General features: G+C 41.5%; 11 protein-coding genes and 1 long non-coding RNA gene across 14 annotated transcripts; 7 read left to right on the top strand and 5 right to left on the bottom strand.

The window, feature by feature from the left end:
• Positions 1–2,539: 2,539 nt before the first annotated feature.
• On the bottom strand, positions 2,540–10,147 carry zfyve28 (zinc finger, FYVE domain containing 28). The gene is made up of 13 exons (XM_070920623.1): positions 10,046–10,147; positions 7,440–7,577; positions 7,044–7,246; positions 6,800–6,889; positions 6,556–6,645; positions 6,362–6,463; positions 4,730–6,271; positions 4,364–4,459; positions 3,720–3,883; positions 3,519–3,632; positions 3,020–3,124; positions 2,778–2,881; positions 2,540–2,671 (listed from the first exon to the last, which is right to left on the bottom strand). The coding sequence occupies exons 2-13, from the start codon at positions 7,545–7,547 to the stop codon at positions 2,540–2,542; spliced, it is 2,850 nt and encodes a 949-aa protein (XP_070776724.1). The 5' UTR covers positions 7,548–7,577; positions 10,046–10,147.
• Positions 10,148–26,048: 15,901 nt separating this feature from the next.
• On the top strand, positions 26,049–30,019 carry cfap99 (cilia and flagella associated protein 99). The gene is made up of 15 exons (XM_070921001.1): positions 26,049–26,162; positions 26,237–26,381; positions 26,468–26,562; positions 26,678–26,784; positions 26,862–27,039; positions 27,143–27,223; positions 27,537–27,605; positions 27,869–27,955; positions 28,075–28,163; positions 28,407–28,611; positions 28,808–28,949; positions 29,032–29,183; positions 29,267–29,472; positions 29,591–29,783; positions 29,921–30,019. The coding sequence occupies exons 1-15, from the start codon at positions 26,049–26,051 to the stop codon at positions 30,017–30,019; spliced, it is 1,962 nt and encodes a 653-aa protein (XP_070777102.1).
• Positions 30,020–34,284: 4,265 nt separating this feature from the next.
• On the top strand, positions 34,285–34,846 carry LOC139297194 (uncharacterized). The gene is made up of 3 exons (XR_011598477.1): positions 34,285–34,377; positions 34,624–34,712; positions 34,834–34,846. It is a non-coding gene; the product is annotated as an uncharacterized lncRNA (long non-coding RNA).
• Positions 34,847–37,581: 2,735 nt separating this feature from the next.
• Positions 37,582–39,401, top strand: mrpl35 (mitochondrial ribosomal protein L35). The gene is made up of 4 exons (XM_070920023.1): positions 37,582–37,643; positions 37,866–38,031; positions 38,851–38,995; positions 39,089–39,401. The coding sequence occupies exons 1-4, from the start codon at positions 37,613–37,615 to the stop codon at positions 39,275–39,277; spliced, it is 531 nt and encodes a 176-aa protein (XP_070776124.1). The 5' UTR covers positions 37,582–37,612; the 3' UTR covers positions 39,278–39,401.
• Positions 39,402–41,530: 2,129 nt separating this feature from the next.
• reep1 (receptor accessory protein 1) lies at positions 41,531–47,295 on the bottom strand. Its single transcript, XM_070920025.1, has 8 exons — positions 47,249–47,295; positions 45,682–45,754; positions 45,505–45,581; positions 45,213–45,333; positions 44,682–44,795; positions 44,253–44,421; positions 42,439–42,701; positions 41,531–41,602 (listed from the first exon to the last, which is right to left on the bottom strand). Exons 1-8 carry the CDS (start codon positions 47,278–47,280, stop codon positions 41,531–41,533), a joined length of 921 nt encoding a protein of 306 aa, XP_070776126.1. The 5' UTR covers positions 47,281–47,295.
• Positions 47,296–48,902: 1,607 nt separating this feature from the next.
• On the bottom strand, positions 48,903–52,018 carry chmp3 (charged multivesicular body protein 3). Of its 2 annotated transcripts, none has more exons than XM_070920040.1 (6): positions 51,878–52,018; positions 51,154–51,214; positions 50,607–50,786; positions 50,340–50,461; positions 50,085–50,199; positions 48,903–49,938 (listed from the first exon to the last, which is right to left on the bottom strand). In XM_070920040.1, exons 1-6 carry the CDS (start codon positions 51,920–51,922, stop codon positions 49,799–49,801), a joined length of 663 nt encoding a protein of 220 aa, XP_070776141.1. In that variant the 5' UTR covers positions 51,923–52,018; the 3' UTR covers positions 48,903–49,798. The 2 variants fall into 2 exon arrangements, with proteins under 2 accessions (XP_070776141.1, XP_070776143.1); XM_070920042.1 differs by having other exon boundaries at positions 50,340–50,420; positions 50,674–50,786.
• Positions 52,019–54,860: 2,842 nt separating this feature from the next.
• hspa4l (heat shock protein 4 like) lies at positions 54,861–62,644 on the top strand. Of its 2 annotated transcripts, none has more exons than XM_070919746.1 (19): positions 54,861–54,967; positions 56,062–56,119; positions 56,311–56,451; positions 56,726–56,848; positions 56,940–57,039; positions 57,328–57,461; positions 57,549–57,793; positions 57,875–57,951; positions 58,048–58,199; positions 58,334–58,440; positions 58,608–58,741; positions 59,019–59,215; positions 60,379–60,453; positions 60,790–60,930; positions 61,311–61,436; positions 61,548–61,655; positions 61,792–61,911; positions 62,155–62,316; positions 62,418–62,644. In XM_070919746.1, the coding sequence occupies exons 1-19, from the start codon at positions 54,861–54,863 to the stop codon at positions 62,604–62,606; spliced, it is 2,496 nt and encodes an 831-aa protein (XP_070775847.1). In that variant the 3' UTR covers positions 62,607–62,644. The 2 variants fall into 2 exon arrangements, with proteins under 2 accessions (XP_070775847.1, XP_070775846.1); XM_070919745.1 differs by having other exon boundaries at positions 60,787–60,930.
• A 2,130-nt stretch (positions 62,645–64,774) lies between these two features.
• On the top strand, positions 64,775–70,975 carry plk4 (polo-like kinase 4 (Drosophila)). The gene is made up of 15 exons (XM_070920593.1): positions 64,775–64,804; positions 65,712–65,807; positions 66,148–66,243; positions 66,780–66,894; positions 67,037–68,024; positions 68,105–68,196; positions 68,482–68,828; positions 68,927–69,031; positions 69,171–69,273; positions 69,357–69,506; positions 69,598–69,826; positions 69,916–70,018; positions 70,110–70,247; positions 70,337–70,443; positions 70,547–70,975. Exons 1-15 carry the CDS (start codon positions 64,775–64,777, stop codon positions 70,656–70,658), a joined length of 2,811 nt encoding a protein of 936 aa, XP_070776694.1. The 3' UTR covers positions 70,659–70,975.
• A 274-nt stretch (positions 70,976–71,249) lies between these two features.
• Positions 71,250–101,003, bottom strand: itpk1b (inositol-tetrakisphosphate 1-kinase b). Its single transcript, XM_070920508.1, has 11 exons — positions 100,866–101,003; positions 100,213–100,363; positions 95,870–95,894; positions 88,122–88,247; positions 84,358–84,475; positions 77,102–77,200; positions 76,939–76,979; positions 76,436–76,601; positions 75,245–75,312; positions 74,983–75,145; positions 71,250–73,937 (listed from the first exon to the last, which is right to left on the bottom strand). Exons 2-11 carry the CDS (start codon positions 100,305–100,307, stop codon positions 73,618–73,620), a joined length of 1,221 nt encoding a protein of 406 aa, XP_070776609.1. The 5' UTR covers positions 100,308–100,363; positions 100,866–101,003; the 3' UTR covers positions 71,250–73,617.
• A 1,886-nt stretch (positions 101,004–102,889) lies between these two features.
• On the top strand, positions 102,890–106,259 carry LOC139298011 (putative E3 ubiquitin-protein ligase UBR7). The gene is made up of 11 exons (XM_070920825.1): positions 102,890–103,006; positions 103,334–103,467; positions 103,598–103,658; positions 103,759–103,854; positions 103,972–104,025; positions 104,139–104,244; positions 104,366–104,508; positions 105,278–105,472; positions 105,633–105,789; positions 105,890–105,951; positions 106,121–106,259. Exons 1-11 carry the CDS (start codon positions 102,890–102,892, stop codon positions 106,202–106,204), a joined length of 1,209 nt encoding a protein of 402 aa, XP_070776926.1. The 3' UTR covers positions 106,205–106,259.
• A 472-nt stretch (positions 106,260–106,731) lies between these two features.
• btbd7 (BTB (POZ) domain containing 7) lies at positions 106,732–127,727 on the bottom strand. Its single transcript, XM_070920029.1, has 12 exons — positions 127,654–127,727; positions 121,691–121,918; positions 119,227–119,940; positions 118,798–119,178; positions 113,342–113,550; positions 112,700–112,775; positions 112,110–112,270; positions 111,852–111,995; positions 111,194–111,383; positions 110,793–110,971; positions 110,181–110,585; positions 106,732–110,042 (listed from the first exon to the last, which is right to left on the bottom strand). The coding sequence occupies exons 2-12, from the start codon at positions 121,770–121,772 to the stop codon at positions 109,266–109,268; spliced, it is 3,318 nt and encodes a 1,105-aa protein (XP_070776130.1). The 5' UTR covers positions 121,773–121,918; positions 127,654–127,727; the 3' UTR covers positions 106,732–109,265.
• Positions 127,728–130,030: 2,303 nt separating this feature from the next.
• LOC139298044 (cytochrome c oxidase subunit 8A, mitochondrial-like) lies at positions 130,031–131,164 on the top strand. Its single transcript, XM_070920871.1, has 2 exons — positions 130,031–130,171; positions 130,923–131,164. Exons 1-2 carry the CDS (start codon positions 130,055–130,057, stop codon positions 131,028–131,030), a joined length of 225 nt encoding a protein of 74 aa, XP_070776972.1. The 5' UTR covers positions 130,031–130,054; the 3' UTR covers positions 131,031–131,164.
• Positions 131,165–131,733: the final 569 nt, after the last annotated feature.

Here is a 131,733-nt window from a genome sequence, read left to right as displayed (position 1 = left end):
TATAAGTTTAAAAACTTTTAACAAAGTTACAAAAGTTACAGTGATTATCAACTTGCTGCTGGGCTTCACAGACTCAAAGTATTAACTTCAGAAGATGTAAATACAACATTTTTTTTTATATATAAAGGGCAAAAAAATTAAAATGCATGATTCAGTACTGTGCTGTGACTGATAAATAATACTTTATTACCACACTACGAACAAGTGCTGCCACCTAGTGGCCCCAGAGCCACAGAAGACATTCAACTAAGGCATAAATCAGTGTAGCGCCCCTTTAATTATGTGGAAAAATCTGAAGCTCAAATAATGAGTCACTCCAACTCTCCATAAAACTCAAAAATTCAGTTAAGCAGCGTGTTGCTCATCTGATGAGTAGGCCAACACTGCCTACTCAAGTGGCAGGAAAAAACAGACAAATAGTAACTAAAATAGCCCCAGGCTGTAACTGAGCATCTTTGGAGAATATATTCAGTCAATATTCAGATCAGAAAGATGCTCAACTATTACACTTTTCAGTGTCTTCTGTCACAGAATTACACATCAGTTTGTATAAACAGCATCTCTGAGTTACACTTCTTAAACCCACAATATTGATGACTGAGCTGTACATCAGTATGACATTACACATTAAGGGGGCAGGGCTCTTTTTGCTTATTAGACAATAATGGACAGTAGGTCGATCGACCCAGGACACACATCTATTGACACATTTCCTGAGAGAAAAACGATGGTACTTTCCTGTAAATGTAAAGAGGAGAACTTATCAGTCAACATTTTTAAACAGGAAAAAGTAATTTATTTCAATATACATCGCATTTAAAACTATATAACATTATTTGTTTGTTGAATATTTCACACAGCTCTTATCATGGAAATGTCCAGGAATTTTACAAAATAAGACGAAGCTCTGAAACAATAATAGGATATCCCGCCCTTTAATTACTGCATGATTCCTTGTATTTTACATAAAAGTCGTTATAGCTTCATACATTGTTTTTGTTCTTTATAAAAGAAAAAAAAAACTTTTCAAAGTGTGTTTATATGTTCTTTGATGAAAATAAGATTGATCCAACAGTAGTGAGTGATTTTGATTATGTAATGCCTGAGAAACTGCTTTACGTCAGAGCAGAATGGACATAATGTGATATTTCATCGATGTCGCTCAAAGGTCCATATGTGTAGATAGGCCACTTCAGACCATTCAGACGTACAAACTGTAATATATAGCGAGCATGGAAGATACTCATTGTAATGGATGCAGATTCAAGAGCAAAAAGGAAGTCAGGTGCAAATGATGTCAGTCTGGGAACAAAATATCTGCTCCTGTCCGACAGTACCACCACAAGCCAAGGATGGAAATCATTTAGTGTAAACCCGAATTAAACGTCTCTCCTCAGACATGGCCTACAACTACAATTTAAATAGCAAAGGGTTGTCTCTAAAATGTGCAGGAGCATTGCAGTTAGTAGTCACAATATTGCACTAATATCAAGTGAGAGGAAGAGAAATCAATGGGCAATAATCGGCCTGTAGTCTGTAGGCCAGCACCTGAGAAGGCCTCTGGTTCAGAACAAATTGTACACAAGGTGACGAGAGCAAAGAGAGGTCAACTCTCCACTAGGGGGCCTCCCAGGCCTGAAGGTGATGACGAAGGAATCCCTTTTATCCATCTCGGTGCGCAGCAGGAGTCCCCAGAGAAAACTAAACATGCCATGGTGCAACTGTAAAAGCAAGGGGCACAGCCCATTGCCATCAAGAGGTGAACGGTCAGACTTGTTGGAACCTAGACCCCATTTCACAAAGTGATACAGAATTACACATTCATTGCCATTAAAAGCATGAAGGAATCTCAATATAAAAGCTGTCTTGTTTTTCATTTTTGCTTTACTGGGAGTGGTAGCCTGGTGAAGATTGCTTTCCAGTTCCCATATAAATAGCAACTGTTTACTGAAGACGTTGTAGTGTAGCTATTACCAGAATTATCCTTATTTACATGGTTATCATGACTTACATTCTTTTGAGTAATCCGAGTCCCGTGGGAGCTCTGGCACAAATGTAGGAAGCTCGCAAAAGCATAGGAAAATATGTCACAAGTCCTTTCATTTACACCTAAAGCAACAAAACAAACTAGGTGGCCTGTTCTGATTTTGTGCTGCAAACTGCTACAGAGGATCGTTGCCCAACGCCAATTCAAAATCTGTTATTGCCTGTTTATCCCCTCTCTCTCTCCCCTCAGACAGGCATTTGTGAATCATGTGTGTGTCTTGGCTGGGCACTGAAATCAAACCCTTTGGTTCCCAGTGATGCACCAGTCTCTCAGAAGAAACAGAAACAGGTCGAATCATCACTCGTGGCCGCGTCTCGTCTCTCTGCTCTGTCATATGTAATGGCCTTACTCTGAAGCCTTGCTTAGCAGATACGATGACGACCATTAAGTTTACCAGAGCAGCGTGGCGTTTGCTTTGTACACAGCCGTGATTCTGTCCGTTGCATATGCTCTTGTTGTGGCGGACTGTGTGCTTTCGGTGATGATCTGGGGTCAGATGCCAGCCTTGTCGCTGTAGAAGGGCGTGACATGAAACATGTAGCAGTGTGTGCAAACCCTGACGGGCTTCATCTGGCCGTATCGGGGCAAAGGAGCAGAATGGGAGGAGCAGCGGGAGCAGAAGATCTGAAATGACACAGTAATGTATGAGTTACTACCCATATGATGACAACACCCAATGTATGAGATCAGCTACACATTCAACTGAGTCTCTCAGTCTGAGTCCTTGTACCTTTCCACAGCTTCTACAGTGATGCTTCCTGCGGATGACAGTGAAGGGAGCCTTGCAGGCAATGCAAGAGTTGCAGGCTTCATCAGGGACCCAGTCCGGAGGGTCTACACAGAACCAACAAGAAACAGTTAACATAAAGTAGGCCTGTCACCATCAGTACGTCTGCAGCAGACAAAAGGGGGAAAAGGAACGAGCTGACATTTGAACTAAATTCAGAGGGGTCTGTGTGTGGATTTGCTGACCTTCGAACTGGCCCTCTCGGGCCTTAGCTGCCAATTCCGATGAGGAAATGGTCTCCTGACAGAGAGCACAGTCCTCCAGCACTGCACTACGTAGCACAGGACCTGCTGGACACCATAGAAGAAGAAACTAAAACCAGTGTCATGTGTGATTGATTGTGGTTTGTGTTAAAAGCCCTGTTGCAGAGTTATGGACCAGTTAGAGACACTATAGTGCAGACTAGCTGAGGCAGGTGAAAAGGCATTACAGTAATCAAGATGTGATATGATAAAAGTATGGATGACTTTTTCAAAAAGGGGTTTTTGCAACATCTTTTATTTGAAAAAAGCAGGACTGAACCACTGATTTCACATGAATTTAAATTGGGGTCAAACATTGATTTTTGGACAGCTAAACAATGAGGTGCAACTAGCTATAAGATTTTGAATTATGTCTGCATTATATCAATAAAGGAAATACAATATACCACAACATTTTGCATATCCAAGACATGTTCCTCACCTTTTTGCTTATCGTTGTCTCCTTGCTCACACTTGGTTGCCATGACTTCAAACAGAGTTTTGAGGATGCTGCGAAGGTCACTAGCATAGTTGGTCTGCAGCTGATCAGCAACACCTGCATCACATCAGAACACATAATGGATATCAGCATGAGAGAAACAAAGAAAGAGGAAGGGAGACGTGCGAGAGTGAGAGCTTTTACCTGATATACAAACAAAGAGACGGTGGATGAGGTCGCTGCTGCTGTGGAAGCGTGATCGGATCTTGTTCCTGGCAGCCATCTTGGCAACTTGCAGGGCCAGCTGGATCTCCTGATGGTCCAGGTCTTCTGACATCCCCGAGCTGGGGGTCAGACTGCTGACAGGGCTGGAGGGAGCGAAGAGAGACAGGACGAGATCATCATTATTTCTTTCCATACTCTTTCAATGCAATTTAAACGTTCAATTCATATTTCAGAAGTTAAAAATTACAAATGGAGCATATAATATGAAGGATGAAAAGAACACAAATCAACATATTTCTCCACTTTTTTTATGCACATTACAAATTACAAAAGTATTTGCTGTTATCATTGAATATACTGAACATCAATACTCCAACATCTGTCTAATTAAACCTACAGTCTAAGGCAAATTACTGCTGTCACCTGTAGCACATACGGGAAGGAGTGACTGACACTTCAATTAATTGCTGAATGTGAACAAAGGACAGCATAAAGATTGGAAATGAACAAAGCGATCTTTTATCTCTATCATGCAAGGTCCTTTTAGTTACTATCAGAGCGTGGGCTGAAAGAGACAATCACAAATATGACAGTGACACACACTTTCATGAGCGATTAGTTACCTGGGAGTGTACGCACTGCTTGACAGACTACATGTGGTGACCGAAACACTCTCACAGTCACTACCTGACACAGAGCTGAGGGGAGAGTTCTGGAAACTAAAAACAACCAAACAAAGAGTAAAAAAGAGGGAGAAATAAAAGAAGTCCAGAACAAACACAATGGTAAAAGAAACAGTTATATAACTAAGGCAACATAAGGCAAAGTGCAAAATGAGAAACAATGGATGAAAGCAACAGAATAATTCAAAATATATGATGAAATATGGTGAAATAAAAGATATTTATGTTGACGCAAGACTGTTTTCCCCCAAAGAAAACTGATTACTCCAATATAATTCAAAGAGTTAGTCAGAAATGACAGCACACCTGGAGTTCCTCCTGCTGTCCTCTTTGGTGTCCCTCTTCGTGTCTTTAGTGCCCGTCTTGTCCATATCCATCTCCTTGTCCCTCTGACGGCCTCCACAGGCCTGCTTTTCACTCCCCACTTGGTGGTTGCACGGGGAGGGTCCATCCCCTTCGCTGGAGTCACAGTCCTGTCCATGATACCCCGGCCCCGGAGCCACCATCAGGTACTTCTCACAGAGCTGGGAGTTTGAATCATCTTCCAGGGTCTCTGCAGAGCAGCGGGAAGAAGGGGGAGTCAACTGGGCGAGCTCACCCTTACTGTGAGGCTCGTGACCTCGTGGGGGTAGCCGGCAAGCAGAGGACTGGATGACAGTGCTGGGGGCTGAGGTCTTACAGTGTTTGTCTAGTCCCAGGGCAAGGCCTAACCCGAGCCCAGTGGTATCTGTGGTGATAGCATCCTCGTGGCCATCCTCACAGCTCCCACAGCAGACACAGGAGTTGAGCAGGCAGTGAGTGGCCACCAGGGGGCCGCAGGGCTCAATATCAGAGGGAGCGGGCCGCGGCAGCAGCAGCTTGTCCACGGCCAGCTCCGTCAAGCTGGGGGAGCGAGGGTTGAAGATGACTGTGGCAGACAGCTTCATCCCACCCATACGGTGGGCGATGACCTCAGCTGTTTCAGAAGCTGTCCCCTCCAAACCCATCTCCCACCCGTTGGTGTAAGGCAGAGGTTCAGAGCCAGGAGCGGAAGTGCAAGAAGAGGGCTTTGCATTAGGACAGTGTGCGTTCTGGCTGCGTGGCTGCGGACATGGCTGCTCTGACTGGGCCTCAGAGTACCAGCCATTCCTAGTCGAGGCTGGCCGTGATCCCGGCCTTCGCTGCACAGGACGAGCAGACTCTGGTGCTTTGGAAGGAGAGGCGACACAACTACAGGCCTCTCTTGAGATGCTGGTGATGCTGTCTCCTGCTGCATCCAAGTCATCCATGAGGAAGACCCTGTCCTCCTCCTCTACATAGATGCATTTCCTTCCCCGGCCCACCAGGAGCCTGCGGGGAGAGGCCTCAGTGCTGGAAGCACCACTGGAGCCTCCTGCCTCTCCTCTGTGGGGATGGTGTGCTGGGGACTGACCTTGGCTGGGAGGCGACAGCAGGGTGGACATCTCGTCTCCCACGCGGTACACCATCATGTTGAGCTGCTCCAGTTCCTCCTCATCGTACTGCATGGAGCAGGCCAATTCAGCCTCCTCTGCCTCCTCACACAGCAGGCCCTGCTCCTGCTCCTCCTCCCCCCTCTCGGTCTCCACCTCCTCCCAGCCCTTTTCCACTTCCGCCGGCTCCTCCTCCTTGCTTGGACAGACAAACAGAGCCAGATGCCCCTGCTCCCCCTCACTCCCCCCCCTGGAGGTGTCATTAGCGGGGATGCAGGATGAGTGATTCTCTTGGACTGGAGCTGGTGAGCTGTTTGTGGCCAGTTCTTGGTCTATGGACACCTCCCCGTCCTGAGAGATACACAGGTTCCTCTCCAGCGTAATTAACTCCTCCTCAGTCAGGGTCTGCAGCAGGTCTCTGCAAAAACATTGTTGTAACATATTGACAGAGGAAAAAAGATAATTTAGAAATATGAAGTTATTTTTATAATATAATCAAAGACTGTACCTGATTTTCTTCAATAAAGTGCGAAAAGGCCGGAAGAGCTCAGACATGTCCTCTGATTTTCGGTCTAGGTTGAGAGGTCCCTCTGCATACACAACCAGCCCACTAAAAAATATATTTTAAATTCTGTGAGAGGGCAAGAGGGAGGCGAAAACAAAGAAGTGGGTGGAAGAATGGAGAGGACAGGCAACACTTACCACACAATGGCTAGTCTGGGAATTGTAAACATCAGTGCGGGTTCATAGTCATCGATCAAGTCTTGCGTGAGATAGCCCAGCTTCAGGGCCCTGAGACAACAGCACAGGAGGAAACACAATGAAAGAATTAACCACATTATCTCTACATATTATTTAGATTCTGGTAAATTCCAGATGAAATCAGCAGTGCTCTATAGGCTGTAAATCTTTATGTTTCTAAATGTTTGTTCCTCTGTCAACTCACCTCTCCACAGTCTCACAGAAGAGCACAATCACATCCTGCTGTACATAGTATTCTTTGGGAGACTTCACAGGCACCATGGCTGACACATAACTGCCAATGGAACAAAAAGAAGGTGGAATGTAATGACATTTACAGCTTTGTTGAATGTTTTTGGCAAACTTGCACCAAAAAATCCTTGGGAGGATGACAAATGTGGATTCGTCTTGTTGCTACAATTACCAGTGATGTCTGGTTCTTCATTTACCTGAGTTCAAACTCAGCAAAAAGGCTGTCGAAATGTCGCAATGCGTCCTTCATGCGGTCCGTGTACAAGTTGAGGTCCCTCAAGGCCTGGTCTCTGGTGATGTTGCGTACCTCCTCCAGGCTGCGTGTAAGGTCCTTAGCCAGGGGTCTCATTGCTATACTCTCTATCTCCCTGTTCATGATGATGGAGCCGGCAGCCAAACACTGCACAGGAACACATATATCATATATCTCGACTTGTACAGAAGATTAAACTGAGAGAATTATGTTTACAACGGCATGCTAGATGATCAAGAAAGACCATAATTGTAAAAATGAAACATAGTATATTTATGCACGTATGTAGGACTTGTGCAAGGTTGTTTTCCTCCAGACTGATGCTGGAGGGAATACATACCTCAGCCCCAAACCACAACTGCCCTGCCAAGTTGTCATGACGAATCTCCTCGGGGAACTTGACACAGAAGTCTCGGTTGGCCCGGTCATTGGGGATACATTCATCCATGATCTGATTGATAATGTTCAACACATTGTCCTGCAGATGAGCACAAGAGGGACAGAAAACAAAATTGAACAAACTAGTTGGAGCGATAAAAATGAATAGAATGAATAGAAATCTGCTCCTGAAAAGCAATTTTCTCAGTGTTTACTTTGATTAACTAATGTTAATCAAAGTAAATACTGAGAATCCAAGCTTCACCTCTTTCAAGAGGGCCATTGTATTGCAGCGTTTAAAGACCATTGATTAGGAAGTGAATGAAAACAATTTGACAAGCACATGAGACTATTAGGGCCCTCGCAGCTACATTCGCCTTCAATAAAAACACTAAACTAAAGCCCATAATTCCAGCAGTGAAAATGCAGTGTCACACACAGCAAGAGCTAATCAAGAGCTTATGCGCCGCTGGCATGTACAACAGCCATAACAATGACTTACAATGAGCCTTTCACTCAACCGCAGCTGCACTGCGCACTGTAATCTTGTCAGGCACAGCACTGCGTCTCTCTCTCTGCCCCGAGGAGAAAGATTAAAAAGCTTTGAGAAGGAGAGCTTAACCACTGATTCCTTTACGGCTGTGTGCTATGTATGTGTGTGCTGTGTGTGTGTGTGGGTGTGTGTGTGGGTGTGTGTGTATGGGTGTGTGTGTATGGGTGTGTGTGTATGGGTGTGTGTCTGTGTCTTGGCCCGGCCTGAGTACCACCCCACTGTCTGTGAGCGTATCCCAGCAGGGGACACCGGTGATAACCTTCTCTACTGTTGGTTTCAAATAATCCAGAGCTAGTGACTCTGGTGTGATACCTGACACGCCAGAGTCACAAAAGACTGACTTCTGTCCTTTTTTTCTCTCTCACTCTTTTCACCGTTTCTCTCTGACCCTTTCTCTTCCTCTGTCTCTTGTGTATGCCATCTAACTCAATCTTTGTCCATCTCAAACACACACATACTCGCCCGCTTGTTCCAGCAGGCCGCACTGTAAGAACAGCCGTGCCAACATAATATGAGCAGCATGCCAGCAACCCCCACAGAGGCCCATGAATCAGAGCCGATAGCTGCAGTGGCAGGTTCAAGTGCAAATTTTGGCTTGAGTGCACTTGCCTTCTATTCTTGGGGCCTTAGGGCTGTGGGGTATCATGCTGCTTAATTCATTCTTCAAGACCCTTGAGGAGGGACACCACTGAAAAGACTCCTCTCTGAACATAAGTGCTCAGAGTTTGCCACTAAACATTTTCTTTGCAACTTGTAGGGTGAGAAAATAAAAGACTAATTTGAGAAAGCAAGAGCGAGTCATTCACAACTGCTGAAAAGCCTCAGCTTGATCAATTTGAGGTGATAACAAAATTACTCTAAAAAAGAAAGTAAGAAAGAGGAAGAAGAGCATGAGAACGATGAAAAGAGAAAGAAACTGTGAAGAAATACCAAAGAAAAACAAGGTGACAGATTGGCAAGGGAAGGATGGAGGGGAAAGAGGCAGAACAGTCGGGGATCAAGTGATGACCTTATTAAGTGCTTCTCCCCTGTGTGCTGTGGCGGTGGGAGGAGGCTAAAGCACAACGGGCCAGCTGACGACCTCCCTTCACCTCCTCCAGCTCTCTCAGCATGATGCAGCCATCACTCATGCACAGCATCACCTTCTAAGCTCCTCTCAGCCCTGACCACATAAAGACCTGACACAATAACAGGTATCACCACATACAATAACTTACTGTAAGTTCATATCTAGATAAGATTCTCAGTATGTTTCAGTCAGACGTGCACGAATAGAAATCCTTGTTCCAAACACAATTAACTCAATCAAAGTTACAGTTATAAAATGTCTCTTACCAGAGAAGCCACTCTTGTAACCATTTACTAATGACCCACATGACAAGTCTACTTATCTCACCTTATCAGCAAAACTGCTTGATGTAAGAACCCGGTCAAGCAATGTTTGGGAAGGCAACAGTCATATATATCACCATGCCTGTATCCAGTAAGGGCTGATAAAGGTGTTGTCTATTTTTAGCTTCCAGGCCAAACCAATGTCCAGCCACGGTGTTCAGGCATACACCGATTACACGTTGATTACACAACTTGCCCACTGCCCCCACCGTCGTTTTGCTTTCTTTTTTATAGAAATAAAACCCAAGTTAATTTTCGCATTTCAGTGCCCACCAAGCGTTAGTCAGACAACGAACGTTACAATTATAAACTGAAATAGCCATTGAAAGTGCATGAGGAAGTGATCTCTTAATTGCTAGTATGGAAGGGAGGAATAATTACAGCAAGCAAAACCTGTTTCAATCTTCATATGGGCACCTGGCTATTACTATAAGACAGACTTGAAACATTGTGAACCTATACTTTAACTCTGTTCCAGCATTATTCCACTTAAGGGCTATTTTCATGTATTATTTATAATGAATGAATGAAATATCAATGCTAATTCAAACAGACTGAAATGTTTCCTTAGTGAAATGAAAGGCACAGAAAGATGATGACTTTGTTGCTTTCTCCATGCTGACCTGACAAGAGCGGAACTGGTTGACTAGCAGGGTACATCTCTGAGGGTCCTTTCTGCCGTCGAGGCCGTCCAGCTCAGTGGCCACCTGATTCAGTTCTTCATCAGCGTAGTAGAACTGGGCCAGGAGCTGAGGGTCCGTCCTCTGCACAGAAACACAAAGAGACACAAGGAGGTCATTTTTAACACAGGTAAAGTTCTTCATGAGAAACAATACAGACGAAGCAAAACATCACACAAAAGGTTAGAAATTAAAAGTATTGTCATGATTAATTACAGGCTTGAAAACAGTCTACCCCCTCTCACACACGTTTTGTGTGACAAAGTTTGCGTGTGTTCTTCGCTCATTCATTGACTGTTATTTCTTAACATCTTATACCTCAACGTACATCAGTTTGCACTAGGGCTGCAACTAACGATTATTTTCATTATAGATTAGTCTGTCGATTATGCTCTCGATGAGTCGCTTGGTCTATAAAATGTCAGAGAATGGTGAAAAGTGCCCATCACAATCTCCTAAAGCCCTAGGTGACGTCTTCAAATGTAATGTTTTGTCTAAGACCCAAAGATATCCAGTTTAATATCATAAAAGATTACACATATATTTGAGAAGCTGAAACCAGAATTTAAAAAATGACCCAAAGCAATTAATCGGTTATCAAAATAGTTGCAGATTAATTTTCTGTGGATTCACTAAGCCATTCATTGATTGCTCTAGTTTTCACAAGTATTCACTCTCATAAACTTGACATAGCCTATTTGTTTTATTTCCTGTGCTCTGACTGTGAATCATCCTACACCATTTTCTCATTTTGGGTTTCTTTCAACAGTCTTTCTGAAAAGTTGATACATGATATTGGGGTTTTCTGTCCCTTGGTCAGTATCTATTACTATTCTGAGCACCTCATCATTTTAACAAAGAAGAAGTTATTTTGTTAGATTTTTTGAGAGTTTTAGTTGCTGAATGTTGCTCTGCCAATATCCACAGATTACCATGCCCTTTACTAACCGGTTCTTCAGCTGTGGCCACAAATATCAGAGCGACAACAGCCGTGAAATCATGTGACCCAACCTTACATCTCAAAACAACACAATGTTTACAGAGGAAATTACTGACTCTGCTACATGCTATGTTTCTCTGTTGGCAGGGGATGACTGGGACAGAATCTCACGTCTTACTAAACTGTGAGAGATAGGAATAAACTCCCCGGTGTCTGAAACCTGCTTGTTGATCTCATAAGGCGAGTTAATTATTAATTTCAGCTGCAAAATTTAGTAACTGATGTCATGCATAGAGGAAATCCTGCAACAATACAAACGGATCTGCTCTATTTTGATCATTAGGTCAACTAGTTGCTCAGGAGAAGGACCTGTGTTCATTCATTAAACTAGTTTCCATGTGTAGTGGTTGGGGGAATTAAGATGTGCACTGTTTAGAGCAAAACAGTGTCTAGGAATGGACAGCTGCAGTCTCCAGAAAACCAGCTTGATGCTTGGTGGTTTTCAAACTGTGGGCAAGTCAACACATGAATTACGTATTATGTTCAGCAAGTCCCCTGGTAACAGCAACTCTGTGCTACTACAGCACTTTTGTTTTAACAGGTGGAGTATTTAAGTCAGCAGAGTTTCACCCACTCCAATTGTACATACCCAGCAGTGAGTCTAACTCTTTAAGTCACCTTCTGCTGTGTGGATATAAACTTTAATCTCATGCAAATGAACCACAAAACGAAACTGAGAGAGAAAGAGATGGAGTAATGTAGAGGGATCAGTCAAGTCAAGGCAATACAGCAAAAACTAGTAGAATAATACAGCAACATGCTGCCGATCTGTAGGGACAAAAATAAAATCAGGTAAGTAGGGCAGTGTATAGGCCAGCTTAACAACAGATTGTTCTCCCATTTGCCAAGGTATTCTGGTGATTTATGAGCAAACACAAGACATGGGTTATACATATTAACATTCATATATAAACACATTTTCAACAAGTATGGGAAAGTAAATGATAAAAAATGGTATTAATTCTGACAAGAGGAGTTAGCAAAGGTTAATATAGTGTGAAAGCTCCCCAGAAGACTAGGTGTAATTAGAGAGCCCAGCCCTGGAAGAGGATTTATGTCATTATCTCCCACCATGCTTCCCTCAGTGTGTGCGCGCGTGTGTGTGTGGGGGGGCAGCACTCCGCTGCTGGGCAAAGCACACCGCACATATGGCTGACGCACAAAAAAAACAAAAACTATTGATCATTTATATTGCTTTGATATAAATGCAATTTTTAAATCACGACACCAACAAACACTGTATGCCCTCACACACACACACACACACACACACACACACACACACACATCCAGGGTAGCACACGTTGATCAAAAGGTTAATGGTTTTGAAAATGGCGACCACATGCCGACGTGCATCATCACAAACCACATGGACCCAGTGATGGTACCGGGGCTTAAAAGGACAGCATGACTGTGCAGACTGGAAGAAGGGAGAGCTACGCCGGTAAACAGGCTCGTTTGCCTGCCATGCATCGACTGTCTGGAAGTGTTTTTCATGAAGTCAAACTGAATACTGGTATTTACCGAAACCTCTCACAGGACCTTTTCCCTTAAGTTTGCAGTGCTTCCTGTTGCGTGATGCTCTCCCCGTGGGCCCTTGCTTCTCTCTCTGAATATGATACATGGTGCTGTTCCCTCACTCTCTCTCATTAATAATGAAACAAACAGCGAGGAGAAAACACAGAGATATAACCTACAGCTGAGGTACTTGTCGCATTATTACTGTGAGGGAGAAAACATATTTTGTCTTAAAGGTTATTTGGAGGACTGAAATATGTCATGGCACGCAACTAAATCCAATTTAACATGGGGAGGGCTATATTTTCAATTTTTCAATTTCTGACCTTTATTTTCTTTATTTAAGTCCTATTTTTGTTAGGTCGCAATGCAGTTACAAGAAGGATAATTTGTTATTTTTGAAACAACTAGTATGGTCCTTTAATGTGTGATAGTTTTTATTCTACAGGTAAATCAGAGCTACAGTAGGGTGAGTTTCTGAACAGCAGCTCTGGATTAATACAGATTGGCATTTCTTTTCTTGCTCAAGGACACTTCAGCTTCAGTAGAGCAGACACTTGCCGACATAAAAACGTAGTTTGTCCCACAGAGCAAAAGCAATAATATTACCGCCCATTCTGTTCATGTGTGTGAATTTTCAGGTCTCTGCCATCATGTCATGTTTACTGAATAAGTAGTCTAATCCAAACTGAAACAGCCAACTCTGAATCTGTGTTACAGCAGACAAACGCAGTGAAGTTTTCACACTCATCTCAAGTGTTCTTTCTTAACAAGGTCACATTTATGCTCTGTATATAAATAATCTGTGAAGAAGCCACAGTAGTAAAGCAAAACAGAAAATAATCAGCAGAGAAGAAGACTGTAAATAGCACTATTCATCACTGCATTGGCATTACTATAATGGAAATAAATGTAAGTGGGTTTCTCTGAATGTGTAGGCTAATGGGAAATGAGCACTAAGGAAATCTTAATCAAACACAGGGAAGCAAACAAACCCACCGTATTTTTGTCCAAATTTTATCCCTGAACGGTGAGAAAGGCAATGATATCACCAGTTAGGAGTCACATTTGACTGAACTCTACACAATGACTGAGTCTATGATACAAATGTCATGATGACCAAACAGGAAACAGGAGTGGGAGACAGTGAAAGACCTTTTTCTGGCACAGACACAACACGGCCCACAGAGTGGTGGCATTCATTTTGAGATTTCTGAAGCATATAGGCCAACGCTGACGGAGGAAGAAAATAAGTATTTGAGACAGACGCCATCCTATAGCCTCCTCCTGCTGCATTCCTCACACAAGAGGGAACATTCCTGCAGCATTGCATCATGGGAGAAAAGTAAAAGGCAGGCAATGTTCAAGTCAGGCTGATTTACTTTTAGATAGGAAGCAATACTTGAGCTGCTTGGTCTACAAGTTTGGTGTACCACGGAATAATCATTTATCATATATTAGAAAAAAGGTATGAAAAGATAAAGTCAGAACTGACGAGCAGAAACAGATGATTGGATTTCATATAATGTAGATGTCTACTTCACCCCCATTTCTGACACCAGTGTGAGAGCCAGGAGCCGGTTGCACCAGCTGTTCATAAGTTAAACCATAGCCTAGTAATAACGACACAAACTAGATCTTACATAGAGATTAGTTGTGTTACTAAATATTGGTACCTGGTAACTGCCAGGTGTAACTGAACCGACTGACAAAGCTAACGTTAGCTTGCTAATATATGCCCCATTTAAAGTGAAGACTAAAAGAAGTAATGGAATATGGTCGACATATGACACTTGAATAAAATACAGTTTTTAACTGTGTAAGGCAGAAAAATTACATTTCACAAAAACACTAATAACTAATTACTTAATACAAATATTCTCAATGTCATTCCTACATTTACAAAGGATTGACAGTAAAGTTGATTATATTGTTTAGCCTCCTAAAACAGCTATATGTGGAAGTTACGTACAGCTGGCAATGCTACAGCGACTTCCTGTTTACATAGTTGATGGCTTTTGATTGGACAGCACTACAGATGTTTCCTTGCAACCAATTTACACATTACAAAAGTCTTTACTAGCTAAACTCGCTGTCTAACAGCTGGTGCAACCAAATCCTGGGTCAAGGCAAAAGTCAAAGTAGCAAAGCTTCTTTAACATGTAATCAAATTCAGCGCAGTTAACAGCTCTGATTAACAGGGCTGCCATAAGTCATAAGACACAGATTAATCCTTTGTTTGAAATTCAAATCTAAAGAGTTGGATGGTAATATTTACCTTGTTACATGGACTATGAGTCAGTGAAGATGTTAGACTCTGAAAAGCAAAAGAAGCAAGATGTCTGTTGAAACAATTGCCCGTTTTCGTCTGCTCACATAACGTAGGTTGGCACAGAGTAAAGTATTAGACTTGACATTTACTTTACAAGTATAGAGTAAATTAAACAAAGTAAACAAAGCTAAACAATTCCCCAAAGTCCTCCAGACTGAGAAAAATAAATATGAGGTGACAAAAAAGGCAAAAAACATACAAACTGTCAAGTAACAAGCTGAGAGACAGTACCTTCCTATGAGGGTAAATTTGTTTTAAAAAAGTTAGTGTGAACATCTGGGGATCTGACTCCTGAACTTGCGAGTTGGTGTCATCACCACCAATGACAGCTCTACCTTGTGTAAGTGAGGAAGTGATTCAGCAGATTCAGCTCTTGTCCCCTGTGGCGTGGCACTCTCCTGTTAGGCTCCTGCTGTCAGTTGTCCTGGCTGCCCTCTCCCTGAGATGACTCAAAAACTCTATCCATTGCGGCCACAAACACATCATTTCAGGCTATTAGGCTCCCACGACTTCATCCAGAGTGACAATTACTGTTAAGCCCCCTCAATCACATCATTTCACAATGACTCAGTGAAATATCTGTCCTTTTTGTTTAACATTAAATCAATAACAGGCGACAACAGCGTGACTCTTATTGGAACGTGTTACAGAGAGTTGCCTGCTGCTGCATGATCAACATCATCTCAGCCAGCTTTCTCCCTGAGCTGCTGATTCCGGGCTTCATTTCTATTCAGACTGTGCAGATGATGGAGGCCGTCAGGCTAATGCTTCATGAACGTCCATAGCACCGGTGCGTGCACATTGAGCCCACTTAAGGGACTTATGAGAAACCTTGCCTCTGCCCTCCATACTCTATTCCAGGCTCAATTTGCTGCCTGCTGGCTGCCTTCCAGCGATCAGAGGCAAATATTGTAGAGGGGAAACCAGTTCACTCTGCTTCATCCAGTCAGTTGGCAGACTGGCAAAAAAGCGGCCGGATACAGTTCATCACCTTATTTATTATTCAGGACTCAGCATAAAAGCCCTGGCAAGAGTGAGTCAATAGTTTTGGTAACAAACAAGGAAACTTCCTCGACCATTATTTATATTAAGTTTGACAGAATGAAAAGTATTATCTTTCTAAGAATGCAGTGTTATGCTGAAGTAGGTTCAGTTGTGTTGAGTCATTCCTTTCATGTTCAGCTTGCATCAGGAGTTTCCTTCCTCAACTCTGTTGTTTTCTGCTGCTGCCGAGTTATTGATGACGACCTCTCAGGCATAAACTCCAACTGCCAAAAATCATTCAGGTCACATTTTAACATGGTCTCAGATTTTCTATTAAATAAATGTGCAATTAAATCAATGACCTTAATCACAGACTGCTGAAGAGTATTTCTGCACTAACCAGCTGAAAGTTGGATCCACAGCAGACCACAGACTTAACTCAGTTCATTGACTCAATATATTCAGAGTGGTCTGCCCATCTGGACTGATGGCATAATCTGTGTGCCTGTCTCCTCGCAGAGGGCTGCCCTAATCTGGCATTTGGACTAAGCAATGACCTGTGCATGTGCCTGGCACATGGTTCAGCATGACAGGCTGTGGTGACACAGGGGGTGCAGAGGATTTGGGTCGCTACAAGGCGTGTCCAGGACCCCCTGATGGTAGTGTGGTGACACGTGGGGACACCCCTCTTCCCAGCGACCGCAGGGAAGTTCTTATGCAAGAAATAATCTGGTTATACAATCCAGAGCTGGCTGTTAAATTGTGGCTACAGAGGGGAAGGTGAATTTTAGATTTACAAAATCAACAACTTGAAATTTTTCATGGAGTGTATGAGTCCTGAAGAGATGACAAGATTGGTGGAGGTAACATTTAAGAATTTAACCAAATGAAACTCAAACAATGCACAGTCATGATTCCTCCTCCAATTTTGACCCACATCCCCTCTTCACTGTTGAGGAAGCGCACAACTCACAGTCAGTCTAATTCTGTCCACATACCTTTCATTGTTGTGAACAGTGACTGAGATCTGGCATTGCCTGGGCTGTCCCAAATTACACACAATGACAGCAACAGTGTGTGTGTGTGTGTGTGTGTGTGTGTGTGTGTGTGTGTGTGTGTGCAAACACACATCTTTGATTGCTGTCTGTGGAGACTAAATGTATGTCAACATGCTTGTGCAACTGGGGTTGCACCTGAAATTGCACCACTAACATCTCAACCTAAATGCAGAGCAGCAAAGTATGTATAAATACATAAATAATAAACAAGTAGTTGTAATCTGTTTGAATCTTTCCCCTTCTCCAAATAGGTTTTTACCCATAACAAAGTTACATTTTTCCCAGCAGTGCTTGGCATGAATACTGTCATTCATATCATCTTTCCCTCATTATCTTTGGGCAAATTAAAAAAAGTATGCATATCCCTACCTGGCAAATTCACGGTCAAAACGTAACCAAAGTCTTTTTCAAAAAGTGGCACTTGAAAACTACAGGATGTGAACACAGACATATTTGAATATTTATCTATTGAAAACATACAGTTATCAAAAAATTTGTTGTTTCAATTTGTCAATTCTTCAGGATTTCTTATCTTCCCAGCCCTAGAATCCAGTAAGAAGAAACACTAGAGCTGCTAAAGAGCAACATCCTCTCATCTTATCTCCTGCCAACTGTAACCAAGGCCAAAATCTTATCCAAAAAATGCAGGCCTACTGTTCTCCTCTCCTCTTTTCCCTCCCATTCTCCCCTGCTGCTAAGACAGAGACCAGAGTAGGAGGGGTGGCATTTCATTTTGTAGCTTTTCCAAGTCAGACTCATACTATAGACAAAGGGCACCTTGAGTGCATGCTTTATGTTTATCATCACTGACAACGAAGAGACGGATTTAAAATCTGAGAGGCTACAAATTATTACCACTAAGACATGAGGTGTAGAAAATGAATGCAGCCTCTCAGTCGATACCAGGACTAGCTGATTATCTGTGGTAGCTTTAAATCTCACTCTTCGTCCACAGCTATTTTCTTTCAATCATCGCTTCCCCACACCTTGGACACTGGGTCCCGATTCCCCAATCCTGCAATGAATTTAAAAAGGCCTTCAATCACCTGGCCTGTCTCGATCTGCACTAGGGTCAGCTCTCTAAATCCCGATAGCTGACACCAAATCAATTACCGCATGGCTGGTGGGTAAGCAGAATGGGACATCCACAAAGAACTCCAGAAACAGGGCTAAATATGAAGCCACGCTGGCCGCTGCTCAGCAGTTTGCCGTTCTATCGACTCCCTGCCAACTGTGCAGAACCAACTCTGCAAAGGCAAGACCCTAATTGCTTTGCCTGCTCTCTGAGTTTCTGCTTGCATGTTAGCAATATTCACAGACAAACCAGGGTAGTGATGAATGACAAATGAAGGGCAAACAAGAAGGTGAGATAAATCATGTAAACAACAGCAGAACTACAAAGAACCTACTACAGCCGGGCTTGTCCTGTTCTGTAGCAGCGGAGCCATCACCTCTGAGGAAATCAACCACCATGATTCACCAGTTCTCAAAAACTGTGGCAACATATTTCCAACTAAAAGAGTGGTGCTCTGATGAAAATAACATAGTAAGTATTCGTGTTTATTAACTCTGGAAAAGTACCTAAAGATTGACAAGAATAACTTCTTATTCATTTAAAATTAATTAAGAGTTAATCAGGGCTGCAACCAACGATTATTTTCATTATCTAATCTGCCAATTATTTTCTCGATTAACCTATTGGCCTATAAAATGCAAATCCTCACATTTGAGAAGCTAGAACAAGGGGAGTTCAGCATTTTTGCTCAAAAAAGTTATTAATTGATCATCAAAATAGTTCATTATTTTTCCGACTAATTAATTAATCGTTGCAGCTGTAGAATTAATGGGTATCAACTTAAAACAGAGTGAGGCTGACAATTATTCTATAGATTAATGGTCTATAAAATGTCAGCCACATACAGTGAATTTCAAACAATATGTACTTCTCTAAGCCATGACAGATTTTTTTAAAGCATTACAAATAGGAAACCTCATGGTCATCCATAATCCTGGTGATTTCCACACATTTAGTTGTCGTTTTTTATAGCTATTTCTGTTGTTTTAACATTTCCTTTCAACATCAAATTCAACTGATGCATTTTAAGTAGGGCCCACACAGCTGGGAACAGAAGGAAAACTGGCTCCTGAGTGGATGATAAGTAAAAATGTGTTGCTTTGTGGAAACCATCAGCTGTCAACATGTCGGGTTTTCTTTCTGACAATGTAGACAAACATCTCTAAAGCATCTTTTATGGTGGCTTGACAATGATTTATGGCCATGGTAAATACTTACATGCCTCATCGCATTTCATTAACATGTGTACAAATGACTTCACATCATTGTTCTGGATAGAAAACAGATCATTTTATGAGACCATAAACCATTAAATATAGGTCGGTTAAACTTTTATTATACTAAAATAATTAGCCCAACTACAATTTTAATGGTAGATTAATCTTTTCATCATTCGTCACCATTTTTTTAGTCAAATGCCAAAAATCATTGGTTCTAGCATAACAAATGCTTCTAGGATAGGATTTGGGTTTTGGACTGTTAGAAAATAAGACATTTGAATATGCCAGCATAGGCTTTTTCCACCATTTTCTAACATGTCATAAAATACATGATTATTTGATTAATCAAGAAAAATAATCAGCAGCTTGATTGATAAAGAAAATTATTATTAGCTTAAATATAGTCTTAGTGTATTGGTTTACATTATATTGTACATGCTTTGTTACTGTGTTCACTACCAGTGTGGATTTAATGTTTTTAGACATTTTTCTTTTCACTGAAATACAACTTGTTATTACTTTCAAATGCAGTGCAATCATACGGACTGCCAAGAGAAAACTGCAGTTTGATGTTTTAGAAGCCAAAAGCCAAAACTGGTCTTTTATTTTACTATATACTAAAGATAACGCTGCATAACAAAGATGTTACAAACAAAATTCATCACTCAAATCCAAAAGCATGTACTATTTTTATCATAGTTCTCAAGAATCAGTGACCTGTCAGACGTTGGATGACCTTATCAAAGTAATCAGGCATTAGCATTACATATGTTCATACACTTGCAAACAGCTTACATTGTTACACACTGATATCTGTTTGACATTTCGATAAGGGGGAGTGCAGAAAGTATCAGCTACCCACACACTGAACTGTCCAGTTGGGGGGTGTGAAAGGCAAATTAGTAGCATCCTGTAGATGGAGCCTGTCACACAGACAGATGAGGTGGTGTGTAGCTGAAGGTCAGCTCCTGAATGCCCGATGGAATAACAACCAAGAGAGGAACGCAGGCTACAGAGGAAGTGCACAGGTTTAGCCTCCTGACATCTCTCTCTCTCGCCATCAGTCACACGGCAAGTTTGCCAGTGATGAATGGGAGGTGAGGAGACAGTGGCCATTTTGGCTGCGCGGAAACCTGAGCCAGGTCTCGTCTTTGTTTTGGGACTGCGGGGATGTGTGATGAAGCAGATTTTTATGAATACTTCTCCGATGATTTCACCCTCTCCAAAGCCTCTTTACCTATCTAAAACTTTCAACGGCAGAATGTATAGTCAAAGTTCAACTAGTGAGCAGTCAGATAAAAGAAAAATACCTACAACAAGGAGTAAAATCTCCTTTGCAGATATTCTGGGAAATAAAGGTTAACTATTCACACATAAAAAACAGCTAAACCAGTTTACAGTCCTAGAAGGAATGTGAAAAGTCTCACTTTACAGAAGTATATCCTTACTTTGGGTGAGGTAACTATTACAGCCTTTCCCCCACAGCCGTGTGGGGGCAGGACAATCCATTCTTAGACATTCATCTTTTTCTGGAAGGTGGCACTTTGATGGCAGAGTCAGGCAGTATAGACAGGTACAATATGTCCCGCACAGAGCTGCACACTACTCCCTAACACACAGGGAAGGGATTGTGTAGCAGGGGCAAAAGAAAGTCCTCCTCAGTGGGACTTATCTGGGGAGGTAAAGAGCAGCTCTGGAAATATCAATAGCTCTGCTCCAGTCAAGGGAACATGCTGATTCAACACTTTTCTGTCTCCAGGAGAACATAGTTCAATAATAAACAGCTTACTGTTGACGCAAAATGACAACGCTATGCCACATTCAACTATAAATGCCAGAATATGTGGGTTGGGCACAGATTTTAATTACCACAGAAATATTTAGTCTCTGTGCAAAAGACAAAACTGCCTGCTAGCTTAGCTGCTGTTCAGTAGCAGGAGTATAAAGTGATTTGAACCCTCCTTTCATTACTGTTGTCTTTTCATAGCAATTGGCATAATTACCAAGGTTTTTTAGCACTTTTCTCTTCACTCCTTTCAGGCAGAACTGGTCATTTAAAACCCACAGACTTTGTGTAATTCCGTTAACTCCTACCATGGCCGTGATTTGGCAGAAAAGGCACTGATGTAATAGCTCAGCACTTCAGAGTCAGTAGTCATTCATGAATGTGACAATGCTCTGGTGAACCCCAACACTTAGGCCTAACCCCAACAATGGACCAGGGAAATGCTGCGACAGCAAACATGATTAGACACAGAAAAGAGGAATGACGCAGGTGTGTGTATGTGGTAAAGAGCAGGTGGATAATATATAATCACAGGCATTTTATTTTATCCCTGTCTGACATGTACTGCAATTACTGTTATTGTTTGATATGGAAACTCAGTTGTCTTCCATTACCAGAGAGACTGACTTGTCAACATATACTGCCAATTAGAAATACATGTTGACCATCCTTTTAAGTAAAGCAAAAAAATAGATTTTCTATGCCAAGAAACACAGCACTGCACCAGTCACAAACATGTTTAAGAGGGTGTCTGCAGTATATTTTCCTGAATTTCTATCAATAGATAAATCTGCTTTCGAGACTCACAATCTATAGCAGTCATGATGCAAGGCCAACCTTTTATGTGCTGCTATAATGCCAATATACTGGCACGGTATGCATTAAACACACTAAAATGTTATGCAGGACTTGGGTGTGTGGACAAGAGAGGAAAACTGTTACACCTTTAGCCTCTTTATCAAAAGTCAAGGTTTTTAATTGAGTAAATAAAGTTTAAGAATTCAATATTTTTTTATTCCATAATGTCTTTATATAAATGCTCTGCAGTTGATAATAATAACAACCTTTCTGTACCCATCCTGCAGAAGAGGCTACATTAGAATACTGTGTTGTACAAGTGGTGTGCATCATTTCGCAAAGTGCTTCTCAATGGAATAGTTTTCTCAGTAAATAGCAAACTTTCCATAAGAGCATATGAGTAATTTGGACGAGGTGATGAGTGCATATAAGCTGTAAACCCACGTTAAATATAACATATTACATCTAAAGCTCAGAATTCTCTAGAAGTAGACCGGGTAGGAGTTTCACAGAATGTGTGACGTGTATTACTGCTTTAATATGCTTTGTGATGAAACAGCACAAAAAAATGACATACTGATCAATGACAACTTGTCTCAGATTTATGCAGTTTTGATTACGCGTAAGTCGTCTTGTCAAGCACAGTGGTTTACAATTTCTCTTCCTAAAGCCTAAAAGTTAACAATTCCCACCCTGGAGAAACACATTTATTCATCCTAAAAAGTGCTGCAGTTGGCACATTTTAAACTGTTCATTTAACAAGGCGACCAAGCCTTCAATACTTCCTCTGCTGTGTCAGGCATGTTTCCACACTCTGAGCTTGATTTAAAGAATCACAGCACATCCATTACTGGCTCACTCTAAAAAGGGATGATTTTGCCTACAAATGGTGTGTCCTGCGCCCAAGTAGCAGTTGATTTGATGCGTTTTGTTTTTAACAACAACTTATCCAGTTTAGGGTGATGTCTGCAACCAACAAACAAATCAAACCCATTCAAATGCTACAAAGCTGAAACAATGAGTAATTTAATTAAACAATCAGAGAAAAAGAATTGCTAACTATTTTAATATCAATTAGTTGTTCCAGTCATTTTTCAAGCTTAAATGCAAAACATTTTACTTGATTCCAGCATCTCCATTGTGATATTTTCTTCTTGTCTTTGTCTTATGTGATAGTAAATTAAATATCTTTGGACTTTGGACTATAAATCAGACATAACAAGCAATGTGAATACGTCACCTGGTACTTCAGTAAATTGTGAGGGCCATTTTTTTGAATTATGACATTTTAATGACTAACAGCTATCAGCTGATTGAGAAAATAACAAGCACATTAATCGATAATGAAAATAATAATTAGCTGCAGCCCTAGAATGCAAAATATGTTTTTATTAACTTTTCTATTTTACTTTCTTGTTTTGTAAACTGATTATGACATTATTAATATCACCATTATAATAAGTTTCATCATTATTTTATGACTATTGTTGCTGTTGTTGTTGTTATCATATTACTATAATCAAGATTTTACAAAGAGGTTTGGGTTTTAACTATAATACCCAAAGAAAATCACTCCGACAATACCTAATATTAGTGACACTGTCAGCTGGAGGCAGCAGTAAGTCACACGGTATAATTCAGTGTACATTGACCGGCTGTAACATTGTTAGTCCTGACTAGCGCTTGAAAACAAAAGCAGCAACAACAACAAAGGCAGAGCTGCTGGTTAATACAGTGTAACATCAGGAACACAGGCTAACGTTAGCAGATGTGTGGCAGTGTATGAAGTGATCAGGCTAGCGAGCCACACTGGTCGGCTGTTTTGCTAGCTATCTCCAAGGCTATGCATAAAAAATGACTGACTGCAGAGCTGACACAGCGTGTAAATCCAGGATAACTTACCTTGGGCTTATACAGCCACTTTCGAAAGCGGTTCATCGTTTCCTCGCCACCTTCCTTTGTCACCAACCCCTCCTCTCCTCTCCTGTACCTGTGTGTCTGACAGTATCAGCCGTTGGCTGCTAAGCTAGCTAGCGCTGGTGGGTTCCAAAACGGAAAATGTACAAAACACAACGTACGGTAAGTTGTCCTGAAGGTTACAATACGTCTATGAACGCATACAAAGGAGAAATTCGATAACAACGACTTATTTCCATCTTCCCTGAATCCCGAGGTTGGCTGCCCGTCTCCCCCGCCCGGCCACTTTCCAAGTCCCGACGATTCAGACAAGCGGAGCACCGACGGCTCTGCTGTTCTCTGCCCCACTAACGTTACTTGATGACAGTCACGTTGACAACATTCACCTCCCACTTTCCCAGTAAATGATGCCTTCAAGTGCTGCTCCCAAATACCGTGCTCCCAATCGCTTTTGGTCGGAAATATGAACAAAACAGACCATGTAAGTGACTGGTGAGTTTTATTTTTTAAATCATCCCCAAAAGTCATGTTTAATAATGATTCGTGTCAGTTATGGTTTTTCCATGACCTATTTAAAAATCTTAAAATGACATCTACTCTTTCTCTCTCATTGAAAATCAAGATTCTGTGTGAAAAGGCATGATTTTTAAAGTTTCAAGTTTCCACATCAAACTTGTGTAAGTTGCATATTGGACCATGATTGACTTCCAATCTAGTTGTGATGTCACAAATTCATGCTTTTACGTCTTAAATTCAGATTTGAGGTCAGCACAAAGAAACGTCCTTTAGCAGATAAATGTGAAAAGAGCCTTCTTGTGTGAACCTCTGCACATAGGCTACACCATTCTGCACAGTGAAGCTCTGGCATTCAAGGGAGGAGCTGGCAAAAAGATCTCAGCTCAAGGTCAAGGTCCTCTCTCTTGCTCTGGAGCTTTCAATCTTATCAAACAGTCTTCATCAGCAGAGGGTTGACAGCTGGGTTTTGCTTGTTACAATGAAACTTTAAATGTTCAAACTGAAACTTCTCGTCCATGTTGTCTTAAGACGTGACGCTTAATGGTTCATTCTTACAATTAATCTGTGATTGACAATACACTGTAAGTCATTGAAAGTACACTACTCACAAAAAGTTAGGGATATTCAGCTTTCACATGAAGTCGATTCACATTGAGCAGAAATGAGGAATGAGATGAAGAAATTACCATTGCATGCTTCCACTTAAATGCCCTACTTTCATGATATAATATCACTGTAGCATGAACTTTTTACATTTTCCATAAATTTCACCCGAAAGTCGAATATCCCTAACTTTTTGTGAGTAGTGTATATATATATATATATATATATATATATATATGTGTGTGTGTGTGTGTGTGTGTATATATATGTATATATTTATATTTCAAAACTAAATTTGTGACCACAGAGTGACAACCCAATAACTTTGTTTACATGCCCACACAAATCTTCTTATGTTAATCAGATTATGGCAGGAAATCAGATGAGGCATTGTGAGACTACTCTAAAACCCCAGTTTGCATGTGATTTGTTCAGTAATCAGCTTTTCCCCTCAAACCCCTCAAAACCCTGAAGTGAAGTTACTCACTTTTCCCTGTAACAACTATGTGTTACAGTCACTCATAGGCCTGCTGCCTTAATCTGGTTATAATTACTAGCATGTATTTCATCTCTCCTCTCTCTTCGCTGTATTTATCACGTTGATGTGCATATTGCAACATTTCCAACAGCACTTGAAGGCAGCGCACGGCTCGCACTCGCGTCACAATATGCTACGTCATAATTATTGTTATGGCGGCCAACAAAGGATCAGGATGTCACACTGTTAATCTGCATCCGACGGATTAAAACCGTGAATGTTTTTTACATGTTGATCAAAACAACCCAATGATTAAAAAAATACCTCTCATCCATTCAAATGAATGTTGTTCTGTCCGGTTTCTGTAAAGTACAACTCATATAACATTTTAGCTGGAATACAGTTCTGTTTACTACGTGTGTTGCTAAGCAACGCGTGAACATGGCAACTGAAAACAAGCCGCTCCGTGACTTTTCTTGGGAAATTTTACTTTGAATCTATGTGTCTTTTACAAGGTGTCTCTCTCAGATAGAAGTAAGGTCTACAATTAACATTTTTAGACAATCCATGTGTGATTGTTGATAATATAAACTGCATCTCGGCGGGCTTTTCTGCAAACAAAGTTATCAATCTCCATCATCCTTCTGCAGGTCGATATAAAATGGCATCAAGCTATGGATCACTTGTCAAGGAGGTCATTGTGCTGCTCTATAGGTTCAACGCTGGCAGACAGTGTTTGGATGACTTCATGGAGGATGCTTCAAAGAATCTGCAGGTAGATATAGCCTCAGATCAGTGTTGATGCTGCTTGTGCTGACACCTGAATGTCACATTTGTTATTTGTTGCAGGACATGGATACTCTGCATAAGAAGTTCATACTTGATGTTGTTTCTGGATGTGTAGAGCACAAAAAGTTACTGGACGTAGTTGTCAATGTCTTCTATGGCCAGAATGGGAAATGCTTATCCAGAGGTGATCGCAGCCAGTTTGTCAGTAAGTTTATGAACTAAACAGTCTTGTACTGTAGTTAAATTTTACTCTGAATAAAACAAGATTGCCATTTACATGTTGTTCTTCAGTTATCTGTTACCTCGCCACATTTGCTCTGGATGACCTTGGACTTCAGAGCTTTAGCAACATTGTAAAATCTCTGGACATCAAGAAGATACACACAGTAAGAAACTAAATATCAGATCACAGCAGTGTTGTTGCATTGGAAATAACCAGCAATCAATAGCTCTATTATTCTGCCCTCTGTGTAAGTGTGTGTGTACTGTGTTTGGCTGTAGTTCCTGACTTTCTTCTTCACAAACCTCACCACGTGGATACAGCAGAAGTGGAATAATATCTATGATGCTGCCTATGTGGAGAAACACTTGATTGGCCCTCTGCTGAGGTGAGAAAAGTATTTTTTAGGCAATGAATGTTATTCCAAAGGCAAGGAATGAAAGCATATGTCTGTTTGTCCTTTAGATGGCGCCCTGAGATTGAGATTCTCGTGGACCAGCTTGCTGTCAAATTATCTAGAGGGAGTCAGCTCAAGAAAGCTCGGATCAAAACCACTGAGCCCCAGGAGTTCTCTCTCACTAAACCTAAACCTCCACCTCTGCCTGTGCCAGAGCTCATCCCACTGCAGGAAAAATGCAAACCAGTCAGCCTCATCTACAGTTATATACAATATATCCTTCAAACATGGCCACACACTGTCTTTTGTTTTTGTGTAACAGCAAACAGATATATCCTTCGTTTTATAGGTACCAAACAGCACATACAGGGCTCCAAAAGAGGTGCAGAGGATAGAGGAGATGAAACAAAAGAACCATCAAAAGAGTGAGGTACAATGTCTGCTTTTACCATTATAGTCAGAAAAAGCCTATGATATCTAAAAGGCAAAATATGGTCTGTTATGTTAATATAATATAAAAGACAGAAATAGTGTTTGTAAATCAACAGCTGACATGTGCAGCATTAAAATCATAGAATTTTTTTTTTAATTATTATGTTTTGGAATTCAACTCTGAACAGCTCAGATAAAATTATTATGTTAAGTGGCATGTATGATTACTATGTTATTATTATTATCATCAGAGCTTATACCAGCTTTATTACATGCCTCTGTGATGACACCCTACCTGTTTCTCACCAAAGGAACTGCTCTATGAGGCAAATATGAAACAGTTCAGATGTGTAAATCCACAGAAGTCTGAACGCACCAAGGTACAGGCTATTTTATGTACTTTACATGGATTTACAAAGTAATGTTATTGATTCATCTCCAAGCTTACTTATATACATTATATAATATATCTTTTTTTGTGATTATAGGCTATATAAGTAAAATTGACTTGACTAGCTTAATGAAAATAAAATAAAATAATCTCCTGTTGGTAACTAAATTCCAACACATCCTTTTAGATAAGAAATATTCATTCAGTCCGTAGACAGTTCACATTTCTGATGAACCATCCTTTGTATTGCAGAAAGTGATGTCTGCGATTAAGGAGGACTTTGATTCAAAACTCAGGTTCAATTCATTTCATTCCTCTGGATCTCCTTCCAGTAATAAGGTGAGATCTAATTATTCCACCTGCCTCAGTGGATCAGTCTCCAGTATGATAGTGATGAATATCAACTAATGTGGGTATAATATCCACTGGCTTGTGTGTATTTATTTGATTTTTGTCAGACTAACAGCTGGTCCATCAAGCTCAACAGTGCAGCCATCCTGAGACAGGGGGCGCTATATGACCGCCAGGTGGAGAAGGAGCTGCAAAGGTACAGCACAGAATTTACCTGCCATTGCTTGACCTGCAATAAAATTCTACATACTGGTATTTTTGGTAATACTTGTGTGTGTGAAGACTCAGTCTCATTGTTTTGTTGTATGTATGTAACCTAATTTGTTCTCAGGTCTCTCTTGAAAAGACTTGATCTCAATGAGACTAAATATGAAAAAAAAAAAATTCAACAAGGCTGAACAAGCCAAGAGTCATTTCTTTTCTTGTATTTGTGACGCAGAATGGAGCGTCTGGTGGAGGGGGCCCGTGAGCCCTCGTCTTTCCTGCAGTGGCAGAAGGAGATGCGTGAGAAGGACCTTCAGGAGGAGCTGGCCAAGATTGAGCGCAGGCGTCTGGAGGGACGCATCAGTTATGAGGAGGCAGCTATGGCCCGCACGCACATAATGGAATGCAACCAGAAGACTGCTCAGCTGAAGAAAGAGGAGGTGTGTAAAGATCACTCCACAACTGATAAGAAAAGGCATTTACAGAAAGTTTCACAGCGCATCAATGTGTGTAACAAGGGGGGTAATTAGACAAAAGCATGGCTGCTCTATACAAACACTCTTTAAGGAAGTCTTTTTAGAGGGATTTACAATTATGCATGAAATATTGTTTTTATGGTTGCTTTGTTTCTTGTAGACAGCTCAGCTGATGCGGAGATATGCTGAGAAAAGGTTGCAGGAGGAAAAAGAAATGAGAGACTTGGTGCAACAAGTGGCAGAAGGCCACAAGAACTCAAAGACAGCTAAAGAGAAGTTACAGAAAGTCAAGCAAAATATAGGTACGCCTCCTTATTTGTGAAACAATGATCATTTTGTCAAGGTTTCCTTTTCATTCTCATCAATGTCATGCAAATTTCACAGTGAAAGAAGTCTCAGAGCATGGTCAAGAGCTCCTCCGTCAAGCACTAGAGGAAGCACAGGCAGAGCTCAGCAGGAAATTTGAAATCATCCATGAAATCCGCACCATTGAGTGGCTTCCTCACATTAGATTCAGGAATTTTGACAACACAGAGGTGAGTGAAAGAGAGCATGGGTGCCGTCTCACATTTGATCACGTACCTCTTCTCGTCATGGTTAATCTGTTGCCCCATGTCAGACTGCAGGCCACGAGCTGCTGGGGGAGATGTCCCTGGCTGAGCTGAGGGAGCGACTGGCCCTCCTGAAGGAGGCGCAGCAAGCAGAGCAGCAGGAGAAACGGGAGCACATCCTGGAGGAGAAGCAGTACAAGAAGCAGCTGCTGCTGGAGCAGCTGGACACCATCGACCTCCACAGGAGAGCACTGGCACAGGCTGCTGCCATCAGGTCAGGAGGATGTTTGGCTCTGACTCTGATTATGGTAGTAGTAGGAACATGTGTGCTGAAGCAGACACATACGCAAATATCACACACATATATTCATGATAGCTTTGGCATGTTACAGGAAAGAGGAGAGGAAAGCCAGGCTGGGGTTTCAGCAGGCGGTGACTCAGGATGAGACAATGTTGGCTCTGCAGAGGAAGCTGGAAGAGAAACAACATGAGCGCCAAACACTGAAGCAAACTGAACGCAAGAAGGCCAAAAGCTCTGAGCAGGCAGCAGCGCACACTGTGAGACACACAGAGACACACAGCAGAGTGAGTATGAAATCCAAAACAAAGAGGAGCTGACTTCCCTCAGTGAGTCAGTGGTAGGCTTTGTCTGTTTTGGTTAGTGTACGCTAGTTGCAGTAAATAATGTTCCTCACTTGTCTCTCTGTTTCTTTTTCTGCCAGGAAAGCTTGAAGGAGAGAAGCTGGGAGGAACTGGAGCTGAGCTTAGAGCGTCACATCCAGAGAGATGTTGTTTCTCCGACGGAAACACTCAAGACATAAATATGTGCAACATGATTCATTTTAGCCCAGACTCATCATTAGTTATATTTGTTGCAGGAAATTTGTGAGATAATTAGATTTTCATCTTTTGTTAAGGTCTTAATTTTACACATTTTGCATTAAAATGGCTGATTTATTGCCATGAATAAGCTGATTATTATTTTCTGTCATTACTTTTGTGTATCCTGTGAGTGAGATTATCCAGGATTGTTTATCTTGACCTATGACTTCAGTCTACATGTAATATAATTGTTGTTTGTTGTTTGTTATGTCCAGTAAATGTCCAAAACAAAATTCTCCCCAAAGTAAATTCCACCCACCTGTGAATGTGGTGTGAAAAGGGAAGTGGATCTTCAACTTGTGACTTATTAAAAAAATGTCTCTTCCCTAAAACAATGTTGGTGTTATTTCTGTGGTTTGCATATTTTGGCAACAAGTTACTGTACAAAGAGTCAATCGTCATTACTCAGAGATGATGCACCAATATCGTCTGTTAGACATAGCAGAACTATGCGACAGCAAACCTGTATAACTTGTATTTTTACAATGCAACAGAATTTCTATCTAAATAGATATTTATATATATCAAGTCTCCATATATAAATGTTATGTTTCTATATGAAAATGGGAATGTTATGGGCCTATTGATAATATTACTTATCTATCCATGTGTAGAGAGATACTGTACAATTCATTTGATTTGAGACATTCAAGAAGCAGTGGCGCCTCTGCTGGATGTTCCGTGTAACAACAAGAGATCAGCCTGATTCCGGCCTGTTCTCCTCAGTTTTCCCCTCTAAAGCAAAATCACATGATGTGAATTTTGTCATATGACACTGATGAGAGGACTGATTCCCACTGCGAGCGAGCGTCACTGACGTCCTCTGTGGAAAACAAAAGGGCAACTCGACCGCTTGTCAGGGACGAGATGCTGTAGCCGGACATTGTTTGGAGGTAGTTTGGTGATAATATCTGGAGGATGGACTGCCGGGGAGTTCTGCCTGCGATATGCGCCGCTCACTTCATAGGTAAGTTTAGACTCTTCTAGCAAAACAACTGCTGCAATGCTACAAAACACTAGGGAGGGCAGTGGAGGTGTATTATAGAGACATTTTAGTTACTGGATATATATTGGAGAGACGGTTACTGAATTACTCTGTTCCTGCATATGATCCATAACATTACTGTTAACTGGGGATTAATTTCAATATGGCTACTGTACCCTTTCATCCTTCACTAATCATAAACCATTCACCAACACACACACACACACACACACACACGGATAGGATATACTGTATATATATCAATCTTAATGTTGTGTTAATGTTCATATTACTGTTGCTGTGTACAGTCCAAATATTTGGGCAAATTATAGTTTGATGATTTGGCGACATTGTTTTTGAAACTTTCATGCTAAGAAAGCCTTTTGATTTTAATTAACAGATGATATGAAATACCAGAATGAAAGCTATCATTCACCACTTAAAATCACAGTCAAAAATGAAAAAGCCTATTATAGCTCATTATTAAGCTTATTATAGATTATAGATAGGTTGTGGAATAAACAAAGAATAAAAACACTACAAATGGAATAGAAATTCATGCAGTTGCAAAAGCCAAAACTGGACATCTGTGTGACAAATTATTTTTAAAATTCAAGTTCAGTTTTTATCATTAAAATCTTGCTTTTTTGACCCAGACTTCATAACAAACTTTCTCCTCATTAAGCTTCTATGGTAGGCTACTATTTTGAATGAATACAGATCTTATTTTAAATGACGGCATCTTGCTGTCATATCACTACAATCCCTCTTGAGGCACATATCATCTTGTTGACATTTCTTCCAAACTTTCCGGATTACAGCTTTTCTTTCTGCCAGCTCAACAGAGGCTCATGTCTAAAAGGTTTGAGAGAGAAATGCTGCCAACCCAAAGGAGACTGAACCAGAGAAATCACATGACCCCTCTTTCTGAATAATTGCATTTCATGAGGAGGATGGCTTGTATTCAAGAAAGCACTTAAGCACATGGCTAATGTGATTACTACCACAATATGGGCTCTGTTGTGCTGATGTGCTTCTACCTGTTGCTCCCAATTTCTCCGTGGTTAGATAATGTTGAATGGTATACTTAAGATTTTGTGGAGTGATTTAAGATATCCTAAGTTCTCCTCTTTGACACCACAACAGAGGAAGATCTAGTTTGGTGATATGCATTTTCATGCATTTTATGTTTAGCATGTGAAAATATGAGCAAAAATAACACAAATAGAAATGGTAGTTAGCATTTATAATGTGGTTGATAATGGTATTTGTTACATTACAAAAAGGAAAAGTTTGTTGAAGACTAATATGTGGTTATTGTAAATGTGAAGGAGGACCCCTAAAGCAAATAACCTTAGCCCCCAAAAATGTTTAGGCCAGCCCCTTTAATCCTATTTAATATTTGGCTTTTTTTTGCTTCCACAGTTGTATTAAACATTCAGGATTAGACAACAAACTCCAAAAACCACAGAGAGATTTGCATTATCAAGAGTTCAGCTGTTGGTCAAATCAATAATTCTCCTCCTACCAGCACAACCCCAATCATTAGTTTTTATTAATTTACCATTTTAGGCTAATTAAATTACTGAGTTTGCATTGCAGCCCTGTGTCCACTACCAGAAGTCAGACTTCTCATCCTTCTCTTCCAGGCATGGTGCTGAGCCAGACCACACTCACTCCTGCTGTGATGAACACCACTCTCATTGAGAATGTGACCAGTCTGACTCTAACTCCCGTGATTTTCAGCAGCACGACCCCGGGCTGCTTTGCATTCAACACTTCTACTTGTGAGCCATGTGCACCAGGATCGCAGTACGACAACAGTGAGTCAAGGACCATGTCACCTGACCTGAAGCCACCATTTTTAACATATAAGGTCTTAACTTGTTTATTAGATACTTGTCCTGTCGCTACTTAGTGAAAAGATATCCTCTGAAATAAAACTGTAAGAATAGACAATGAAGTCAAAGTGAAGAAATGGTTCTTTATCCCTCCTCAGACACCCTGCTGTGTGCGTGCTGTCCAGACCCCGGACTGTGTCTGTTTCCTGGAGCCTGCCTGCCATGCACCACAGGTTTCTATCAGCCACTCGCTGGACAGCAGCAGTGTCTGCCCTGCAACCGCGGCTTCTACACAAAGTAAGGACATGAAATTGTGCCAACAATGTTCTTTTACTTGTCATAGTATTGGCTACTCTACTGTCTACTTCACTGGTCAATTTCTTGTGTGTATTTTACATTACTGTACAGTTTCACTGGAAGTCCATTATGTCACCCCTGCCCTCCTGGATCCTTCAACAATAACACTGGTGGAGACAGTTGCACAAGTTGTTCACCAGGTGTGTTTATTTAGCTAGAAAAAAAGTCATTGTGCAGTTGTAAATCAGTGACTAGTGATATGCTTTCACATGAAAACAGCAATATGCTTGTAGTCAGAAATTAGACTATTAAAGACTATTTGAAATATCTTTATCAGATCAATTACTGAGGAATGTACGCTTGCAAAGGAATAGATTATCTACCTACAAAGATGTATTATTACTAATTTACATGCAATGATGGTAACACATTTTCACATTATCTAAAACTGGAGAGAAACCACGAATCACGTGTGTTGAGTTAACTCCTGTCTGCTGCTTTCAGGTTTCTTTTCATCACAGCAGAGTTCCACTTCATGTTCACCGTGTGCACTAGGAAGCTTTTGCAAGTAAGTTGCAGTTGAATGTCACCAGGAATCTGTTTCTTTTTCTGTTGTTTATAACTAGGACCCAGAAACTATCTCTGTGTTTGGAAAATCACTTATCTAACAACCAGATCGAACATCACATGCTTTCATCCCATGCTTCTGTTTGCCAGCACAGATGCACACACATACACACACACACACACACACACACACACACTCAAGGCCAGTTACACAGTCACAGCTTTAATTAATCAGTGGGAGGTATGAAAATTGAAGTGGCGTGTTTGATCTTGTCCGAGCGGATATGAATGGATCTTATAAAACATGGAAATATAAGATGGTGTGTGGATTCAGGAGCAAGATGAACATTATCAATCCCGAGATTTGTTTGTCGCTTATCCAGGTTTGAGATATAGTTACAGCAGGCTAAGGGCTGCGAAGTCTCCCATGGGGGATCATAAGGATTCCCAGGCTAGATTGGATATATGTTGTCCCTCCAGTGTGTTTCTCTCGGTTCTACTCCCAGCTGATGTGCCCAGAATACCTCCACAGGGAGACATCTCTGAGGCGTCTTGTTCAAAACAGAGGAGGAGTGAAAAGACAGCAGCCCAGCCCTTCACTAATTTGGTAAATGGTAAATGACATTGTTGTCACAAGACTGTCAAAGCTGTGTACTATTATTCAAACCTTTGTTTAACCATTGAAACGTCAGACCTACAGCAAACCATTGCTCATATGTCTGTTAGCGCTGTGAAACCAAGCTGCAATAACAGCTTTAAATGAAATCGGCTCTGGTGGTAACTTGTGGCAGCCGTGAAATTCATAGCAGTTTGTTCATTTACAGTCACAAACAAGTGTCTTTCTCTCGAACAGCTCCTCGGGTTGTCCCCGGTGCCAGACGTGTCCTGGAGGAACAGAAGCTCTGCAGACCTCTGCTAAAGACTGCACACCATGTCGACCTGGTAATTCACATCATGCTAACTTAAAGCGCCCTAATAAGTCATGTTTATGAGTACTGCAGCTCCAAATAGAAAAAAAGGGGAAGCATGAGTATCCATCCAGGTGTTATGTGGTTTTGAACAGGCATGCACAAGGCTCCCCATCAGACTATGTGTCAAATCTGCGGCAGTGGCTTCTTCCAGATCCACTGGGGCCGAGAGAGCTGTGATGTATGCCCAGAGAATCACTACTGCCCTGTGAGTACTGCACCTCCCACACTCTGTCTAACAAGAGAAAATTAAGAAAAATGCCTGCCGTATGTTTGGTGACTGAGCATGTTGTTCTCCCAGAGTCCAGACGTGAACCCCATTCAGTGTCCCAGTGATGCCTTTTGTCCGAAGGGCAGCTTGGCTCCAGGCTACTGCATGGAGACTTTCTTCCGCAAAGCAGGGGACACTTGTGAATTGGCTCCTGTCACTATTGCTCTTTTAGTTATTGGAGGAGGGGGTAAGTAACGGTGCTGGAAGACATAATGTTTTTAATGCAAATGAAGAAATATTCCAATACAATCTTGTTTTTACTCATAATTGTATATACTGTACTAGCTGTCCAGTATGCTTTTCTGATATTTCAGAGCTTATTTAGTAATGTATCTTTACTGTATAGCAAGTTAAAGGCGTTGGACTTTACAGTTATGCTTTACAAACAAATTGCCTTTAAAGTTGACAAGCTTCAAGCTGCAATGTCCTGCACATTTATATGATCTGATTACACGCAAAACTATTTCTTTAAAGTAAGTATTAATAACTGGTGTTTGATATACTAATAAGGGTTCATAGCTTTCTTTAGATAATATTAGGCATGCCTATGTTCTGTAACTTAACAGGACAGAGCTTGTTTTTTTCACTCATAATAAATGGATTGTAAGAAGTCTAGAGTGGAAAATAATCACACTGAGGTACTTTCCACTCTTGACTTAGCTATGGTCGACTGAAAAGTACAGGATTACTCTTTCGTACAGACTGAATTGCTTTCTCGTTTTATTGTTGAAATGTAGAGTTTGCCTTTTTTTGTAATATATTTGTTTATTACTGTATGTATTTAAATGATAATGTGCATTTCTCACTGCAAATATTATATCAACGAAGTATTGTTCTGATATATGACACTTTCACTCCCAGAGAGACAGGTCATGGAAACAGTAACCCTTTTCTTTTTGCACACTAGAAACTAGAAAAGATTATTGACTTAATGAAATAAAGTATCACATATCAATGCACTCTTTGTGGTAGGTGGTCATTTCCTGTAACATACTCTGGTGTTTTTCCTCTCTCCCTTCAGTGGCCCTGCTCTTCATCATTTTAATGGTACTACGTCGACGGAGAGACACTGATGGAGAGCTGACTGTTGCCCGAGCTCCATTATTAGGCAAAGAGCGACCTCAGGGTCGATACTATGGGATCCCCTGTGATGCAGAACCTGTATATGCTGGCTGGTGAACCAAAGGACCTCAGCTTAGCTTTCCTCAGTAAGTGCTTTGTAGGACAAACTGAAGTCTCGTCTCCATGTGGGCCCCAACTGAAGACAAAAGAACTGGTAGAAGACGACTGATGGTAAAATCCTGGACTGGTGCCTTAAGAGTACTTTGATAATCCACCAGCTTTTTTTATGTGGTTCATTTTAATATATTGTTGAGAAACAGAAGTTGGTACAGTTGTTCAGATGAGCATTTTCCTTTTGTAAAGTATTATATTGGATTATGAGAGGTATGCTCGAAAAGTGAAAATGAGATGTGTGCCTCCACTGGGTGGGAACCTCTCTTTCTTATGAAAAGCACTTTTTTTACAGAGGTAATTGATTTACTTTGCACTTGTGTTGGTAGACTTGTGGGTGTTTCCATTAACTCGTGTAGTTCCACAGTTACAGAGAGGTGTGTAACTGTAATGCATTTGATTACACTACAGCGTGTTGTCTGTAGTTTCATGTTTTTCATCTGCTTTTTTAAGGTTATATTTGTATGTTTTGAAGGAAAATAAATAAAAAGGATGAACTTGAGCCTCATTTCTTACTCTTTTTTCCCCCTACTTATTCATTTGAAGTGTATTGCAAACTTTAATTAAAAAAGTTTTTATTGCCCTAAATTAATCTGCATGGTTTACCACACTAAAGAAAAGAGAGAGGTCACTCTAACAAGACTGTGGTTATGTCTCACAGCACTGAACAATTCTTTCCACATTATGTAAACGTCCAGCAGGAGACTGTGACAAATGGCAAATCTCAGGATCAGATAAACAAGAGTGTGACAACCATGGAGCAGAAAGACAGATACAGATGAAAGTTACATACAAGACTGTGAGTGAAGATACTACCACTCACAGACAGCTGACACTGGAGCACATAACAGGTAGCAACAGAGGTACTTAGATCCTTTGCTTAAGTTAAAATAGCAATGCTACAATGTAGAAATACCCCGTTACAATTAAAACTCCTGAAAAAATACAGTGAGTATTTGCAGCAAAATACTTGCTGTATAAAAAGTACTAATTACACAGAATGGCCCTTCTTCAGAGTGTATATTATTGTATATATTGTCTTTGTGGATTATTATTATTGACGCATTAACATATAAGAATCATCTTAATCTTGCAGCTGGTTGAGGTGGATTTAATTTGATCTGCTTTATATACTGTTAAAATAAAAAATATGAATACATTAATGAATAAATACAAGTACCACAAAACTGTACTTTCCACATTTTTTGTGATATTTTTCCTTGATATTTTGGGAAATGCGTACAGAGATATACATGTCTGGTAACCGCTGCTAGGTGGCGGTAATGAACTGTAGCACTAAGGTTGGATGCGATACAAATAAACTTTGTCCAAACAGGACTCCGTACATACGCCATCACTCAGGAGAAAACATGGCGGCCGCCCTGGCTAGGAGGGTATCCGGTGTGTACTTACAATTTGACATTCATACCTTTTCATTTCACTCTCCTCATTCTGTAAATGTTTAGTATTTTATCCATGTTTTAATGTACTGAACTGTTAATGCAATTGTGCGTCCGTGTAGTTTGTTTGCACAGTCGGTACATTAGCTAACTAGCAACAGTGCTAGGTTTTGTCTGTATTGTGACTCCTCGTGTGTTTTCATGTTGTCCTTGTGTCTGACAGGGCTGCTGAGGCCGCTGTCTGTCTCGCTGTGTGCCAAGACACAACAGCTCTGTCAGCTCTCCAGCCTCATCCAGCCTCCGCCTCTCTACAGCGCTGCTGCAGCCGCTGTCCGCGCTCCTCTGCGGGCTGCAGTGTGTCAGACACCCCGGTACACCATCCTACAACGGTATAAGACCAGAGGGAACACTCCTGCTAATATTCACACTACTGTCAGGTGGATATTAATAACAATAGTTATTGTAACCACCTGATAGTAAGCTGAATATCAACACACGTCTCCCTTTTTAAACTGTTTATGCTGCTTAAACTGCTTTTCTAAACGCGTTTCATTGGTGTGTGTGAGGCCCTCTCCTGTTTGAGTTTGGGGTATTAAGAACTCAACTGGCACAGAGTCCTTACCTGAACCCCATCCATCACCTTTGGGATGGATGCTATTGCTCTTGTGGCTGAATGGGAGCAAATCTCTGCAGCCAGGTTCCAAAATATTGTGGAAAGCCTTCCCAGAAGAGTGGAGGTTACAGTTTAACGTTTGGGTGTCCACAAAAAGCCAAGGACAAATAATTGTCCAAAGGGGAAAAGTGCCAGGATAGATACATTGGATCAACATGTGAGGAGAGAGTGTTAGTAAAAGCTAACTGTTTACTACTACTGAACTTCTTTATCTGTTAGCAAATACATTATATAGCCTGATTAGGTGTAGGGTTAGGATTGTTGTAGCTAAAACCAGGGTTGGGATTACAGTCTGTAGAGGTGCAACAATAACATGCGTCAACACAAACAAAATTCTATTCACCACTTTGTATCTGGAGTGGAAGGTGAAATGTCAGAGACCGATATATCAAAACACAACCAAATAAAACTAAAACCATCTGCATTAGCTAGTGATACTTATTTGTTAGGTGATCAAATGTTTTGTAATTTGAGTGAAATGAACCTTCTTTAAATAACAATTGTTCCCTTTCTCTACTTCTCTGTGTTGTTGCAGGGTTTCAGCACTCATTCCCAGTTTGACTCAGCAACCAAGCAGAACGCTGACATACTACAGTGTGAAGAAGGGGAAGAGGAAGAGTGTAAAATCTGTGACAGAAAGGTTCATGAGGCTGCACTGTGGCCTTTGGATCAGACGCAAGGTACGAGTCTTTTACTGTTAACTTCCAAAATCACTGAGTTGTTTTCTTTACACCTTTAAAAACCAATCTGACTTCGTTTTTGGGGGTAAACAGGCTGGATACAAGAAGAAACTGTGGAAGAAGAATCCTGCCAGACGAAAGCGCCTGAGGGAGCATGTATTCTGTAACAAAACACAGAGCAAGCTTTTGGATAAAATGACAACCTCTTTTTGGAAAAGGAGGAACTGGTTTGTTAATGATCCATACCTGAAATACCACGATCGGGTCAACCTCAAACTGTAATTTGCTGATTCGTGAAGTGACATCTTGTTTTCTGTTTGAATATAATATTATACAGTTATATATGTAATAAAGTCATGTGTTTAAGTGATCCCTTTCTTTTAAATGTTGTATTAAAATAAGACAATGACGCACAGTCAAGAGTTTTGCTTCATATTTAATGGCTGTAAATTGATTTAAACAGAAATATTTAACCTAGTAGAACGATACACTGATAGCCATAAACCATCATGTCATCACTTTGCTGCTTTTTACTTCACAATCAAGATGAAATTTAAGTAATTTGACATTCTGGCCTGCCAGAACAAAATTTCTTAGGATAACTTAGTAAAGTGGTGTCTCCGCATGAATAAAGTCAAAGTAGTAGTAAATAAGACGTGTTATTGATATATATGTATAGCCAACATGTATGTATACTCATAACATTTTATATTCTTTCTACAAAGCAACCAAAAATGACAAAAAATAATTCATTGTTACCAGCAAGGTGTCTGAAGAGGCCAACAGCTTCACACGAAATCATTTAAGAAATCCAATTTTCATACAAATTAATAACAAATATCATGCACTGATGAGTTTATCAGTCTACGCACAAGTATACAAATCTGCTACTTAGCAACATGTTTTTTTTTCTCTTTTACTTTGCATGAATTGTAATAGAAGGAAATCACCTCCAACACTAACACTGATACTACTAACGCTGAAACACACAATCTGATATTTTCACCATTTATCCATTAACAGGACATTTCATGTGCATAACAAGTGTATCTACAACATCAGAGTGAATGACGTGTAAACAGAACAGTTGTACCTGAGAAGCTTTTGATTCAAACTTCAAACCACCGTAAATCATACAGATACAATGATGAAATTTAGAAATCTACTGCGCAAGTCCACCCATCAAAATCCAACACTGTGGTGCTTTGTGTAAAATGTTGCTATGATGTACGCAATGTGTTAAGTTAAATGTAAGTTTGTAAACCTGCAAACCAGTAATGTCACTGCAATGAATTCCTAAGAGAAAAGAAGCAAGTAGAAGGTAAGATCGTTGGGTTTAGTGTTGCTCAGTTAACAGCAGAGCATTACACAGTGATTTCAAACATGGAAAAAGAACCATGTTTATATACAGTAAATATTTACTCGTGTTACATCCTATTTCTGCTACAGCTGAAAGTGACATATTCCTAATTGGCCTTAAACTGCCAAATAAATTGTCAATCAAATGACAAAATGTGCATACAAACTGAACAGTAGATTGTCAAAAACAGTCTGCTCCACTGATAATAGTGACTTAATGTATCTGCGATGCAAATGCTATTACTTGTTACACAAGTAATGTTTTCTTTATCACAGAAGAAATAATGATAAAGTTATTGGTGATAATATTCAGCTACTAATCATTTATGATTATTGTTTCATGTAATTTTTGGCCATTTCAGAGTATCTAGGGCAGTCATTTTATATTCATAGTGCAAAATGATTGTTTAATGAGAACATAGTTGTGTTAGAAATATTAATATCATGTGTGGAGACATTTTATATTTTGATGTCTCTGCTATGTCTTTCTTTAAGGCTTTAATAGAGAGGTAAATAACAGAATATTGTCTGCCACTGCTGTCTGACTTTTCATTACTATAGAGGTTGTCTTATCTCAGAATATGTTTTGGGGTAATTGACTGATTTGTCATCACCTTGATGTGATAATTAATCAGTGCAGGATTCAGCTGCTCACACATGTTTCTCCACAACAAATTGAAAGAGGGTAAAAACAGCCATGCCTTTTCTTTTGATCCTTGGCTTTTAACACATTCTCCAGCAGTGACCATGGCACTCTCAACGCCAGCTGTAGTATTCAGTGACAGTACATTCTGTTTCATAAACAGCGGACTAATGACTGGGAAGACACACATGCGATTGCCTACCCAAACCTGATATATAAAAACAATCAAATCAGAGAGACACACAAACTGTACATAAATACATAATCAGTAACCCACAAACTCAAAATGTCTATCAGCATGGAGCCCATTCATTCATTTATTCTATCTCAATGTCTCAAACCTCATTTTTTTTTTAAATCATGAGCCATGAGCTATATAGTATATATATATATATATATATATATATATAGAGGGGTCATCATAGGTCACTTTGGTAATACCTTATTCCAAAGCAAGGCTGCTTCAGTCATGTAACTTTTGGCCATTCAGTATTTTCACTTCTTGCAGCAAAGGCAGCTGGAGTATTTAGGTTTCACATGGCTTCATTGTTCGAAGAAAGAGCACTCCTGGATCTTGTGAGAGGCCTCAAGACTCTAAGAGGAGGCTAGAAGGGAGGACAGATGAGGATAAAAGCAAAGAGAGAGGTGGAGTTTAGTTGCACAGTATTTAAAGGATACGGCTGGCTTTATTTTGTATCTTTCTTATCTTAACAAATCCCAAGGTAAGACAAAAACTAACAACGTGTTAGTCAGTCTCTCAATACTTTCCGACTTCCATACCCCGTCTGTGAATGGGCTTTGGACAGTACTGAGCCCATTAGTTCCTACTGAAGACATAAATCTGTAAAAGCAGGTCTATCAGGCTTCGGCTACACAGACTAGACACAGACACAGACTAATACTAGTTTGTAAGTTCAATTCATTGTTGGTTTTGTTGTTTTCGTGGGATTTGTTGACTATAAGAAAAATATCCTTAAGCATCACCATGACAAACAAACTGATATACGTTATGTTGAAATGTTTAAATGATTATGCAGAATAATCTCCATGAACATTACATAAAAAGTAGAAGTTATTATCTGGGGTGAAATACACTGGAATCAATCAGCAATCCATGTCAATATGTCAACCATGTTTGGACTTTTACCATGCCACATTTCCAAACACGTGAGCAATGGCAATCGTACAAGAGCACGATCACACATTCATTTGAATTAGACAATAATTCCACTAAAGTTAATATATGATTCATCTTAATCAGTGCAGAAATGCGATTAGCAGCCACGGTTCTCCACGGTTGCAGAAGAAGAAGTACTGAACCATGATGATTTATTTAACTACACAGCAATAGGAATTAGTGAATGGGTGAGTAAATCCCCACTCTCAAGGGGCAGTTAGAATCAGGCAGCAGCTGAGCAGCCATGTTGACGAGGCGGTATACCTCAGGAGCCTTCCTCTTAATCAGCCTGAGCTGTGGAGAGCTTGATGCTGTCTGCACCCCTTTCTCCACCTCCTCAGGCTGCTCTGGAGCTGGAGGACTGGGAGGTGGAGAGGGTGTGGAGGGTGGGGAGGACTGGGGTGTCAGTGAGGGCGTAAGGGATGTGGACTGAGACTCAGAAGGTGAACTGGTCTGGGACAGCAAACCCTTGGAGTCCCATTGGTCCAACCCCAACACCTCATACTCAGTCATGTCAAAATCCTGTCCTGTGCCGTGAAAAAAGGTCGATGGAAGGGATGAACAGTGTGTAAATCCTGTCTCTGTTCTAATGAATTCAAACGCAAATACTTTTTGTGTAATTGTAGCAGAGCGGCATCTGATTTTGGTCAGTGGGAATTTTAAAAGTTCATATCATAATGCATTATCGTTTTGCAGACCACAGAGCAGAGACCAAATAGGAAGTTATGATAAGCGGGAACCAATTAGTTGCAGCACAAACAAGCCTAACAAGCCTGTTGTTTTTAAGTCTCATCTGTTCTTATTTTTAGTATCTGTAGAATTATGTCACGTAATGTAAGTTTATAAAATCTCACAATGGACAATTTTGATGATGTTGTACATTTTTCATATGGTCAACAAATCCCTTGAAAAGACCAAAACCAACAATGAATTGATACTGATAGTTTTGCTGTGTGATTGACCTTCATTATTGTTCAAAAACTACAAAAAAACATATCAGTGAGCCGCACTTACATTGGCTGACATTTTCCCTCATTACCATGAACACACACTGCAGTTTATTTTGAGTCAATCCCACACACACCATCCTGCTGCCATAAATACTCACTAGAGCACCAAATGTGTATTAATCTGCAGCTGAAAATAGTCCCCCACAAATGCACCGTTTACTCCTGTTTTAGCAATATTTCCTACAGTGACCAGCTATTTTAGGAAATTAATTTTTAAAAATTAAATATAGTTGTGACCTGCTTTTAAAGATTTACGTCTTCAGTAGAAACCAATGGGCTGACTGCCACAGAGAGGGTGTGGAAGTCAGGAAGTATTTAGAGACGGACTAAAACATGGTTTGTTTTGGCCTATTAATAGGATTTGTTGACAACAAGAAAAATATAGAATACCAGACTTGAGTATCCATGATTGAGTATAGTAATAAAATGACAGCAGCCATATTAAGAATATATTCAAATATTAACAGAAGTAATCTACATTCCTTTGATAAAAAGGTTAGCTGTGCCTACAGATATTTCAGTCCAATGTAAACAGTTGTGTCTAAATTTATCTACAAAGGAACAATTATCAGCTGATAAAAATATTTGACACCCGATCCAGATTAAAACAAACAACAACTGTTTCCACATGATGTTAAACTAGGAACAAACCCTCCCCCCCAGCTACACATGAGTTTTATCACAGGATGGTTTAGCCTGGCAGCCCTGCGAGGCCCGACCTGCTCCAAACAGGAAGACAGGACTGAGGTTAGGGGGCCACTCAGGAAAGCAGAGGTACGAAACAATATCTGACAGCTTAAACAAGCTTGAACAGGAAGACAGAAATCTACATTATAATCTGTTTTAACACAAACGAGCCAGGCACTGCTGTTGCATTATAATGGCACCATTAAAGCTAATGCTCTCTGTGAACAGGCAGTATATTACCTATTTTATCAACATGTTTTATTACAAAACGGATACATTCTCAACACTACAACAGAGTTTTAATATGCCTCCATAACACTATCAGCCTGCTGGATGAAGTCAGTCTCTATTGTGGCTTTTTTGTACACTTAGTCTACTCACCCTTGTTGTAGCTCTCTGACTTGCTGCGCATCATAGACCTGGTCCGATGCTGTGCTGCTGCTGCCGTAGGCTGCGTAGCGCCAGGGCCGGTGTTAACGGGTTCAGACTGATAGGAAGACAGATCCTGCATGCTGAAACTCCTCAGTCTGTCTGATAGGACCCCTTGGCTCTGGAACAGGTAACACCAGGTATTTATTTTAGTGTCAGCGACAGTTAAAGCATGGATCATCTTTAGGGCCGTAAATAATTTAATGCAAACATTACAATAGGCTACTGGATCTTCTAATTTAAAAACACACATTCAAAGCTGTATTCAATGAGCCTACTTCATTATGTGAGTAGCACACAACATAACAGGCGTGACACCACAATGAGCCTCTACTGTACCCCACAGGTCAATACAAAACAAATGTCCAGAGTCTGCATTACCTTTGTTGCAGCCATGACTGCAGCTGTGGCTGCAACATTCAGCCCTTTTCTCCCAAAATGCACCAGTGTGTCATAGCTTTTGTCCTTTGCTTGGCCGATATAGTCATCAATGTCCTGAAACAAGGACAAAAAAACAACAACACGTAAACACAACATCTCTCATTCATCGATGTCAAACTCATTTTGTGCACCGTGCTGAGAGGTGTTTCTTATATTTCTTTAATGCATCTTGTGTCTGTTATTGTCTTCACCAAAGTCCCTTATGTGTTGTCTGAATCAGACAGAGGAAAAAGGAAAGGAGAAATGGAGGAACACCATGACATTTCCTGTCTCCTGTCCTGAAAACTAAGCTAAAGTGGAAAAGTGCACTAAGACATCTTTGTTCTCTAGAAAGCTGCGAAGCTCAAATTCTATTAGTCACAAAACCATGCGGACTAACTTAGAGCCTTCACTGAATATTTTCACCTAAGCCTTCCCTTGAACTGCATCAGCGGAAGTGAAAGGAAGATCCAACAAAGAAAGGGTTTTCACCTTTTCTTTTGAGGAAAGCGTGGGATGAACAAACTTCCTGTACAGCACACTGGAGCCTTTAGTGTAAGGGGACAGCAGCCACACCACAAAGGCTATCTTCAGTTCATAGTAGAAAGGAAGCCTGCAATGAAGACACAAAATGATGGAGCCACTGGTGCAAGAAAGCATAATGAAAAGCAGGCTTTACATGCCCGAGACAAAATATGTTAAGTGATATAAACACAACAACAGTCAACTGTTTTCCATCAAAGAGCTGTTTACTCATTAACATTAAATGTCTGAGGTGACTTACCAACAAAGAAACATATCTGTAAAGACTTCCACAGTAGTAAACAGGGCAAATATTATCCAGTACATCATCCATTTCACCTAAAATGTAACAGTGAAAAACAGTTAGACACAACAGAATCATATTTATGAGGACGACTCTGTCTGATATCATAACTAAAAATACAAATGATATACTCACATATTCTTTCACATCTTTTGACTTCACAGCTTTATAAGACGAATACGCAGGATATAGTGTACCAAACACAAGTCTAGAAGACAGAGAATGTGCCCATCAAGCATTTAACACCGCAGTCCAACAGATGTTTCGAATGTGCATGACACACACATAACATATCAAATCAAGTTCAAATTTCAAATGTAATAAATCATGATTATGGATAATACATTATGGTTATGCAGAGATTTCAAATTAGGTTCTTGAAAAATACCTAAAATGTCAAATATATTTCTCTGTCTCAGGTGAGATTAAGATAAATCAGAAAAGGTGCAACAGCTTTTCCCCTCCTGAAATAAAACTATTAAATCAACCATGAGTAAAGTTAGATTTTGCCCAGGCTGATTTGGCTAAACAAGCGGTCCAGGCTCTAAACTTCCAGACTTGAGGTAAAATTAGCTTGCATGTGTTTTCTTCCTTTTCTTTACATTTCTATTCGTGTGCAGACACCTGTGCTGCTGGGTGTCCGGACAGAGACAGGACCCTGTTGAAGTGCTACAGCCAGGCAACAGCTGTGAGTGCGACCTGATCAGATTACTGACCCACATCATGTTGCACCTCTCAGGCCTGGCCTACTAACTGTGCTTTAACACAAGGACACTAAAAATAAATAAGTCATCTGCAACTAAACCTTTCTGTTGGAGACTGGACCCAAAATGACCCACATAACCAGTTTGTGAGCAGCCAGGGCGGAAACAGTCCCATCTATGCAACAAGATCTTCTAATCTAAATTTAATTGCCTCACTATTTTGAGGTTGGGCCTGCTGTTGGTATACTCCACACGGCCTGCAATAGCGCTGATTCATACTTTGTGCAGGTAAAAATAGACAAAACTCACCATAATAAATGTCGTCCTAGTATTTAATCTCATTTAAATTCATAGCTGTAAGGAAATATACCGTGATATATGCATACATGTCTTATTGCATGAAAGACTCTTGCATTGTAACCTGAGAAGGCTGACCCATCCCTTTTGTTTTTTTTCCAATATGGGACATCAACAGAGAATATAGCTCCAGTCAAAGACCGCTCCTGTTGTTCAGTCACCTCGCCGCTCAGACGCGTCTTTCACTGGCTAAATGTCACTGATTTCTGGATCTGACTCACATTATCATTTCATGAACAGTAATAGACTATTCAGCCTATCACGTCATCTCTTTGTCTGTGTAATAAAAAGAAGCCACTTGATAAACACAAAGAGTGCCAGGCTGCTGAGCGCTGCCAGCCTGTTCAATATAAAACAGGTCTGTAGAGGCCTTCCTCAGCATTCCTGCTGAGACGGCAAAGTACAATCCTGAGGAATGCGGACTGTTTTACAGTCAAAGATTAATAAACCGACGTCTGCTCTGCTCACACACTGACGTCTGATTCTGATTGAAAATTAGACAGAATTGCGGGGGCTTGTAAAGCGCGCCGCTCCTGCACCGTCAAATACCCGCAAATAACCAGCAACAGCAACTGACTATTATTATTATTATTATTCTGCTCTATGGCCGAGCAATTGGAAAAAAAAATAAAATTACTTACACCACAAGTCTAGAGATGATCCAGGAGACCATTGCGCTGGAAAGGCGACAGGACGCGCTGACTGCGGGGAGGAGTTTCCTCCAGATGACAGGCGCGTCCAGGCGGCTGCGTCTGGACGCACACAGGCGGCAACGTGATGCAGGATCAACAGTGACTGTAACTCTCATCCATAGATGGCAGTGTTGCACTGAACAGACATCACAGACAACCAGCATGATGGGTGGATGAGGATGAGTCGTATAGATCAGACATGATCGTATGCATTGCTTGATTAACCTAGAGGGTTTGAAGGCAAATATATACTGTTGGGCTCCTACTGACACCCTCCCCCCTTTCCCTCTGTACCTAGGGGCCACAAGTCCCCATTAAACACAGTGCATCAGCAGACAATAGCAGCATTATTTGAACAAAGATCCAGGAAATAACCAGTACTTCTAGGTGTAATTACGCCAGGCCTCCAGGTTTTCTATGTGTCAGTCAGTTTGTAGTCATTTCAATAAAACACGTTATTTAGAAATATGTGAGTAGGGCTGCAACTAACAGTTATTTTCATTATTGACACATCTGCTGCTTATTTGCTGGATTCATCGTTTAGTCCAAAATGTCTGAAAATAGTGAAAAAGACGATTACCACTCCACAACACAACTTCTTAAAACCCAGGTGATGTCTTCAGAATGATTGTTTTCTCCAACACACCATAATATTCAGTTTACAGCAATCAAAAAAAGAAACACAGCTGGAACTAGAGAGTGTTTGCTGACTGTTCACTATCAAATTACTTGCCTGTTCATTTACTGTCAATTGACTAATCTATGAATCATTGGATTGTTTCAGCATAATAAACAAACTAAAAAAATACACCTCTTAAAACTAATGTTGACAAGGGACCAATGTTCAAGACAGGGTCTCAATATTACAGTAGCTAATAATGTAGGATCGCCTTAGATGATCTTGTAAGAAACTACAAGATGATGAAATGGTAATGCTTTTGAATAAATAAATTGCATCTCATAAGGAGAGACATTTTGCCTGAGATTTCTCTACCTCTGGTGACCAAACCTGGGAACACCTGCTCCATTTGAGCTACACTACCTGTGCTTTGTCCAGCCTCTGGCCTACTTACTGAAGCCAGAGAACAGAGGCAAGGTTTTGTTACAGTACAGCAAAAGCTGCTGAGGGAGGGCTGTGGCTGGTAGAAATCTAATCCTTTTGTCCATTTTGAAACCAAGGAAAGGCTTCAGAACGAGGGTACCCAAAATGCACTGCCAAAAAGACTCAACATTTGAACACAATGTGATTCTTTTTCCATCATCTCACAGGTTGAATAGAAAATATCCAGAAATTAATTATTTGACATAGTTTCTGAATCACACCTCCAGCACCTGACTATTGGCAGATTAGATGAAAAGCAGCACTCTCATTTAGCCATTTAACTCTTCACAGTTTGGTTTCAGAACTGATGAGCAAACAGGTGTTTGTGTCAACAGAATTAGTTTGTCCATGCAGTACAGTTTCTGACCTGCTAAGTGGGCTGTTGCAACACCGGCAGGTTCAGATTTCCCAAAAGCTTATTCCTGATTAGAATAAACATTGTGTTTATTGTGATGTTGTACAGTAAGTTAACGTGATCGACGCTGAAATCAGAAACAGGTGTGTACTGCATTCTTCTTATTGACATCCTTTGTTCTTAAAAGTTTATTTCCTTCTTTTCCTTTCTTCCATTCACATAGAAAAATTATACACACAACACTTCCACAATACACACAGTAGGTTCTGCACTAACCAACCTTTCCATTTCCTCTGTATCTTCCTGCTGAGAAGGAACTCAATAGTGATACAAAGTCAAACATTTAACGAGCTGAGTGTTAACGCAAAAAAGGGGTTAGGGTAGTTATGCGTGCATTTTTCTGATGAGTGTACTTTACATGTATGACCACATACAGAATAGATACATTTTGACTGTACAGAAAATTAACTATCAAAAGAGAAATCCACCAGTCACCTCTAGTGTTTCAGATAATGTGGGCAGGTTGCCAGTAAACGGAACAGTTGCTTACAAAATGTATCCTAACAGATTAGAACTGCTGCTGAATAGTGATCTAGGATGTGATCTAAGTGCAGCGCGGCTTATTTAATCACTTATTTGGATCATAAATACCCAAGTACCTCCACCACCAGTCCATAACTTTGGACAGAAGAATATGACGAAGCACTGTAGGCACAGCAGGCTTTTCATACTTACATTATATACACTTTCTTAAACCTTCTGTTTGACTTTGGATAATAAAGACTTACCTAGGGTTACCCCAGATAATAAAGACAAAAAGCAAAAACACCTTTTTCTTCTCGCTGAGTAGATGTTCTATAAAAAAAACTTTTTTTAAAGACATTAACTGCCGTAGCACAAAGTTAACCCATGATGATTATGTGAAATAATAAATGTAATATGAAGCGGAGCGGACGCTCAGTACTGTAAAACCTGCACCAGAATTGTCTCTGTCCTCATTGGAGTGAGCAAACTGACTTTGACAGAAGCGTGGCAGTTCACCTTAGCTTCTCAGAGCTGCCAATCTTGACTGCATCGCTTCAATGTCCTCCTCTGACTCATCCTCTGAAGCTGCAGCGGCTCCAGCCGGCTCAATTTGAGGCAGGGCATCTGTGACTTTGCTCGGTGCTTTGCCAAGGGCACCTAACAAAGCAAATACAACCATGAAACAGAGCGCTCAGTATTATTCATTTGTGGTATAATTCAATCTTATATTCTTAGAAAATCTAGACACTAAAACGGGAAAGTAACAATATATTGTGATGATTCAGTTAAACAAATCTCTTCACCTGCTGTGATCTCAAAGAGGATCTTGTCAACTTCCTCCTCTGCTGCTTCCTCCATCTCCTCTCCATCTTCCATGCTCTCAAACGTGTCTTCCAGCATTTCCTCAATGATGCCAGCCTGAAAGATGAATATGAATACATGATACAATGGTTTAGCAACTTTTGATGGTGATAGGAGTCGGTCGCAGTGTTACATTTCTTGTAGTAACTTGATTGTAAGTAAAAATGTATCTATTTATGTTGGACACTGCTGTTGACCTTCATCATCTCCTTTGATAGATCCCTCATGGTGGCCTGGATCTCTGGGATTTTGACTAAGTTCTGCATGGCTTTCATCACCTCTGTGCTCTTCTGCAGGGACCCGGCTACACGCAGTACAGCTAGAAACACACAAATGCATTTACTGATGATGCAGAGCAGAACATTAAGTTTTATGATAAAAGAGCAAACTGTTCAACTGATGACCAGAAAGAATTTCACATAAAATGATAGAAATGTTCCTGTGTCGAATACTCCCAAACTCACCTTGCTGATTCTTCATGCTGAGTTGCACAGAGTTCATGTGGGCTTTGGAAGCGTAAAGTTTTGTGACAGCTCGTTTAGACTGAATCATCTCCTTTGCGAGAACCACACACACATCCTTCTGGCCCTTTTTGGCAGCATCTTTGATGGATCTTTTAACCTTTTCTTCTTCCCTTTGAATATCTGAAACAAAAGGGTATGTCATTACATACGACACAAAAACTAATATAAGTAATTTATGTAATTAGGTCATTGACTGTAGTGTGTGATAAAATTATACAACAATACAAATTTACCATCTTAATGAGACACTACCTCTAGTGAAAAGTCATTACACTTATACTGGAATTATTTTATTTGACACTCCAATTGAAGTTGTGATTATATCTTCCATTTGTTATCAGATACTTATAAATGACAGAATAATCATGAATCTACATTAAAGTAAATGTACAATTGAATGGATATTTTACAATCATAAATTAATATACATTAAAAATGTTTTTTTACAGCTGTTCAGTGATAGTGTCAAATGCAGACAGTATCTTACCTCGAATTTGTCTGTCAATCACTCTCATTTCCTTCCTGATTTTTCCTGACCACTCATTGATCTGAAATGAGACATTCAATTCAATTCAATTCAATTTTATTTATATAGCGCCAAATCACAACAAAAGTCATCTCATGACACTTTACAAAATAGAGCAGGTCTCGACCGACTCTTTATGATGTTATTACAGAGACCCAACAATTCCAACATTATGGTATTAATAACTGCATTAATATTGCCCTAACAGTTGCAGTAAGTTTGTAACACCCATGTCAACATTAATCTAAAGCAATGCATAACTTAACAGCTAAACTGTAACAGATCAGGATGTCAGCTAAAACGAACTCAATCAGGGTTTGTTTACACTGAAGTGACTGACAGTAGGCTAGTGTTAGCTTAGTTGCTAACTAGCTAGCTCTTCAGCACAGACACCAAAATAAGATTGGCCGATCGGTAAAAGAGGCATGTAGCCAAACGTATAACGTCAAATACGGTACAAATAATACAGGTTAACGTAGGATACCATTACAAGGGCTGTTGGCTCATTTTTAACTAGATTAACATCAGTGGTTCCGTTAGTAAGAAGTAGCAACAGATTGGACGAACTAAGCTGAGTTGAACTGACAGCTAACGTTAGCAACGTTAGCAAAAGGCGCTGTCGTTTTTTTCTTACAACGGACAAAACTCTCAAAGACAGTCCTGGTCTTCACCAGTCAGTACTCACCAGCTCTTTTGTTGGTTTCTCTGATGTTCTGCCGAACAGTCCCATTGTGATTAGTAAGTTAAATGCCAAGCTAACCTACCCGACTAAAACTAGCTGGCTAGCTCAGCTTGATAGACCAGCACTTCCTGCTCTCGTTCAGGCCCCTCGGGCTTAGTACCAACATGAAGGAACATTCAGTCCATCTGGTCCTCATCAAGGAAACGAGGACAAGTATTCAAGTGAAGTTGAAATCGAACGAGCCACACAACTAATACAATTGTGTGTTTTTGGTGAGCCATTTTAACATATTAAAGGATTTCACATTACAGATACCCACGATGCATTTATGACCAGTCAAAACTTTAAGTAAAGTTATCTCCAATTACATTTTGACGAGTAAGAATAATCTAATTAAAATGTCTTCAGTTCAATTTTGCTTATCAGACATGTTCCTGTTTTGAATTATGACCAGTCATAATTGAAATTCTTTATTCTTTATTTAGCTTAAACAAAGTGGCCGCTAATCTTCCTGGGGTCCACACAAAAATATCTTTAATTCAGCACATTTAAAGACATCATAATTAGTTAGAACTAGTAAAATTTAAATTTAGGTTTCCTGAAATTGGAGTTATGACTAGTAAAAACTAAAATCAGCATTTAAGCTTACTTGTTACAGTCCCTTTTAAGAGATTTAGTGCATGCCTATTTGTTCATAATCACAGTAAAACTTGAAAGCAAAAGACCACTGGTGCACTAGAAGGATGTAGGATGTGTGGGTGTAGGTGTGCAGGGCCATTGAGTAGAGTTTAGAGGTTCTTAAGTATTTCCACTTTCTGCTACTTTCTTTTTCTTCTCCACTTCAAATTAGAAGGAACTATTGTACAGTAATATATAAAGTAGCTGAAGTTGGTTCCACATTGACCAACTACAACATTAAAATGTTCTTTACACATTAACAGTGTATTAGGAATAATAATATAATAATACAATATATACATATACCATTCTGTGAAGGCCTATTCTGCATAATGAATAATCTCAATACTGTAATAGCTGTATTTGCTGTATGTCTTTATAATTTTGGGGTATTCTTACAATGTGGTATTGCTACTTTTACTTGTACACTCGCACACAAGTGTTTTCACTTAGTCTGATTAGACCTTCGCTTAAGTTGATGTCGGGTGGAGCTATGCTGGGTATTACTTGAGATCACTGAAGTCCATTTACCAGTTAAAACAGGCCATTTTCAAAGCAGACATTTTGACTTGTCATAGCACGAAAAGCCCAGGTGTTACTAATAACATTAACAATGGTACCTTTACGTGTCCCAGTAAGCTGTGACAGTGTGACAGTGAGCATGACCCTGAATCTAAAGCAGCTAAATGGAATTCCAACCATCATTCATTTTATTAACACTTGTGTTGGTGGACCATCACTGTGTAGGGGCTTTAAATGGGATCTGAATTGCCACCACTGCTAAAAACTCACCACAGTGCAGCAGTGTAAATGAACAATATCTTAAGCTCAAAACCCTTATTTTATTATTCAATATCCAATAAAGCTATAGTTGTATAGCATGTGTAAATTGGGCACAAAAAAAGGAAGAGACGATGAATGTCTTAGTCTAGGCATACCAGGCATCATTTTTAAATGTATTTCAAGTGAAATACGAGACACCAGCCATGGTTCTAAAAGCCGGACCCAGACCTTTTCTAAACACTTCTTATCTTCCTTATGCAGACATCAAACATCGATGGGTCAGCATTGGAAAGTAACTAAGTACTTTACTCAAGTACTGTACTTTGGGGAAATTTTCAGGTACTTCTACTTAACTTGAGTATTTCTGTTTAATGCTTTCTAAACTTTCTAGTTCTATATCACATGCAGTTATTGTTATCAGTTCCTTAGCATATTGCGTCAATGTCTGAAACATAATAGGTTGTTACTACCCAACAGTACATAAAGTAGTTATTGTTAGCACCACCTCAGCACTAAAAAGCTGGTTACACATTAATTTTCAGTTAATAATTACATTTTTTCGACTTTTTACACAGTGGTATTACTATTTCTACTTAAAAAATAATATTGGCATCTGGACATAGGTCATGTTAAAATAAAACACAAAAATAAACTAAGATAATAATAATGAAATTAAGCCTTGATGCATTTAAAGAATACACAGAGAAACCGATGTTAAAGAGACATTCAGCGACTCTTCTTTATTTTTACTTTCCCCACTTCTTTCCATATGTATTATTCCATATTAATATTTGGATTCACAGTTCATCATGTGCCCAGACAGACCACACCTGTGTTACCTCACAGGGAAAACGGACTTTGTAGCCTTTCAGGGAACTCTTGCTTTCAGGCTGTGTGCCACCCCTTGCCAGCTCCAGATATTAATTAGATATCTGTGACGCTTTCATGGATATAACAGTCATGTGCACGCATCAATTTTGAAGCACGTGACGATTTGGACGGAGAAACTCTACCTGACAGGTTAAATTTAGGGCAAACATGTCTAACAGGCCACTGCTGCCCCTATAGCTTGTGACGTTTTTCCGCGGTCCCCTTTCCAGGGAGTTCTAGATGTTTCTGTTATCGATTGGTTGTCGCACCAATCGCGTACGGACCCTGGGTGTGACACAGCCAATCAGAGACGTCCGGGGGCGGGCTTTAGCGCATCAGTCAGTCAGAGCCGCTGGGTGATGTTGAGGCCGCCTTGGAGTGGGAGAATCCGCTCTGGACACCATTGCTCCCTGGGATTACTCTGAATGAGTTTGCTATAAACAGCTACACTTACATAACAGCTAGTAATTCAGTTAGTGCAACCTCCGCCAGCTTTCTCGTATCTTTTCAGAGCAGAGGACCCGCTTAATTACATTTCATGTTGGAATAGACCGCCATTGTATATAGCCTATATATATATTTTTTTTTCTCATAGGTGTGAAGTGCGGTCTTTGCGGAGGATAACTTACAAGAGGTGAATTTGAGAGCGGTCATTATGTCAGTGGTAGGCATTGATGTGGGTTTCCAAAACTGTTACATCGCTGTGGCGAGGAGCGGTGGCATTGAAACCATTACCAATGACTACAGTGACAGATGCACACCGTAAGTATAAATATTGACAGGCATCATCACCGTGAAATGTAGACTGGCTGTGAGTTCATGACGCAATGTTTGCGACTGGAGGCGCGCTGGCTGAGCGGTGATGGTATAGAGGCAGCGGGGATGGTGGTGTTGGCTGTGATGGGGCCTGTAACTACTGTGTTTTATTCACCGTCACAGCAGGTTAACGTAGGTCAAAATGTCGCATGTGTCGGTCGCTTGTTGAAATGACCCTTTCTCCTTACAGACAGCTGACATGTCCCCTGATAGCCACCAGTGCTGCGCAGTGCGCCTCAAAGTTGGCTAAGATAAGCGACCTAAAGAAGACAGGGTGTTTTTTTTAGGTTATATAGCATGTTAATGTGTTATTATATGTGCTCTAAAGGAAAATAGAAATTTTGACATGACATGGCGGTAGTGCGTCTATTATGGCCTGTCAAAAAGCTACATCCTTGACGTCTACAAGGAGAAGCCCAGAAATGACAGGGAGTTAAATCCCAGGGTGGACCATACTAGTGACATAGTTTTATTTATAGATTATATAATCAATCTAACAATACATGGAATTTCCATTCCTGATTCTGGAGGGGCACATAAGAGGCTGACTGGACTACATCTGCTGCAGCATCCTGCAAACAGGGATGTGCAGCTGGGAAGGAGAATGAGCATTGCACCTTTAAGTGGGGATCTTTTTGAGGCAAGGTGAAACTAGGGAGTGACTTGCCACTGCCAACCAGTGTGAAATGGATCCCTGAGCCTTGTATGACTAGAAGCATTCATCTTTTTCTGTAAACACAATGGTTTGCTGTTTGTCTGCTAAACAAAGTGTTAAATGAGTTTGGGAGGTGGTGTGTTTTTTTTTGGACAGGATGAGCTCACTTTTGAAGGTGAACTGTTCTGTCTCACTGCCCTAGTTTTGTGGTTCTTCTTCAGACTCCCCTGTGAAATTTCCTTAATCGAAATGTGCCCCTCTGCACTCGACATTTGATTCTGTCTGCAACAGTCAATTACAGTTCTGCCTCGTCTGCCACATCTGTTAACAGGATTGTCTCTGTTGTAGCCTGCCTAATTTGCTGATGTATTTGTCTTCCATCAAGGGCTTGTGTGTCTTTGGCCTCCAAAAACCGCATGATTGGAAATGCAGCTAAAAGTCAAGTAAGATCATCCATGGCAGTTTGTCTAATTTCTGTAATAAAAGCACACTTCATTACACACTGAAATGATGAAGTCAATTGCAAGTGTTGTCTTTTTGGATTATGAGTTTATAATCTTTACAATTCACATATACAAAATAGCTATTATAAATCGTGGCTTTACAAAATGCACTGAGTATCTTCTTATTTTAGATCATAACAAACTTCAAAAATACAGTCCATGGCTTCAAAAAGTTCCACGGCAGAGCATTTGATGACCCATTTGTCCAAGCGGAAAAACCCAAACTGCCTTACAGCTTACATAAACTGGCCAATGGAAACACTGGAATTAAGGTGAAGCACTGTACAAACTTCCAGCATGTTCTTCTTCTCTGCTTTCTGTTTTTCCCCATTCTCTCTGACCCCGACCATTTTCTGCTGTCATTGCACACCTTTGTTCTTTTAATACAACCATGACGCTTTCCCTGATAAGTGAGTGGGTTGCACAGATGTTTTTTGTTTCTTTTCCTGTAATTCACCCCCAAACTACTCACTGGCTTCATGCTTAATACGCCTTACTCTCTACTTTTAACTAGCCTGAGAGGTCCTAATGGTATCATGTTTACAGGTGCGTTATTTGGATGAGGACAAAGTGTTCACAATTGAGCAGATCACTGGGATGCTGCTCAACAAGCTGAAGGAGACGTCAGAGAGTGCCCTGAAGAAGCCGGTGGTAGACTGTGTCATCTCTGTGAGTGATAAAAAAAACATGACAGAGGGGCATCAACATAATTCACCAAGTGGTTCAAAGAAACATATCGATTTGTGCTTTTGTGTTACAGGTCCCAAGTTTTTTCACAGATGCTGAAAGGAGATCTGTGTTTGATGCAACTCAGATCGCAGGGCTGAACTGTTTACGGCTCATTAATGACACTACCGCAGGTCAGTGTTCGTGGAAACATGGGTAGAAGTGGCATTTCTGAAATGGGTGCATAGGATTAAGGTGGAAGGACACTCAGCTTTTGTGTTTTTTTAACGGCACCAACTTTTGCTGAGGTCATTATAGTAAAATATGCAGGTGCACACTTGAGGCAGTACCTGAACTCTTGGTTTCACCTTTTATTTCATTGATTCAATAACATATTGTATCTAAAAATATAAGACATTAGTACAAATAGTGTATTTTATAACTCAACCAAAGGTGACAATAAATGTCTTTCTTATGAACAGTGGCTTTGGCCTATGGGATCTACAAACAGGACCTTCCTAATCCAGAAGAGAGGCCAAGAAATGTGGTCTTTGTGGACATGGGCCATTCGTCATTCCAGGTCTCCATCACGGCCTTCAACAAAGGCAAACTCAAGGTTAGCCTTTCACCTTTTTCCATCTCCATCCACACCTACACCCGTACCTTTAAACCGTCGAGCTCAATGTCACTTCTCGTCTGTCAGGTCCTCGCCACTGCGTTCGACCTGTACCTCGGCGGGCGTAATTTTGACGAGGCGTTGGTCGATTACTTCTGCGAGGAATTTAAGGGAAAGTACAAGCTTAATGTGAGGGACAACCCGAGGGCTCTGCTGCGGCTGCACCAGGAGTGCGAGAAACTGAAGAAGCTCATGAGTGCCAACTCCTCTGATCTGCCTCTGAACATAGAGTGCTTCATGAATGACATTGATGTTTCCAGCAGGATGAACAGGTACAAATTGTCGTCTTTAATCATCCATCTCCTAGGTGGAAAGCTAGCATTGCAAATTTCATCTTTATTTGTAACCCACAGGGGCCATTTTGAAGACATGTGTGCTCAATATCTGATGAGAGTAGAGATGCCACTGAAAGCAGTCCTTGAACAGTCAAGTACGTCCCTCAAATTTGGTTGAATTTACGAAGGCATGTTGTTTGACCACTATATGACGGAAGAATCCACTCAGTTCTGTGTGTGTTTTGTGGCAGAGCTGAGCCGGGATGACATCTATGCGGTGGAGATAGTTGGAGGAGCCACGAGAAGCCCAGCTATCAAAGAGAGAATCGGCAAGTTTTTTGGCAAAGACATCAGCACCACACTCAACGCAGACGAAGCTGTCGCTCGAGGCTGTGCTCTTCAGGTGTGCCTCTTCTACTGACACTAACAGATAATGTCTTCTCGTTTCGATGCACTGTACAAATATTCTGTAGCTCACAAAATATGATGGAGTAAATGTTTTTGTGTGGTGTGTGTGTGCTGATTGTTTGGGTGTAGTGTGCGATTTTGTCTCCAGCATTTAAGGTGCGAGAATTCTCCATCACTGACGTGGTTCCCTTTCCTATTACTCTTCGCTGGAAATCACCAACAGAGGATGGAGGGGGGTAAGGACATTTTATCATCTTAATTAGCCATGTAAGGCAGGAACACTACATAAAACAAGGCTCTATATTTCGAGCTTGGTCAGCTAGCTTGAAGATACAGTATTTGCTGACTGTGTGTTCAACAACCTGACGTAGCTGTTTTTTTCTTCCTGCGTTTTTCGTCACAGAGAGTGTGAGGTGTTCAGTAAGAATCATGCTGCTCCGTTTTCCAAAGTGATCACCTTTCACAAGAAGGAACCCTTTGACCTTGAAGCCTTCTACAGCAGCCCTCAAGATCTCCCCTACCCAGACCACAGGATAGGTAACTCAGCTCATTCTGCCCTCTGGAAGTCAGACGTGCTGTTTTTAAAGAGTGGGGATGTGCAAGTAGTTTTTCGGTGGCCCATTTATGGTCCCTATTGGGATCTACATCCTGGATGGGAATCAGGAATAAGGCACAGTCTCCCACAGATGGGTCCTAATGAGGGGGAGGGGGCACACACTCAGTAACTTCCGTCTGTCTGTTAAGGGAATATGTTGTAGGACCTGTAATTGAAGCTCTTTAACAAACCACTTGTTTTGTTCCCATCTGTCACCAGGATGTTTTTCTGTACAGAACGTGGTTCCCCAGCCAGATGGAGACAGCTCCAAAGTGAAGGTCAAAGTGCGTGTTAACGTCCACGGCATCTTCAGTGTGTCCAGCGCCTCCCTGATCGAGAAGCAGAAAGGGGAGGGAGAGGACATGCAGATTGACTCAGAGCCAATGGTGCAGAATGAAGGCAGGGCAGAGGACCAGGTAAGATGAGTTTTTTTCTTTTGTGATGTTAACACCAGTGTGAGTTAACTGTCTCAACAACTATCAGACAGAGTTCCATGAAATTTGGTACAGGCATTCATTATTTTTTTACATGACAGTGTCCATAAATAGGACCATAGTGTGGGGGTGTTCTCTGAAGCCAGCATTTATTAACAGCGTTTTTACTTGCAACTATGAAAATCTTAGATATCAGGTAGATATCACTTTTCAGAATTCTTGTCTTCCAAGCCTGGAGTTTGACCCCCCCTGCCGGGCCTAAGCATTTTTTTTAAATATATTTTCAAAGCATTCCAAGACTGTACATTGTCATATTCTTTGTAAGACCTTCTATAGTTGTGTTGTTAGAATAAGTCATTTATTCAACACTGGACCTAACAAGCTTTCTGGGGGAAACCCTGCTTTTACACGAACCTTCAGGAAGAACTCCAAGCTCCAAACACACCAGTATCCTTGATGTTAAGCGTCTTACTTTATGCCAAAAAGGCTGAACACGTGGGCATGGTCCACTTGTACTGATCCACACTCTCTAGAGTCCTGAGTCCCAATTAATTTGGATTTCTGCTTAGGGGTTCCAAAGAACTGAATCTAATTTTTCTAACAAAAATCCCTCCAGGTCAATGAACTGGTGGAGGTTTATCTCTTTTTCACAATGCTTTGTTGAGTTTTCATGCCTTGAGGTTTCCTACTAATTCTTGGCCATGAGGAAACCTCAACTCCTTTGAAGTTAACCTTAACTGTTAAAAGAAAGTTTATTACAACTATGTATAGTCAGAATATGAAGCTCGTACTGTTCTGATGTCTCATGGATTCTGTATGTATAATCTTGTGCTTTTAAACAACCTGGTGTAGAAATATGTGGCTCCAGAGATGTCATATAGCCTGTGGATTAGTAATCCATCACAAAGTTTCTCGTCCACATCCTAATATGGAGTCATTTGCAGACTGTGTCGTAACCTTGCCCATTCTAAGGCTATTTCGTTAAGGGTATGGTTATGTGTCTTAAATAAATATGGTTTAGAAGATAATTCCTTTACATTTGTCTTATGTACAGTAGCTGAATTAGATGAATCACAAGTCAAATATGCAATATTATATATCTAATCTGGCTTGGATTAAATAGCTGAATATGTGTTGCGTCTCAGACCAAAATGCAAGTGGACCAGGAAGGCCAAAGCCAGGGGGACCAGCAGAGCGAGGACAACACTTCCAGCAGTAAGGTCAGAAATATATTTTTTCCTGCTCGAATCAGACAGTGTTGATATGATGATATGATGATATGATACAGACATTATTTTTAGAAAATGGCCCTTTTATACTTTCCTTCTGTAGCAGATATGACAGTGGTATTAAGTAACATATGACATAGAAACAGAGAAAAATGGTCACAAAAATGCAAATTCTAAGATAGTGAATTGATGTAAATAGTGCTTATTGATGCATCCTGAGAGGAATACCATAAAATTGTATTAATCAGGCTGGAAAATATATAGTGCCCCATCTTCGACTACAGCCGAAAAGACTGAAATGTGTTTTCTGGTTTCCAAATCCAGGAGGGGGTGGCTGGGGAAAAGCAGGACCCAGCAGCAGGAGGAAGCAAACCCAAAGTCAAGGTGAAGAGTATCGATCTGCCCATCATGGCCAACAACATTCGACAGCTTGACAGTGATGTCCTAAACGACTTTGTGGAGTATGAGGTGAGCGCTCCTCTTGGCCTTTGGAGAAGCTGAGTCACGGTCTGATTCAAATGCTGATTACCTGAGCACTAACGGGTGGAGTGGAGTTAGAACCTGATATGTGCTTGATATGTACGCTGTATTTGTCTGTGATTGTTTCCCATGGTGACTTGTTATTGTCATTGTTCCATTTTGGCACCTTTTCAAAGCACCGATTGGCCCTCAAAGGAGCCACAGTGTTTGTTTAGTGCTTACTGATTGGTCTAATCTGTGCCTGTTCTGCATGTTGCCCCTTGTTTAACTTAATATCTGTGTCATTATGTTGATAACATTATATTGTAAGGTATTTCTGTTACTGTTTGGCTCCTCTGTGACATTTTTTGTGTGCTTTTTCCTCACAGCGTCAGATGATTATCCAGGACAAACTGGTGAAAGAGCTGAACGACGCTAAAAATGCTGTTGAGGAGTATGTATATGATCTGCGGGACAAACTTTGCGGGATCTATGAAAAGTACATCACTGAGGAGGTGAGTGCTGCTTTGTTGCATACTTTTGCTGATAATTGTCACGCTGACATTGTAAAGACTAGTGTACTTGAGAAGATTCATATCTGTTTTATGTTTGGCCATCAATGACAGGACAGTAACCGGCTGTCACTGATGCTGGAGGACACAGAGAACTGGCTGTATGAGGATGGAGAGGACCAGCCCAAACAAGTCTATGAGGAGAAGCTAGATGGACTCAAGGTTTATTTTTATTTATTCCAAAGAAAATTATATTTTCAATTTCAGATGGGATTTTACATAGTACTAGAAAAAGCACTATTAACCTACCGGCATTTTAAAATGAGAATAAAATAACATACATTCTGTTATATTCCAGCGGTTGGGTCAACCCATCCAGGACCGGCACAGAGAGCATGAGGACAGGCCGAGGGCTTTTGAAGAGCTGGGAAAGAAACTGCAACTCTACATGAAGTTTGTGGATTCCTTTAAACAGAAGGTAAATACTTTTGATCTAGGGATGCAATGCTTCTTTTTTAATAAAAAATGTTTGAAAGGTAGATTTAAATATTGTTTTTTTTTTTAAAGTATGGCTATGAACTAACACACTGGTCTGTTTTGTTGCTCAACCATCTTTCTGACTTGTCACATTAAGGCTTTTTTAAAGTTTAGTTTTAGTGACACCTTCTGCCATCCTTTTGGATTTGTAAATGTAATTTTCTTGTCACAAACTCTTTCCTAGGACGAGCGATACCTGCATTTGAGTACAGAGGACATGAGCACTGTGGAGAAGTGTGTGAGTGAAAGCATGGGCTGGATGAACGGCAAAATGAACGCACAGAGTAAACTCGCTATTACTCAAGATCCCATTGTTAAAGTAGCAGACATCATTGCCAAAATACAGGTATGTCAATGACCTGATGACCAAATGTTTTAGTTTGAATTCTCGCTCCCATTAGCAGTGATGAGATCTGCTGAACACATTCTGCACTTCTTACTCTCCAGGAACTAGAGGATGTATGTAATCCAGTGATCAACAGGCCAAAGCCCACAGTGGAGGAGGCCCCTGAAGTAAATGACCAAAACAGTGGAGCCCATAATGGCCCGACAGCCAAGCAAGGAGCAGAAGGGAAGGGAGACGCAAAGGGAAGCCAGCAGACAAAGCCTGGCACGAAAGAGATGGAGGTGGACTGAGATCAGTGTCTGAGGAGCAAACTCTGCAACCATCACAGCGTTTACCACAACTGACCATTTAGACAGTAGAAACGTCAATACCTGGGACCATTTCTCCATCGTCACCAGCCACTTTTGTGGATTTGTCTTTTGTGCCCCCCCCCCCCCCCCATGGACTTTTGAGGTTTTTGTTTTCACCCTTTCATCCTTATGTGTGACAATGGTGTGCTTTACTCTCTCAAAGGTTTGACATACTTAATAAATGAAGGAATGAGGCAATAGATTAAACTCTGATTCTGACGTAAAACTGTTTCCTCTGTACCATACAGGAAGGTGTGTTTGCATTCCATGTGTCTCATAAGCGTTATCAGCAGTAAATCCTATCACACATAAGAGAAATAGATAGTGCTGTCCAAACAATTGCTATTGCAGAACTATTAGTTTGTATGCAATAATACAAATTATATATATTTGTATTTAATGAGTTTGAAATGATGTCCATGTCTAGAAACTGTAAATAATATTTCAGTAAATAAAAGCAGCCAGCATATATAATATATGTACATAAAGAACATATTCCCAGTACAATGGCAATGCTTGATACACCAAATCTTATTAGTAAGTGATTGATTTCCTTTTTTGTTTTCTTGCATTTTTCCATACTTAAGTCACGGGATTTAAAGATGGCAGAAATAAATACATTTGTCTGTAAGACAAAGTATCTTTAGTTTGAAATGTTTTGATTTCCTGCAGCTGAAACTGAAGGAAAAATTGGCCAAAATCTATACTGTTTTTCTGTCTGAGTGAAGTCCTGGGATGAGATCAGGACAGCTCAAAAATGTAGTGTGGAGGTAGCATACTAAGATTTGATTCTCCTGCAAAAAATACAAAATGAGAGGGACCCTAGCTGCCAACAAATCAATAATTGTGGATCTAAAAATCTCCAGAGTAGAACTGAAGGTCTGTGATTGCACAGCTAAGACTGAACAATTTATTGACATGTTATCCACATCGCAATATGGCCATGTGCAATATCCAAAATGCAGGAGCTGCAATTGTTTGATAATAAAGGAAGAAGGTAAAATGTGTCACAACATACCATTATAAAGGAAGCATTGTGGTGTTACTGGGATGATCTGGGCTACAAGTCATCATCAAGACAAACATTGCCGGACAGTTATGTAATTGTGATTTAGGAAATTAGGGCAGAAATATTAAGTCGATTAATTGATTAGTTGCTTGAATGAAGATTTATTGGCAACTATTTTGATAGTCTATTCATCATTAAGGTCATTTTTCAAGCAGAAATGTCAAACATTCTCTGGTTTCAGCTCCTCAAATGGAGAATTAGGATTTTCCTTCTTTCTTTCTCCTTGTTTTATGTAATTATAAATTTAATATCTTTGGGTTTTAGACTGTTGGTTGGACAAAACAAGCAATATGAAGGGGTCACCTTGGACTTTGGGAACTTGTGATGAGTATTTTTCATTATTTTTATCAACCAAATGATTAATTGTTTAATCAAGAAAATAATAATCAGATTAATTGACTATGAAAATAATAATTAGTTGCAGCCCTAGATTAAATAAGATTTCATTAGAATGAGTTTTAGAAATGTATTGAAATATTTCACCACGTCATGGTTATATTAAATATGTTGTCTGTATGCCCTCATCTGATTACTTATTTCAAAATGTATTATTTACTTATTTAATTTTGAACACTTCAAGGGTCTCCCTTGAATGAATGCATAACATAAATGCTCAGATTTACTCAGATTTAGACTCCAAGCACAAACCTGAATATACATATATACATATACAATACAGACAGATACAAACTATACAAACTTAAATGTACAAGCTGACAAAACTAAAAAAACAGGTATAAAACGGTACCTTTAAGCACACTTTCATGAGTAATTTAATATAGTTTTAGGAGTCCGACGTGACTCTGAAAGGGGGCGTGGTAAACCCTGGTTGTTGTCATGTGACGTAGCGTGTGACGTTGACACGGGAGTAACGGGCGGATATTTTCAAAATGGAAGAAATGGCAAAGTTTTGGAGGGGAACGCGAGAACAACATTTATTTGCCCTCTGAGAACTCCTGTACCGACTATCGATGCACTCAGCCGATCGAGGAATATCATTACAAACCTGCATGCACCTGCAAGGCGAAAACCAGGCACGATGAGTGTTTCAATCGGCGATAAAATCGAGGTGAGTTATTTTGTTAGGCTAACGCCCACAAGCTAACTTCAAACTAATTCGGCTGGTCATGTTAGCTAAATTTTAAGTTGGAGTAAACATAACCTAGCTGGTAAAGTTGTTGGTTAGCCGTGAGTTGAAGGGGGTTTGTCAAGGAAGCATTCAATTTGATAGATATTTGATACAACTGAAATGTATCAAACGTTAAACTATCCGCTAGTACTAAGGAAACACCATTTAATTCGCCAAAACGGTAGCCTTAGCGTTTCATCTTGTTTGTTGTTTCACATCTCCTGAAAGTTGTCGTATTTTACTTGAACTTGCTATTATTATTATTATAGTTATTAACGTCAGTGTTATCAGCAGTATGTATTGTACCCGGGTGTGTAACCTTACCCCGGCTCTCCCGGGACAAACACTGTTGTTTCTCCTCACTGCGTCAGTTTGGTAATTCAGCATGCTGCTAGGAAACGGCTACAAGTGGTCCTCGTTAGCGGGAAGAGAGCCGGGATAATTAAAGGTTTTGGTTGGCCATATGACGGCGTCAGATGTTGGTGGCTTGTTTGACAGTTAACGTTTGTTGTGGGAGGATTTCTCCTTTGTGAAGTCGTTAGATGCTGGATTGTCTGTTTTACTGTGCATCCAGCATGTCGCAGGCTAGAGGGACGATGTTTGATCAAGTCATTCACTATTTCTTCCAAAACCTTTCTGCTGACACCCAAGCCAGCAGAGATGAAGAGAAAAGTTTATCTTATGCTCAGGAGCTCAGTATCGAGGTATCATGCTTTTAAAGATCCTGCCTGTCATGGGATCAAAATAGGATTACTCTGAAATCTGAAATCATAGTTATAGTTCTCTGCAAATACAATTTATTGTTTGTTAAACTCAATGTTTATTTTCATTCTTTCTTCTCATGCAGGATTTTAAGGTCCTCACCCTCCTGGGGAAAGGCTCCTTTGCGTGTGTTTACCGGGCAAAGTCAGTGAACACTGGTCTGGAGGTTGCTATCAAAACGGTAAGAATCCATCATTTATGTCTTAGTCAGTGATACGAGGTAATTATAGCACACTTTACCTGTAATGTAGACACTTAACCAACACCCAAGCTGCTGCCAGCGACTGACAGTTGAAGTGTGAACGGGAACTGTTGGATTATTAGACCATAGCTGGCTCCCAAGGGCTTCTTGTGGTCCCTCGACTCCCCACAAATGAGGTCTGAATAGTTCACTGTCTTTGCGGGCGACAGATTGACTATTAGCCACCAGACCAAACCACTGTGCAGCAGCACTGTGCCACATTACGTGTTGATCCTATGAGTGGCAGGTGTATAATTATCCCTGTTGTTCCCGTCTGCAGATTGACAAAAAAGCAATGCACAAAGCTGGTATGGTCCAGCGAGTGACAAACGAGGTGGAGATTCAGTGCCGACTGAAACATCCTTCAATCCTTGAGGTAACATTGGCTGGACACAGCTCCTTTCTTGTTACTGTGGGTTATTATTGCACTACATAAAGTCTGCTGGGGCACTCTTACATTTGTTAATGTTGTTCCAGCTATGCAGTTAAAGGCAAACAGCATCAATTGTAGGAATTCAATTGAGTTTTTTGGAACATGAAAACAAAACCTCCTCTGCAGTTACAATTGCTCCCAATGTCAGCTGTGTTTGAGTCTGTGTACATCAGCTTTGTGTTATTGTTGTCATGGTTTTGTAATGTGGAGAACTTGCCCCTACCTCTTCTTCCACTTTTTTCCACTTCACTTAATTTTAGGGTTGGTCATCAGCATGCCTTTGAAGATTAACCAGGAGAGCAGGCTCTTTTGTTTTGTCTAGATACTGGTCCCACTAGTACAACTTTTCTGGAATGTTGTATAGCCTAATAGCCTTTACACTCAAGTCCAGTCAAATGTATTCTAGATTTTGTTGCATTCATATTTTTGTGTCTTCTCACTTTGACATTCACTGTATATATATCATATCTTTATTTAAGCTGTACAACTACTTTGAGGACAACAACTATGTGTACTTGGTGTTGGAGATGTGCCATAATGGAGAGATGAGTCGGTATCTTAAAGAGCGAAAGATACCATTCTCTGAGGATGAAGGTCAGGAAGTAGTATTTTCTGTAGTATATAGTAGTATATATCTGAGAATATTAAATATGAATTATGTTGCAGTAAATTGCTTAATGAGGTTCAGTTTTGGGAGCTGCTCGCCTTTTAAAAAATGGTTGTTTTTGTTTCACAGCAAGACATTTCATGCATCAAATAGTGAAAGGAATGCTGTATTTACACACCCACGGCATCCTGCATCGAGATCTTACCTTGTCGAACCTTTTGCTGACCAGTAACATGAACATTAAGATAGCAGACTTTGGCCTGGCCACTCAGCTCAAACTCCCAAATGAAAAGCACTTCACCATGTGTGGAACACCCAACTACATCTCCCCGGAGGTGGCCACCCGCAGCGCTCACGGCCTTGAATCAGATGTGTGGTCACTGGGTTGCATGTTCTACGCCTTCCTGATGGGCCGTCCTCCATTTGACACGGACACAGTCAAGCACACCCTGTCGAAGGTCGTTCTTGGGGAATATGAGATGCCTAGCCATGTTTCTCTAGAGGCTCAGGACCTGATCCATCAGCTGCTGCAGAAGGACCCCGCCCACCGGCCCAGCCTCTCTGCTGTGCTGGACCACCCGTTTATGACCCAGAGCCTGCTGGTCAGGACCAAGGAGCTGGGGCTGGGGGATGAAGGGTCCATGGACAGCGGCATTGCCACCATCTCCACAGCCTGCACCTCTTCCACCTCAGCCAGCAGCAGCAGCCGCCTCCTCCAGAGAACCAGGCACATGATTGGCTCTGCCCTGCCGAACCGCATGGCGCCTGTTCCGAGTCTTCCACGCCAACCCAGCACCGCCTGTTTTGAAGATGGTGACCAGTGGCGGCAGCAGCAGCAGCATCCGGCGGAGAGATTTCACAGAGAGGGCAGGAGCAGAGAGGTTTATGGTGGAGAAAGTGGACAGCCTCTCTCTCGCTATCTGAGGAGAGCGCACTCTTCAGATCGCTCCGGCTCTTCTGCATCGGGCCAGGGGTCGAGTCATGCTGAGCTGGGGAGATGCCACTCAGAGGAGACTCTGACTGGTTTAGGAAGACCAGTCTTCCCCATGTCCTCCACTCAGCACCCATTTTCAGATCGTGGAAGGCTCCCCTCTCCCCCTGTCAAACAGTCAGCAAAGTAAGAAGTCTCTCTATTCATGATCTTATGTTCATTTTTACACATTTAACAAGACTAACAGATTGCACTTTCTGTTTCAGTTCTGGGTATTCATTATCCACACAGACTGCACATCCACCAAACCTGCAATTTCAAGACGTGGAGGGAGTTACTAATTGGCTCAATAATGAGGGTAAAATTTATGTTTTTTTTTCTTTTTGATTTTCTGTGCGCACGTGATAGATTTCAGCATTATTACTTCAGTTTTATCTCTCAGCTAATGTTCTCTTTCAGAGCAACTTTTAGTTAGATCAGTGTCTTGGTTGGGGAGCCTGTGAAGGAAATTCTCCTTTGTTATTAGCAGATTTACCCTTAGGCTCCAGCCACCCATGTCAGAAAATGATAAATGGATCTTTAAACTTCTCTAAACACGATTAAACCATCCTGCTGAAGCAAATATGTTTATTTCCTTTCTCAGCCTCTGGGCATAGGCCCGCAGACGGCAGCACTCACAGCAGCAGCAGCAGCTTCCACAGCAGCAGAGGACCTTTAGGGGTCCACAGTTCCTGGACGGACAAGCCCATGGGCCGAGACGTGAACCCTCACCACAACCAGCACCACATGCAACACAACCTTCCCTCAAACTCTGACTCGTACAGGGAAAATATACCCGGGGCAGAGTTCCAACCTCCTCACGGCAGAGAGTTAAAGCTCCCTTCAGCCAAGCCCAGTGTGGATAAGGAGAAGAAAACACTGAGAGACATAGTCCCGCCCCTCTGCGCATCGAGACTGAAGCCCATCAGACAGAAGACCAAAAATGCTGTTGTAAGATATTGCTCGTGTTTTTTGATTATCTGTTAATGTTCATTGTGTGAGCAAGATAATTGCTGATGTCTAATTTCTTTTTCTTGTATTTCCTACAGGTGAGCATCCTGGACACAAGTGAAGTGTGTATGGAGTTGTTGAAATGCCACAGCGGTCAAGAGAGGGTCAAAGAAGTCCTTCGGATTTCCTGTGATGGTTCAATGGTGAGCGCGATGTATTGCACTTCTAAATGTTCCATATGTGACCAATAGGGGGCAGTATAACAACATAATATGACGCAAGGCAGGTGGCAAAATATAATGTAATTATTATTATCATCATCATCATCATCTTCTGTTGTAGGTGACGATATACCAGCCTAATGGTGGGAAGGGGTTTCCTGTCTTGGACTGTCCTCCTGCTCCTCCAGAAGATATTCTGATTTGTAGCTATGAGGACCTTCCAGGTATTCTGATGGATGCATCACACCCAGTAACATCAGCTTATGTAAGACTAGAAATTGTATGTTAATTTATTTGTTTGTCACAGAAAAATACTGGAAGAAGTACCAGTACGCCTCCAAGTTTGTACAGCTTGTGAAATCCAAGACTCCAAAAGTGACCCTTTACACCAAGCATGCAAAGGTCATGCTGATGGAGAACTCTCCCAATGCGGACCTGGAAGTTTGCTTTTATGATGGTGAGTCAAGTTGTTGAAACGTGATCCCACTGAAGCTCTGGCCCATTTTCTGTCTGAGTTCATATGTAATGATTCACAAACACTCGTGTAGGAGCAAAGACCCACAAGACATCAGAGCTGGTGCGAGTGGTGGAGAAGAGTGGGAAGTCGTACACGGTGAAGGGCGAGGTGGGGCTGAGCGGCCTGAGCCCAGCGAGCAGGCTGTATGTGGAGCTGTCTGATGAGGGCCACAGCATGTGTCTGTCCCTGGAGGCCGCCATCACAGCCGAGGAGCAGCGCAGCACCAAGAACGTCCCTTTCTTCCCCATAACTATCGGCAGGTGAGAGGAACGCGCTGTTATCTGTATATTCTTGGGTTTTAACATTGTGCCTTGTGTGGCTAATGGTAATTTTGTGTACCCTCTCCTAGGAGACCCGTCAACCCTGACTCCCCGTGCTCATCGTCCCTGCCCTCCCACCCGGTGCCTCCTGATACAGCTTCACCTCCTCAACCTCCACAAATCACTCCTTCAGTGAGTGTCTCACAGCACCTGCACATCAGAATGTATAAACAGATGGTTTCGAGGCTTTAACAGCTAGATAATTTTTAAATTTTATTTCCAGATGATCTCCTACGATGGGTCTGATTTCACCACAGCCAGCCTGAGTAAGAGAAGCTCACCAGTGCGACAGGACTTGGTACAAAACGCAGGAAAAGTGGTTAAGTCGATATTTGTGCCCAATGTTGGATGGGCATCCCAGGTAATTGATATATAAATTCACATTATATTCTATAATCAGCAAAGAAATTGTCTTTGTGATTAAAAGATTGAATCTTTTTGTATCTGTAGCTGACGAGTGGGGAGGTGTGGGTGCAGTTCAATGACGGGTCTCAGCTGGTGGTCCAGGCAGGAGTTTCCTGCATCACCTACACGTCTCCAGAGGGGAGGATCACCAGGTAACGAAACATGTTAGAAATGTTGTTTATCATCTTTTTTGTTGTATGTTTGCAGAACTGTGACAGCATTAGCTGCTCTCACTGCTGTTTCTCTTCTCTACAGGTATAGGGAGAACGAGAAGTTGCCAGAACACGTCAAGGAGAAGCTGCACTGTCTCTCCACCATCCTGGGACTGCTGGCCAACCCAACAGCACATCACCTTCAACCTCATTAACATCTGGTGGTTAAAAAAAACAAAACATCTCAGCAGCACAGAGGCCTGGCAGGGAGGACAGTGTAGCAGTAGAAACCTTTAAACTGTGTTTTGTCTGGTGTTCCTGTAAATATATATATATGTATTGGTGTTTTTTTTTTTACATGTACAGATGACTAAGATTATGAAAAGATATATTTTATTTTAATAAGCTACCATTTTGTATAGAGTCTCAGTTGGCCTTGTTGAAAAAGTTTGTGCCATGACGTGTGTCATTTTTTACTGTGTCTCCAATTCTATGAAATGTGCGATTCATAAATGTTGAGGCAATAAACATCTGGAGGCTGGGTGGAGAAACACTGCACTTTGTTTTGCAGTCGATATATTCATGAAGGAATCTTTGTAGAAAGAAATTAAAGTGTTTAGAGCTACTTCATGGTTTCAGTAATACAGAATCTATAAATACATCAAGCAAGCCACTACACATAGCAGGTATAAGGTGTTATATTATCCCTCACTATAAAACATAGCACCTACATACAACTTGACAAGACAGCATTTACCCAAAAGTGATCAGTTAGGAAAACAAAGCTGAATTGAATGGAGCCAGAGAAGGTTTCACATGTTTATTTCGCCCTGTTGGTTTGGCCCTTTAATTTAAAAAAAGATCACAAAATTGTGGATTCCTCTCAATTACAGAACTGATACAAAACAACATACTGTACGGATGTAAGCCTAGGCATATATACACGTACTGTACAAGACGTAAACATTCAGGTGGGAGCTGGGAGCATGATGACACTGTCTGGGTTGCAGAAATGACCAAGGGTAAGATTAACCATTTATTTCCCATTTAGAAGCACGATAAGGAACACAGCATAGGACACACAATATAGTGGTGTACACGGATATCAACCTCTCCAGCCTGAACAGGGGGGGGGGGGGGGGGGGTCCCCTGAACCTGCTGCTTTACATTTTCAAATTGTGAATGAATTGGTATTCTTTTGTCCCAGAGAGGTGCTGGTGAGATGGTTGCGCTGACACTATTGTTTACGATCACAGGGTGAGCGAGAGGACAGTCGGTTCCCTCGGTTACTGATGGAGGAAATAAAAACAGCTAGGAGGAGCTCTCTGGGACAAGAGAAGAAGAAGCAGGCTCAGAGGAATTCAAAACAAATCTGTATTCGCTGCAGGTTGGCACTCCTTCCCACTAGATGCTAGAGGGAGACAACAGCATCAACCACAAGCTCATCTGTCCCTTTGACACCACCTGTACAACCAGAGACCCAGCATTTTTTAACCATACCTCTTGTAAATATCCACTGTTTGTTCAAAAACAGCCCGTGCTTTCATTTCATTTATATAAAACATTTTTCCCCATAAAATCTCAATAAAATAAAGTTGCTCTTAGTAGATTATCAGGACAAAGATATTAACAAAATTGGAGTAAAAAAACCTCACAGTGAACACTGGGAACAAGAGCTGGACCGTCTCCCACACTTCGCCTCCAAATGAATTGAACATGTGACACAAATACAGCAGCTGGAACAGAAGACAGATCGCAGAATTTAGGCTTGAAGCAAATGAACCGACGGGACTGAGGGTTTCTTTAACTGCATTCTGTAATAAGTGCTGTTAGAGTGAGATTCAATCAAATGAGAGAGGTAATAAAAAGCTGAACAAATTCCTCAATCATCTAGAACTGTTGTCATTCAATGGTATCAAAATAATGAATACCCAATTGGTGGGTATTCAAACACACACTTTACCTCCACTTTAGTGGAATAACTGATTTTCTGATTAACTACTCAATGAAAAAGTGACAAGTTACACAGCAGCCCCAAGTCTGTTGACAGATCAAGTTAGCCTCAGGAGAGTAGTTTGCTCACATTACAGATACAAGCACTGAAGACACGTGGAGAGTCTGTTTAAAGGAGACTACAAACCCATGACGTGATGAGAAATCTCACAAGATCCCACTTCAGAATTCTGAAAAAAAAATCATGGAATTCTCTGAAAACATCCACAAACAAACAAGGGAATGTGATCCTCGTCTTCCTGCTCTGGAGCGACTCAAACTGGGACTCTGTTTGTTTGTTGAACACCTGACATCCGGCGTCTGACATACAGTAAAACACTCAAAGACCTATAATCATTGGTGCAACAACAATCAATAAAAAAAACAAAACAAAAACTTGGTCACATGGTCATGGAGATTTACTTTCTTTCTTTTTAACCTTTAAAGATCATGTTTTTTTCTGCAGGCGTCCTTCCTACGTTTGATGGCACTCGGAAAAGTAAACGTCTTACCTGTTTGTTCAAAAACTAAAACGAAAGCCAAAGCTATCTTGTCGTTCATGTTCAGACTCATCTTGTCCTCTGCCGTCAGTTGGCCACCGTCACATAGCAGCGCGGGATCTGTGGAGTAGTGTTTGAATGTCCAGCCACCTCCTCTCCCCCTCACTTTGTGCGGAGGAGTCAGTGGTATTGACCAAAATACAAACACACATCACTGGCACGGTCCGTTGCGATGTAAACGTACCTGCGCATATGTGTGAGTGCGTTTACATGTGTGTGACATACAACAGATCATACATTGCACATCTAGTGGCACATCTTCCTCCAGTCCTGATTCGGCCATTCGTATTAGCTACCTCATCTGGACCCTTTTTCATTACAGAGAACTCACACGAGAGAGAAAAATAAAATCAGCTATTAGGCAAAAGTTCCCAAAAAGTTCACATTACAGTACTGTTAAGTCTCATTAGACAAAACGAAAAATACAAAAAGGCAGAGAGAAAAAAGCTTACACCCAATCACCATCATTTTCAATAACTATATAGGAAAAGGTTTGTTTTTTGATTAGATATATTATCATCATTAACATCATAATTATTATGATTATTATTCATTATTATTGTCACCATTGTCATCCGTTTTTTTTGTTCAGGGATCAAACGGAGTGAGGGCAGGGGATCAGTCACTGGGAGGAAGCCTTGGTAGCTAATGTGGAGACACAGTGCTGCTGGAAGTTGGGGGACATAGCAGAGTTGCAGCCCAGTCTCTGACGCGGGCCCTTCAGCCCCCCGTCGCCCTCTACGATCCAGGGGCTGCCGCTGGCCTCCTTTCCCAGCATGCTGCAGCAGCCGGGGGCCGGCGTGGCGGCGTTGGGTACCGTGGTGCTCACCGGCAGGCCTTTGGGCTGCTCGCCGGCAGGGGCGAAGTCTGGGTTGTGGCTCTGAAGCACGCTGGTGATGTGGTTCAGGAGGTCATTGAAAAACTCTGGGACACCCTCATAACCTAAGGACACAGGGACATTCAGTCAGTTCAGCTAATTCAGCTTTTGACCATGTTCTGGTTGCTTACAGAACTATTTCATTGCTATGTAGCTGTCTTTTGTATTAAGTATATATGTATAGTACATTATATCAACTAGCCTGATAATCACACTGAACTGACATTTCAGTTTACTTAAAAAACATCTTAAAACCTTGTCTCCCAGTTATATCATTAGAGCAGGACACCAATCAAAAGTGCTGCTTTAGTCCAGTGGTTATTGGGGCCCCTTTGACGGGTCACCAGATAGATTTGAAGGGGGATGATTTATGGGAGAGGAAAGAAGAAAAAACACAAAGTTCTGCTGCACAAATTTCTATTATTTCTTTTTGTTTTCTGTAATTGTTGGAAATATTAGACAATTGAACAGTTGAGAGAAGTTTCAGAGGGAAATGTCTCTTTGATGGGACACTTAACAACGGCTGTTTTGTAACAAGCCACAAAGGTTGGGAATCACTGCTTTAGTCAATGTTTTATACATATTTGGTAACATGTGATTAAATCTGAGTTGCCTGCAAACTAATTTGTTTGAATTTACTACTAGCAGGGAACACCTGTATATGACAAAAACAATTGAAGAGATCGGGAGCAGTGTGTCGTCGTGCAATATCAAGCAAGCAGGTTGCTGGATAGGTGACATAGTGCTTCTACAATGTGACTAAAATTGGAATACTCTATGTCTTAATTTGATTATACATCCCAACCACCCATACCACCTTTTTTGGGTCGATTTAATCATAAAATGGGGTTAGTAAAAGAACATTGCAGTTCATGTCAGTAGTACACAGTGACTGAGACCTGGTGCATGTTTTGACCTCAAACACAGAGTTCAGGATTAGAATACAGGTGACATTTCAAAAGGACTGGTTGCACAAAGAAATGACGTCACTACGTCTCTCAGTTTTCAGACAACGACACCGTAGAAAGGTTATTATCTGCTGAACATGCAGATAAAAGAAACAAGACGAGCAAACACAACCCACCCCTGTGGATGAGACGCTGCACCTACCAGGGAATGCATTGATGTCGATGACGGCATGTTGGCCTGTTTGGTTGTTGATGATGACGTCGATGCCAAACAGGGACACGCCCAGCGCCTGCCGCAATGACCTGGACAACTCTCTGATGACATCATCACTGGGTGGCTGAGACACTCCCTCTAAGTTCTCTCTCTGAGATAAACATAAAATATTAAAGTGAAATTAAAGTATAATCGCAACAGAAACTCATAATATCACATGGGATAGCAGTCAGTGACATTTTGGACGCACCGTGGTCAAGTCTGAGGATGACTCCGGTTTGGAAACATTGTGGCTGTTGAAGAAAATTGCTTTCCTGTCTGAAAAGGAAACGGAGGAAAAAGTAGAGGGTGAATTTTAAAGAGTTTACATTTCTAATCTCAGGCACTAGGTGGCAGCAAAGCTCAACTGGTTACAAGGTGCAATGAGGCAACCATTTAGCTTTACTAAATCAATGACTTCATTTACTGATTTCAACACGTGGTGTAAAGAAGCAGAAACCTAAAACCTTTAACCCTCTCAGTCATAACCATGTCATGTTGAGTGTTCACTTAAGAACAAAACAGCATTTAAGCTGTTTGCCTCGGGCAAGGGATGTTCTTTGAAGCAGTGATAAATGTAATGGGACGAATTGCAAAACTTACTGGCCCCTTTTTTCCTTTGTTATCATTATAATGATTAACATTAGAGCGTGTTAGAGGAGAGGACAAGGGGAAAAAGCAAATTCCAACACTGTCCAAATAAATATGCCCCTCGGACTTGTAGAGGGTCGTGGAAATGAAGTGTTGGGCAGATGGGCTCGTACATTCCCAGACCGGATGAACAAACACCAGTTTAGGACAGACCATCTCTCGCACCATTCTCTCCAAACAAACTAACCCCTACCTCTCTGCGTCTTCACTCCCTCCACTTACTGCATATAAAACACAATGTATAGCTCCAGGCTGCAGAGCACGGTGATCTAAATGCTGCGCAGATGTAAAGCTGTGGTATGTTGCTTTATGCATTTGACAGGAGCTGCGCTTTTCTGCTGCACCACTCAGCATTCCAACTGTTCTCTCTGCACCCATTACACAAAGCAGACCGCTGCACTGATGGTGAAACCTGGTTTGCATGAGGGCCTCTACTGTAGCACATGCAAATACTGGAGTCATTTGTGACGGGGGACAACCCTGTGTTCAAAGCTGCATCATGGGGTAAGGCTTCTGACATGTTTATGGAGAAAAACACTGTAGATTTTCAACAGCATGTGCCAACAGGGCAAAACTCAACTGCACTCTGCTGCATCCCTTAAAAGGGCGAATAGGTCCAATCACAGGGACTATAAAGCCATTTTATGGTGTCTTTTATTGGGTAATTTGGAAAAGCAACTTGTATAGTGGCTGTTAGCAGCCCTTGGACCTTCCCAACTGTCTCTCTCTCTCCACCTGTCTGTCTGCTCACCTGCTGGTCCAGCAGGGAAGTTCTTCAGTGAAGGTCTTTCGACCACAGTGTAGGAGTCTCCCACCACAAACACCTTGTAGAGCACTGCGTTGTGGTTGATGAAGCTTTGGATCACACAAGGAGGCTTCACGTCATTCAGGTCCTCTTCACTGAAGATAATGGCCATCTGTGGACAGGAGGACATTCAGTAAATGACACACCTGGGCTTAACAAAGGAAAATATTCATCACTCAAAACCATTGTTCAAACTAACCGGCACTTTCAGACACAAGCCTACTTAAGTCCTAACTTAATTCAATACAGTGAGAGCGGAGGAATGAAGACTATTTGGCCAGCCTGACAGCGGTATTGATTTCAGCTGACACACAAAGATACATGATGTACAGCACTTTATCTGATTTTGTTGTTTGGACTGGAGTTAAATGACAGGCCAAGTGTTACTGCTTGCACAAAGCAAACTGTGGAGGGTGTGAATGACATGACTGAGCCCTGTGGCCTCTTACCTCATGGGAGTTGGTTCCATGAGCCACCCGTGTTTTGCAAACTGAGGAAGAGATAAAGGCAAGGGAACATAGAAATGTGAAACAGGCAGTGAATACATAGATAAAGTAGTATAGATTGAAGCCTTCAGTATCTACAGGATGACTCAGGTAAACAAATACTTACTGAAGGGGAATGTGAGTCCTTGCCTCTTGATCTGCTCCAGCACATCTGGGCTGCACTCCGTGTTCAGGACCATGAATGGAGGAGAGCAAATCCTGTCATCTAATAAAAAGAGAAGAAAAAGAACATGGAGGGAAATGGTAGCGTTAAGAGTTGGAGGGAAAATACTCCTGAAAATGTTCGGTTTAAAATAAATAAATAATAATAAATGTCAGATATTTTCACTCGTGGGCTTCTAGATAGTGAGCGAATTAGGCTACACTATGGCTGCAACTAATGATTATTTTCATTATCAACTAATATGTCGTTTGTTTTTCAAAATTAATTGATTGATTGTCTGGTATAAAAAAAAATTAAAAAGAAATTGTGGAAAATGGCCATCACCATTTCCCAGAGCCTGAGGTGAGCCTTGTTTTGTTTGACCGACAGTCTAAAACCAAAACATATTTAATTTCTAATGATACAAAATAAAGAAAAGTATTGTTGTCGATCACTCACATTATATACTACCGACTACATTTGTGGATACAAAAAAAAGGGAGGCCACAATCTGCACTATGATCCATGTACAGCTGGTGCCGTTTCTGAGTGGGTACACTGCTGGTTTATAAAACTAATCTTGTTTTGGTGAAGGTTTTTTTATTGTCAGTCTTTGCTCTCTGGTGAACAGCTTTACTGGATAGTGATTTATGTTCCCTGTTTTTTTCCTGAAATAGCAGCACTCCAAGCTATTCTTTCTGTTATCATCCGTAGCCTACTTAGGAAAAAATGAAGGGCAGCACATCTTACTATAGTCTGAGCAAAAAGTCCTGTTCAACATGGGGAGCACATGAGTCTTTCACATATTCAGACACACCTTAACTTAATTTGGCCATGTATTTATTTATTTATATTTCATCCTTGTGACAGGTTTAGACAACAAACACAGCAGAGGCCATCTGAGGCCCAGGGGGACAAATGACTCCTGTCCAAATAAATAAAGCAGAAAGCTGCCAGGCCCTTCTGCTCCTCCCAAACAACACACACACACACACAGACAGGAAAATGCTGAAATACAGGAAGACAGACATGAGGAACCACAGACAAGTCAAACCAGGAGGGCATTACAGAGTCATCAGATACATCACCTGACTGACAGGCGTGATTGATCGCTCACTAGTAGGTCAACTGCAAACAAAACACTGCACAAGTACACAATATAAACTCGGCCATACCTTAATCAAACATAACCAAGGCCAGGACAAACATTCAGCCTCTTTCTCACCAATCCCCACCATGTTTTTACACCACATCACGTTTGCTTACATCAAATTTTTACATCACATCCTGTAGCGACAGCTCGGCCAGTTCCGATAAGCCTGAAACTAACAAACATCCTGCAGCGCCGTCACACGTCACCATACCAGGGCTCAGGACGCATCTATATTAATGTTCTGCCTTTTGTAATTTCCCCTCTACAGTAGGTACATGGGGGTGATAAGGCAGCTGGTTGGAGATATCACCACAGGAAATCAGTGAGGGGGCCAAACTAAGAGCTGGCAAATTGCTAATGACAAAAAACACAATAGAAACACGCCGGCCTTTGTGTGCTGTGGGCCTCAGCGGTGGCACGGCTCTCTGCTCCTGCTAGTGCTGAGGTCAGGAGAATCTACATTTACTCCAGTGCTGAGTGTTGAACTCTGGGTGTACACTGGGCCCCACTGACATCTACAGCTCCCACAGCAAACAGATACTGCAGACACACACAATAACCTTTGGAAAACCCCACGATGAAAGCTGATGCACAAGGGAACTTTTTAAAAGGCCAAAAGTTATTACAGAAACTTCTTAAGTGACATCAAGCTGTAGAGCAGGTCCCAGTAAAATCAGCCACAGCTGCTGCTGCTGTGGAGGTGATAAGGCAGCACATACAGTAATCCAGTGTTAAGGATCCTGTTACTGTAGTAGGGCAGCACAGTGGTGTAGTGACCATCATTAAAGGATAATTCCTGCTTACTGTTGTGGCTTTGGAATTTGGATAATGGATTCAAAGTCATTTTTTAAGCAAAAGTGCCACTGTTTCGCTGGTTGCGACTTTTTAAAATGTGACTATTTGTTCTCCATGATACTAAACTGAATATATTTTGTGTATCTTTGAGTTTTGGACTGTTGGTCGGCAATTGAAAGACGTGACATAGGAATCTGGGAAATCATAATGAGTCTTTTTCACCATTTTTATAGACAAACTAACTAATGGATTAATTGAGAAAATAACTGGCATATTAAGTGATAATGAAAATAACTGTAGCGTTGTTACAGCCTTATATATTGTACTCATCTAGTTATTTGCTGAGATTGGGGAATGTGGCGACATTCCAACAGGACAATGTTGCAGCAGTCAGGTGATCATACAGGCTTTAAACAAAAACAGGGTTATCTGGTAGCTAGTTTAACTTATTTGGAACAAAAGATTAAGGGGAACCGTAAAATTATGACCCAAACCTTTTCACTGGTTGTAATCTATAGACTAGTAACTGAAACACTACACTTGCAGTTTGCACCTCCCTTTGTTTCACATGTATATTCTTTCTATTTCTTTTAGACGTATAGATAGTACATGCATTTTACGATGTAGATATTTATTTTGCTATGTATACTGACTATCTTCCCGAGGTTCAACTTTGACCCGTTATACCTGTTGCCATGGTTATGCAGGCACCGGTTTTATGTGATATGAGGGATTAGAACTGATATTGCAGGTACAATCTCTTTTAGTTTGACCTCTAAAAACAGTGGTTTGGATCATCTGGCTCACCTGCGACTTGTTTACAACCTGTCTGATCATCTGACGTTGTTGGAGCATGTTTCAATATCTCATCAGTGCCTTAGGTGAGTACACTGTGATCGCATCCGATTTAAATGATGACCACAGCTGCAGAAATAACACCTATGACACGATAACCTGGAATAATGCTTCCAGTATCCACCCTGTTGATGTGCCCTCCAGCTCAAGATTTGCTGAACATGTGCTTTGACCACTTTATACAAAACTAATCTATTCTCAATAGGAACACTTATTTTACTTCCAAAAGGAATAGATCTGCATCTTTAAAGCAAGCCAAAACTGATCTAGCACGGTTCAAATGTTTCTATTTTTTGCTGTTACATGACATACGAACACAGAATACTCCTATTCTCTCTCACAGGCAGATACTTGTTCTGTGCTCTATAACCTTTCCCCTGAGCAGCTGGGCCTATTCCAGAGTTGGCTCTGAAACCAGTCACTTTTGGGAGCGGGAAGCCTGGAAGGTTACCCATCAGTCATCTCCGTACTGACTACAGCCACGCTCGTCATTCTGCTGTTATTTTACCAGGACAGGAATAGCAGCATAATGTCTTTCAGAAAACAGTCTGGTAGGGAAAATATCCCCATTACAACACCGAGTTCCCAAAGACAGATGGCGTTAAATAAAAAACCATCAAAAGACCTAAACCTTGTCAAACGGAAAACATTTCTAGCTCCAAGTTAAGGATTTATAATAAAGAGACCCGGGAATGGTGGATAAGAGAGTGTGGCCAAGTTTGTAATAGCGTGCATGCTTGGCTCAGGTTGAGGCTTTAGGGATACGGGGGTGGAGGGGACGGTGGGGAGGATCAATCTCTGGCTCTGTCTAAACACTGCATGCTCGCAGCAGACCCAGCGGAGCCAAGGGCGACGTTTACGGGACTCCATGATGAGATGCTTTTAAATGTCATTATGTAGTTCCACTGCTTTTTTTGGGGTTCTCTTCTTTTATCTCATCGGGACATCCGCTGCATTTCCTCCGCTCTGTTACATCATATTCATGAGTGCAAATAAACAAATCCAAACTTATATGCAATGCCTGTGGTGTGCCTGAGAATGAACAGAGAAGAAATTCCACAACAGACCTGTTATAACACCTACGATTCAGATCATATCTTCCCTCTGGTTGAGGCGTTGGGTGCAGAGAACAACAGAGAACCAAGATACATTAAGCTTCATAAAGCTGTTTAGGTGGAAGGCTGAACTCTACTGTTGCTATTTAGAGCTTGTTTCCTAGAAACCCCAGCATCCTCTCTCACTGCTCTCTCTGCGTGCCCCCCACCCTGAGGCAAAGCAGCAGGATTTTCAATATTTTAAATTGAACTCCAAACACGGCTATGCCCTGAGAGTAATGCAATTCTCAATATCGCGCTCTAAGAGGCTTACGCTCCAATTACAATTACAAGTCACTTATTTTGAAAAGAATGATTAGATTGTTTTCTCACGAAAAGGTGCATCCTATACTCTTCAGATGAGATATTCATCCTTTATGATTCTGACAAAGCATTATCATACCTGACAGCAGGAACTCTTTAACTCAGGATGGGCAATCCTGTCTGCCCACTCGTCTCATTGGACATTGACGAGTGTTTGGGTCTAAAAGTGTTGCAGTGTGTGTCTTTCTCATGCTGCAACTATGATTAAATATTGATCACTTGCATAAACGTGACACTTGTTCTGTTGTTGGTCTTCGCACAGGTGTGGATTAATGCTCGCACAGGGACCTCAAGACAAGTCTGATTAATATAAGAATAAACACTGGAAGGTTTCAGTTTGATCCCAAGGAATCCGCTTGTGTTCAGGAGAATTCCTTTATCCTGAGCTGGAGAGGAATAACATTGAGAGAGGCTTTCGTTTTATAGAGGAGTTGACTTGACGACGGTTTCTGTCTATAAAAACAGTCAGAGATATCAAACCTCAAGCATACACAGGAACCAGTAGACTCCACTAAGTAACATAAACAGTTACCTTGCTTTGGCTCACACAAAACCAAGTCAGACAACAGAGCAGCGCCAAAGATCCAACACTGATCCATTAGTGCTGGTGTGGCCCTTTGTCTGGCTATTTTCTATTAAACATAACATTAAGATGAGCAAATTCTAGTACTTAAGTTTATATTAATTTAAACAATTCGGAGCAGAACAGTTAAATGCACTGTGACTGTGCCATTTAACATTGAGAGACCACTCAAGTGATAAAATAAGGTTCACTTTTCCAGAGAAAGCACAAGCGCACCTCAAGTGCTTCCTCCTATTGAGAACTATTCTGAGTCATGCAGACTGAAGCATGGCAGGCTCTCTGTGGCCTTTTAGTACTGGGTTGCCTTGGCAGCTGCTCCAGGGCTCCATGGTTTCTGCTGATAAGGAGGAGGAAGTGGCCGTGTCTAAGAAAGCAAGGTACACTTTCCACACTCTCACTCTATCCTCCATTTTACTCTAACCTTAACCCAGTTCTCTCAATCGCTTTTTTCCCCTGAAAGTACATTTATCCTCGGCCACATGCTGTTTTTTTCTACAATCACAGTGGTGTGGTGTAGGATTATAGTGGCTGACACTCCATGCTTGTGTCTAAACCAACCACAATTGTCAGGGAGGTTTGGTATGCAGGCCTAAGTGTGAGCAGAGAGAACCACTTGCATTAATTGAAGCAGAGTGGTGAAAAAAACAGCTTCCTATAAATGCAGCCAGTGAGCCATCTTCCTCTTCAAACCAAATACACACAGTAAGTGAGTGATGCAGCTTATACTCTTTGTTACGTAACAGCCATCATGTCTGTTTGGATAAAAAGACATCTTCTAGCGGTTCTATTTTAAGACACTCATGACACTGCCGACATGCTGAAACGCCTCTGATCTGTTGCTCTGACACCAGACTGCAGTCCCTCACAGAGTCATGGACGCTTGGTGAAGTAACACTTTAAAGGTTTACGTTCCCTGCCATTTATGGTGGTAAAGGAAATGTGGATGAGTCACAGGTGTGTTTACAGTGTGCGTGGGTATGAATGTACTCCTGTCGTCATTGCATTTCTCTGCTCATTAGTGCATGAGCTCAGCGACAGAGGAAGGTGTTGCTGGACCCACTCTTGAAGGGCAAGTTCTGATCCTTCATTGAGAAAAACTCACAGCCAAGTTCATACCGGGTTCAGGCAGGGAGAAATGGAGAGGTGCTTTTGTCGCATGAAAAGGAGGAGAGGAATTATGATATCAGCATAGCGCTCAACCGGCAAGAATTAAACATCTGCTCGGAAGCATCGAGTTACATAATTCAAGTGAGAGGCGACAGCGCCGTCATATGTTATCCATGTGTCCCCTCTGGAAGTGAAGAGGAAAGACAGAGAAACTGCCACAGCTCTAGCCTTTTAATAACATTAGGTAAGGTAGAAGGACAGAAACAGTTCCCTTATTATTTTAGACAACTTCTGCTTTTATAAAACATTGAGGACTGGGAGAGGAACAGAGAAACTAATGGTGTTTACTTCATTTGAACCCATGACACGCCGTGTATTGACTCTATACACAGAGTAAAAGCCTGGTCACACCGCAAAGTGACACAGCAAAATGCACTCAGCTGCCAGTTTATCAGGCACAGCAGGCTAAAACGAATGCAGTCCACAACAGTCCACTGAGTTTTTGTTCTAGAGATTGTTTCAACTCTCTGAAGATTTTGGAGGCTGTACTTTGCAGTGTTGTTGAATTATACTGCATTATACTGAGTGGTGTCTCTAATATTTAGCCTACTTATTAATTTCAATGGGGTGGACAAAATATCAGGAACACTTCTCAGTATTATGCTGTATGTTTCAACAGCTCTATAACTTTAGCTGTCAAAATGACCATAAAATTTAATCAACATCTCTCTAAACCAGTCTAAACAAAAACTGAACTTTATAACCTTCATGGAGGTCAGATTTATTGCAGGCCTGTTGTATTAGACTGCATTAATTTTGTATACGCGCACCTAATAAACTGGAAACTGAGTGTAAATTTGCACGTCATCCAAAATAAGTGGTGCTGAAAGCTTGGTGACGTAAGCGGAACAATACAACAAAAAGGTTATTTTCAATGGGATGTATTTGTACCATCCACAATCCACATGTGTCACAACTGACTGCATACCAGGCTCAATCTCTTGTGTGGAGCAGTTTATACTCTGATAGAGCAGGAGTACATAAAAGTTGATGGTGCGTCACAGCTAATATCACAGCTTCCTCCATTTTGGACTTTTTGCCCTCAAGGGTGAGCACAGGTCATTGGTCAACAGTTTGAATTTGTGTGTCGAATTTCACCAAATGTGACTTTTATGTGAAAGTACCATGCAAATGTACTTCTCCATGAGCAAATACACTTCGCAATAATTGCCTAATATAATATAAATCGAAACGCGTCAGTAGGCGATTGCTGTGCACAAGTGTCACCAAGTTACGTGAAACATCTTACCTTGCATACAGCTCTCTATCCTGTGGATGAGCTGGTAGGACTTGCAGCGGTCCAGCAGAGTTCGGATGGCTGGAAGGGGGTCCAGTACGATAGTCTCAGGGTGGGCATCAATGTAGTCCTGAAACACAGATACAAACATTTCTTTTACATCATTTATGAACACATAAAAAAAATCAGAACAGAAAAAATCGTTTACATCTCCTATAAGTTACAACCAGTGTGTGCATGGAACTGAAACAATTACTCAGTTACTGCACACAGAGGTTGCACACCACATGCAACCATCTGCCATGACACATGACACACACACAAATACATCCATACAGATTACAAATGTTAAACAAACATATTGAAGTAGGCAAACTACAAATATAAACAACGAGTTTAAGGGTCAACAGGCCTCACACTGTATGTGTATGTGTGTGTGTGTGTGTGTGTGTGCGGGTGTGAGTGTGAGTGTGAGTGTGAGTGTGCGTGTGCGTGTGAGGTAGAGAGAGCGTGAGATGTATGCCAGCGGGTCTGTGTAGGTTACATCACTACATCTCTGCATGGCCGGCTGTTAGGTCAGCATGAGGTTTGCCATTTTACATAACTGCACTCCCCTTCTCTTCTCTCCTCTTGCCGGCTCTCCTCTGGCTCTGTCCCCACACCACCTCCTCTCCACTTTGCAGCTCTCCATGCTCTCCACATTTCCATCTCTGCTCTGTGGATTTCTCTGCCAACCCTTCCTTCCGAGCAATTTTTTACTGACTCACAAACGCTGTCAGGTGGAGCTGGCTGGCCTGCACATTACACAAACAGCCTGCCTGCTCACATCACAGCCCTTTAAGAACACCACCGCTCCACTGTCATACACGTTTGCGTGAAATTAAACACACACACACACACACACACACACACACACACACACACACACACACACACACACACACACACACACACACACACACACACACACACACACACACACACACACACACACACACACACACACACACACACACGTGTCAGACATCAAACACAAACGTACAGCGGGAAAAAAATGTCCATTGGTGAACTGACTCTTATTATACCCACGCATACTGACACACGCAGCATGTAAACAAATGCCTTTGCCATGACATGGAGGACCCATCTGTAGGATTTTCCGGGATCTAACGGGCAATGCTGATCAAAGCCAGTTGAGCGGTTATGTAAGTCAAACATGCTGCCGCCAAAAAAATAAATCCAAACTAATCTTCAAGGAGTTTAGAGGAATACTCTGCTGATAAGGACTGTCACTTGCTGATTTCTGCGTCTCAGCAGAAGAATTGCATTTAAACACGGACAAGAGGGGGAGGTGAGACGGAGATGAGCACTGGCTAGCAGGTGTTAAGAGAGGAAAAGAGCCAGACGTATGTCAGTGTGGGTGTAAGAAAGTGGGTGTTAGGGCTGCTCATTTTCGGTTTGCTTTTCCAGGCAGATCTGTTTCCATAGGGGAAAAAAATGTTCAATGTCTCAGAAAATATGGTCAGCAGAGGATCTAATCTGTGCTCCTAGTTGTGAGCCATGTCTGTGATGCCACAGGCATCACACCTGAAGTGGAAAATGATTTTTAGCACCACAACCAGATGGGTGTGATTTACCACATCAGCTCGAGTAACATAAGCTGCCATTTACAGAGAAGCCCAATAGACTCCGAACTTAATTTATGCTGTAGGAAACTACACGTATACAGCAGCAAGTTAAATAGAAATAATACTTCCACAAGTGTTTATAATTGCAACTTTGCTTTTCAAACTTCCATTCCCATTTCATTCATTACAATGTTTAGGTAACTGACAGTGCCAAAGATGTTAATAAAAGATACAAAGGTCAGCAAACCAGAAGATTACTAATGATCTACTAAAAAATGGATTAGCACTGCGCCCATAATCATGCAGCCCTAGAGAAAAATCATGTGAATGATACATTTCCCAGGTCCTCCGTTGTGCACACGGCTCACACCTCAGGCCGCTGAATCAGCAGAGTGCATCCCAGCCTGACCTTTTGTTTTAAATAAAGAGGAAGGCTTATTCCCTCCACAACACAAAATGTTATTTATGACCACAGCTGTGTCATATTAGAAATGTGAAAAACTTATATCTCAACTAAAATGTAATCACAGATGACAGCTGTGTTCAGGTAAATAGCCAGAACTTAAGACTTGATCCAACAAGCTTTAGTTGGTGAGTAAAAGGATGTCAATGTTCATCTGCACTGAAAAAAGCCTGACCAGGTGGTTTGGGTACTTGGTATTAATGTCATCCTTTAGATATGTAATGTACATAGGAGACTGGGAGGAGACCTTTGGTTAGGATCAGACTGAATAAATGTCTTTAAAATGTGACAAAATAGTAAAAAAAAAAAAAAAAAAAAAAAGTGAAAAATGCCCATAACAACCAAACACAGCAGCATACACAGCATTTCAGTGCTAAGAAGTTATGATGCTGCTTGTGGATGGACACGGAGTCAAATCAATGACCACTGGTGCATAGCCTCTGTGTTCCCTCCAATGAGTGCCATTTTAACTTTTAAAGAGATGAAGGTATACTGAAGCACACTGAAGACACGCAACAAGAGATGTTTTGTGCCAACTACTGTCAAAGAAGTTAATATTTCTATTTGCACATGCTTCTTCTTCCAAGGAGAGTTTAGCCAGAGCATTTTTTGCCACACAGTTCTTTACAAAAAAACAAGGCATGTGTATTTGTTTCAAAATGGCCTGGAGTATAAAGAGAGAGAGAGAGAACTGTGGGAAAATGAATTAATTTCACACCATCTATAGCATAAACCAGATTAATGGATACACAGCCACGCACACACCAGTTTCCTGAAATGTGTTCACAGTGCCACATTTGGAGTTGTGACCTGCTGTCTATGTGAGATTTTTCCCACTTCAGGAAGAAGAAGAAAAACTCTTAAGGGACTTAGCATCTAGGTTTTATGAGTCACCACATGCTCAAATATAGGTGCAAATGTCTTTTATGTTCCTGGAGCTGAGGTTAAGGACCTTTCTGTCTGTTTGATTCCTTGAACTGAAACATAAAATTCTGTCATCCATAAATGCAGCCATTTGTATTAGCTGTAACAGTGCTGGTATGCTCCAGGCAACACTATCCAGAGCTTCTACCCTTTTTTTTCATTTCAAAACTGTATCTGAAGATCTTAAGTAATGTTCCATACCATGCCTGTTCACAGTGGCTGGGCCATATGATCACTGGCTCATGTAAATGCAGTGTGTGAGATTAGGGCTGGGTATCACTTGACATTTTTCGTTAAAATACTTTGAGAAATATAAACATGTTTAATTATAAAACCTTTTTAATTTAACATAGAAGCCAAAGTTCTCTAATGTTAAATGTTGTCTAAACACAAGCAGACATACATCTAAAATTTGCAAACATTGTATTTAAATCAGGAACTACCTGGTCGACGAATAAGTAAACAATATGACAAGCCTGGCGAAAACATTGTATGCCAGCTTTCAAGCATGGAACAAACCTAACAAATTGATTACATGGTCATGTATGTATTGGAATTGAACAAAGACATTTTACATACATTCCCATATCTATGTAAATTGTGTAATTATGTAAACATTTGGGGGGTTATGTACGTTATTTTCAAATTACTTGTACAACCCCCACATTTTTCAAGAAGTGGAAATGATCAACTTAATTTGCTCTCTACTTTGCATCACCTATGAATAATTGGGAGAAACAAGAAAGGACAAAGACGCGTACCTGTACTCTTTGCACCAGCAGCACAGCCTGTGAATCATTCTGGTCAGCCTCCAGGATGAGGTCAGTCAGTTTGTGGATAATGACGTCCAGGGGACCCTGCTCCTCCAGAGGCTGGCTGAGGTCCAGCTAAGGAGAGAAGGACAGCCATTGGTCAAGGGTTATGGTGCTAACAGGGCCATCCTACAATCAGGTATTTATTCATTCCATTTAGAAATGGTTTACCTCAAAAGTCATCCATGAAAAGCCATGTTTTTGTAATTTCACAACAGGCAAGAGTGTCTCTTAGCTGCAAAGCATTGCCTTTTGTTACTTAATGCATTTATAAACTGCAGTGATACACCACATAATAACAATGTGCAAATGTTAAATAAAAATGTAATTCTTGGTCAATAAACAATTAAGTATTATTCTACCGTAATGCCATGTACTTCTATCTCTTTTGTCTCAGGCAGATGAAAAGGACAACAGTAAAGCCAACAGTATATTTCACAAAAATCAAAAGCATGTTCTCACAGGAAGTATGGCATGTTTTTCAATTAAATTCAGTCAGAACTCTACTCTACTACTGACCCCAAAGTACTGACTGCCTGCAGCTGTTTAACAAAATCATATAATTTCCATTTTTATGGAGGACAACTGAGCAAATTGTTTCCCTTTTACCTACTGTTTATGCTTGTATATGCACCAATGCACTGACTGGGCAGCTTAGGTAGAAAGCAGTACTGGTGATGAAGTCTAGGATGTAGAGAAATTGTAAGAGACTGAATGGCTGCAACTGCCTGGCATTTCATTATGTACTAAAATAATGAACATGGTGGATGGGAGGGTATTTTTAAGAAAAGGACCACTCATTTTGGGAAATCATCAATCTGCCATTGCTCTCCTCGTTTATACTCCCAACCTGCTGATAGAAAAGAGTAATCTCTCCTTCCCATCTCATAGTTTTGCTCTAGGAAACAAACATATATTTTCTTTTCTGCTTTTTTGGTTATAAAACCGGATCAGAACTGATTCTAAATCATCCTCTCCCTCTTTTATTAATAGCTGTAACTTTGGTGCAGCCAGAGTTGATGTTGTATTTGTTTTGAATTACACCATCAGGATTTATTTCTGGTGTCATCTTTTTTACTATGAGTTACAAACACTCTCCCTCTGGCCAGACTTCCAGTCTCGCCGAGAATATTCGACAGCCTCTGAGAAAACATCAAATTAGCATTTGTTTGAAGTTTAGCGCAACAGAAAGACTGACTGCTCTGCTAAGTAGTTAACAAGTAGTCAAAGCAACTCTCCAAGTGTGATAAGAATTATGTGGGTCAGCTCTTGCACACACAAATGTAACAACATTACAAGAGATAGAGGAGAGATGCTAGGTTTTAGCAACCAATGTTCTTCTGTGGATGAATATGCCAAGTCCAATTCACAATAGGCCTCTTTTCGGGCTGAATGTATTCAGTTTGTTGTGACAAAGGGAGTCAAGTGAGGTTTGTGTGTGAGAGGCAACCTTGCTTTGAGTTTTTCTCCTTCTTTTTTGCTGCTACATGATGAAGGACATTTTGAATTTGAGAGGCAGTGTTGTGTGAAACAAGGACAGTCAGAGAGACAGATAAAGCAGCCTTCAATATGTGTCTAGGTATAATAACTGAAAAGGTCATAGGAGTTAAAGTTAATATTGACATGAACTAATCATCTCTGGCTAAACCTCAGGCTATGTGTTTCCGAACAGCAGTGATACAACTGTGGCAGTCATAATGTATCTTATTACACTAAGGCAAACACTGTGACACATACTTTAACAGCACATTATGACTCCTTGAATGTGCAAAATGAAAATATGGGACTCTAAGAGACTCTAAAATTGTTCTGAGAAGACTGTCCCAATTGTGTTGGTTGCAGTGCCGCTGTTGCGTAATGCAGTCATACACTAACTCATTAGCTAATCAGCAAATGGGGGTCACCTGATCATTGCAGACAAAAGACAATTCAGCAACACCTGTGCAAATAAGCCAGAGCCGGGCAGGACCCCACTGTCCTTTGTGCTCGCCAGACAGTACGCAAACCGAGAATGAATACACCTTAGTCACACTGGTGTGGATCAATGTAAGAACTGTAAAACTGTACAGAGTTTCAGTTGGTTTAGGGTTAGCCACAGTCAGAGCCAACATTTCATAGTTAATGATTGCGAGAGGTGTGATGGATAGATGACTAATTGGCGTACCCTTGGTCCTGCCCTGAAAAGTCAATTGCACAGAGTGGTAAACCTGTTAAACATCAGATGATTTAGATACCATGTTCTATCAGGAAGAACAAAATGTCCAACTGTAGTTAAGATCCTACTCAAATTAGGTAAGACACTTTTGACAGAGGTATGTTCAATGTTCTCATCAGAGTCTGGCATGGAATATGGGCTTTTCTATGTTGAGCAGGCACGACCTAGACTACACATCATACAGTCTTGTGCACAGTGTGACAACACGCAACAAAATGCCAACACACCCTGTAGTGTTCAAGCCCAGATGTATTCTCTTAAGAGCTCACAATCATCAACACAACATGTCTTTCTCTGCCCATCTAAACGCTGTTGGATCTCATTCTCCTCCAAGCTCCATTCCTCCTGCCTGTAGAAACATGCCCTTCAGCTCAAAAGTAACATGCCAACACCAGCTGCAAAAATGTATACAGGGCAATGAGGCTGAGAGTGTCCAGAGACTCTAGCAGCTTTGCTACAAGTACCACATAGACAACATTTTCAAATCGACTGTATCTGCACTAGTGTGGCTGAGGATAGGTGTGGGCGATATGGATAAAATCCTCTATCACAGTATATGTCATTTTGTATCATTATGATATTGAAACACATTGGTGGAAAATAACCAGACAGTCTGGTTTGGCTAATCAGGAAAACGAAATGCCTCACAAATCAAAACATTTCATCGCTCCAGTCATTAATTTGTTACTTACTTACTAATACACGAGAGATGCCAACGGGATATATACCATGGTATAAACTGTGTATATCATCTGATGGTATATATCGTCATATTGCCTACACCAGAGCATTGTGGATAAAAACAACTTGATGATGATTCACTGTTATCAGATATTCAGGGATACTCAACAACCAGTTTCAGGAGGTAACGACGCTACAGTGAAAAATGTATATTTCGTCAGAATAAACCAATATGATTACATACACTAGAAAAGTAGGGCCAGGTGTAAAAACAAATTGCAGAGGTTTTGGTGACTCAGTGTTTCAGCAGTCCAGCTGGTTTATCAGGAATCGTGTCGTAGACACAGAGGTGTGAGCATATGGCAGATACATAAAACACAAACATGCTGCCATGATCTTAACTGCACTGTGTTGGTAAGTCAACACTCATAAAATGTGTTGTCACCTGGCAGTGGATAAACCACTACTGGGCTATGAGCAGCAGTGGTGACAGGGCCTCAGCAGTGGCGTGAGGTACTGCAGGTCGGTAAAAACTGAAGCGGTCACTCTTGTTTTCTGTCTAGCTAGCAGTGTCAGTGTGACAGGGCCGGGTGGAAGGGAATTTGTCTGTACTCCACTGAGGCATGGCTTTTAATCTCTTGCTTACACAACACAGAGGGTCCATCCACAGCCTGGCCCCTCCACAAAAACAGGACTCTACATCGTGGGGGTCAACACCCACTGGCAAAGACACATCGCAGAGGATGAAGCTCTCCTCTCCCCTGTGCGTAGACAGAATGACCCCGCTTTAGAGCTCATCCAAAAACCCAGCAGTAAAGTCACTGATGTCCTGCTAAATGCTAAAAGCAGAAATGTCAGCTGACGTCTTTGAGAGTCCCTCTGGGACTGAGCGCTAGCAGTGGGCCATGGTAGTGATGGACAGCATAAAAAACACGCTGGATCCTGGAGGGAGGGGGTGGGTCAGGGCCAATATATTTTCAGCTTTGATGTAGCTCCACTGTGGGCCCAAACCACACCCCAGGGAAATTTAAGAACTGTGATTTGAAGCACAGCAGGGAGCTTATATGTGTACTGCAGTTTTCAACATAATTGTGTAGTTTGTGACCACAAACTGTATGAATAATTGTTTGGAGCAGTTATTTGTCTCTGTGCCTGGTGAGGTTTTGCCATGGAGCGGCTTCATCCTTTAGATGTCTCTTTCTAGTTGCCCTCAGGTGGATCTAATCTCACCTGGCTTTCGCTCTGTTGTCAGGCTGGCCCAGAGAGAGACTCTGTGCAGAGCGCAGACAGACATGTGATGAATGATTTATTTTGTATACTGTGTGTCAACTGACACCCTAGTGTAAGCGAAACATATGTCTCCGACAAAAACTGTGGCTGTCGGCCACACCGCACATGAAGTACAAGACTAAACACGAAAGGAGCTCAACATGAAGGTGAATCTCCAGCCAAAAACCATATGGAGGGTCAAACCGGGAGCTAATTAGGCTAGTGTCTCCTCAGCATCCCTGCAGTCCTAACTGCTGACTATGTTGTGCACTGGAAGCTTGTTGACTGTAATATATATATATATATATATATATATATATATAGGACATTTAGGGAGATAAAGGAGTCACTGTGCAGCTCATCTTGGTCAAACTGATGAATATATATCTCATTCATCATCGTCTCCACCCTGAACTCAACACTCCTAAAACAACAACCCCCCACACTTCTTACAGTACTTGAGAATTGTGTCTGTCTTACTGGGATTTTGTCATATTAATAAAAGGAAGTTTAGACAGACCAACATTTTGCAAAACACACATTTTGGCTTTATTGTTTGTAATGACTTGCACACCTAAGTGATGAAGCTTTCTATAGATTTTCTGCTTAATCTTAGCCAATGTCATTATATGCCAATTGCAAATAATGGCCACCAATCAGCTTTCTTTGGATTGTAGTACACTGGAGGACCAATAAATACCATCTACTGTAAAGACAACCTCTTGCTTGTCAGCCTCCACAAATTCAATATGTAGGTGTGAGATACAGTAGCATGCCGGAAATGAACTTTAAATTTCTAAGCACTTACCATATAATAAAAACAGTAACTCAATAACTTTCCCTGGACAGCCCACTCAAACGATGGTCATTTGCTGTGATGGGCTCCCTCTCAGAGAGCGAATATTGGCTTCCTCAAGGCCGAGCCTGGTGAGTTAATCTCATCAGCTCTGCGATACAGACAGGCTAATATACGGAGCACCAGGAGGATGGCTCTCATGAGCTCAGGGCTAAGGGGTCAGTATTGATGAGCTGGTGCAAAATCATTTGGAGGAGGGAGAGGAAGGATGGAGGGGTGAAAGGTAGAGACAAGGCGAGTGTGATAATGGGTTTCTTAAAAATAGAGCTGGAGTGGAAATATTCTAGAGGCTAAAGGAGCAAACAAACGAACCTTGTGTTCTTTTTCAGTTCTGCCAGTCCTGATGGTTACACATGTAGATGGTTTTCCCACAGTAGAAATGGAAATATAAAAAAACTCCCTGGGGCTGCCAGATTTAGCTTAGATCTGTTCACACAGGGTGACGTCATAACCACTGCCAACCCTCTGGAGGATCCAACTGCTTGTGGCAAATACCATATATCGCTAAGTGGAAGTACAATGTGAAATATGATTTTGACTTCTTTTGTTTTTCATTATTGATAAATCTGCTGATTATTTTCTTGAATAATCAATGAATCATTTGGTCTAAAAATGTCAGAAAATTGTGAAAAAACACAATACCCCGAAAACACAAACTGACATCTTCAGACTGATCGTTTTTTTTCGACCAACAACACATTTGATTGATGCAAAACAGTTGCAGATTAATTTTCTGGAGATCAACTAATTGTTGCAGCTCTAGTACACCGCTATTACTCCAACAAATCTGTGGTTTCGACACACAACAAATAAATGAATTAGCTTTTAATAAGGCTGTAAACGACATGAACTAATAGTTTATTCTGCCAGAAAAAGCCTAATATTAATTTAATCCTTGGATATCCAAGGTTGGGTTGTTATCATCGGGATCAGCTAGTCTGTCAGACCACAGGGCCAAGGTTAGGTGAATAAATTGGCTGCAAGAGATAAATCTGCAGCTATGTTCCACTCCAGCCTTCTGGAGAAGGTTAAATGGACTTGATATCCACATAACAGCAACACTCCCACCCACCCATAAAGCTTAAAAAAACCAAAACGAATAAGAGATAAACAACACTCAAGCTTAACACTTTATCTGCAATGAAAAACAATTTTCATTTTGAAGCTATAGTGGTGATTTAGGGCTAAATGTTTTCTGTGTAATGTACCACTACTTCCCGCACCCTTTCCATGGTCTCCCTTTACTACCGTCTGCCCATCACTCTTCTCTGTCTCTAACAAAACATTACACTTCTTCGTTAAGATTAATTCATTCATTCATTTACTTTATTATCTCAATGTGGAAATTAGTATCAGGCTTCAGTAAGACTGGGCTTAAAAATAATTACAGGACCTTAAGGACAAGACATACAGGACAAAATATCCAGAATAACATGGCTTCAAATACATAACCTGGCTTTAGAAATTGCATCAATGATTGCAAAATAACAATCTAAGGGAAAGTCTAAGGATTGCTGGGCTCAGAATTTGCTAGTGCAATAGGAGAAGACAGCTTTGTACACAGACTTGTATAACAAGGCCAAAGCATTACAATGGCTACCATTATCTTAGCTTGTGATGCAGCCATGACAGTACAGGCACTGACTGGCATTGGGTGCATCTCGGGCAACCGAGCAGAGGTAATTCCAAAAAAACCTCTGGGTGTCTGAGTAAACTGAGCTTTCTCAATTGGCAGTGACAGCCCAGCTAAAAAAGAGTTTATGCTGATTTGTAGGAGGAAAATAACTCAGTGGACAACAGGTAGTCCTGGAAAAAGAGAAATGGGGAAGGCCAGAGGGCTATTCAAGTCCCTGGGTACCCCTAGCTGAGGGTCCGTTAGGATCTGCTGTCTCCCAGGAGGAGCTGAATGCACAGTGGGAAACAAAGCCCTGCTTACTTTGGGACTATTCCCAGGACAAGGCTCTTTCTGGGTGTGCTGATATCTTCAGCACAGTGAGAGGAAAAAAATAACCTCAAAGCGAGCAAGGGGAAAAAAAAGAACCCCCCACAAGAAGACAAGAAACAGCATTAAAAAAGAAAAAGAGACTGAGAGAAAAAGCAGGATGATTTCCTCAATTGCAGAGAGCACTTTAACTGATGAGCACTTTTCAGCACTGAGCTCCCAGGAATTAGTAACAATTGTTACTATGCTGCTGTGTTAACTTACTCAATGTAGCATACTTTGCAATATCCATTAATGACAGCAGCCTTTACTTCCCTGGGGCCTCCATTTACCTGAATATAATATAACAGCACCCATCCTTTACTTGAGCCAATTACTAGATATAAACTTGATTCCTCTGACCTACAACAGAGTTTACAGAGTTGAGGCCAGGTGTTGAAATATGGGGCTGGGATGAGTTGCATCACAGCTTAACAATGAACATGGCCTGGTCTGGCAGACTACGACTGATGAATGCTTATGGACTGAAAATAGCAAGACTGTGAAGCTACACAGTCACAACTACGTCAGGTATGTAGGAGGTAACAAACTCACAGCGGTTTACAGTAGAAATCTGAAAAATGTCTCAACAGGGATATTGGTTAAAGATTTCCCAACTAAAACAATAAATGACTGCTCAATTTTGTTTCATTTCAACAAAAAACAATATCAGACAAAGAACGTTGTCCACTTACCTGAACAACTTCTATTCCTCTTTTCCTGAAAAAGACAAAAGTAACAGTCAGTCATTTTACCAAAAATTAGTCACACTCATAATGTAAATGTCTGTCACCAGGCACTCCAGGTGAGGATGTCTGGGCTTTCTTTTCAGCGTCCAAAAACAGTGTCTTAGGTATGTATGCTTAAAGACTGAACAGACTATAAAAGAAATCCAACACAAAGCTGAGTGATGCAACAAATACATTTTACTTGCATAGCGAAAGTGACAACAAAGTATTATTACTGTTTATTTTCTACTTTGATCTTATGAAATACAGGCTATGTAAAATGTGTTTTTGCATCAGTGGCCCTCACTGGAGTTTCCTTTATAATGTAAAGGTTACTTTTACTCTTTATGTAAATGTATGTCAAAACAGATCCTCTCCATAAGAGGAATTAAACAGAAACTCACTGAGGCCTTCAACAATTTGACTCTATGGACAGTTACAGACATGAGCTATTGACACATGAGCATATCTGTGCCCAGATGTCAAATATAAATGAACGATGAACATGAATTATTCAGTAAACTTGTGTGATAGCAGGACAGCAAAGTGGGGCAATTGTATGACCGAAAATACAAAAATCCCCTCCCACAGCTGGAGAATATTCCACTCTTCACAAATGGCAGAGAAATACTAGTCTTCGGATAAAAAACTGTTGCTTGGCAACCTGCAGACCACTACAAGAGTGGAGTTGTTGGTAGAGGTGACTATCATATCATAGAGCACCACTAAACTGTACACATGAGGAACCTGGACAGATCTCTTCTCCTTATCTCTGACAGCATAGAGCAGTATTTACGCAACTGACCATTTGTGCATTAACTTCTCTTTTTAAAGAGGAGTTTTTCTAGAAATCTGTCAAAGGCACAGAGGATGTCCCTCACATGTTTAAACCTGGTTGATTTATTTAAGTCCTAATCCCACCACTGAGAGAAAACTGCACAAACAGAAAGTGGAAAGGGGCATTAGGACATTTCTGGCAGAACTGGCTTGTCAAGTGTCCTGTCTAGCTCAATGCCACAAATTAGACAAAAGCGATTCAGCAAAAACAAATGTGTAAAACTTGAATGACCAAAACAACACATCTCCTAGTTGGGAGAATTTACGATGAGGACAAAATCAGTTCGGCACTACTACCCACTCAGTCTGTCCAGCCCAGTTGTTTTTGAGGTTACAGCCCCATGGTAACAGCCGTGCAGCCATTCACTGCTTCACAACAATGTGGATATTTAATACTGCAGCTGGCGTGTTTCATGTGGTGTGAATGGGGCCTTTAGTTTCGTCCCATCTCAGATATGGAGATCGTCTGCTCGTCTATATTGTTACGCAGCCAGCAGAATGAAAGAGATTGTGGAGAAGACCCACCAGAGAAGCAGGTCGCGGTCAGAACCTTTTAAATAGGCTTGACACACAAAAACATGGAGGTGTAGTGAAAAACAAGACCCTTTTTATTACACCATATCTAACTAACACACAGTATCACATATCCATAAACTCTAATACTAAAGTTTGGTATTTATGGTACACCATAGACGTGACTGCACTGCATGACAGTATGTGATTACAAAGTTTACAAGTGGGAGATTGTGTTGACTTTTAGGTCGAGCAATATGATAGCAGGAGGAGGGTAAACATTTGTTTTAGCAGTTGCTGATGATCGATACAAGAAACTATAGTGATTATTTTGAAACACTATGAATTAATATGATTTAGTGTAGCGTTGCTATGGATAACACTGGGGCGAGACAGATAAAGTAGGCCAATCAGGTGAAGCAGCTTTTCCTGTTTGGGCTATTAAAACTTTGCTTTGTCTGTTCCTTAAAATCAACACAATCCATTGTTTACATGTTAATAGATTTTAAAGGGATACTTGCCACAGGTTTTGACTAATCGCAGTCTTCCAATCACTGCAGTAAATTGTATCATTTGGGTGAAAGACTACGTTCAAGCACACAGTGGGTGTAGCTCAATGTAATCTCATCACACTTGTTGTCCTACAGTGCAGTGTCCTTGCCTTGACAGGAGACAATATTTTCATATTATCCAATGACGCTGAGGCTGGCTGATCTCAAGGGCATCGCGTTTTTCTAAATCACTTATATGTGAGTCAGTAGGAAGCCTCTAAATTGCTGTGCAAGCTTATGGGGCACTAACATAAACCCAAGTGGCTCTGACCAGCAGGAATCCCTTAAGTCCAGCTGCACGAGACAGGGCAGACGCCACACTGAAGCACTCACAATGTCAGCTGCATGCCACATGATGAGAGGGAGAAAACCTGGTCAGGCACTATTAGAGCATGATACTGGCATATTCTGTTAAGAGGAAACATTTGATTTATCTTTCATAATAGAACCTGACAATTCAAAAACATCCACATATCCATCTGTACAATCAAGGTGATATTATCATTATGCCAAGGCAAACATTCCTTTCTGCCATAGGGTTTGGTGATAAAGTGGCACTAATCCACAACAGCAGGTCTGGCAACAGTTTTCAAATGACTGACACACCCTCAGAGAATTTTGCCTCCTATAAACAAAAAATGCCTTTAAAAATAAAAAACTGTTGAACTCCATAAACAGGAGCCACACATAGGAAGGTTATCTTTTGTTTCCTCATGGAGATGACATTTGCTTCCTAACATGGTATATGATAGGGGAAATAAGTCAGGAAAAGGAGAACCAGAACACAAGTTTCAGTGATGGACTTGCGAAAATCAGCCATGCGGGCATCATTGACATATTACACTCATATTCACACTGTGGTTCTTTTCCATTTAAATGTGCTGGGGGTTTTTCTAGGCTACTAACGTGATTTGATCTTCTTGATCTGCTGTCACAAACACCACTTCTTAAGACTCTGCCCCTGCCATACATATTAAAACAGCCTTCAGTCCAGCTCTGAGGGAAGACAAGGGTAGGCAGGACGCAGGGAGGGAGGGGTGGAGGGGTGTTACTAGGAGGTTTATGAAGAGATTAAAAATGTTTTGTGGATTACAGAGTGGTAATCTGTGCTGGCTCAATCAGGTCACTTTGTGAGGCAACAACCCTCTTGAAAAAGGTGAAAACGCTTCAAAGCAATTGCCTGCTACAATGCTGATCTACAGGGGCAGGTGTGTGTCAGTGCTAAAATGTTTTCTCAGTTCTGTCTCGCTGTTGGCCGCTGTCATTGTTTGTGTTTTCTGCAGCACTCATACAGCACAGACAGCTAGGCAATGTTGCAACAAGAGATGATGAAGGCTGGTGCCATACCTTGGAGCCATACCCAAATCCAGTATACTATGTAGCAGCTATTGTAAATCAGTGTGGGAGAGTTCACTTCTCCCAAAATCATGTCTGCTGAGAAAATCCATGCCCTGCTTTATAACACCTTATATAACATTTCACTTGGCTGGAGACGGATAAGCTACAACAAGATAACATACATACAGCACTCATATAGCTGCCCCTCTCAAGGCTGGAGAATCAGAACAAATGCTTGCTACAGTGGAAATACACCCTTGAACAAATTTGTGTTATGACTATGCATTGGGACAGTCTCTTTTTTGTAGATAAATAAAATGTCTCACGACTGGAGACAAAAAGCCAAGACTACTCTGTTCCAATCGCGATGAGTATATGATACTGTAACGGGCAGAGGTTAACTTTGCAGAATAAGAGTACACATTCTGCTTTACATATGTTAACAACACAGCAGAGATTATTTATTTCAGTCCACACACACACACCTGCCTTACAGTTTCATGCTTCACTCTAACTAATGAGAGCACCTGTTTGTCCTGTTACACATGCACCTAAGGCCACTATTAACAGTCCTACCTACACACACCACCTCTTCACACGTTGTCTCGACAAGCACTGACTCAAGACATGACAAACAAACCTTACAACACTAAATTGGTGTTTGCTCGTGCCACCTTCCCTTGAGGCATGCATACGTACCATTTAAAAAAATGTCTTTGCAATACAGCAGAGAGAGAAGAAGCAGAGCGGCCACAGACCTTATCAGCTGCGCTTTCAGTAAAACCTCAAATGCTTAACAGACATGATGATGAGTGAAAGAGAAAGTTCAAATGAAAACTGCAAGAGAGCTATTCGCTGTAAGGGGAGAAGAGAGGATAATCAGTCCCTTTTGTCACTGAGTCATTAAGCTGAAGTGCAGCGTCAGCACACCTCTTAATTCATGGTAACATACATTGTTATGATGTTGGCCTGCTGCGTGAATGTATGTCAAGCTGTTTTCTGTTAGTTTCTCTGAAATCACTTTACCTGGGTGTCAATTGATGTTAAATTGGTATCATAGGTGTCACATACCTGCACAAATCAGCAAAGGCCTGAAAATTCAGCTTCTTCATCTTCTTCTCGCTGAGCCAGTAGCCGACTCTCCGGCCTTTCAGGAAGGTCTGCATCTCCACTGTGCCCCTGTTCCTTCTCTGGGGGTAAATAGTGTGACTGAAGGCTCAACCTGGACAGGCGAAAACAGGAAACCACCGTATGACGTTAGTCTCACAACAGCCAGCAATGAGGGGAATACTCAAGTTCACGACTTGGTTTGTGATGCGTTACTCAGCCAGAAGTGGCGCTTTCTATTAGTCTGCCTTGTGGAGCTTCACGCCCTCGTGGTTCACATGATCTAGTTTTCAAACGTAATATTACAGTGAATGTGGTTCAGCATCAGCCAACCACACACATTTACCCCCTTTTGCTAACCTCAACTGCTAACGTTAGCTAGCTAGCTGTGTAGTGACAATCTGCATTGCTAACCGATGGCATGCAATTAGGAAACGTAAGCTAGCTTGCTAACAAGGCTGGGCAACGTTAAATAGCTGAACACATTTATGCCACTTACAAATATCAAATGAGTCAACTGACGGTGGCTACCAACGGCTACTTAGCTAACGTTACAAGATGAAGCAACTGACTTAAGTACGTCAACGAGAGGCTGTGGTGAGCTAGCATTAACTAACCTGGCAATTTTAGCACAGTTCCCCCCTGAATTTGTGTCCTCTTCAGAACCTAGCTCGGGTAGTTTCCCATTCTCGGTCCGTCCGGTGGAGAAGGAGAAGAAGTTTTCACACCAGGTGACAGGCACAGCTGGACTCACGCTGAGGTGTTCCTGGTGTTTTCTCCACCAGTCTCTAGATTGATCTGACTGCACACACCCAGGATCTAGGAGACTGATGCTGCCTTCACGTGCCCCTCGGAAAATACCACTCTATCGAATCACAGTCGGTCATTACTCCACGTGATGAGGTGCTTTCATTATCGATTGACTTGCAAATTATTTTCTTTTGCAGATTTATTTTATTTGTTGTTGACTATATGATTAAATGACGAATCGTTTCTGGTCTACACAAGTAGATACAAATGTCCGTTTGAGCAGAGAATGAAGAGAATTAGAGACCCTGATGAGTGGATGTAGGTCTGACATGTAATCGATGTTTATAGACATTTACAAATTGTGGACCTCCTGCATAAGCAGTTTATCGATAATCCTGATTTTAACAGTAATATTTGTTTTCATCATTAGGATAAACGATACCGAAAATAGGCGCCAACGAAACAACAGTAGGCTTACTTTATTTTTTCTCTTTGGACCCAGAATTCTTAGCTTTGCCACCTCTTTGGGCTGTTCATGGTATTCAATGGTTCACAATATTTCCGACAGCCTCTAAAGGCACCCGGGATGCGGTCAAAGAAGTTCAGTCTGTTCTCTATGAGCACCGCCACTGTCTCTCAACACGCTGTCCATACAAGAAGATTTAAGAAAGTTCAAGACAAAATGTGGATCCGTGAACCGGTTTGTGAATTTGTATACAAACCAACTGCAGTTTGCATAATGGACTGGTCTTGTATTTGTAAGTCCCTTGCAGCTTGCATAATGAGAGCACCCTCGTGCAATAGTCCACTGTCTTCAGGGCAGCAATGAGCAAACATTTTCATATGCAGACAAACACGTCACAGTGGCGCCATCCATTGGAAAACTACTGCAACATACAGCAGTTGCTTTGGATTTACAGCTAAAACAAAACAGACAACAAGCTCAAAATAAAAAAAAGTTACATAAAATTGCATTTATTTTAAAATTTGGGATAAGAAATGGGGATTTACCATGGACTTATCTGTGTGCACTGGCTGTATATAAATATCCACAAATGTATAGATCTACATTTCATATATATATTATTTTAATTGTATATCATCATTTAGCCCATTCTACTATCCCTATTTGTCCTGATTTCATGAATGAGGGGAGGCTTTGTACATTCAGATAATTCTGCCCCTTCTGGAGTTCTATTGGTCAATATAAATAAATAAATAGGATTCAAAATACTTCGAAGATCCAGAACTTGTAAAAAATCCCCATGACGTTTTGAAAAATGAAAATATTTCATAAATACACAACAGCACAGACGCTGCTCGAGTGGCTGGAGGGAGGACAGAGAACCTATCTATCTACCACCAGGAAAGGTATGTGACATCCTAAAACTTTTGGGACCAAATCCAACTGAAGTTCATTCTTTTCAGTGATGGTTCTAGTGTGTGTGTGTGTGTGTGTGTGTGTTGGGGTTACTAAATGGTATTGGTGGTATTCATTAATAAATCCTTAACAAGTTGTTACTAAATGGATTTCGGTCCGCATCCGCTGCAGCTGTTTTCTGGAAGTGGTCTGATCAGGGTTTTTTAAACTGACAACCCAAAAGTTTCAGTAGAAATCATTAAATGATTGATTAACCATTAATTAATAACCATTAGTTACAGCGTATAGCCCTTTATGAAGGGTGCCTTATTTGAAACCACGGATAAATTAAATAAAAGTATAGTATCATTAAGCCACTGCAGGTGCCCTTTGTTGAACGTTTTACTTACGTCATTTCCTCCACGTGGTCTCGGCCCAAACTCCCGCCCGGAACATTTGTCAACACTGTTGTGCTGCTCAGACCGGCGTCTGCTCGTGTCTTTGTGTCCTCTTCACTCTCTTTCACCAGAAATGGCAGCAAACAAAGACGAAGCGGACACTGACGATGTACTCGTCAGCGAGGAGGAGCTCGAGAAGGCTTTGTGTGTGCTGGCTGGAAGCGACCCAGAGAAATGCTCTTATTCCCGGGTAAGAAAGGCTTCCTGCACCGCATCCCTGCAGCCATCGCCTTTATCCGCCTACTGTCGCCTCGTCGCTTTCTCCCACATACAAGTACTGCAGTTTTAGATGTAGTATTGTGCGCTCATTGTGTCTGTCACAAGCAAGCAATAGTTTTTTTTTTAAATGTTATAATTTCAAAAGGGCTTTGTAGTTTCTGAGGGTGAAACTGGTGATATTATAGTCCTTTTCCTTGGTATCACTGCAGTGTTTCTAATTTACTTTTACTGCAGAGTACATGTTATCAGTAGTATATATACTGCTGTATTTTTATACCTCCTGTGTTTATTGTTACAGGGCTATGTGAAGAGACAGGCTGTGTTTGCCTGCAACACCTGCACTCCTAGTGCTGCAGAGCCTGCAGGGATATGTCTGGCCTGTGCCAATAAATGCCACGATGGTCATGATATTTTTGAACTGTATACCAAAAGGTATTTTATTCAAGTTTTATTTGTCTGTTTTACTGACAGTAGAGTGATCGTACACATTCAATCCCACAGTTTTCTGTGACATCTAAGTCCTTTTCATAATTTGTCCATCTTCCTGTTTTTCCTGATGTAGAAATTTTCGCTGTGATTGTGGAAATAGCAAGTTTGGGGAATTCAAGTGCCAACTAACTCCTGTGAGTCCTGAGGTTTTAATACTATTTGTAATTGAGTCTGTATCCCCCAGCTTGTCTGCTATGTTCTGATTGTTGGAGTTATTCCATCTTGTATTAACAGGTCAAAGATGAGGAAAACATTAGAAATCACTACAATCACAACTTCAATGGCTGCTACTGCACGTGTGACCGGCCGTATCCAGACACAGATGACCAGGTACTTTTACTTTTTATTTTATCTCTGAGTTCCCATGTGATTCAGATTATTTGGCTGAAATCTACTGTTTGACTATCATATGTCACTACACAAAACATCTTTTTAATTACCCAATAGGCCAATGATGAGATGATTCAGTGTGTCATCTGTGAGGATTGGTTTCACAGCAGGGTAAGCAAAAGTCATGTGATTAAAATAAAAGGATTTCTGAGCACTTCTTTTATTCCAATGTACTGCTATAAGCCTGTTTCTTGTTATGCAGTCATTTTATTTGTCTTTGACAGCACCTGGGCTGCACTACAGTGGAACCCGAGGAGCTGCAAGAGATGGTATGTGAGGCCTGCATGAACAAGGCTCCTTTCCTGTGGACGTATGCTGCTCACCTTGCAGGTAACTAATTGTCCTGAGCTGCTTGCCACACGCAGCAAAGACAAATCTAAATGTCCAACTCTGCATACATTTAACTGTAAAATCCAGAGAGTCATTTACCCCATTTGTCTTTCCCCTTTAGTACCACCTGTGGTCAGCGTTGGTCATCCTGAGGAGGAGGTAGAAGTCGATGTTGAGGGAAGAGCAGAAAAGGAAGAAGACTCTGAGCCCAGTCAAAGCAGGGATGAGGAACCCTCCACCAGTGCTGAGCCAACAAAGCAGGAGGTGAGAAACCTGCTTACGAGGGCCTCTGCCTCCGTTTATATGTTTGCGGTATGTAGAGTGAAAATAGATAGTGAGGAGTTAATAATAAAATAAGAAAAAACCTACAGACTCCAAATCTGTAATGGTGCTGACTCATGCCACATTCACGTCATGAGGGACGGCTGGTAGAGACGGGAAAGAGTCACATGTTAAAGACTTGCGAGCGCTCACGTCATCAGACAACATAAGATTGTTGTATGACTGGAGAGTTGGTTGTGTGAGAGTTAAAGATACTGTGCATTTATGTATACCCTCCTCCATAACGTAGAAGCCCTCCACAGTGTGACTTCATGTGAAGTGACACTGTGTAATGAAGGGATTTGTTAGGAAAAGGGCCTTAATGTACAGTGTTCCCTCTGTGGCAGCTGGTGTTTTTTTGTTGCCACCAGATGGGGCTGGAGGGCAGTGAGCAGATTATAGAGCAGGCTCCAGCTCCTGTTAAGGTGCTTCCCCCTCCTCTGGGTAATTAGAGGAGAAATGACCCATGAGGCACTGCTTCTCCTGCTCTGTAGACGGCTTTGGCCAGGCTTCACAGGACAGCTTACTGTAAACTGGTGATTTTCATCACCCAATCATCTCATCGTGCCAGTCGCCTTGAGACTTCCCTGGATGAATCTGCAGAGCTGTGTGCAGAGATGTTTCACAAAGCACAGGTGTTATCGTCTGCTCCTCCTGCCAGTTTAACACAGCAACTCGCCCCCCCCATCCTCTGCTCTTATTTGTATCTTAGGAAGTGGCAAAGAGGAGTTCCCCTTGCAAACGGACGCACAAGGAAATGATAGGCAGCCCTGCAAAGGCCACAACCAAAACTGTGAGGTGCAGGCTGAAGGAGCTGCAGGTCCAGGGGCTGGAGAGGCTGAGACAGGGAGCGGTGTTCTGGCCTTACAGTTGGCGCTCCGAGCTCTGCACCTGCACAAGCTGCAAGGTAAACCACAATTACTTGCTCCCAGATTGTAATGTAGGCTTTGGCAAAGGGCACAAGAAAGCCATGTTGCAGGTGTTGGCTCTACATGTGATCCTGGCTCATGTAATGAAGTACTTTTTTTTTTTTAATGAGTGTTTCAAACTGTGTGTTGCATGCACAGAAAGCCTATGTGGCTGCCGAGGTGCAGTTTCTTATGGATCAGTCTGACACCATTCTGGCCTATGAGAACAAAGGCTTAGATGAGCCGTTTGGGCAGCACCCGCTGATGGCGCTGACAAACTCAATGGACCGTGTGCAGCAGCTGGAGGTCATTTACGGTGAGCATGGGGAGGGCAGAGGGGAGGATGTGGGGGTCAGTTTTCCTTTTATGGGGGAGGCGATTGATTGAGACTAATTATTCATGTGTTCTTCCCTCAGGTTTCAACGAGCTGACAACTTCCATCACTGCATTTTTAGACCAGTGTGTTGTTGAAGGAAAGGTGAGAAATGGATGTCAGTGCAAATATAGTCAGAACAGTTTGAAAACAAGACCACCACCTATGAGGCATTTGAGCCATTAGTATTTCCTGTGATGTATTTACTACTAAAATGGCTTTTCCCATTGAGCCAAATCTCAAATCTGAACCATTCCTTCCCTGTCTCTATCAGACGGTCACAGTCGAAGCCGTACATCAGTTCTTTGAGGAGCTGCGGGCTAGAAAGAGACGCAGAACCAACGCAGGATACCAGTAACAAGAAGGCCACGCTGCCGTCATATGCCTGCTTCATATGGTGCTTTGAATGTATGTGTAATTTGGAAGATTACCCTTTTTTCTCTGTTGAATAAAGGGCTTCTTGCTGCAACCAATGTGATCCTAATGCTTGAAGAATTAGTGCAAAGAGTACTGCCTCACAGTTATTGTTGTATAGCGTTACTTCTAGGATGAAGGATTCTGAGTTTTGGAGTTCGTTTCATATCCTTTTTCTATTGATTCATAATGATGCCTTAAATTTGAAGCTCATAATGTAAGTTTACTTGAAACATTTATGGACATTGTTTCAACACTGTATGCTTTGAAAAGACTAAATTGTCTTGCTATAAAGTTATGAGAGTACTTCACATGTCTTGTATGTGTCACATTGAGCTAAATGCCACTGTGTTTAAATTGTTAAGACAAACTTGTTTGTAAAAGTGAGAAAAAAATCTGTTTTATGTGGATTCATGTTTTAAATAAAGTTATCACGTTTGTAATTCACAAAACAACCCAACTGAGATCAAATGAATTCCGTAATATCAAACCAGTTTATTTTGAGGATGCCAAGTTGACCACTGTTATGCACCTTTTGAGGTGACAGTAGAAAAATAGATTCAGTGAAACTAAATGCAACTTAATACCAGTCTACAAACATGTTTTCTATGATACCATACAAGTACAATGTACCTGTTATAATTCAACACAAGCAATCACACATTTCAGATGGTTCAGTTTCAAAAGGTGCTAAATAACACTATGTACACAAAACGAGCTACATGAGATTTCAAAGGACTATTTGATGCAGGCTGGTAAGCTGGTAGAAAAGAGCTTGCATAGACATCAAAGTCACTTCTCCAATAAAAGCCCAGCCGCAGGCGGGGGAAGGCACTGACTTCTCTACAGCGAAGAGCAAAACAAGGGCTTTTATTCAATGGAACATTGTCCTGGAAAATAAAACAACTACCCAACATGAACATGGGGAGGAATCTGGAGTTTTGCATTTTTTCCCCATGAAGCAACCTAGATGGAAAAATGATTTTTCTGCTTGGCAACTTCATCACTGCTAAGCTGAGAGCTAATGTCTTCAGATCCTCTACATATTCCTGTTACTTTAAAAGTAAACGAAAATAGAGGAGAAAAAAACATCCCTACAAACATGGTAATCCACAGCACCTACAACATTGAACAAACTGCCCTAATGCGTAACATTTAAGAACAAAATAGATTCTGAGACACAATCTTTATGTTTTATACCACACATTCTTAGTGAGATTTCATGACAAAGACAAGTACACAGTGTTGTCCACTACAGTAAAAACACAAACCTTCAACAACCACTAAAATGTGATAGAAACCATTTAAAATTCATCAGAACATGTGGAACTCAATTCATTATATACAATTTCCATTGGAGATTTGAGCCAGCAATCGCCAACTTCTCTTCAATATAAGATTCCTTTTGTTTGAAATTCATTTGTTCCTTTTCCCTTCAGCTAACAAACAGGTGGCTCCTACAGTGCAACGATGCTCGTATGTGAGGTTGTGTGCCAGCTGTTGGCTGTGTTATGTGTGTACTTGCAGGGTTCTGGAGCTACAGCCGCTGTGGTTCTTTAACAGTATATCTAACAGTATCAACACTGGCTATGCAGGTCCATGATCTCCCATGAGGTGGCGAGATGGAGGCCTGATGTATATACATGGTTTTAGCATTTGGGTTCAGTGAAATCCCCCTCTACCACCCAGAAACACTGCAGTGAATGTGTCTATAGTGAACAGAACAGTCAAATAAGCAATTAACAGGGGTTGGGAAAGAATGACATCATACTTAATTGAAAAAAGGTAGCTAAAACTGAATATTCCAAGCACTGATTAAGGCTTTCGATTTGATTACTTGATGCTACTGGATTAAACAGAACAAGAGGGAGCTCTAGCACACGGACCACCGCACTCTGTGCCAAAGACTCTCTGATATGTACAAACAGACCTGACTAAAGATGGGAGTGTACAGTACTGAGATTGTCTAAACACCTGTGTGTATTAAAGTTATCCTCGCACACAGACACACGCACACACACCTGTTCCAGCTGAAAAGCCAACAAACCCCCAGCACTTGATCACTGTACGTCAGTTGCCATGGCACCCCTATATTTTCTACTGTATCTCAGTAATGAACCTGCCCGCGATCCTCCTGCCCCCCTCTCCCTCAAAACGGCAGGCTTATGCCTCTAAGCTAGACACTCAGAGGCTGTGATGGTTAAAGCCTGACACAATTATCAGACTGGGTTACAGGAGACTGACGAGCTCTGATGACCTACTTCCTGTCAGATCCAATTCCTGCTTTGTGTGACCAAGCCTTGGCCCATTACTCATCACTGCTGCAGAACCAGGGCCAGAAAGGGAAAACTAGTCAGGTGGGTTGCTACGGGCATGCTACAGGAAGAAATGGAAATATAAGTCATGGGAGGAAAAGAACACAGCCTGACGAATTTACATATGATTTTATCACAATATTCTCTGTCCCAGACTGGGTGCCATTGTTCGCTTGTGTAAATTAAGATTCCTATCCTGCCATCTCCCCATTCTGTGCTGAAAATAATCAAGAGAAGTAATGAATATAGTCTTTGTTAAACCATCAGTTCATAACTGAGCTACATCTAGTGTTGTGACCTCCTCGTGCAGGATTCACGCAGCATAGAGCTAACCTCTTTCTTTACAATCAAACTCAAGAGACCAATCCATCCCAGTAGAGCCTGAGTCATCCTCTAAACCAGCAGGACTAAGCAGGCTTGCAGAGATCAATTACAAACATCGACAATTAACCTAAATCTCTTACTCTTCCCATACTCTGACTGTGTGATGGATAGAACAGTGTGATAGAGGTAGGACAAAAGGACAGATCCTATAAATAGCAACCATCGACCACCCCTTTTCCCTGCTCCTCTCAAACACACACACGCATACATAAACGCAGGCACACATTTAGTGCTTTGCCATCCATTGTGATGGCCACTCATCACGCTTTCCCTTTTCTCAACTCAACCCCTTGTCCTCAACTGGGGTTAAAGTGCAGATTTCTTATAAGGGTAGTCAGGCTTGCTGGGTGACCTGCGGTCTCTGGCGATGTCCTCGCTGACACTGTTCCTGTGAGGCTGCTGGAGGGGCCCCAGGCCTGGTGATTCTCCAGCTAGAACCATCTCCTCCGGGGCATCTCTAGGCCCTGTGTGCCTCTCCTCATAGTTGTCCATGTTCCCACTGGGAGAGCGTAAATGACCTAAGCCATGAGTCAGGTCTGTCTCATTTGATCGCCCCCTTGAGATGTGTCCCATCCTAGGTTGGGCCCCAGAGGGGCTGGCAAGGACTCCATCATGCCTCTGAGAGGTCATACTGAGGACATCCAGACGTAGTGGGTCTGGGGCAGTCCGTCCCTGCAGGTGGCCCTGGGACTGAGAGTCAGAAATGTAGGGGGGTGGATAGGAGCTGGAGGGGGTGCAGCTGTGGCTGTAGAGGTCTGGTCCTGCAAAGGAGGGCAGAGGGTGAGCGGAGGTCGGGGTTGCAGGTCGGCAGGAGAAGTCATACAGGTCAGGGAACTCGGCTTGAGCCTCCAGCTTGGGTTCAGGAGCGTGTCTCTTGCAGGAGTGGCCATGTCCAGGACCGTGGCCATGGCTGAGGCGGGCAGAAGGGCAGGGCCCATGGGGCAGATGGTGGCCTGAGGGGCCCATTGGGCTGTGGGGGCCTTCCCGGTCCATCTCTGCCATGTGCTGCTCCCTCAGGGACATTACCGAGACACCCAGTGCAATGTCAGGCATGAACTCCCTCATAACAGGCTCCATGCCCATCTGCATCGAAAAACAGATACAAATGTGTGATGTTACCTGACAATTAGCTACTGATGATCCCAGTCACAAACCATGAAGCCACTTTTGAATAAACACAAATGTAGCATAACCACTGTTTGAAGTAACACGCACACTCACCGCTTGCCGGTCTGAAAGCAAAACCCGACCCATGGCCTGCGGGTTGGTGCAGTCCGGGGGCTGGGGCCTGGGAACAGAGGAGTAGTCTGAGCTGCCATGCTTGGCGGCTGCATGGCGCTGGATCAGGGTGCGGTTGCAGGGGTAGGAGAACGAACGGGTGGGGGTCGGCATGGGCACACGGGGTCGCCAGGCACCTTTGAGCTGAGCATGGCTGGGTGTGGCAGGGGGGTGATAAGGGGGAGGTGGAGGAGGTAGTGGAGGGTGGAAGCCCGCTACCCCTTCCAGCTCTGTGAACATGCTATCCATGGCTGGGCTGCTGTTTACCCGACACCGACCCACCTGGCGCAGAGCCAGAATTGGACTCTCATCTCCAAACCGTTCGTCAGGGAAGAACTTGTACGGGTTCTGAAAAAGCAAAAAAACAAAACAAAACAGAAGCTGAAGGAGCTATTTTAAAGTTTTTCTTTAGATTTCTCTGCCTGGGTTCAAAGTCTGCGTCTACAGCATTACTGAGGCCTGTCTGTCCTCAGCCTTACCATCCCTATTAGTATCCCAGCCTTAGCCATCTCATCCCCCTCTAACCCCCGGGGACAAACTCTGCTTTCTGCTAACCTGCAGTAGCTCAGTAGCTCCATCTGCCAGACCAAACTCCCTCAGCACTCGCAGCTGCAGCTCATAGCTGACGGTGGCTCCTTCACCACAGTTGAGGGCGTAAGCTCTCTGGACCTGCTCTGTGTGTCTCAGTTCCTGCAGCCTCCGGATCATCTCCTTTACCACCGCCAGCTGAGGCACTGAAAGATACACACAATACAAACACGTACATCGATGGATTTTTCCCTTTTTCACTTAATAACAGTCATTAATATTATAGCTTGATAATTTATTGATCAGAAAATTTGGCCACCTGAGGAGCTTAGAATCAGCTACAGAACAGCATCATGTTTAAGGGTACTTGAGCAGTTTGGAGCACCAGTTTCTGTTACCATTTGCTCATTCTTCAACAATTGTCTTACCTGGAATTTCATTGGCGACAACTGATGGAGCTGTGGTTGAGTTGCTTGCCATTTGCTGGTGGCTGATCATGTGACAGCACTGAGGCACAGCGTTGTTGACCATATAGAGTGTGTCCGGGACGTTGGACATGCGCACTAATCGCAAACGCACCAGGTCTGTCTGCTCCACCATCATTTCATCAAGCACAGACTAAGGACAGGTAGATGAGAGAGGGCAAGTTAGACCAGAACTTCTAAAAAATAAAATTCCTATGTGCCACTCAAGGACACTGAGAGGGTTTGCAAATTAGTTCCACTTGATTGACACTTCATCTAATAATGACTCTCTCTGGTCTAGGGATATGCTCATAAATATTCATGGCTCTGGGAAAGCCTGTAAGTTATTAGGAAAAGTGTTTAAATGGACATAAATTGAATTTCAGTCAAGATGATGGAGACAACTATTAAAAAATGGTGAGTATGCATAGCAACAACTGGGCATGGAATATTTTAGCATGTCTGGAGCTATGAACAGGTCCACAAATTTCCCCAAGGCTCTTTAGCCTGTCCCCTTCACAGAACCTCTACTCTCTTTGATGATAGCTATATGGGACACAAATAATCCACTGCTTCCTGCGTTGTCTGTAAGCTCCATTAATCAGAAATGAATGAGCCTTACCTTAGCCTCCTCCACGTAAGGAGAGAAGAGGCGAGGACGCACATAGATGCCAGCGTTCTTCTGTCGTAACCAGGCATTTGCTTTTCCCCCTTCAGCTGTGGGCAGCATGTCTGAAGGAGGGGTGCTTATCAAACCCCTTTTAAGCTGTAAACAGGGTGAAGAATGTGGATCAATGCTCAGTTTATGAAGGTCACAATGACTCAGGTGCACACACGTACGCACACAGCACCTGAGAAAAGGCAGACAAGGAGTACTGACCGCGTCAGCGAGGACGTCACTGTTGGAAGGTAAGATGTGCTCAGTTCGGATGAAGGGCAAGAGGGGAGACAGGATCTCCTTTAGCTCCTCCACATCCAGGTCTCTCCTTTTCACTCCCCTCTTGTTTACGCTGTGGGCTGTGCCACTCAACAGGTTGGGCTCTGCGTAAATGAGAACAGGAACAGCTATTAGCAGCTTTTTAATATAATGCATATAACCATGACTATTTATGTAACTATGATTATGCATTTAACGCTTTTAAGTCAACCTGCTGGCTATTTTTCACATTGTTCATGGAAGCTCAATTTAACAAATTATGGATAAATATTGCCTTGCCTGCTGTGTGGTTCAGCTTCTTAAAGCAGCTTACAATATGATGACCAATAACTTCAAACCCTACAGAAGACAACTGCTTACTAGGTCAGAGCACACAGTGACATGACCAGTCACTATGAGGCCACGTCTTGGGTAAAGTTTGGCTCCTTTTTGTAATGCTTTTAAGTGTATTTTGGAGGCTCTGGTAAGTGGGTAATTTCCTCAGAGCCATTAGGGGGCTGCTCAGAGGGTAATTATAGAGTGTATTATCTTACCCCTGTCTGCCATCCTCTTAATAAGCTGCTGCTCGCCCCACTTAACAACATACTTGAGAATGTCCTGTTCACTCGCCTGTGAATGAGACCAAGGTACAGAGAAAGAGAAAGAGAAAGAGAGAGAGAGAGAGAGAGAGAGAGAGAGATAGGACGGGGAGAAAGAACAACACAAAAGTATTATTAGGACAAGGTTAGATATTGTAGAGAACAAAACTGGGAAGCTGTTAAATGAGGATAAGGTGAAAATGCAATATGTTCCGGCTGTGCTCCAGCAAAGCTCAGGCCTGCTTGGTTTGTTTATGTAGTTGAATTACAACACTTCACCTCAACCATCTGGTCTGATGCCGGAATAGCTTGGCAGTGCAGATGACAGTGCAGCTTTGATTAGGTTCTGGGTTTGAAGGCATTTCGCTCCAGGGAGTGGTGTTACTGAACTCTGGAGTGTCAGTGTGTGTGTATAAGTGTATAGTGTGTGATAGTGCAGGAGACAGATATTGTGTTCATGCATCTGTGTGTGTGTGTGCGTGTGTTTACTGTATTTGTCACCAAGCAATCATTGTGAACAAATCAGGCACCCATTACTTACCCATTGTGAGATGTCATAGAGAGTGACAAGAGACAGGTGATGTTCCGTTTCCTTACCTGTAGATAGTCAGACTGAATTGCGCTGAGAAGATGCTCCTTGCTAAGCTCGTAGAGAACATCTGAGGAGACAACCTGACTGAACTCCTCGCAGAGGAAGTGCATGGCCTGCCTGTGGACCCATTTGGAGCCATATGGCTGGGAGCTCCACTTCAGGATGGGGACAAGCGAGTCTAGAGACAGGCTTTCCACAACAATGTCCTCACAGCCTGGGCGAATCAATGAGACAGACAAGCAATTTACACCTTGATAGTCAATCGAGTCTCTTTATGGACACAAATGTATCATTTTCAAGTACAGATATTAAAGCCAGCAATATATTACTTACAGCTAATAGAAAACTAAAACTGAAAAAACAATTATTATTTAGAATACAAGAGGTAATTCTGCAGCCACTGCCAGACCATCAGTAGTTTTGACTCGTATTCACTGACCCAGGGAGTCTCCCTCTAGTTGCCCCCACATCCTCCTTGCTGCGTTTCCTAAATCAGAGCACATACCAGAACAGCAGGCAGTGGTTTAACTCTGTAACACACCAACCCACAGAAATGCCTTTGATACCTTGATGTGTTTCAGTCTCAAGCTGCCTCCTCTTAACCGTGATGAGTAAACACAGCAGCCTGAGGAAATGTGCTGCCGATGCAAGAGCACACACACTTTGCAAATGTGTACACACTTGTGTGCATAATTCCAAAATGCATTAAAAAGCCACGGAAGGCTTAGGGAATTATGTACCTGCTGCTTTAGCCATTTAAAAGAAAGAGCAAGTTTTGAAAATTCAGCCTGTACTGGCACTCAAACTCACACTTATTCTAAGAGGGATCCATTCTGGCAGAATTAAACCCCCTAACATCCACTCAGATTAACATATGATTAGCTAGGTCAAGCTATCTATGCCAAACCGCAACATGCCAGATTGCCAGTGGCTCTTATTCTCAGCCTTTCTCTGATCAATAACGTTTAATACAAAACGGACATCCATGGAGATAAAGCCAGACTGACTGACGTCCAGCTGCTCTGATCTGAAACACAAGCTTGCCAACTTCCTCATTCCAGGTCATCCTGTCCATCAGCTCATGGTTGGGTCAGTAGCAACCCTCCCCTGGGAAACTCTTATCTTAAACTAGAAGATCTAAGCTGCCCTTCCGCCCTCAAACCACACTTTGAACATATACTCAGGGAAACTGGACACCAGACTTAAGAGTGATGGCTCTAGTGATCCTTTTGCTTTTGAATCCGACGCTTCATATCCGTCCAAACACAACTCACACATTTTTAAAGATGAACACATCGGGGCTGCCATGGCAGCAACTGGATCAAAAGGCACAAGGCCAGAGAGGATGGAGGACTTTCGTTGATGGCCTATGTTCCTTAAAGGATACAAAGGCCTAAGTAAGTAAGTGAAGTAATACACGCATATAAGCAATAATGTACATGCACATACACATACATGGACAAGCACACTTATGATGCCTTTTGGGGTGTCTTTTGTTGTTACAGCAAATTACAGAAATGCAAAGCAGACACCCGCAGTGTTTTAAACGAAGGGTGGAAATCCTGCATCGTTAAGAAGACAGATGAAGTTGAAATGTGGACCCAGGCACTTTGCCTTTTTTATCTGCTATAAACAGACTTGAAGAGGGAATGGTTCCCAACATCTGTGCCTCCTCCACTCGTCCCCGTGCTGTCTGTCTTCTAGAAAGTGCTTTTGCTCACGTCAGTCTTTCACCTTTGCATCTTTCTCACACAGACATACATGCACAAGGCAGACAATACCCCACTTGGGACCAGTGGCACAGGAAAGCAAACAGCTCTGCGCTTGCCCATTACAATTCACAGCGACAGCCAGTCTTTTAAAGCGCAGCACTTTTATTATGAGCTGGAGATTAGAATCAGCATTATATCTAATACTAACCCGCCTCCTCTTCTCTCCACGGGTGGTACACCACATTCACTGGAGCTTAGCTGACTGACAAGAATATCAACACAACAGCAGGAACAGCAACAGCCAGCTCTACACTACACTAAGTTTGGAGGACGTATGCATTTTGTCTTGCTCTTATTATTTGGAGCTCCGTGTTTATGAAGCACACAGTCTCCAAAGCTTAAAACATCAACGCTACTCAATGTATGTACTCATGTAAATCATGTCTGATGATCACTCAAGGACCAGGACTTCAGTCAACACACTCACACAAGATGGGACACAGAAAACACTGGTCAGTCAGGGAGAATGGAGGAAGAGGAGGTACTACAGTACTACACAGGCTGAAACCACACTGACTGGCTATTATCTCTGCAGTGCACTTGAAAAATTAATAAGGCTTTTAATATTGGTTGCTATTTGAGTGAGATGGAGTCATAAAGGGATGCACATCTTGAGAATTAATAAGGGCGAACGGCAGAGAGCTCAACTGCTCCACAAAAACCTCCATGGGCCAAAACCACAGCCAGAGGATAGCAGTCGAGGAGCACACGAGGGGGAAGACAATGTGACAGATGAGAGGGCTATCTCCATATGAAACCCCTGACATAAGCCTCTCTGCTGCCTCCTGATGAGACGTGGCAGCTACTGAACTCTCCAGTGATGGGATGGACTCAACAAATTTCTCATTTCATAATCAACTCACAGATGCCAGCATGATTTAACACTTTGGAGTATGCAAGATTTTTTAAATTAAATGTGAAAAGGGGCCTAAAAGAGGGATCTCTAAAAGGGTAATCATAGGAAAATTGCAAAATAGACAAAGGGAGAGGGACTTGGATAAAAGGACGCAGGGTCAACCTCAACCATCTCACCACATTCCATATTGAGGTTTCATGGGAACTGATTAGAGCAGTGCAGCACAGTGAGAGAGGGAGGAGAGGGGATAAAAATACCCTCAAGTAGGGGCTTGCTGAGAGGGGGGATGGGAAGGAAGAGGAGGTGATGGTGTGTGGGATGACACTATTTTGCCTGCTCGTCGGCTTAAGCTGCCAGAGTGACCCTGAGAGCGACTCTAGAGCTGGAGGGTGGGAGGTGGTGTCTAACCAGCTGTGTGTATTGTGTTAGTGAACAGTACTATTCAGATCACTGCACAGGTCTTAAAAAGGTGATGGATTCTTGGCCCTTCAGTCAATACAGTCGATTCAGCAGCTGCCCACAACTAATCCTGTGCTTTGGAAAGATATTATACAAGCATGTTTACTATTATAGAGTGCACTGCGTCCCAGAAATGTCTCATGTTGTTCGTATAGCTTCCCCTTTGGACAGCATTTTGTTGTTGTTTTCAAGCTTAAATAGTCAAACATCCACATAGCATGATGTGCTAAATTTGTATGAATATTGCAGTGCGAATTTGCACAAAATACTTTGTAATGGCTGCAATATTTGCTTATTGATGAATCTATATATTTGTAGTAATTTCAAACCAAGTTTCATAAATCCATGTTTTAGCACAGCATAGACCGATGCTAAACACCACGGAGTATGTTGTGTGTCTGCAGCTGCTTCAACGTAAAAGCCTTTCAGCCACAGAGAATTTGGTGAAAGCAAGGCACAGAGCAAGGAGGTGTCACTAATAGAGGGCTTTTACTGTAGAACAGCTTCACTGAAGTGTTTTGAGTTGCAACAACCTCAATCTTGGAACCCATCGGCTATCGTCTGATGATAATTTAACTTCTGGGGGAAATGGGGCTTCCAGCGTAGCCAGCAGATATCCGAATAAGGAATAACGGATAACGGATATCCGGACCAAGACTTCCTCTTTCGTGCGCTAGTCATTGTTACCAGTTTGATTAGCAATCCCGGAACCCATCGGCTATTGTCTGACAATTTCTAGGATTCCGAGATTGATAAAATGCTAAATTGTTGTCAAAAGATAGCCAGTGGGTTACGAGATTGCATTTCGGCCCATGCATTTCGCCTCTTTTGCTCTTCACACGGACTGTTTACCTGCATGCAACCAAAGCCCGCTCAAACGTGATCGGTCAATACTACTCAGACTACAAGCGGGAACCAGGACGCTTCCGATACCAAAATCTTGTCCCTTGCCTATAGATTCTGCATTCACCAGCAGATATCTGTTTATAGAGATTATAACAAACTATATTGAGTGCATTTTGAATATGCTGAATGTCATTGTAACTGTAACTGTTTTAAGCTGGAAATAATACTGTTATGATTTCATTACAGATCATTAGGCAGTGAAATTGTATGATTAAAATAATTTAATGCATCTCATATCACCATTTCAATATTTGACAAACTAATTCCCATCATTGTGGCTCTATGAAAGATAAGATGGTTATAGGATATGATAACAGTGTTGAGTCATACAACCTCTCTGGATCCACACAGTCATGACAGCCAGACCAAATGCAATACTTTTTGTGTGCATTTGAAATAGACTGCTTCAAGTATTGCATATTGCAAAGGTTATTCTGATTGAAGAGGAGCTTTGAAAGAGGTGAGAGTGACAAAGTGACTAGCTCATGTCAAACCACGGCTGTAATTTTTGGCATGTCACTGGAGTCATTCTGAAACAGTGGCAAGAGTCAAAAAGACAGTCATCCGAGTAAAGATGTAAATGGCCAGTGACGAAGTAGACCACCAGTGATGAGTTGTTGACAGAAGCTCAGATGTGCTGCATGTATCAGACAGTAAGCTGTCGGCCCCTGGAGACACAGACAAACCCTCCAGCCTATATCAATCTGTTACTGGCAGCCGCAGCTCTAACACTCAGCACAGTCTGCCAAGCTGTTTAACACTAGCCCGGTCTGCACAACCATATTGAACATATGCCAACATATGCACAATGTAGTCTTAAGGAAAGGGCGGAATATTTAGACAATGAGTGTGAGATGCATATGAATGTGTGGAGAGAGAGGTTAAATTAATTCACTAAATATCCAGCCAGTAATGAAAAAATCCATCTCATATTATTGAATCCACAGAAACCGACACTATAATTATGACAGTCTAGTCTATTTAACTACATTATCACAGTTGGTATTTAGTTTAAAAGAATTTGTCCAAGCTGAGACGTTAGTCATTGGACACATTATTAAGGAATGAAACAAAACTAAATTGTGAGGGAGACTATGCTCAAAAGCAGAACTGGAAATTAAACAACACTTGAAACATTATGAATCTCTAGAGAGACCTAGAGATTGACATTTACTCATATCACAATTTCAAATAAATGTCTATAATAAAAGTTATCTTTAACTGTAATATAACAGGACAAACATATCATGAGCCAATATGAGAGAGGAAATACATGTACTGATGTATAAAAAAATATTATCATATTTATGATTAAAGGTCAATCTGATAATATGTCATATAGATTTACGGTCACATTGCCCAGCTATGCTCACACATTAAGTATGGACAACATGGCTGCAATCAAAAGATTTCACATACTATTGATTTGTGTGTATGTGCATTGTAAATGTTAGTGATTATGACTTACCTTGAGCCAGCATACTGAACTCCAAGAACAGAGCGATGTGGTACAGCTCCATGGCCTCCTCGGTACGTGTGCTGGCTCCACGGCCCCCAGACACCAGGGCTTGCACTTCGCCGAGGCTGCCTGCTGAGGGGCTGCCCCGTAGCACCAGCCCAAGCTCCACCACATCTGTGTACATGCAGTGGAGAATAACTTGCACATATTTCCGTGGGATGATGGACTCATCCAGAACTATGCGGGTGGGTGTCTGCAATGTGCGCTCTGTCATTTCTTCTCCTGTGCGAATGCGCCTCTGCAAAAGGTTCCTAAAGAAAGGAGAACGTGCTGAGAGGATAGCTTTATGAGCTCTAAGGTCCTCATCTGGGGTTCCGGGGCACCCATTGCCTCCGGATACCCCTGTTGGTGCTGCAGCCACAGCCCCTCGCTCATTACAGCTCTCTATCATCTCAGAGTCTGAGGAGAAGCTGAGGAGAGCGTCGTAGTAACACATGTAGTCAAACAAGCCCTTCATATCAGCCTCCAGGGAGTTGGGTGTACCAAACTCCTCACTGAGTTGCACCAGTACATCAACGTTCTGCAGCCTGGTATCCTCTGCTCCGCCCACCCCAAACTCCCCAGTGTACAGATAGTGAAGTAGGGCAGAGAACATGGGCACATCAATGCCGGCTGTCTCAATGTCCATGAGAACCTCTGCTCCATAGCCAGGGGATGAGGACAGCAGAGTCTTGAAAAAGGGGCAGCGAGCAGCCAGGATTGCCCGGTGAGCTGGGAAGCAAGTACCTTGGAAGATGAGGTCCACATCAGTGCAGTACTTGTGCTGGTAGAGGGCAGCCAGATTCCGCTGCAAGCTGGGTGCCTCGGCACGTGCCAGGCTGGCCTGGAAGCTCAGCTCCTTGAGGGCTGCTGTGCCCTCATATTCCTCCACAAGGGCGTTTGTGTCACGGACATCCCACCCTGACAAAAGCTCCCGCATCTGCCGCGCATGATCTGCTGAGCGGCTGGACTTCCTCCTTTTGATGAACCTTCTTTTGAGGGTCGCCAGGCCAAGGCTCTTCTTCTTCCTGTCTGTGGGCCGCTCATGGCCGTGTTCCAGGCTGTAGAGCTTAGACTCCCAGCCATATCCCTGCTGGGAGTAGGATGACGTCCCTGGAATGAAAACACAATGCAGGTTAGCTTCTTTTTTAGCTTCTCTAATTGCAGTTTGTGTTTAAACAAACAAATATCTTAAATCCTGGATGTCAAATCAAGAAACTTTATTAAATAACTATGACATGAAACAAGTTTTTCCAGGATATTTCCTCAAAAATGGTGTTCTGGTGAGACATTTGTTGCCTAACCCAACACCAGTTCACTCTTGAGGCCAGACTGCTTGAAACACAATCTGGTTCTAGCACCCCTGTGGTGTGGCCAGCTCAGTCAGGCCAAGCACACACTACCCTGACCCTGCTACCAAAGCATTTGGATCTAGTTCAACAGCAGAAAAAACAGACAGACAGAGTCCTTTATTTTGTTTTGTTTTAAACCAAACTAAGAACCAATTAGTTCATAGAAGACTTTATATTGCTTTGTACTTCTCGATGAACTTCAGTCCATTCGCATAGTTGGGCCCAATCAATTACACTAAATAGCAGTTGTCGTTGGCTTGAGAGACAGGACTCGTACGTCAGAGGAAGCTCTGCCAAGGAGATCCTCTCTGCCTGCCCTTCTCTCAGCATCCATCAGTGTGACCCAAATAGTAATCATTGTAACACTATGAATCATCTGTGGCCCATGCCAGCTCGACCAAACAACTACAGAGCTCAGAGTAAACCTCAGAGGTCTCAGGGGCTACAGAGATAATTTGGCTCCTTTAACAATACTTTCACTTGTAACAAGAAGTCTACAAAAAACCCAGAAAGTAAGTAAAGTCATTTTGAAAGTGAAATGAACTGTTTTTTGTTAAGAACAGATTTATTCACATTCATCTCAGAAGCAGTTCTCCAAACCCTCTGGCACTGAGGGCTGCAGGGAAAGATTTAAGGACCATAAACCAGAAAGACTCCAAAGGTTGATAATTTAAGTACATCAATAATTTATAACTTAAGAGTATCAAATAAGTCTCCTAACATCTAAGCCTAACATCAGCCTACAATAGAGTCATCTCGAACCAACCAATCAAAATTGCTGCTTAAATATAAGCAATACAGAGTTACCTCATATGTATACACTCACATAAACTAATACAGCCTATATGTCTAATGACTGTTTTTCAGTGCATGTAGGTACAAACTAACAGATGGGACAGAAACATGCTAGGTATAATACAGCAAGACAGACTAACAAGCAGCCTATAGCTGGTCACAGGGACAAAAATCATGACACCAGATTAGCTCCTATCCTGTCTGATAGCCTTATCATAATCACATCACACCACAAGCACAAAGTAACAACAAAGCTAAGAAGAGCAAGACTGTAAGGCTACTACATTTTCTTTTGGTAGAAGTTACTTTTAAACTCTCATAGCAAATACTTAATGTGATTTTGGTTAACCGCCCACATTGGACCCAAGCTTCTTCGCATATCTGCCTCTCATGATACTTCATAAAATCCATATGGCAGAGAAAAGTAGATGCATTGCTTTTTAATGCATTTGTGTCAATTGTATGAGTCAACAGCCCAGTTAAAGAGCTCTCCTGTGAGGAAATATTCACCTCTTGCACCATTAGTTGTCATGGAAGCAGGTTAATCTAATCTAAAGTGTGAGTTTGGCCATGCTAGACCCCCATTGCAGTGGTACATTGTGCTAAAATGGGTTCAGTTCCACAGTTCACAAAAAGTCAGTTTCTCACTCTCTTCTGAACTGAAGTGTTAAAACTTTATTCAACATTCTTAATTAAACCACAGATAAAATACATACCTATAAAGGTCTGCTGTGCCTGTGCATTTCCCCCTATGCGTGGGGAGCATGAGTGTGGATAGCTGGATCCATTGGCACCCATCCTCACTTCTCTTCACTTGCTATTTGGGGGTCCCCCCTCTTGCTGAGTCATTCTGCTCAGACAACGTATTCCTGTCAATCCTCAGTCGTGGGTCCGGCACGGATCCTCTGAAGCGTCCTCAGAGCCCCGGGCCCAGCCTGCCATGCCTGGAGGAAGGAAGATGAAAGAGGAGAGAAAGAACAGTAAGAGAGACGTTTAATTCAAAGAGTGAATGCTGTTTTAAATGGTCGCTGACTAACATCTCACAGAGATTACAACTTGATGAGTTTAGACGGTTTGGACTCTGTCAAAGATAATGAATGGCCAGGGGCGTTGATGTTAAGGAAGCTGAACAGAGGGACATCTATTACTATCTGTCACTGTTTCAGCCACATTGATTTCAGTGCAATCATGAATCATTGCTGCCTTGGCAATTTTACAGGCCTGAAATTTGTGCTAAAAATTGTGTTGAGAAGGTTTTTTTACAGTGACATATCTTCATCAGAGGAGCGTGCATGTTCAGGCTTCTATGTATTATCTTCAGTGGTGACTGGAGACTTCCTCTGCTCGGCCCTCAGGAAACACAGGCTGGCAGTCAACAACAAATCTAATGCAGATGTACGGTGATCTTCAGAGGGAGGCACAACCCACTCTGCCTTTGCCCATCTTGTCGACTTTAGTAGTCTACACATTCGTAGGCTAATGAATAATTTGGATGTTTTTCAAGTTCCGTGTGTATACATCTATGCCGTGTATAATTATAATTTATGCAATTTTAGTGACAATTCATTGACAAAGGTCATATCAATTAGAGCCAAGCAGCTTAATATGACATTCTCATTTAATTACTATTGAAGTATCTCCAAGTCTTCTTCAAACTTTAGATGTCTATTCAGTTCATGCCAGTACAGTCAGACTAAGCACTGTATCACGGCTGTGATGCCTTGTAGTTGTTCAGTGACTCTTTTCAGAGCTTAACAGCAGTGTTGATGGGAAATGTCATGTTCTGTGACATACAAATTTGACTACAGTCAGAGATTTTGCCACGCCATTAACACAGTGGTTGCTTTCCCTTTAATACTTCTGGTAGTGTTAGGCCACTCTGGGCGATGTTGCAATGAACAGGACAGCTTTATCGCAATATTGGATTTTTGCATCAATGGTCCAAGATTTGATTTGTCAGGTGTAATTGGATAAGCCAGATACAGACATTCCCATCTAGATATTTCGTCCATTAACAATTCCTTTCCATTCCAACCATTCCATAAACACATTTTAACAGTTAGAAACAGTAGGAAAAGCACAGGTGTAAATACATTTAATCGATTAATGAATTAATAGTAGCTGCTTCAATTCTAGGGTCCTGGTATTGTGCATGCTGGTTCACTGTCACACTGTCATGGCTTACTGGGACACTTGAATATAACAGAGCTATTGTTAATGTTGTTAGTAGCACCTGTACTTTTCCTATCATGACAAGTCAAAATGTCTTTGGTGAAAAATGCCTTTAGAGTCTCCAGAAAATGCACTCTACGCACACATATGTCGATACTGTGACATAAAAGTACATATACCGTGACAAAGGATTTTTATCAGTATCACACACCCCGAATGTGATAGCAATTCCACAGGACAAGAGATTAGATTATTTACGTGGTAGTTAATTTATATGGTTCGGTCAAACAAATATAAGCAACTTTTCCCTCAGTCTATTCTATTATTTTCCAAACCAGAGAGTCCACTTCTCAATTTTACATGGTACTTACATCTTGGGTAACTTTGCATACATGTGGCCTTTTATAAACCTTATGAAGAGACTTGGAAAAGTAATACTCATTGCTCTGGACCTTTAAATAACTCAATGTGAAAACAGTCATGTGTATATATACAAATTTCATCTCTCTTCTATGTGAGACCGGACGGAGTGTGATCCGTTTTATCTCAGCCTGCTAGTTTTTCCTGCCTACCATACTAATAAATCATTGTGTCTGCCCCTGTAGAGCAGCACTCCACAGCCTCCCAAGGGTTCAATGGAAAACCACAGCCTCTTACTCCACACACACAAATACTTACCAAGCAGTCACAGTGGAGCACTCCAATAAAAATGTTGGTTGATCTTTATTTCATTAGGCTGCTTTAAATAAACCCCATCTTCATAGGGAATTCATTTGGACAAAATTAGAAATTGAATTTGAATATGTAGGAGAGAGGAAGCCCTTGAGATATATACTGTCTTGTTTACAAAAAAAGGTGTGGGGGGTGGGGGGTCCTCAAAGGAGCACAGCAGAGGCAGAATAAAACAAAGCAACCAAGACATCAATTGAACAATACGCTGACTCCCAGCAAGGCAGACTCACAGCTTTAACTCATTCAAATGAGTGAACCAAATTTAACTTCAGCTGCAGTGCAGAATTCTAAAAGCATAATTTAGGACAGCTATTTCCTTGAGACCTGACTCACACTGTTCAATAAGAAGCATCTCTGCCATAATCTCTCTGATGTCGAACATTAAGACACTTCTCCGCAGTTTAGACTGAAACAGTGTGCTGCTCTGTTGTGCTCAGACTGGGAGCAGAGGAGGGCAGCGCCACAGACGGGGGAAGGCAGACGCCGGCCGAGCTGGACTATACGTCCCTAATGAGAGGTGACAGGAGACACTCCCTGCCCCCACCTATCTCGCTCTAAACACACACACACACACACACACACACACACACACACACACACACAGAGACAACATATGCACCCTTTCAAACTGCTCACCATGCCTCAGTCATTTGGATCATTTTATTTTATTTAAATTAGCCTCTTGTGGAGGTTTAAAAGACAGAACCCCAGCCTCCCACAGAACATTACCATACAAAAATGCTTGGCACAAGAACAGGACCGATGCATTATTCAAATGACAGTCAAGGCACTTTATCAATCATTTATGTGGATTTCCTCATCATGGTGAGAGAAAAGGGAAGCGGTAGGTATCTGGGTTTCCTTTCCTATCAGCAACCCTGAATTTCAGCAGCATGTTCTTATTATTTCAATGCAGGTTTTTACAGGTCGTCCCACTTAACGAAAGCTCTACTAACGAAACACACACAGCATTCAACATTTTAAATCAAAGTGACAGGAGCAATGAAGCTTCCACGGCATGACAAGACTTCAACAATCAAAAGCGATGTGAAGAAGTGCTTGGGCAGTGCAGCAGATGATTGAGATGTTTCTATTTCTTGCTTTCTGGTAATTGTATAACAGTTTATGAATATAAACACACAGATTGCGACACAGATTGCTGCACACAAGTGCTGTGTTCTCCATTGGTCCCACTGTGAATCCTATGAATGAAATGATGAAATCACCACCTTTTGATAGTAATCTTTGTTAGGCTTAATAACACAGGCCCTAATCTTCTGAAGAGGATCAATCACTGTGCCAGTATCACAGTCAGGTCTGAATTAAAGGGAAGCAACAGTAGAAACAATGAAATACATCCCCAAACACTTTCTTGTCCAAAAGTGCTCTATAAGTTTCGAAGTTCCCAAATACACAGCTCTTCAATATCATTTGTTCAACAGGGAATTTTTATCAGTCCATTGCTGGCATGTTATTATCTCATGAAGTCCTGTCACACTGATCCCAGAAGTAACATAGATAAATTACTTTCTTGACTCACATACAAAGAAACGAAAGATTTGGTCCAATTAAAATAAAAGATACAATCACATTTGTCAACTAATCCCTTGTTATAATTGCAGTTTATAATACGTTTAGGAGGATATGACTTAAAAAAGGTTTTGCTGTTACAAAAGCTGTTAAATGACCTGTGGGGAGAGTTTGTGAGTTTTTTGCCACATACTGCTTCAGACAGTAATTATGGACTCCTTGGATATTTGATACAATCAGAGGTGCTCTAAAAGGGTCATAATAAGCAATGCAGCAGTGAGCAGAAACCAGAACTTTCTAACAAAGTGATTGATCCATGGTACTGATGTGTCTACACACATCCCACAGCAAAATGCGCAAGGGGCATATGGACCACAGGTGGAAAGAAAACGGAATAATTACTCCCTCTAAAATAATAATGATGTCATATTTTGTCTGAAATGATAGCTGGAGAGACAAAATTCAGTGGCAGAGCAGGCTGCTTACCTCTGCAGTGTTTTTGCCAATCAGGTCAATCAGTATAACAGTTAATCAGGCCATTCGACTGATTACAGACTCTGCCAGGAGAGCTACAGGAAACTACAGGAATCAGAACCGGCTAGAAACAGCAACACACTGAAATGACAGAGACAGATAGGAAACAAAAGTCCCCACAATGATGACTCATGGTGGGCAGCCTCTGGATTAGCCTGTGTCAACCAACAATATGAACCGTAGGGCTGCATATTTGGCATTTCGCGGACTATGTTGTCAGCTGATTACAATTTCTTTGCTCTGGAGGCCACACTACACAAACAAAAAGGTGGATATCTCACATAATATTTCATCAGCATCAACACATTCTTTTCTTTTAGACCTTTGGGTGAAAACATGGTGATACCTCAAGTGACAAAGAATGAATGCATGAATTACATGCTCTGGATCAGCTTGCAAAACAACACTGAACAGGGTAATCTCTTCAATAAAGAAATGTTAAGTGTGCACACACTAACGTCTACACAAACTCAACCTGGCAGTCAATCTCCAGGGAATGAATGGCAGCCCAGGAAACAATAAGTGCTTATTTTAAGTGAGTTGTCAATGCTCCTTGTTGAGTTCTCCATCCAACTGGCCAGGGTAAACAGCATTCAGGCCAAAGTCCGGCTCATTCAGTTACTATGTAGCAAGTACTTGCAAGCTCACGGCCTTTCATGCCAGTCATGGACTTCTGAGCATGTAACTCCAATAATTACATGTCATTATATGGCCCTAGAGCACTGACACAAATACTTAACCTGGTAAAATGACAAACCTAAAGGCAGAAGAATACACCTTTTCCAAATAACAAAACAGAAAGACACTCAAAGGTTCCCTTTCACAGGCAGAGTGTACAAAATGCTGAGTCTAACGGGAATTTCAGTGAGATTACCTCAGGATTATCACAGTGTGCATATGGCCCCTCACCACTTAAATAGATGGTGACATCCACACATATCATTTAGATTGTTAGAGAAACATCAATACAAAATAAAAAGAATATTTGGGTAGGTTAGGCAGACAATAATAGACTGAGCAAGACAGGATACCTACACATTTCAAAAATGATATCTGCAAAACAATTACTGACCTCTAAATTTACACTGGATACTATTTGACTACTGGAAAAGATTATATGACTTGAATACGCCAATCCACAAGTAGGCTATAGATTGCAATAGATGACAGGCCACAGTGTTGCCATAGTACAACCTATCAACAACTATCTGACACAGAGGAAATAAACAGCAACATGTAGGTTGATCCCCGAAGTGAAAATGCACTTTCATCCCCAACTTTGCCATCGATCCAGCCTCACAAAAACGAAATATGTGTTCCCTTCTGTAACCCGTGCATGAAGAAATCAATTATTTGCAACGGCTTTGTTAGCCTTACGTTAACGCGGAGCTATTGTTGCTCTTTGGGGCTACTGGTGGGCTATCACTGCTCAGCGGAAGCCTTGGTTAAAAGTGCTTGTAAGCGGAAAAAAAACAAGTGGGTTGTTTGTCTCAGCTGATAAAAATGGGAAGTAAGTTAGTGCCCAAATATTTCCCGACAGCCTAGGAAAAAGACTCATATTCACCACAACCCTGTAATTAGTAGCATATCCTACGAGGCTAGGGTTAGCTATCTCTGCTGTGTCGCTTTGACTTTAACCCTCGGAAACAGCAATTTACTTCGAGTAGGATGCGATGCAACTGTTGAAAAGCGAGCGTTCAAAGATATTTACCAGAAAGTGGAGAGCTTCGTGGGCATTATTTTTCTTGGTATCACCTCGTAGTTCAAGCAGTACTCCGACCCAAGTTGTCCCTGGCAGAGAGAAAAAATGCAGCTCAACACCTTCTTTTTCCAACTCTGCTCATTACGCACGGCTCGACGTCAACGTCCACATTTGATCCTTAATATGCTATAATTTCCACTTGCATCGACTTTCCGGCGAATTTCCAGCATTTACTTCGACTAAAAACTAAATCCAAACCGTTTTTATTCTCGGTTCGGTTCTGTATCTCCCCATAGTGGCACAACGCCTTGTTGGGTGGTTGTTATGGCCTATCCCAACGAAACCCGTTTCAAGCTAGCCAGAATAAGAAATAGCGCTTCCGGTTATAACCTTCAAAATAAAGCCTTGGGCTATTTATTTATTTGTACAATTAAGCATATGTCCGATGAAAGCCGTTTCAAGCACGTGTTCGATATACTACCTTGAAAAATCTATTCGACAAAGATCTATTGGAAAATCCTAGAAATACCTGTCATATTGGATAAGGTAAGCATGCCTTGCGCCTTATATTTGGGAGTAAAATAGCCTTGTTTCCTGCATTTTTGTGAGATTGACAGGTTCTCAATGCTGCATGCCGACTGGTTAAGAGGCCCGTCAGTACTCAAAGCAGTTTGTGCAATAACACATTTGCGAGCGTCCTCTAGTGGTTTGTTTGTGACAGCGGGGAATATGTGGCTACGCACATGTCAAGATATTTTATCAACCTTCCTTTACGTTTCCCCTTTGATGAAAATGTCAGTGATTTTGTAGAGGGCTAAGTATACAGTTGGAGTACGCACGGTAGTGAACCATTATGGTGGAAAGTTAAGAGGGCTATAGCTTAAAAGAAAGACACATCATTCCCCAATAAACTTCATATATTTTCATAAAAAAACTTTTATCTCTCATCTGGTCTGTCTACTACATGATGTTATCTATACCACTAATTTAGGCCCTGATGTATGTTATGTATGTTAAAGTTTAAAACCAATCAAATCTATGTACCCTATGCAGACGGAAGAGCCCACTCAACTGGTTGAATATTAGTAATGTAATATGATATGAGAGTTTCGCGATGAAGCTACACAATAAATTGTAACGGAGGTAATTATGTTAAAAGTTATTTTATTAGTAAAGGCTTTAGGGCTAAAAATGTGGTTGCTCCTCATCTGATTGAAGTTCTTTTGGTTTCCTGTTGAGGGCGACACAATACATCTAATGTAGGTCGACACCTCTCTGGCATACACGGTATAGTATAGCCCTTATTTTTAATCATAATCTATGGACTCCAGGGTCATTTTTGCAGTTTAGCTATAAAAAATATGATAAATACCCGAATTTTATGCATTCAAAAGCCCCTGTGACTTTTCATAATAACATAAAAGTGGAATGACCCTGAATAAGTAACTAGAAAAAAACAACTGAATGTGACTCATACCAGACCAAGCCATAAATGTTGTTTATGCTCATGTGCTCTTACATCACAAGCTACTTGACTTTTTAAGCTTTTCATTTTGGTGTTTTTCCGATAGTGATCAGGCTCGTTGCTAACTACCTAAAAAATATTCTTTATCAGGAATACATGGCATCATTTCTTTCCCAGAACAATTCAATTCTGTTTTTCTAATCATTTCCCTCACAAGTCTGCAGCCATGTCTAGTAAATCAGTTGAAACCTTGCATCTTGCAGGTTTGGCATTTTATTCTACAATACACAAAATATTAACACACAAGGTTATTTATTTATTTATCTTTATGTGCAAAAGTTTATGCACAAACCTGATTTAAAAATGCAAGATAGCCTACTGATAATAACTCTGTTTTGTGCCATGACTCAATATCACATTTGTAGAAAGGTTAGAATCTGCACTCTTGGCAGATTTTGCCCACTTGTTTCTTCATGATATGAGTGATGAGTCATTCATACAGACAATGAAAGCTGAAGTAAATATTCTTATATTTACATTATACTCTATTTGCCTCTCAAGTGTAGTGGAGTAGAAGGATAATGTATTTTTTACTCCACTACATTTATTTGAAAGCTTTAGTTACTAGTTACTTTGCAGATTCATATTATTTATACAAAATATAATCAACAAATAAATCCTAATGTTTTATTATCGATTAAACTAGCCAGTAGAATATTCAGTGAATTCTAACCTGCAGTTTCACATACGTGACCAGATTTCTTATCCTGATGAGAACTTGGTCAGTATGTTTACATGAGGGCCTTTGGCCCATGGAAGTAACTCCTCCCAGATGGGAATTAGATGAAAGTAGTGACTATCTGTTAGTATCTCACAGGATATGAGGAGATATTTCCCCAGAAACATTTCCGTACAGTAGAGGAGAGTGACTGTGTGAGCAGAACGATGTTCTCTGTCCTAAGGAGACCCACACTGACCCGGTCCAGGTTGATGAAAGCCATTCAGCAAAATCACAGGTCAACTATCTACAGCAAGCCACCAAAGGAAAGGATCAGGCCAGTGGTAGGACTGAATATCTTTGTTAGTAGTTGTTTAGTAGAAGTTGAATGGACATACATCCCAGGTTGTTTGACTATATCAAAATGTGCTACAGCAGCACAGACTAGTAATGTTTTTACCTGTGCTAAACTACAATTGATCATATTTTAAAGACCATGTTGGCACACAAATAATACAAACAAAGTGCAACAAAGTCAGTCTTGGGGAGTCAGTATCTGTGATACTTCACTGTTTTGCCCCTAATGCGAGGAATTCAAGCGAACTGTGTTTCCTAGCCTGCAGAGTGGGAGAGATGTTTTATTCATTTCTTATCCATAAGTCAGTGTGAAGCTCTGGCCTCTGTAAAGGGATCCCATGATGGAACTGCAACATAGCGGCCGGTGTTTATGCCACTATAAATCTGTTGATCTGTCCTCAGGGACATGCACAGGGGCCGTTGCAAAGCCTGTCTCGGGTTAGGAATATCAAAGTGCAGAGGGACACAGGGAATATCATGGTAGGTGGATATAAATGGGGGCTGCTGTTATATCATCTGATGAGTCACTGAGATCAGGACCCTCTGTTGTGGACACAGGTGTTAAATCCTCACCATCCAACCTGTAGCTGATGACAGGAGAGGTTTGGGAGCTATAATAATGTGCCTTAAAATGTCCACTAAATATCAACTTTTGTGCAGTTGTTTAATTCTATTCCAAAGAACATAATGTATTTTAATTTAGAATTTATGTTTATATTCTCATGAACTTCCTTACAGCAGTCTGCCACTGCCATGGCCATGTTTGCTGTGACTCTCTTGGGTCCGGCTGGATGGATAATGCATCACATCCCAGACTACCGGCAGAGATCAACCCCACAACCCTGACCCCTGCAAGAACTCTGCATTCAGGAAGACATGCACTGTTATTATTGCATCTTTCCAATGTGTAAAATGTTTTGAAGGGAAGTAAAACGTGATGATGAAACAGTTTCCCAGAATAAAGACTATCTGCTGTGGTATGTTGGGACATGGGATATATATATATATATATATATATATATATATATATAATTTGTTGATAGAGCTGCCTTTGCCTCAGCACACTTTGAGGAATAATAATATAAACAGTAGTAACAAGCACAAGGGTCATTTCAGGTGCTGACTGCAGCGACAGGATGTTGCTCCCAATCAGCTGGAGATGAGATGGAAATACTCCAACAGTTCTTGGCACAAACTATAATGGGAAGGGTCTGTGAGTGCTTCAGAGCCTGAAGTCTGTTTATCTTTTAGTAACTTGCACTTTGCTCCTAGAAAAGGATGCAGAGCCTAATTTTAAAAATGCTGCATTTATCACAGGCTTTAAGGGGGGTATTTAAGTACATATATAGATTTTAAAAAGTTAATTTAATGAGGCCTTCAGGTGATGATGGAGATTAATATTAGTAGAATTGCAGAATTACAGTATTAACTGCTTGTTACCACAATCAGGAAATATTGCAAATCACAACATGTATAATATATGCAAAAATGTAAATAATATATGTATATACATTTATAGATGTAGCCTATATAATAAACATGAAAACAA

Source organism: Enoplosus armatus, chromosome 15, assembly GCF_043641665.1.
Source record: "Enoplosus armatus isolate fEnoArm2 chromosome 15, fEnoArm2.hap1, whole genome shotgun sequence".
Taxonomy (NCBI): Eukaryota; Metazoa; Chordata; class Actinopteri; order Centrarchiformes; family Enoplosidae; genus Enoplosus; species Enoplosus armatus.
This window is presented reverse-complemented; position numbering and strand designations above follow the sequence as displayed.

Coding starts and splice junctions, on each gene's coding strand:
- zfyve28 (XM_070920623.1), bottom strand. CDS start 7,547: ATGGATGAATGTATCCCCAATGACCGGGCCAACCGAGACTTCTGTGTC. Junction 6,646..6,799: donor TTCTGTGAGACTGTGGAGAG/GTGAGTTGACAG, acceptor CTGTTGTCTCAG/GGCCCTGAAGCTGGGCTATC. Junction 6,272..6,361: donor ACTTTATTGAAGAAAATCAG/GTACAGTCTTTG, acceptor ATGTTTTTGCAG/AGACCTGCTGCAGACCCTGA.
- cfap99 (XM_070921001.1), top strand. CDS start 26,049: ATGGCATCAAGCTATGGATCACTTGTCAAGGAGGTCATTGTGCTGCTC. Junction 28,950..29,031: donor GAAAGTCAAGCAAAATATAG/GTACGCCTCCTT, acceptor CAAATTTCACAG/TGAAAGAAGTCTCAGAGCAT. Junction 29,184..29,266: donor GGAATTTTGACAACACAGAG/GTGAGTGAAAGA, acceptor GCCCCATGTCAG/ACTGCAGGCCACGAGCTGCT.
- mrpl35 (XM_070920023.1), top strand. CDS start 37,613: ATGGCGGCCGCCCTGGCTAGGAGGGTATCCG. Junction 37,644..37,865: donor CCTGGCTAGGAGGGTATCCG/GTGTGTACTTAC, acceptor TGTGTCTGACAG/GGCTGCTGAGGCCGCTGTCT. Junction 38,032..38,850: donor CGGTACACCATCCTACAACG/GTATAAGACCAG, acceptor GTGTTGTTGCAG/GGTTTCAGCACTCATTCCCA.
- reep1 (XM_070920025.1), bottom strand. CDS start 47,280: ATGGTCTCCTGGATCATCTCTAGACTTGTGGT. Junction 45,334..45,504: donor ACAGATATGTTTCTTTGTTG/GTAAGTCACCTC, acceptor TCTTCATTGCAG/GCTTCCTTTCTACTATGAAC. Junction 44,796..45,212: donor CGCTTTCCTCAAAAGAAAAG/GTGAAAACCCTT, acceptor TCCTTGTTTCAG/GACATTGATGACTATATCGG.
- chmp3 (XM_070920040.1), bottom strand. CDS start 51,922: ATGGGACTGTTCGGCAGAACATCAGAGAAACCAACAAAAGAGCTG. Junction 50,200..50,339: donor TATCAAAGGAGATGATGAAG/GTCAACAGCAGT, acceptor TTCATCTTTCAG/GCTGGCATCATTGAGGAAAT. Junction 49,939..50,084: donor CCTCTTTGAGATCACAGCAG/GTGAAGAGATTT, acceptor TTGCTTTGTTAG/GTGCCCTTGGCAAAGCACCG.
- hspa4l (XM_070919745.1), top strand. CDS start 54,861: ATGTCAGTGGTAGGCATTGATGTGGGTTTCCAAAACTGTTACATCGCT. Junction 56,120..56,310: donor GAAATGCAGCTAAAAGTCAA/GTAAGATCATCC, acceptor TTCTTATTTTAG/ATCATAACAAACTTCAAAAA. Junction 56,452..56,725: donor ATGGAAACACTGGAATTAAG/GTGAAGCACTGT, acceptor TCATGTTTACAG/GTGCGTTATTTGGATGAGGA.
- plk4 (XM_070920593.1), top strand. CDS start 64,775: ATGAGTGTTTCAATCGGCGATAAAATCGAG. Junction 68,197..68,481: donor TAATTGGCTCAATAATGAGG/GTAAAATTTATG, acceptor TTCCTTTCTCAG/CCTCTGGGCATAGGCCCGCA. Junction 69,827..69,915: donor TTCCCCATAACTATCGGCAG/GTGAGAGGAACG, acceptor ACCCTCTCCTAG/GAGACCCGTCAACCCTGACT.
- itpk1b (XM_070920508.1), bottom strand. CDS start 100,307: ATGCAGACCTTCCTGAAAGGCCGGAGAGTCGGCTACTGGCTCAGCGAG. Junction 75,313..76,435: donor CTTCCCTGCTGGACCAGCAG/GTGAGCAGACAG, acceptor TTTCCTTTTCAG/ACAGGAAAGCAATTTTCTTC. Junction 75,146..75,244: donor CATCCTCAGACTTGACCACG/GTGCGTCCAAAA, acceptor TGTTTATCTCAG/AGAGAGAACTTAGAGGGAGT.
- LOC139298011 (XM_070920825.1), top strand. CDS start 102,890: ATGGCAGCAAACAAAGACGAAGCGGACACTGACGATGTACTCGTCAGC. Junction 103,659..103,758: donor TCAAGTGCCAACTAACTCCT/GTGAGTCCTGAG, acceptor TTGTATTAACAG/GTCAAAGATGAGGAAAACAT. Junction 104,026..104,138: donor AGGATTGGTTTCACAGCAGG/GTAAGCAAAAGT, acceptor TGTCTTTGACAG/CACCTGGGCTGCACTACAGT.
- btbd7 (XM_070920029.1), bottom strand. CDS start 121,772: ATGGGTGCCAATGGATCCAGCTATCCACACTCATGCTCCCCACGCATA. Junction 112,776..113,341: donor TTCAGTCTGACTATCTACAG/GTAAGGAAACGG, acceptor TCTCATTCACAG/GCGAGTGAACAGGACATTCT. Junction 110,586..110,792: donor GAGCTACTGAGCTACTGCAG/GTTAGCAGAAAG, acceptor TTGCTTTTTCAG/AACCCGTACAAGTTCTTCCC.
- LOC139298044 (XM_070920871.1), top strand. CDS start 130,055: ATGTTCTCTGTCCTAAGGAGACCCACACTGACCCGGTCCAGGTTGATG. Junction 130,172..130,922: donor AGGAAAGGATCAGGCCAGTG/GTAGGACTGAAT, acceptor ACTTCCTTACAG/CAGTCTGCCACTGCCATGGC.